Below are 144,179 nucleotides of genomic sequence, written 5' to 3'. Positions count from 1 at the left end.
TTCACCAGCTGACACCCTGGGAGGCTAAGAAGCAATCTGCACCCTCACTTCACCAGCTGACACCAGGGGAGGTGAAGAAGCAATCTGCACCCTCACTTCACCAGCTGACACCAGGAGACACGAAGAAGCAATCTGCACCCTCACTACACCAGCTCACACCAGGGGAGGCGAAGAAGCAATCTGCACCCTCACTTCACCCGCTGACACCAGGGGAGGCGAAGAAGCAATCTGCACCCTCACTTCACCAGCTGACACCAGGGGAGGCGAAGAAACAACCTGCACCCTCACTTCACCAGCTGACCCAAGGGGAGGCGAAGAAGCAATCTGTCCCCTTACTTCACCAGCTCACACCAGGGGAGACGAAGAAGCAATCTGCACCCTGGCTTCACCAGCTCACACCAGGGGAGGCGAAGAAGCAATCTGCACCCTCACCTCACCAGCTGACACCAGGGGAGGCGAAGAAGCAATCTGCACCCTCACTTCACCAGCTGACACCAGGGGAGGCAAAGAAGCAATCTGCACCCTCACTTCACCAGCTGACACCAGGGGAGGCGAAGAAGCAATCTGCACCCTCACTTCACCAGCTGACACCAGGGGAGGCGAAGAAGCAATCTGCACCCTCACTTCACCAGCTGACACCAGGGGAGGCTAAGAAGCAATCTGCACCTTCACTTCACCAGCTGACACCAGGGGAGGCAAAGAAGCAATCTGCACCCTCACTTCACCAGCTGACACCAGGGGAGGCGAAGAAGCAATCTGCACCCTCACTTCACCAGCTGACACCAGGGGAGGCGAAGAAGCAATCTGCACCCTCACTTCACCAGCTGACACCAGGGGAGGCTAAGAAGCAATCTGCACCTTCACTTCACCAGCTGCCCCCAGGGGAGGCGAAGAAGCAATCTGCACCCTCACTTCACCAGCTGACCCCAGGGGAGGCGAAGAAGCAATCTGCACCCTCACTTCACCAGCTGACACCCTGGGAGGCTAAGAAGCAAGCTGCACCCTCATTTCACCAGCTCACACCAGGGGAGGCGAAGAAGCAATCTGCACCCTCACTTCACCAGCTTACCCCAGGGGAGGCGAAGAAGCAATCTGCACCCTCACTTCACCAGCTGACACCCTGGGAGGCTAAGAAGCAATCTGCACCCTCATTTCACCCCCTGACCCAAGGGGAGGCGAAGAAGCAATCTGCACCCTCACTTCACCCGCTGACACCAGGGGAAGCGAAGAAGCAATCTGCACCCTCACTTCACCAGCTGACACCTGGGGAGGCGAAGAAGCAATCTGCACCCTCACTTCACCAGCTGACACCAGGGGAGGCGAAGAATCAATATGCACCCTCACCTCACCAGCTGACACCAGGGGAGGCGAAGAAGCAATCTGCACCCTCAATTCACCAGCTGACACCAGGGGAGGCGAAAAAGCAATCTTCACCCTCACTTCACCAGCTGACACCCTGGGAGGCGAAGAAGCAATCTGCACCCTCACTTCACCAGCTGACACCAGGGGAGGCGAAGAAGCAATCTGTACCCTCACTTCACCAGCTGACACCAGGGGAGGCGAAGAAGCAATCTGCACCCTCACTTCACCAGCTGACACCAGGGGATGTGAAGAAGCAATCTGCACCCTCACCTCACCAGCTGACACCAGGGGAGGCGAAGAAGCAATCTGCACCCTCAATTCACCAGCTGACACCAGGGGAGGCGAAGAAGCAATCTGCACACTCCCTTCACCAGCTGACACCAGGGGAGGCGAAGAAGCAATCTGCACCCTCACTTCACCAGCTGACACCAGGGGAGGTGAAGAAGCAATCTTCACCCTCACTTCACCAGCTGACACCCTGGGAGGCGAAGAAGCAATCTGCACCCTCACTTCACCAGCTGACACCAGGGGAGGCGAAGAAGCAATCTGTACCCTCACTTCACCAGCTGACACCAGGGGAGACGAAGAAGCAATCTGCACCCTCACTTCACCAGCTGACACCAGGGGGGCGAAGAAGCAATCTGCACCCTCACTTCACCAGCTGAAACCAGGGGAGGCGAAGAAACAATCTGCATCCTCACTTCACCAGCTGACACCAGGGGAGGCTAAGAATCAATCTGCACCCTCACTTCACCAGTTGACACCAGGGGAGGCGAAAAATCAATATGCACCCTCACTTCACCAGCTGACACCCTGGGAGGCTAAGAAGCAATCTGCACCCTCACTTCACCAGCTGACACCAGGGGAGGTGAAGAAGCAATCTGCACCCTCACTTCACCAGCTGACACCAGGGGAGGTGAAGAAGCAATCTGCACCCTCTCTTCACCAGCTGACACCAGGGGAGGGGTAGAAGCAATCTGCACCCTCACTTCACCAGCTGACACCAGGGGAGGCGAAGAAGCAATCTGCACCCTCACTTCACCAGCTGACACCCTGGGAGGCGAAGAAGCAATCTGCACCCTCACTTCACCTGCTGATACCAGGGGAGGCGAAGAAGCAATCTGCACCCTCACTTCACCAGCTGACACCCTGGGAGGCTAAGAAGCAATCTGCACCCTCACTTCACCAGCTGACACCAGGGGAGGTGAAGAAGCAATCTGCACCCTCACTTCACCAGCTGACACCAGGAGACACGAAGAAGCAATCTGCACCCTCACTACACCAGCTCACACCAGGGGAGGCGAAGAAGCAATCTGCACCCTCACTTCACCCGCTGACACCAGGGGAGGCGAAGAAGCAATCTGCACCCTCACTTCACCAGCTGACACCAGGGGAGGCGAAGAAACAACCTGCACCCTCACTTCACCAGCTGACCCAAGGGGAGGCGAAGAAGCAATCTGCCCCCTTACTTCACCAGCTCACACCAGGGGAGACGAAGAAGCAATCTGCACCCTGGCTTCACCAGCTCACACCAGGGGAGGCGAAGAAGCAATCTGCACCCTCACCTCACCAGCTGACACCAGGGGAGGCGAAGAAGCAATCTGCACCCTCACTTCACCAGCTGACACCAGGGGAGGCAAAGAAGCAATCTGCACCCTCACTTCACCAGCTGACACCAGGGGAGGCGAAGAAGCAATCTGCACCCTCACTTCACCAGCTGACACCAGGGGAGGCGAAGAAGCAATCTGCACCCTCACTTCACCAGCTGACACCAGGGGAGGCTAAGAAGCAATCTGCACCCTCACTTCACCAACTGACACCAGGGGAGGCAAAGAAGCAATCTGCACCCTCACTTCACCAGCTGACACCAGGGGAGGCGAAGAAGCAATCTGCACCCTCACTTCACCAGCTGACACCAGGGGAGGCGAAGAAGCAATCTGCACCCTCACTTCACCAGCTGACACCAGGGGAGGCTAAGAAGCAATCTGCACCTTCACTTCACCAGCTGCCCCCAGGGGAGGCGAAGAAGCAATCTGCACCCTCACTTCACCAGCTGACCCCAGGGGAGGCGAAGAAGCAATCTGCACCCTCACTTCACCAGCTGACACCCTGGGAGGCTAAGAAGCAAGCTGCACCCTCATTTCACCAGCTGACCCAAGGGGAGGCGAAGAAGCAATCTGCACCCTCACTTCACCAGCTGACACCAGTGGAGGCGAAGAAGCAATCTGCACCCTCCCCTCACCAGCTGACATCAGGGAAGACGAAGAAGCAATCTGCACCCTCACTTCACCAGCTGACACCATGGGAGGCGAAGAAGCAATCTGCACCCTCACTTCACCAGCTGACACCCTGGGAGGCTAAGAAGCAATCTGCACCCTCATTTCCCCCCCTGACCCAAGGGGAGGCGAAGAAGCAATCTGCACCCTCACTTCACCCGCTGACACCAGGGGAAGCGAAGAAGCAATCTGCACCCTCACTTCACCAGCTGACACCTGGGGAGGCGAAGAAGCAATCTGCACCCTCACTTCACCAGCTGACACCAGGGGAGGCGAAGAAGCAATCTGCACCCTCATTTCACCCCCGGACCCAAGGGGAGGCGAAGAAGCAATCTGCACCCTCACTTCACCAGCTGACACCAGTGAAGGCGAAGAAGCAATCTGCACCCTCACTTCACCAGCTGACACCAGTGGAGGCGAAGAAGCAATCTGCACCCTCACTTCACCAGCTGACACCAGGGGAGGCTAAGAAACAATCTGCACCCTCACTTCACCAGCTGACCCAAGGGGAGGCGAAGAAGCAATCTGCACCCTCACTTCACCAGCTGACACCAGTGGAGGCGAAGAAGCAATCTGCACCCTCCCCTCACCAGCTGACATCAGGGGAGACGAAGAAGCAATCTGCACCCTCAATTCACCAGCTGACACCAGGGGAGGCGAAGAAGCAATCTGCACCCTCATTTCACCCCCTGACCCAAGGGGAGGCGAAGAAGCGATCTGCACCCTCACTTCACCAGCTGACACCAGGGGAGGCGAAGAAGCAATCTTCACCCTCACTTCACCAGCTGACACCCTGGGAGGCGAAGAAGCAATCTGCACCCTCACTTCACCAGCTGACACCAGGGGAGGCGAAGAAGCAATCTGCACCCTCACCTCACCAGCTGACACCAGGGGAGGCGAAGAAGCAATCTGCACCCTCAATTCACCAGCTGACACCAGGGGAGGCGAAGAAGCAATCTGCACACTCCCTTCACCAGCTGACACCAGGGGAGGCGAAGAAGCAATCTGCACCCTCACTTCACCAACTGACACCAGGGGAGGCGAAGAAGCAATCTTCACCCTCACTTCACCAGCTGACACCCTGGGAGGCGAAGAAGCAATCTGCACCCTCACTTCACCAGCTGACACCAGGGGAGGCGAAGAAGCAATCTGCACCCTCACTTCACCAGCTGACACCAGGGGAGGCTAAGAAGCAATCTGCACCTTCACTTCACCAGCTGCCCCCAGGGGAGGCGAAGAAGCAATCTGCACCCTCACTTCACCAGCTGACCCCAGGGGAGGCGAAGAAGCAATCTGCACCCTCACTTCACCAGCTGACACCCTGGGAGGCTAAGAAGCAAGCTGCACCCTCATTTCACCAGCTCACACCAGGGGAGGCGAAGAAGCAATCTGCACCCTCACTTCACCAGCTTACCCCAGGGGAGGCGAAGAAGCAATCTGCACCCTCACTTCACCAGCTGACACCCTGGGAGGCTAAGAAGCAATCTGCACCCTCATTTCACCCCCTGACCCAAGGGGAGGCGAAGAAGCAATCTGCACCCTCACTTCACCCGCTGACACCAGGGGAAGCGAAGAAGCAATCTGCACCCTCACTTCACCAGCTGACACCTGGGGAGGCGAAGAAGCAATCTGCACCCTCACTTCACCAGCTAACACCAGGGGAGGCGAAGAAGCAATCTGCACCCTCATTTCACCCCCTGACCCAAGGGGAGGCGAAGAAGCAATCTGCACCCTCACTTCACCAGCTGACACCAGTGGAGGCGAAGAAGCAATCTGCACCCTCACTTCACCAGCTGACACCAGTGGAGGCGAAGAAGCAATCTGCACCCTCACTTCACCAGCTGACACTAGGGGAGGCTAAGAAACAATCTGCACCCTCATTTCACCAGCTGACCCAAGGGGAGGCGAAGAAGCAATCTGCACCCTCACTTCACCAGCTGACACCAGTGGAGGCGAAGAAGCAATCTGCACCCTCCCCTCACCAGCTGACATCAGGGAAGACGAAGAAGCAATCTGCACCCTCACTTCACCAGCTGACACCATGGGAGGCGAAGAAGCAATCTGCACCCTCACTTCACCAGCTGACACCCTGGGAGGCTAAGAAGCAATCTGCACCCTCATTTCCCCCCCTGACCCAAGGGGAGGCGAAGAAGCAATCTGCACCCTCACTTCACCCGCTGACACCAGGGGAAGCGAAGAAGCAATCTGCACCCTCACTTCACCAGCTGACACCTGGGGAGGCGAAGAAGCAATCTGCACCCTCACTTCACCAGCTGACACCAGGGGAGGCGAAGAAGCAATCTGCACCCTCATTTCACCCCCGGACCCAAGGGGAGGCGAAGAAGCAATCTGCACCCTCACTTCACCAGCTGACACCAGTGAAGGCGAAGAAGCAATCTGCACCCTCACTTCACCAGCTGACACCAGTGGAGGCGAAGAAGCAATCTGCACCCTCACTTCACCAGCTGACACCAGGGGAGGCTAAGAAACAATCTGCACCCTCACTTCACCAGCTGACCCAAGGGGAGGCGAAGAAGCAATCTGCACCCTCACTTCACCAGCTGACACCAGTGGAGGCGAAGAAGCAATCTGCACCCTCCCCTCACCAGCTGACATCAGGGGAGACGAAGAAGCAATCTGCACCCTCACTTCACCAGCTGACACCAGGGGAGGCGAAGAAGCAATCTGCACCCTCATTTCACCCCCTGACCCAAGGGGAGGCGAAGAAGCGATCTGCACCCTCACTTCACCAGCTGACACCAGGGGAGGCGAAGAAGCAATCTTCACCCTCACTTCACCAGCTGACACCCTGGGAGGCGAAGAAGCAATCTGCACCCTCACTTCACCAGCTGACACCAGGGGAGGCGAAGAAGCAATCTGTACCCTCACTTCACCAGCTGACACCAGGGGAGGCGAAGAAGCAATCTGCACCCTCACTTCACCAGCTGACACCAGGGGAGGCGAAGAAGCAATCTGCACCCTCACCTCACCAGCTGACACCAGGGGAGGCGAAGAAGCAATCTGCACCCTCAATTCACCAGCTGACACCAGGGGAGGCGAAGAAGCAATCTGCACACTCCCTTCACCAGCTGACACCAGGGGAGGCGAAGAAGCAATCTGCACCCTCACTTCACCAACTGACACCAGGGGAGGCGAAGAAGCAATCTTCACCCTCACTTCACCAGCTGACACCCTGGGAGGCGAAGAAGCAATCTGCACCCTCACTTCACCAGCTGACACCAGGGGAGGCGAAGAAGCAATCTGTACCCTCACTTCACCAGCTGACACCAGGGGAGGCGAAGAAGCAATCTGCACCCTCACTTCACCAGCTGACACCAGGGGGGGCGAAGAAGCAATCTGCACCCTCACTTCACCAGCTGAAACCAGGGGAGGCGAAGAAACAATCTGCACCCTCACTTCACCAGCTGACACCAGGGGAGGCTAAGAATCAATCTGCACCCTCACTTCACCAGCTGACACCAGGGGAGGCGAAAAATCAATATGCACCCTCACTTCACCAGCTGACACCCTGGGAGGCTAAGAAGCAATCTGCACCCTCACTTCACCAGCTGACACCAGGGGAGGTGAAGAAGCAATCTGCACCCTCACTTCACCAGCTGACACCCGGGTGAGGTGAAGAAGCAATCTGCACCCTCTCTTCACCAGCTGACACCAGGGGAGGGGTAGAAGCAATCTGCACCCTCACTTCACCAGCTGACACCAGGGGAGGCGAAGAAGCAATCTGCACCCTCACTTCACCAGCTGACACCCTGGGAGGCGAAGAAGCAATCTGCACCCTCACTTCACCAGCTGATACCAGGGGAGGCGAAGAAGCAATCTGCACCCTCACTTCACCAGCTGACACCCTGGGAGGCTAAGAAGCAATCTGCACCCTCACTTCACCAGCTGACACCAGGGGAGGTGAAGAAGCAATCTGCACCCTCACTTCACCAGCTGACACCAGGAGACACGAAGAAGCAATCTGCACCCTCACTACACCAGCTCACACCAGGGGAGGCGAAGAAGCAATCTGCACCCTCACTTCACCCGCTGACACCAGGGGAGGCGAAGAAGCAATCTGCACCCTCACTTCACCAGCTGACACCAGGGGAGGCGAAGAAACAACCTGCACCCTCACTTCACCAGCTGACCCAAGGGGAGGCGAAGAAGCAATCTGCCCCCTTACTTCACCAGCTCACACCAGGGGAGACGAAGAAGCAATCTGCACCCTGGCTTCACCAGCTCACACCAGGGGAGGCGAAGAAGCAATCTGCACCCTCACCTCACCAGCTGACACCCTGGGAGGCGAAGAAGCAATCTGCACCCTCACTTCACCAGCTGACACCAGGGGAGGCGAAGAAGCAATCTGCACCCTCACTTCACCAGCTGACACCAGGGGAGGCGAAGAAGCAATCTGCACCCTCACTTCACCAGCTGACACCAGGGGAGGCGAAGAAGCAATCTGCACCCTCACTTCACCAGCTGACACCAGGGGGGGCGAAGAAGCAATCTGCACCCTCACTTCACCAGCTGAAACCAGGGGAGGCGAAGAAACAATCTGCACCCTCACTTCACCAGCTGACACCAGGGGAGGCTAAGAATCAATCTGCACCCTCACTTCACCAGCTGACACCAGGGGAGGCGAAAAATCAATATGCACCCTCACTTCACCAGCTGACACCCTGGGAGGCTAAGAAGCAATCTGCACCCTCACTTCACCAGCTGACACCAGGGGAGGTGAAGAAGCAATCTGCACCCTCACTTCACCAGCTGACACCCGGGTGAGGTGAAGAAGCAATCTGCACCCTCTCTTCACCAGCTGACACCAGGGGAGGGGTAGAAGCAATCTGCACCCTCACTTCACCAGCTGACACCAGGGGAGGCGAAGAAGCAATCTGCACCCTCACTTCACCAGCTGACACCCTGGGAGGCGAAGAAGCAATCTGCACCCTCACTTCACCAGCTGATACCAGGGGAGGCGAAGAAGCAATCTGCACCCTCACTTCACCAGCTGACACCCTGGGAGGCTAAGAAGCAATCTGCACCCTCACTTCACCAGCTGACACCAGGGGAGGTGAAGAAGCAATCTGCACCCTCACTTCACCAGCTGACACCAGGAGACACGAAGAAGCAATCTGCACCCTCACTACACCAGCTCACACCAGGGGAGGCGAAGAAGCAATCTGCACCCTCACTTCACCCGCTGACACCAGGGGAGGCGAAGAAGCAATCTGCACCCTCACTTCACCAGCTGACACCAGGGGAGGCGAAGAAACAACCTGCACCCTCACATCAACAGCTGACCCAAGGGGAGGCGAAGAAGCAATCTGCCCCCTTACTTCACCAGCTCACACCAGGGGAGACGAAGAAGCAATCTGCACCCTGGCTTCACCAGCTCACACCAGGGGAGGCGAAGAAGCAATCTGCACCCTCACCTCACCAGCTGACACCCTGGGAGGCGAAGAAGCAATCTGCACCCTCACTTCACCAGCTGACACCAGGGGAGGCGAAGAAGCAATCTGCACCCTCACTTCACCAGCTGACACCAGGGGAGGCGAAGAAGCAATCTGCACCCTCACTTCACCAGCTGACACCAGGGGAGGCGAAGAAGCAATCTGCACCCTCACTTCACCAGCTGACACCAGGGGAGGCAAAGAAGCAATCTGCACCCTCACTTCACCAGCTGACACCAGGGGAGGCGAAGAAGCAATCTGCACCCTCACTTCACCAGCTGACACCAGGGGAGGCGAAGAAGCAATCTGCACCCTCACTTCACCAGCTGACACCAGGGGAGGCTAAGAAGCAATCTGCACCTTCACTTCACCAGCTGACACCAGGGGAGGCGAAGAAGCAATCTGCACCCTCACTTCACCAGCTGACACCAGGGGAGGCGAAGAAGCAATCTGCACCCTCACTTCACCAGCTGACACCAGGGGAGGCGAAGAAGCAATCTGCACCCTCACTTCACCAGCTGACACCAGGGGAGGCTAAGAAGCAATCTGCACCTTCACTTCACCAGCTGCCCCCAGGGGAGGCGAAGAAGCAATCTGCACCCTCACTTCACCAGCTGACCCCAGGGGAGGCGAAGAAGCAATCTGCACCCTCACTTCACCAGCTGACACCCTGGGAGGCTAAGAAGCAAGCTGCACCCTCATTTCACCAGCTCACACCAGGGGAGGCGAAGAAGCAATCTGCACCCTCACTTCACCAGCTTACCCCAGGGGAGGCGAAGAAGCAATCTGCACCCTCACTTCACCAGCTGACACCCTGGGAGGCTAAGAAGCAATCTGCACCCTCATTTCACCCCCTGACCCAAGGGGAGGCGAAGAAGCAATCTGCACCCTCACTTCACCCGCTGACACCAGGGGAAGCGAAGAAGCAATCTGCACCCTCACTTCACCAGCTGACACCTGGGGAGGCGAAGAAGCAATCTGCACCCTCACTTCACCAGCTAACACCAGGGGAGGCGAAGAAGCAATCTGCACCCTCATTTCACCCCCTGACCAAAGGGGAGGCGAAGAAGCAATCTGCACCCTCACTTCACCAGCTGACACCAGTGGAGGCGAAGAAGCAATCTGCACCCTCACTTCACCAGCTGACACCAGTGGAGGCGAAGAAGCAATCTGCACCCTCACTTCACCAGCTGACACTAGGGGAGGCTAAGAAACAATCTGCACCCTCACTTCACCAGCTGACCCAAGGTGAGGCGAAGAAGCAATCTGCACCCTCACTTCACCAGCTGACACCAGTGGAGGCGAAGAAGCAATCTGCACCCTCCCCTCACCAGCTGACATCAGGGGAGACGAAGAAGCAATCTGCACCCTCACTTCACCAGCTGACACCATGGGAGGCGAAGAAGCAATCTGCACCCTCACTTCACCAGCTGACACCCTGGGAGGCTAAGAAGCAATCTGCACCCTAATTTCCCCCCCTGACCCAAGGGGAGGCGAAGAAGCAATCTGCACCCTCACTTCACCCGCTGACACCAGGGGAAGAGAAGAAGCAATCTGCACCCTCACTTCACCAGCTGACACCTGGGGAGGCGAAGAAGCAATCTGCACCCTCACTTCACCAGCTGACACCAGGGGAGGCGAAGAAGCAATCTGCACCCTCATTTCACCCCCTGACCCAAGGGGAGGCGAAGAAGCAATCTGCACCCTCACTTCACCAGCTGACACCAGTGAAGGCGAAGAAGCAATCTGCACCCTCACTTCACCAGCTGACACCAGTGGAGGCGAAGAAGCAATCTGTACCCTCACTTCACCAGCTGACACCAGGGGAGGCTAAGAAACAATCTGCACCCTCACTTCACCAGCTGACCCAAGGGGAGGCGAAGAAGCAATCTGCACCCTCACTTCACCAGCTGACACCAGTGGAGGCGAAGAAGCAATCTGCACCCTCCCCTCACCAGCTGACATCAGGGGAGACGAAGAAGCAATCTGCACCCTCACTTCACCAGCTGACACCAGGGGAGGCGAAGAAGCAATCTGCACCCTCATTTCACCCCCTGACCCAAGGGGAGGCGAAGAAGCGATCTGCACCCTCACTTCACCAGCTGACACCAGGGGAGGCGAAGAAGCAATCTGCACCCTCACTTCACCAGCTGACCCAAGGGGAGGCGAAGAAGCAATCTGCACCCTCACTTCACCAGCTGGCACTAGGGGAGGCGAAGAAGCAGTCTGCACCCTGGCTTCACCAGCTCACACAAGGGGAGGCGAAGAAGCAATCTGCACCCTCACTTCACCAGCTGACACCAGGGGAGGTGAAGAAGCAATCTGCACCCTCACTTCACCAGCTGACACCAGGGGAGGCGAAGAAGCAATCTGCACCCTCACTTCACCAGCTGACACCCTGGGAGGCTAAGAAGCAATCAGCACCCTCATTTCACCAGCTCACACCAGGGGAGGCGAAGAAGCAATCTGCACCCTCACTTCACCAGCTGACACCAGGGGAGGCGAAGAAGCAATCTGCACCCTGGCTTCACCAGCTCACACAAGGGGAGGCGAAGAAGCAATCTGCACCCTCACTTCACCAGCTGACACCAGGGGAGGTGAAGAAGCAATCTGCACCCTCACTTCACCAGCTGACACCAGGGGAGGCGAAGAAGCAATCTGCACCCTCACTTCACCAGCTGACACCCTGGGAGGCTAAGAAGCAATCTGCACCCTCATTTCACCAGCTCACACCAGGGGAGGCGAAGAAGCAATCTGCACCCTCACTTCACCAGCTGACACCAGGGGAGGCGAAGAAGCAATCTGCACCCTCACTTCACCAGCTGACACCAGGGGAGGCGAAGATGCAATCTGCACCCTCACCTCACCAGCTGACACCAGGGGAGGCTAAGAAGCAATCTGCACCCTCACTTCACCAGCTGACCCAAGGGGAGGCTAAGAAGCAATCTGCACCCTCACTTCACCAGCTGACCCAAGGGGAGGCGAAGAAGCAATCTGCACCCTCACCTCACCAGCTGACACCAGGGGAGGCTAAGAAGCAATCTGCACCCTCACTTCACCAGCTGACCCAAGGGGAGGCGAAGAAGCAATCTACACCCTCACCTCACCAGCTGACACCAGGGGAGGCGAAGAAGCAATCTGCACCCTCACTTCACCAGCTGACACCAGGGGAGGCGAAGAAGCAATCTGCACCCTCACTTCACCAGCTGACACCAGGGGAGGCGAAGAAGCAATCTGCACCCTCACTTCACCAGCTGACACCAGGGGAGGCTAAGAAGCAATCTGCACCTTCACTTCACCAGCTGCCCCCAGGGGAGGCGAAGAAGCAATCTGCACCCTCACTACACCAGCTGACCCCAGGGGAGGCGAAGAAGCAATCTGCACCCTCACTTCACCAGCTGACACCCTGGGAGGCTAAGAAGCAAGCTGCACCCTCATTTCACCAGCTCACACCAGGGGAGGCGAAGAAGCAATCTGCACCCTCACTTCACCAGCTTACCCCAGGGGAGGCGAAGAAGCAATCTGCACCCTCACTTCACCAGCTGACACCCTGGGAGGCTAAGAAGCAATCTGCACCCTCATTTCACCCCCTGACCCAAGGGGAGGCGAAGAAGCAATCTGCACCCTCACTTCACCCGCTGACACCAGGGGAAGCGAAGAAGCAATCTGCACCCTCACTTCACCAGCTGACACCTGGGGAGGCGAAGAAGCAATCTGCACCCTCACTTCACCAGCTAACACCAGGGGAGGCGAAGAAGCAATCTGCACCCTCATTTCACCCCCTGACCCAAGGGGAGGCGAAGAAGCAATCTGCACCCTCACTTCACCAGCTGACACCAGTGGAGGCGAAGAAGCAATCTGCACCCTCACTTCACCAGCTGACACCAGTGGAGGCGAAGAAGCAATCTGCACCCTCACTTCACCAGCTGACACTAGGGGAGGCTAAGAAACAATCTGCACCCTCACTTCACCAGCTGACCCAAGGGGAGGCGAAGAAGCAATCTGCACCCTCACTTCACCAGCTGACACCAGTGGAGGCGAAGAAGCAATCTGCACCCTCCCCTCACCAGCTGACATCAGGGGAGACGAAGAAGCAATCTGCACCCTCACTTCACCAGCTGACACCATGGGAGGCGAAGAAGCAATCTGCACCCTCACTTCACCAGCTGACACCCTGGGAGGCTAAGAAGCAATCTGCACCCTCATTTCCCCCCCTGACCCAAGGGGAGGCGAAGAAGCAATCTGCACCCTCACTTCACCCGCTGACACCAGGGGAAGCGAAGAAGCAATCTGCACCCTCACTTCACCAGCTGACACCTGGGGAGGCGAAGAAGCAATCTGCACCCTCACTTCACCAGCTGACACCAGGGGAGGCGAAGAAGCAATCTGCACCCTCATTTCACCCCCTGACCCAAGGTGAGGCAAAGAAGCAATCTGCACCCTTACTTCACCAGCTGACACCAGTGAAGGCGAAGAAGCAATCTGCACCCTCACTTCACCAGCTGACACCAGTGGAGGCGAAGAAGCAATCTGCACCCTCACTTCACCAGCTGACACCAGGGGAGGCTAAGAAACAATCTGCACCCTCACTTCACCAGCTGACCCAAGGGGAGGCGAAGAAGCAATCTGCACCCTCACTTCACCAGCTGACACCAGTGGAGGCGAAGAAGCAATCTGCACCCTCCCCTCACCAGCTGACATCAGGGGAGACGAAGAAGCAATCTGCACCCTCACTTCACCAGCTGACACCAGGGGAGGCGAAGAAGCAATCTGCACCCTCATTTCACCCCCTGACCCAAGGGGAGGCGAAGAAGCGATCTGCACCCTCACTTCACCAGCTGACACCAGGGGAGGCGAAGAAGCAATCTTCACCCTCACTTCACCAGCTGACACCCTGGGAGGCGAAGAAGCAATCTGCACCCTCACTTCACCAGCTGACACCAGGGGAGGCGAAGAAGCAATCTGTACCCTCACTTCACCAGCTGACACCAGGGGAGGCGAAGAAGCAATCTGCACCCTCACTTCACCAGCTGACACCAGGGGAGGTGAAGAAGCAATCTGCACCCTCACCTCACCAGCTGACACCAGGGGAGGCGAAGAAGCAATCTGCACCCTCAATTCACCAGCTGACACCAGGGGAGGCGAAGAAGCAATCTGCACACTCCCTTCACCAGCTGACACCAGGGGAGGCGAAGAAGCAATCTGCACCCTCACTTCACCAACTGACACCAGGGGAGGCGAAGAAGCAATCTTCACCCTCACTTCACCAGCTGACACCCTGGGAGGCGAAGAAGCAATCTGCACCCTCACTTCACCAGCTGACACCAGGGGAGGCGAAGAAGCAATCTGTACCCTCACTTCACCAGCTGACACCAGGGGAGGCGAAGAAGCAATCTGCACCCTCACTTCACCAGCTGACACCAGGGGGGGCGAAGAAGCAATCTGCACCCTCACTTCACCAGCTGAAACCAGGGGAGGCGAAGAAACAATCTGCACCCTCACTTCACCAGCTGACACCAGGGGAGGCTAAGAATCAATCTGCACCCTCACTTCACCAGCTGACACCAGGGGAGGCGAAAAATCAATATGCACCCTCACTTCACCAGCTGACACCCTGGGAGGCTAAGAAGCAATCTGCACCCTCACTTCACCAGCTGACACCAGGGGAGGTGAAGAAGCAATCTGCACCCTCACTTCACCAGCTGACACCAGGGGAGGTGAAGAAGCAATCTGCACCCTCTCTTCACCAGCTGACACCAGGGGAGGGGTAGAAGCAATCTGCACCCTCACTTCACCAGCTGACACCAGGGGAGGCGAAGAAGCAATCTGCACCCTCACTTCACCAGCTGACACCCTGGGAGGCGAAGAAGCAATCTGCACCCTCACTTCACCAGCTGATACCAGGGGAGGCGAAGAAGCAATCTGCACCCTCACTTCACCAGCTGACACCCTGGGAGGCTAAGAAGCAATCTGCACCCTCACTTCCCCAGCTGACACCAGGGGAGGTGAAGAAGCAATCTGCACCCTCACTTCACCAGCTGACACCAGGAGACACGAAGAAGCAATCTGCACCCTCACTACACCAGCTCACACCAGGGGAGGCGAAGAAGCAATCTGCACCCTCACTTCACCCGCTGACACCAGGGGAGGCGAAGAAGCAATCTGCACCCTCACTTCACCAGCTGACACCAGGGGAGGCGAAGAAACAACCTGCACCCTCACTTCACCAGCTGACCCAAGGGGAGGCGAAGAAGCAATCTGCCCCCTTACTTCACCAGCTCACACCAGGGGAGACGAAGAAGCAATCTGCACCCTGGCTTCACCAGCTCACACCAGGGGAGGCGAAGAAGCAATCTGCACCCTCACCTCACCAGCTGACACCAGGGGAGGCGAAGAAGCAATCTGCACCCTCACTTCACCAGCTGACACCAGGGGAGGCGAAGAAGCAATCTGCACCCTCACTTCACCAGCTGAAACCAGGGGAGGCGAAGAAGCAATCTGCACCCTCACTTCACCAGCTGACACCAGGGGAGGCAAAGAAGCAATCTGCACCCTCACTTCACCAGCTGACACCAGGGGAGGCAAAGAAGCAATCTGCACCCTCACTTTACCAGCTGACACCAGGGGAGGCGAAGAAGCAATCTGCACCCTCACTTCACCAGCTGACACCAGGGGAGGCTAAGAAGCAATCTGTACCTTCACTTCACCAGCTGACACCAGGGGAGGCGAAGAAGCAATCTGCACCCTCACTTCACCAGCTGACACCAGGGGAGGCGAAGAAGCAATCTGCACCCTCACTTCACCAGCTGACACCAGGGGAGGCGAAGAAGCAATCTGCACCCTCACTTCACCAGCTGACACCAGGGGAGGCTAAGAAGCAATCTGCACCTTCACTTCACCAGCTGCCCCCAGGGGAGGCGAAGAAGCAATCTGCACCCTCACTTCACCAGCTGAAACCAGGGGAGGCGAAGAAACAATCTGCACCCTCACTTCACCAGCTGACACCAGGGGAGGCTAAGAATCAATCTGCACCCTCACTTCACCAGCTGACACCAGGGGAGGCGAAAAATCAATATGCACCCTCACTTCACCAGCTGACACCCTGGGAGGCTAAGAAGCAATCTGCACCCTCACTTCACCAGCTGACACCAGGGGAGGTGAAGAAGCAATCTGCACCCTCACTTCACCAGCTGACACCAGTGGAGGCGAAGAAGCAATCTGCACCCTCACTTCACCAGCTGACACCAGGGGAGGCTAAGAAGCAATTAAGCATGGGCGAATTTTGCGGATCTCGCGTTCGCGAATTTTGCGGATTTGCGAACTCGCAATCCGCAAAATCCGCGAATTCCCGCGAATTTGCGGATTTTTTTTTTTTTGTGTTCGCCCGTGTTTCTGCCAGTTCGCGAGGGTTTTTACAATTTCGCAATTTGCGAACTTACCTGTCGGGTCGCAAGTTTTGCGAACTTGTTGTTTCTACGTGTCCAGCCTGTTTGGGACACTCTTCTTCATCACTGCCACTCTCTGTCACCACTGCCACTCTCTGACTACTCATGCCACCCTCTGGCCCACCCATGCCACCCTCTGTTTCATCACCACACCCTCTGGTTGTCCAGTGTACATTATTTTCGGCAAAGCAAAGCACACCTTCCCTGCCTCAAGTGACCTGAATTAATTTGGGGCTGATTAATGTGTCACAGAATATTTTTTTAGCTGGCACCTGCTTCCTTAGTGCGCCCTGATTAGTGATCTTTTGCACTTGCTAAGTGCTTTCATTGTTGCAAAATTAGTTACAACACCTGCCCTGCCCCAACTGACAATAATGAATTAGGGGCTGATTAATGGATTTTAACTTCCAGCCTGGCTCCTGCTTGTCTCCCTTAGCTGTAATTCAGGACCTTTGTGGCATATGTGTAACTATTCTGAGGTTCAGAGCAGGGTCACATAATAGTTGCAACTGGCAACTGAACTCTGGAGGGGCCCCTCAGGAAGCACTACAGGAAATGGCTACTAATGATGAGCCTGAACTTTTGAACCTGGCAAGTAGTTTCAGTTTTGCTAAGATCGTATTTCTGCAATTTAGCATTTATTCGCGGGGCGCGAAGTTGTACTGGGAAGCCGCGGACTCACGCGAACAGTGCAAGCAGTGCGAGCAAAATCCGCTGCTCGCGGATCTGCGGATTTTGCGGGAGATTCGCGAATCTCGCAGATTGCGGATTTCCCGAAAATCCGCAAAATCCGCGAGCGAAACGGATTTTCCGCCCATACCTAGAAGCAATCTGCACCCTCACTTCACCAGCTGACACCAGGGGAGGCGAAGAAGCACTCTGCACCCTCACTTCACCAGCTGACACCAGGGGAGGCGAAGAAGCAGTCTGCACCCTCACTTCACCAGCTGACACCAGGGGAGGCGAAGAAGCAGTCTGCACCCTCACTTCACCAGCTGACCCAAGGGGAGGCGAAGAAGCAATCTGCACCCTCACTTCACCAGCTGACACCAGGGGAGGCGAAGAAGCAATCTGCACCCTCACCTCACCAGCTGACACCAGGGGAGGCTAAGAAGCAATCTGCACCCTCACTTCACCAGCTGACCCAAGGGGAGGCGAAGAAGCAATCTGCACCCTCACCTCACAAGCTGACACCAGGGGAGGCTAAGAAGCAATCTGCACCCTCACTTCACCAGCTGACCCAAGGGGAGGCGAAGAAGCAATCTGCACCCTCACCTCACCAGCTGACACCAGGGGAGGCTAAGAAACAATCTGCACCCTCACTTCACCAGCTGACACCAGGGGAGGCGAAGAAGCAGTCTGCACCCTCACTTCACCAGCTGACACCAGGGGAGGCGAAGAAGCAGTCTGCACCCTCACTTCACCAGCTGACACCAGGGGAGGCGAAGAAGCAGTCTGCACCCTCACTTCACCAGCTGACCCAAGGGGAGGCGAAGAAGCAATCTGCACCCTCACTTCACCAGCTGACACCAGGGGAGGCGAAGAAGCAGTCTGCACCCTCACTTCACCAGCTGACACCAGGGGAGGCGAAGAAGCAATCTGCACCCTCACCTCACCAGCTGACACCAGGGGAGGCTAAGAAGCAATCTGCACCCTCACTTCACCAGCTGACCCAAGGGGAGGCGAAGAAGCAATCTGCACCCTCACCTCACCAGCTGACACCAGGGGAGGCTAAGAAGCAATCTGCAACCTCACTTCACCAGCTGACCCAAGGGGAGGCGAAGAAGCAATCTGCACCCTCACCTCACCAGCTGACACCAGGGGAGGCTAAGAAGCAATCTGCACCCTCACTTCACCAGCTGACACCAGGGGAGGCGAAGAAGCAGTCTGCACCCTCACTTCACCAGCTGACACCAGGGGAGGCGAAGAAGCAGTCTGCACCCTCACTTCACCAGCTGACCCAAGGGGAGGCGAAGAAGCAATCTGCACCCTCACTTCACCAGCTGACACCAGTGGAGGCGAAGAAGCAATCTGCACCCTCCCCTCACCAGCTGACATCAGGGGAGACGAAGAAGCAATCTGCACCCTCACTTCACCAGCTGACACCAGGGGAGGCTAAGAAGCAATCTGCACCCTCACTTCACCAGCTGACACCAGGGGAGGCGAAGAAGCAGTCTGCACCCTCACTTTACCAGCTGACACCAGGGGAGGCGAAGAAGCAGTCTGCACCCTCACTTCACCAGCTGACACCAGGGGATGCGAAGAAGCAGTCTGCACCCTCACTTCACCAGCTGACCCAAGGGGAGGCGAAGAAGCAATCTGCACCATCACTTCACCAGCTAACACCAGGGGAGGCGAAGAAGCAATCTGCACCCTCACCTCACCAGCTGACACCAGGGGAGGCGAAGAAGCAATCTGCACCCTCACTTCACCAGCTGACACCAGGGGAGGCGAAGAAGCAATCTGCACCCTCACTTCACCAGCTGACACCAGGGGAGGCGAAGAAGCAATCTGCACCCTCACTTCACCAGCTGACACCAGGGGAGGCAAAGAAGCAATCTGCACCCTCACTTTACCAGCTGACACCAGGGGAGGCGAAGAAGCAATCTGCACCCTCACTTCACCAGCTGACACCAGGGGAGGCTAAGAAGCAATCTGTACCTTCACTTCACCAGCTGACACCAGGGGAGGCGAAGAAGCAATCTGCACCCTCACTTCACCAGCTGACACCAGGGGAGGCGAAGAAGCAATCTGCACCCTCACTTCACCAGCTGACACCAGGGGAGGTGAAGAAGCAATCTGCACCCTCACTTCACCAGCTGACACCAGGGGAGGCTAAGAAGCAATCTGCACCTTCACTTCACCAGCTGCCCCCAGGGGAGGCGTAGAAGCAATCTGCACCCTCACTTCACCAGCTGAAACCAGGGGAGGCGAAGAAACAATCTGCACCCTCACTTCACCAGCTGACACCAGGGGAGGCTAAGAATCAATCTGCACCCTCACTTCACCAGCTGACACCAGGGGAGGCGAAAAATCAATATGCACCCTCACTACACCAGCTGACACCCTGGGAGGCTAAGAAGCAATCTGCACCCTCACTTCACCAGCTGACACCAGGGGAGGTGAAGAAGCAATCTGCACCCTCACTTCACCAGCTGACACCAGTGGAGGCGAAGAAGCAATCTGCACCCTCACTTCACCAGCTGACACCAGGGGAGGCTAAGAAGCAATTAAGCATGGGCGAATTTTGCGGATCTCGCGTTCGCGAATTTTGCGGATTTGCGAACTCGCAATCCGCAAAATCCGCGAATTCCCGCGAATTTGCGGATTTTTTTTTTTTTTGTGTTCGCCCGTGTTTCTGCCAGTTCGCGAGGGTTTTTACAATTTCGCAATTTGCGAACTTACCTGTCGGGTCGCAAGTTTTGCGAACTTGTTGTTTCTACGTGTCCAGCCTGTTTGGGACACTCTTCTTCATCACTGCCACTCTCTGTCACCACTGCCACTCTCTGACTACTCATGCCACCCTCTGGCCCACCCATGCCACCCTCTGTTTCATCACCACACCCTCTGGTTGTCCAGTGTACATTATTTTCGGCAAAGCAAAGCACACCTTCCCTGCCTCAAGTGACCTGAATTAATTTGGGGCTGATTAATGTGTCACAGAATATTTTTTTAGCTGGCACCTGCTTCCTTAGTGCGCCCTGATTAGTGATCTTTTGCACTTGCTAAGTGCTTTCATTGTTGCAAAATTAGTTACAACACCTGCCCTGCCCCAACTGACAATAATGAATTAGAGGCTGATTAATGGATTTTAACTTCCAGCCTGGCTCCTGCTTGTCTCCCTTAGCTGTAATTCAGGACCTTTGTGGCATATGTGTAACTATTCTGAGGTTCAGAGCAGGGTCACATAATAGTTGCAACTGGCAACTGAACTCTGGAGGGGCCCCTCAGGAAGCACTACAGGAAATGGCTACTAATGATGAGCCTGAACTTTTGAACCTGGCAAGTAGTTTCAGTTTTGCTAAGATCGTATTTCTGCAATTTAGCACTTATTCGCGGGGCGCGAAGTTGTACTGGGAAGCCGCGAACTCACACGAACAGTGCGAGCAGTGCGAGCAAAATCCGCTGCTCGCGGATTTGCGGATTTTGCGGGAGATTCGCGAATCTCGCGGATTGCGGATTTCCCGAAAATCCGCAAAATCCGCGAGCGAAACGGATTTTCCGCCCATACCTAGAAGCAATCTGCACCCTCACTTCACCAGCTGACACCAGGGGAGGCGAAGAAGCACTCTGCACCCTCACTTCACCAGCTGACACCAGGGGAGGCGAAGAAGCAGTCTGCACCCTCACTTCACCAGCTGACACCAGGGGAGGCGAAGAAGCAGTCTGCACCCTCACTTCACCAGCTGACCCAAGGGGAGGCGAAGAAGCAATCTGCACCCTCACTTCACCAGCTGACACCAGGGGAGGCGAAGAAGCAATCTGCACCCTCACCTCACCAGCTGACACCAGGGGAGGCTAAGAAGCAATCTGCACCCTCACTTCACCAGCTGACCCAAGGGGAGGCGAAGAAGCAATCTGCACCCTCACCTCACAAGCTGACACCAGGGGAGGCTAAGAAGCAATCTGCACCCTCACTTCACCAGCTGACCCAAGGGGAGGCGAAGAAGCAATCTGCACCCTCACCTCACCAGCTGACACCAGGGGAGGCTAAGAAACAATCTGCACCCTCACTTCACCAGCTGACACCAGGGGAGGCGAAGAAGCAGTCTGCACCCTCACTTCACCAGCTGACACCAGGGGAGGCGAAGAAGCAGTCTGCACCCTCACTTCACCAGCTGACACCAGGGGAGGCGAAGAAGCAGTCTGCACCCTCACTTCACCAGCTGACCCAAGGGGAGGCGAAGAAGCAATCTGCACCCTCACTTCACCAGCTGACACCAGGGGAGGCGAAGAAGCAGTCTGCACCCTCACTTCACCAGCTGACACCAGGGGAGGCGAAGAAGCAATCTGCACCCTCACCTCACCAGCTGACACCAGGGGAGGCTAAGAAGCAATCTGCACCCTCACTTCACCAGCTGACCCAAGGGGAGGCGAAGAAGCAATCTGCACCCTCACCTCACCAGCTGACACCAGGGGAGGCTAAGAAGCAATCTGCAACCTCACTTCACCAGCTGACCCAAGGGGAGGCGAAGAAGCAATCTGCACCCTCACCTCACCAGCTGACACCAGGGGAGGCTAAGAAGCAATCTGCACCCTCACTTCACCAGCTGACACCAGGGGAGGCGAAGAAGCAGTCTGCACCCTCACTTCACCAGCTGACACCAGGGGAGGCGAAGAAGCAGTCTGCACCCTCACTTCACCAGCTGACCCAAGGGGAGGCGAAGAAGCAATCTGCACCCTCACTTCACCAGCTGACACCAGTGGAGGCGAAGAAGCAATCTGCACCCTCCCCTCACCAGCTGACATCAGGGGAGACGAAGAAGCAATCTGCACCCTCACTTCACCAGCTGACACCAGGGGAGGCTAAGAAGCAATCTGCACCCTCACTTCACCAGCTGACACCAGGGGAGGCGAAGAAGCAGTCTGCACCCTCACTTTACCAGCTGACACCAGGGGAGGCGAAGAAGCAGTCTGCACCCTCACTTCACCAGCTGACACCAGGGGATGCGAAGAAGCAGTCTGCACCCTCACTTCACCAGCTGACCCAAGGGGAGGCGAAGAAGCAATCTGCACCATCACTTCACCAGCTAACACCAGGGGAGGCGAAGAAGCAATCTGCACCCTCACCTCACCAGCTGACACCAGGGGAGGCTAAGAAGCAATCTGCACCCTCACTTCACCAGCTGACCCAAGGGGAGGCGAAGAAGCAATCTGCACCCTCACCTCACCAGCTGACACCAGGGGAGGCTCAGAAGCAATCTGCACCCTCACTTCACCAGCTGACCCAAGGGGAGGCGAAGAAGCAATCTGCACCCTCACCAGCTGACACCAGGGGAGGCTAAGAAGCAATCTGCACCCTCACTTCACCAGCTGACGCCAGGGGAGGCGAAGAAGCAGTCTGCACCCTCACTTCACCAGCTGACACCAGTGGAGGCGAAGAAGCAATCTGCACCCTCACTTCACCAGCTGACACCAGGGGAGGCTAAGAAACAATCTGCACCCTCACTTTACCAGCTGACCCAAGGGGAGGCGAAGAAGCAATCTGCACCCTCACTTCACCAGCTGACACCAGTGGAGGCGAAGAAGCAATCTGCACCCTCCCCTCACCAGCTGACATCAGGGGAGACGAAGAAGCAATCTGCACCCTCACTTCACCAGCTGACACCAGGGGAGGCGAAGAAGCAATCTGCACCCTCATTTCACCCCCTGACCCAAGGGGAGGCGAAGAAGCAATCTGCACCCTCACTTCACCAGCTGACACCAGGGGAGGCGAAGAAGCAATCTGCACCCTCACTTCACCAGCTGACCCAAGGGGAGGCGAAGAAGCAATCTGCACCCTCACTTCACCAGCTGGCACCAGGGGAGGCGAAGAAGCAGTCTGCACCCTGGCTTCACCAGCTCACACCAGGGGAGGCGAAGAAGCAATCTGCACCCTCACTTCACCAGCTGACACCAGGGGAGGTGAAGAAGCAATCTGCACCCTCACTTCACCAGCTGACACCAGGGGAGGCGAAGAAGCAATCTGCACCCTCACTTCACCAGCTGACACCCTGGGAGGCTAAGAAGCAATCTGCACCCTCATTTCACCAGCTCACACCAGGGGAGGCGAAGAAGCAATCTGCACCCTCACTTCACCAGCTGACACCAGGGGAGGCGAAGAAGCAATCTGCACCCTCACTTCACCAGCTGACACCAGGGGAGGCGAAGAAGCAATCTGCACCCTCACCTCACCAGCTGACACCAGGGGAGGCTAAGAAGCAATCTGCACCCTCACTTCACCAGCTGACCCAAGGGGAGGCTAAGAAGCAATCTGCACCCTCACTTCACCAGCTGACCCAAGGGGAGGCGAAGAAGCAATCTGCACCCTCACCTCACCAGCTGACACCAGGGGAGGCTAAGAAGCAATCTGCACCCTCACTTCACCAGCTGACCCAAGGGGAGGCGAAGAAGCAATCTGCACCCTCACCTCACCAGCTGACACCAGGGGAGGCTAAGAAGCAATCTGCACCCTCACTTCACCAGCTGACACCAGGGGAGGCGAAGAAGCAGTCTGCACCCTCACTTCACCAGCTGACACCAGGGGAGGCGAAGACGCAGTCTGCACCCTCACTTCACCAGCTGACACCAGGGAAGGCGAATAAGCAGTCTGCACCCTCACTTCACCAGCTGACCCAAGGGGAGGCGAAGAAGCAATCTGCACCCTCACTTCACCAGCTGACACCAGGGGAGGCTAAGAAGCAATCTGCACCCTCACTTCACCAGCTGACACCAGGGGAGGCGAAGAAGCAGTCTGCACCCTCACTTCACCAGCTGACACCAGGGGAGGCGAAGACGCAGTCTGCACCCTCACTTCACCAGCTGACACCAGGGGAGGCGAAGAAGCAGTCTGCACCCTCACTTCACCAGCTGACCCAAGGGGAGGCGAAGAAGCAATCTGCACCCTCACTTCACCAGCTGACCCAAGGGGAGGCGAAGAAGCAATCTGCACCCTCACCTCACCAGCTGACACCAGGGGAGGCTAAGAAGCAATCTGCACCCTCACCTCACCAGCTGACACCAGGGGAGGCTAAGAAGCAATCTGCACCCTCACTTCACCAGCTGACCCAAGGGGAGGCGAAGAAGCAATCTGCACCCTCACCTCACCAGCTGACACCAGGGGAGGCTAAGAAGCAATCTGCACCCTCACTTCACCAGCTGACCCAAGGGGAGGCGAAGAAGCAATCTGCACCCTCACCTCACCAGCTGACACCAGGGGAGGCTAAGAAGCAATCTGCACCCTCACTTCACCAGCTGACACCAGGGGAGGCGAAGAAGCAGTCTGCACCCTCACTTCACCAGCTGACACCAGGGGAGGCGAAGAAGCAGTCTGCACCCTCACTTCACCAGCTGACACCAGGGGAGGCGAAGAAGCAGTCTGCACCCTCACTTCACCAGCTGACCCAAGGGGAGGCGAAGAAGCAATCTGCACCCTCACTTCACCAGCTGACACCAGGGGAGGCGAAGAAGCAGTCTGCACCCTCACTTCACCAGCTGACCCAAGGGGAGGCGAAGAAGCAATCTGCACCCTCACTTCACCAGCTGACACCAGTGGAGGCGAAGAAGCAATCTGCACCCTCCCCTCACCAGCTGACATCAGGGGAGACGAAGAAGCAATCTGCACCCTCACTTCACCAGCTGACACCAGGGGAGGCGAAGAAGCAATCTGCACCCTCATTTCACCCCCTGACCCAAGGGGAGGCGAAGAATCAATCTGCACCCTCACTTTACCAGCTGACACCAGGGGAGGCGAAGAAGCAATCTGCACCCTCACTTCACCAGCTGACCCAAGGGGAGGCGAAGAAGCAATCTGCACCCTCACTTTACCAGCTGACACCAGGGGAGGCGAAGAAGCAGTCTGCACCCTGGCTTCACCAGCTCACACCAGGGGAGGCGAAGAAGCAATCTGCACCCTCACTTCACCAGCTGACACCAGGGGAGGTGAAGAAGCAATCTGCACCCTCACTTCATTAGCTGACACCAGGGGAGGCGAAGAAGCAATCTGCACCCTCACTTCACCAGCTGACACCCTGGGAGGCTAAGAAGTAATCTGCACCCTCATTTCACCAGCTCACACCAGGGGAGGCGAAGAAGCAATCTGCACCCTCACTTCACCAGCTGACACCAGGGGAGACGAAGAAGCAGTCTGCACCCTCACTTCACCAGCTGACCCAAGGGGAGGCGAAGAAGCAATCTGCACCCTCACTTCACCAGCTGACACCAGTGGAGGCGAAGAAGCAATCTGCACCCTCCCCTCACCAGCTGACATCAGGGGAGACGAAGAAGCAATCTGCACCCTCACTTCACCAGCTGACACCAGGGGAGGCTAAGAAGCAATCTGCACCCTCACTTCACCAGCTGACACCAGGGGAGGCGAAGAAGCAGTCTGCACCCTCACTTTACCAGCTGACACCAGGGGAGGCGAAGAAGCAGTCTGCACCCTCACTTCACCAGCTGACACCAGGGGAGGCGAAGAAGCAGTCTGCACCCTCACTTCACCAGCTGACCCAAGGGGAGGCGAAGAAGCAATCTGCACCATCATTTCACCAGCTAACACCAGGGGAGGCGAAGAAGCAATCTGCACCCTCACCTCACCAGCTGACACCAGGGGAGGCTAAGAAGCAATCTGCACCCTCACTTCACCAGCTGACCCAAGGGGAGGCGACGAAGCAATCTGCACCCTCACCTCACCAGCTGACACCAGGGGAGGCTAAGAAGCAATCTGCACCCTCACTTCACCAGCTGACCCAAGGGGAGGCGAAGAAGCAATCTGCACCCTCACCAGCTGACACCAGGGGAGGCTAAGAAGCAATCTGCACCCTCACTTCACCAGCTGACACCAGGGGAGGCGAAGAAGCAGTCTGCACCCTCATTTCACCAGCTGACACCAGTGGAGGCGAAGAAGCAATCTGCACCCTCACTTCACCAGCTGACACCAGGGGAGGCTAAGAAACAATCTGCACCCTCACTTTACCAGCTGACCCAAGGGGAGGCGAAGAAGCAATCTGCACCCTCACTTCACCAGCTGACACCAGTGGAGGCGAAGAAGCAATCTGCACCCTCCCCTCACCAGCTGACATCAGGGGAGACGAAGAAGCAATCTGCACCCTCACTTCACCAGCTGACACCAGGGGGGGCGAAGAAGCAATCTGCACCCTCATTTCACCCCCTGACCCAAGGGGAGGCGAAGAAGCAATCTGCACCCTCACTTCACCAGCTGACACCAGGGGAGGCGAAGAAGCAATCTGCACCCTCACTTCACCAGCTGACCCAAGGGGAGGCGAAGAAGCAATCTGCACCCTCACTTCACCAGCTGGCACCAGGGGAGGCGAAGAAGCAGTCTGCACCCTGGCTTCACCAGCTCACACCAGGGGAGGCGAAGAAGCAATCTGCACCCTCACTTCACCAGCTGACACCAGGGGAGGTGAAGAAGCAATCTGCACCCTCACTTCACCAGCTGACACCAGGGGAGGCGAAGAAGCAATCTGCACCCTCACTTCACCAGTTGACACCCTGGGAGGCTAAGAAGCAATCTGCACCCTCATTTCACCAGCTCACACCAGGGGAGGCGAAGAAGCAATCTGCACCCTCACTTCACCAGCTGACACCAGGGGAGGCGAAGAAGCAATCTGCACCCTCACTTCACCAGCTGACACCAGGGGAGGCGAAGAAGCAATCTGCACCCTCACCTCACCAGCTGAGACCAGAGGAGGCTAAGAAGCAATCTGCACCCTCACTTCACCAGCTGACCCAAGGGGAGGTGTTGGACAGGCCACATGAAAGGCCGCACTCCCCCGGCCCGACCAGGCCCGAGCCCGGTCACGCAGGTACCACACACCACCATTACACGCCCTCCGTCCCCTCCGGGACCCCTACTCTCGAACATGTCAACCTCGTGGGCTCGATCCACTGCCGGCCTGCGCGCCCATCCTGGGCGCCATCTTGGACACTCCACCACGAGGCCGCCTGGGCCCCGATCGACCCCAACCCTGGGCCTGGCCAGGCCTCAGACATCCCGGCACCACCATCCACCCAGGAGGTGAGCGGGCTACTTGGCAAGTCAATGGGAGAAAGAGGTGTCGATGGCTCTCCCCCACCAAGTGCCGCTCGCCCATCGCCTCCCCGGACGCTGGCTCCACCCCCCTGCTGGGTGTCTGGACTCCCTCATCCCGGGCCTCCCGACCTCCAAGTGCGAGGGTCCGGACATCAAAGAACACCAGCCCTATAACTGGGGCAGCTCCAGAGCAGGAAGGCAGTTGTATCTTGGAGTCGAGAGACGCAGAGAAGAACTCATCCTTGACGGACTACTGGCGCTGCCATAGCTCTGTCTCGTGCACCATCGCCTTGCCTGCTGGCGCTGCCGCAACCTTCGTAACCTTCATATCCTTCATCGTCGTCGGGACCTGCTGGCGTGGCCGCGGACCGTTTGTAATCACCATCTTCATCGGGACCTGCTGGCTCCGCCGCGGACCGTCGTTTCCTTCGTCCATCTCGGGACCTGCTGGCTCCGCCGCGGCCCGATCATCTAGAACGCCGAGCTCGAGGATTGAGAGCTATTTTCATCTTTTGGTAACAAGACTGTCCCGCTACCCTTTTCCCAATCCAGAGACCAGAACCGAGGGGACCCCTGAGTCCAGACCTCCTTGTACCATTCCATCGTAACTTAAAGAATTGCCTATAAAGTCTCGTTGAACTTTAACCTTGTGTGGTGTCCGTCTGTGGGGGGGAAGTTACTTGTCTGTACGATCGCTGGAGACGGCTCTCCCCGGAGACCTCTCCCCTTATCCTCGGCCGACCCTCCCGGTCCGTCTAACATTGGTGGCCAGCGGCGCGATCCGAATCACCGCATAAACGTACAGAGAGTAGCTCACCCCACGGCGAATCACGATGTCAACTAAAGAAAGCGGATCAACGGAGAAATTCCAGATGGAGAAATTGGACGAGTACAGCCATCGTGAACTAAAGCAGTTCTGCATCGAACTAGGTATCGCTACCACCGGTCTCAGTACCAAAGACGATTTTAAGCAGGCCCTAGAATCTTGGGCAGAAACCGGGGCTGCCGGAACCCCCGATCAAAGCATCGCAGCAAAAACCACCACGGCCCCTGAAGAGCGAAGAACGGGTCTCTCGCAAGACGAGATCCAGGAACGAGAGAAAACCCGACTACACGAGCTGGAAATGGCCCGGCTCAAAATGGACATTGAACTTAAATTGGCCGAACAAAAAATCAACTTAGAGCACCTGCGTCTCCGAGAAGAAAGAGAGGAGAAACAGAGACAAAGGGAGCTCGAGGAAAAGAAACTGGCATATGAGCATGAGCGGAAACTAGCTGAGATCGACCTACGCAAGAATAAAGAAGTAGGGGTGTCCGAGCAACCCCACACCCCAGGGGCAACAGAGAAAAAGGTACACATCCCCAAGGATGTCGTTCGAGAGTACTTCCGAGAGGACGACATCCAGCAATGGTTTAAGGCCTATGAAATCGCTATGACTGCACACCGGATCGACAGAAGCGATTGGGGAGCCGGTCTATGGGGGAGATTCCTCAATGAGGGCCGCGACGCCCTGCTGCAACTCCCGGACCACCAGATGACCTCCTATGACCATATGAAAGCTGCACTCCTCACCCGCTATGGCCTCACACCCGAGATGTACCGTCAGAGGTTCCGAGACTGCACCCGCATCCCGGGTACAACTTGGGTGGACTATGTAAACTACTTTAGCCGAGCCTTCGAAGGCTGGATCAAAGGAAGCAAGGTCACAACCTACGAACAACTGTTCAATCTTATGGTCTGGGAGCATCTGTCGAACAATTGCTTCATTGAACTCCGCCAGCACCTCCTCGACAGCAAGTTAACGGATCCCGGGCAGCTCGCAGCCGAAGCTGACCGGTGGGAAATCACCAGAGTAGGCCGAAATGGGTCCTACGAACAAAACCGGAACAACAATGGTCAACACCGTCCCCGAGGAGGAGGAGGAGGCCAAGGACGCGGAAGAGACAACGCTCCGGTCGCCCCCGCTACAAGCACCACCCCCCCGGCCAACCGGGGCAGCACCCCGGCGCGACCGGGATATCGAGCCAATGTTACGTGCCATCGATGCCAACGAATCGGACACTATGCCAACGACCCAAACTGCCCCCAGTACCAGAGCCCAAGACCCCGCCAAGTAGCCGCTGCTGCTCTGGGGGAGGAACAGATCTCAGAGGAACAGGAGGAATATGAACAGGAACACCAAGAATGGGAGCCAGCCGCCATGGCTCTAGCCTGCTTAGGGGGGAGAGACATGGTCCCGCGGGTCCCCCTACCCGCTAACACCCAGAAGTACAGTCAATGGGTGAGCATCAATGGACGCCGGGCCGAAGCCCTTCGTGACACTGGGGCCAGTGTAACAGCCGTCCGCTGTCACCTGGTGACCCCAGAACAATATCTACCGAACATTCTCTGCCCTGTACGTTCAGCCGATAACTCGGAAAGTCTGTGTCGGATGGCCTGCGTCCCCTTCGAATGGGGAGGGGTCTCCGGCATGTTGAAGGTAACGGTCAGAGACGATGCCCCCGTAGACTGCCTCCTGGGGAATGACCTTGAAAGCTCTCCGTGGGCAGCCGTAGAACGAAGAGAACACCTGGGGATGTTAGGCGTCCCGGACTGGGCGTGCGTCACCACCCGGTCCATGGCCGCCCGTGCCAACCCCCGCCCAGAGGAACCCGAATGGCCGGCGCCACCGCCTCCGGTCGCCCCAGCCGAAACCACCGACCGTGACGTCCCCCCAGAACCAGCTCAACCTCCAGACCTCGCTAACCTCGACCAGTGGCCTCAAGAGGGGGGGCCCACGCAAGAACAATTTCGCCAAGAACAGAAGACCTGTCCCTCCCTCGAGGGACTCCGCCAACAAGCGCTCGCCCAAAGCGCAGGGGATACCTCCGGAACGCACTGGGTCTACTGGGACAATGATCTGCTGTACAGTGAGCAAAGAATCGCGGAGCTGGGGGCTAGCCGAGTACTGGTGGTGCCCCTCCGTTTTAGAGACTTTCTGCTAAACCTGGCCCACAATGTCCCCCTGGCGGGACACCTGGGTCAAGATAAAACCTATAGTCGTCTGGTGACCCACTTCTTCTGGCCCAAAATGAGGAACGATGTACACCAGCATTGCCGATCTTGCCCCACGTGCCAAGCCAGTGGAAAGAGCGGCCGCAAACTAAAAGCCCCCCTGCAACCTTTTCCCGTGGTCACCACCCCGTTCGAGAGGGTCGGGATAGACATCGTGGGGCCCCTGGACCCGCGCACCAAACAAGGCCATCGATTCATCCTGGTGCTAGTGGACCACGCCACCCGCTACCCCGAGGCTGTTCCCCTGCGAACTGTGACAGCCCCGGTAGTCGGCCGGGCTCTGATGGGGATCTTCTCCCGTGTGGGCTTCCCCCGAGAAGTCGTCAGCGACAGAGGCACGAACTTTATTTCTAAATATATGAAGTCCCTCTGGCAACAGTGCGGGGTTACCTACCGATTCACGACCCCCTATCACCCTCAAGGAAACGGACTCGTTGAGCGGTTCAACCGCACGCTCAAAGGGATGATCGGGGGGTTGGAAGAGCCCCTCCGTCGCCAGTGGGACGTGCTGCTGCCGTGCCTCCTCTTCGCCTATCGAGAGGTTCCCCAGAAGTCCCTGGGCTTCAGCCCGTTTGAACTACTATATGGACACCCAGTGCGGGGGCCGCTCAGCCTAGTCAAGGAAGGCTGGGAGAGGCCCCCTCTAAAGAACCCACCAGATGTCTTCCGATACCTCCTAACCCTCCGCAACCAGACCCGGCGGTTCAGAGAGCTGGCAAAAGCCAACCTAGAGGCCAGTCAAGAGGACATGAAAAAGTGGTATGACCGGAATGCCTCCTCCATCGAATTTGAACCTGGGCAACAGGTATGGGTGATGTCCCCCACCGAACCCTGCGCCCTGCAAGACAAGTGGACGGGGCCCTTCAAAGTAGTCGAGCGCAAGGGTCCTGCCACCTATCTCATCGACATGGAATCTCCCCGGAACCCCCTCCGGGTCCTCCACGCTAACAGACTGAAACCCCACTTCGTGCGTTCAGAACTCAGCCTCCTGATGGCCACAGACAACGGGGCTGAAGAGGACTCCGAGCCCCTCCCTGACCTCCTACGGACTCGGGAGAAAGATGGCTCCATGGATGGGGTCCGACTCTCGGAGGCCCTCACCCGAGAGCAACACCAGGAGTGTCGAGTCCTCCTGTCACAGTTCGCCAGCCTGTTCTCCCTCGCCCCAGGTGTCACTTCCTGGTGTGTGCACGACGTGGACACGGGGGACAGCCCCCCTATCCGCCACCGGGCCTACCGCGTGCCAGATCGGGTACGGGCCTGCATCCAGGAAGAGGTAGCAAAAATGCTCACGCTCGGGGTCATCGAGCCCTCAGACAGCCCCTGGGCCAGTCCTGTCGTACTGGTCCCCAAAGCGGCCGCCCCTGGCACCACACCGGAACTCCGGTTCTGCGTCGACTACCGGGGCTTGAATGCGGTCACCAGAACAGACGCACATCCCATCCCCCGGGCAGATGAACTGATCGACCGCATGGGAGCTGCCCGCTACCTCAGTATCTTCGACCTGACGGCGGGCTACTGGCAAATCGGCCTCACACCCCGGGCCCAAGAACGTTCTGCCTTTTCCACCCAGGATGGCCATTACCATTTCAAGGTCATGCCCTTCGGCATGAAGAATGCCCCAGCAACATTTCAGCGGCTCGTCAATCAGGTCCTGGCGGGGCTCGAAGGGTTCAGCGCCGCCTACCTAGACGACATCGCTGTATACAGCCACCATTGGTCCGAGCACCTCCACCACCTCCGAGCAGTGCTACAAGCCCTTCAGCGAGCTGGCCTCACGATCAAGGCCAGCAAATGTCAAATTGGTCAAGGGTCTGTAACCTACCTCGGGCACGAGGTGGGAAGCGGCCTGGTGGCCCCTCTGCAGCTCAAAATTGCCGCCATCCAGTCCTGGCAGGCCCCCATCACCCAGACCGAAGTACGAGCCTTCCTGGGCCTCACGGGCTATTACCGAAGGTTCGTGAAAGACTATGGTACTATAGTGGGGCCCCTCACAGAACTCACGTCAAAAAATCAACCCAAGAAAGTCAACTGGACCCCTGAATGTCAAACAGCCTTCGAACAATTGAAAGCCGCCATGTGTTCCGCCCCTGTGCTCCAGGCCCCCGACTACAGCCGGGAGTTCGTCGTCCAAACGGATGCCTCCGACCATGGCATTGGGGCAGTCTTGTCTCAAGTGAACACCGAAGGCCTTGATCAGCCAGTGGCCTTCATCAGCAGGCGACTCCTACCACGAGAACAACGCTGGAGCACCATCGAGAGGGAGGCCTTCGCCGTGGTATGGGCCCTCAAGAAACTCCGGCCCTACCTCTTTGGCACACACTTTCGGGTGCAGACCGACCACCGACCCCTGCAGTGGCTGATGCAGATGCGGGGGGAAAACCCGAAGTTACTACGTTGGTCCATCTCCCTTCAAGGGATGGACTTCACGGTTGAACACCGGCCTGGGCCAGATCACGCCAACGCGGATGGCCTGTCCCGGTTCTTCCGCCTCGACGAGGAGAGTCCCCAAGAGGATGGGTAACTCTCCCCGCCTTCAGCTGGGGGGGACGCATGTTGGACAGGCCACATGAAAGGCCGCACTCCCCCGGCCCGACCAGGCCCGAGCCCGGTCACGCAGGTACCACACACCACCATTACACGCCCTCCGTCCCCTCCGGGACCCCTACTCTCGAACATGTCAACCTCGTGGGCTCGATCCACTGCCGGCCTGCGCGCCCATCCTGGGCGCCATCTTGGACACTCCACCACGAGGCCGCCTGGGCCCCGATCGACCCCAACCCTGGGCCTGGCCAGGCCTCAGACATCCCGGCACCACCATCCACCCAGGAGGTGAGCGGGCTACTTGGCAAGTCAATGGGAGAAAGAGGTGTCGATGGCTCTCCCCCACCAAGTGCCGCTCGCCCATCGCCTCCCCGGACGCTGGCTCCACCCCCCTGCTGGGTGTCTGGACTCCCTCATCCCGGGCCTCCCGACCTCCAAGTGCGAGGGTCCGGACATCAAAGAACACCAGCCCTATAACTGGGGCAGCTCCAGAGCAGGAAGGCAGTTGTATCTTGGAGTCGAGAGACGCAGAGAAGAACTCATCCTTGACGGACTACTGGCGCTGCCATAGCTCTGTCTCGTGCACCATCGCCTTGCCTGCTGGCGCTGCCGCAACCTTCGTAACCTTCATATCCTTCATCGTCGTCGGGACCTGCTGGCGTGGCCGCGGACCGTTTGTAATCACCATCTTCATCGGGACCTGCTGGCTCCGCCGCGGACCGTCGTTTCCTTCGTCCATCTCGGGACCTGCTGGCTCCGCCGCGGCCCGATCATCTAGAACGCCGAGCTCGAGGATTGAGAGCTATTTTCATCTTTTGGTAACAAGACTGTCCCGCTACCCTTTTCCCAATCCAGAGACCAGAACCGAGGGGACCCCTGAGTCCAGACCTCCTTGTACCATTCCATCGTAACTTAAAGAATTGCCTATAAAGTCTCGTTGAACTTTAACCTTGTGTGGTGTCCGTCTGTGGGGGGGAAGTTACTTGTCTGTACGATCGCTGGAGACGGCTCTCCCCGGAGACCTCTCCCCTTATCCTCGGCCGACCCTCCCGGTCCGTCTAACAGGAGGCTAAGAAGCAATCTGCACCCTCACTTCACCAGCTGACACCAGGGGAGGCGAAGAAGCAATCTGCACCCTCACTTCACCAGCTGACACCAGGGGAGGCGAAGAAGCAGTCTGCACCCTGGCTTCACCAGCTCACACCAGGGGAGGCGAAGAAGCAATCTGCACCCTCACTTCACCAGCTGACACCAGGGGAGGTGAAGAAGCAATCAGCACCCTCACTTCACCAGCTGACACCAGGGGAGGCGAAGAAGCAATCTGCACCCTCACTTCACCAGCTGACACCCTGGGAGGCTAAGAAGTAATCTGCACCCTCATTTCACCAGCTCACACCAGGGGAGGCGAAGAAGCAATCTGCACCCTCACTTCACCAGCTGACACCAGTGGAGGCGAAGAAGCAATCTGCACCCTCACTTCCCCAGCTGACACCAGGGGAGGCGAAGAAGCAATCTGCACCCTCACCTCACCAGCTGACACCAGGGGAGGCTAAGAAGCAATCTGCACCCTCACTTCACCAGCTGACCCAAGGGGAGGCGAAGAAGCAATCTGCACCCTCACCTCACCAGCTGACACCAGGGGAGGCTAAGAAGCAATCTGCACCCTCACTTCACCAGCTGACACCAGGGGAGGCGAAGAAGCAGTCTGCACCCTCACTTCACCAGCTGACACCAGGGGAGGCGAAGAAGCAGTCTGCACCCTCACTTCACCAGCGGACACCAGGGGAGGCGAAGAAGCAGTCTGCACCCTCACTTCACCAGCTGACCCAAGGGGAGGCGAAGAAGCAATCTGCACCCTCCACTCACCAGCTGACACCAGGGGGGATGAAGAAGCAATCTGCACCCTCACTTCACCAGCTGACACCAGGGGAGGCGAAGAAGCAGTCTGCACCCTCACTTCACCAGCTGACACCAGGGGAGGCGAAGAAGCAATCTGCACCCTCACTTCACCAGCTGACACCAGGGGGGATGAAGAAGCAATCTGCACCCTCACTTCACCAGCTGACACCAGGGGGGATGAAGAAGCAATCTGCACCCTCACTCCATCAGCTGACACCAGGGGAGGCGAAGAAACAGTCAAACAGTCTGTACAAACATGTGCATAGATCTCTAATAACACATTGAAATAGCAATGCTTTTATATTTAATATTTTTACATTATTTTATATTTTTTCAATTTTAATAAACGTATACACTTTTCCCTCTACTTTACTATATGTTGATCTCTGATCCATCTACCTACCTGGGAAAGTTACTGGCAGTAACTATAAACTATTAACTTGTTTTTTAAATGATTTCTAGAGTAATTTAACTATATTAAATTAAAGATACTTTTCAAAGATTTATTTACAAAATCTCATCTAAGTAAAAGGTTTCCATGTATTCATCATGTATTATAAATTAGATGCAGATTGTTTCTTTAACCGCGGACATTTTGTATAGGCCACCTGTAGTATGGGTATATAGGTTCAACCACGGGGGAGGGATAGGTATATAGACAGACACTATTACTTGTTTCCATTACAGGACAACGCCGCCTGCACTTCACTGTCTCTGCACATTACCAGCTGTGGTTGTTGTACTTGTTTTATTGACTCTGAAGTAACCAAAAGCTGAGCTAATAGTTCGAACCTGTGACATCCATGTGGCCCAATGATTGTTTAAGCAGGCGCATTAGCCAGCTGAGCTACCTCACCGGCTATAACCGATGAAGTGGGCCAGAGGTGAGACAGCTTAGGGGGTGAATGCACCGCTGCTGAGATCTGAGTGCGCCATGGATCCATTAGTAATGCTGCTAGAATAGCTCAGAAGGACAACTCACTTGCTGCAGAGACATTGAACTATAGCTTTGAATCACCATAACATAACTGATGGGGTTAATGCTCCTGCTGCTGAGCCTGCAGTTTACAAGTGTGAATACTAGTGGAGTAGCTCAAAGTGTTTGTGCATGTACTGTCGAGGTCCTTATTCCATCCTCCGTTTATATATTCCAAGACTATTAAATACCCATGTGAATGAGACACGAAGCAAAAAGGCTTCAAGATAAAAACATCCGGGAGGAATCTTGAAATTTGTACTCAAACTTTCATTGTTAGAAGATGCATGAAAGGAGGAGCCTTGAGTTGACCAAAAGTGAACTCATGTTATTACGCACTCAAGAACAATGTATAGTGTGATTATACAAAGGGTGCTTATTAGTATAATTACACCCACACACCCACATACATATAGGATATATGAATGACTTTTAATGGTTATTCACTAGATATGTCATTATCCTGACCTGCCTTGAGTTCACAAGCACAGACCAGAGAGACTGACTCATTGAGAGAGAGAGAGAGAGAGAGAGAGAGAGAGAGAGAGAGAGAGAGACTGTGATGGAATTGGGGTCACAGTGTGTATGAAGCTATGCAATGCCTCTTAAGATTGCTATTGTCTACTAATAAAAATGTATTATCAAAATTTGCTCTTTGTAGTTGCATCTGCTTTTGAAATCCTGCATTATCGCATTGTCTAATGTTTTAAAACGGAAACGAGAAGGAGCAGTGGATGCACTTTTGTCAAAACTGAACGATGAGCGGGCCCGGTGTTGTATATCATAACAGGAGTCTGCATCAGGAAACACACCTAAAATTGGGCAAACTTCCCTGGCATACTGATGGCAGGGACCCTGTAATGAATGGACCACCACCTATGATAGCCTGCTGGCAGACTAAGCCCAACCTTTAACTCCACCATCCAGTGTTACTTATAACGGCTGTATTGGTGACAGTGGCGTAACAATAGCCCCGCATCCCCTGCAGTATGGCGGGTCGCTGGCCTGAGAGCTCTAGACTGGCACGGAGGATGGGAGGGGGGGCCCCTCCATGTAGTTTGCAGGGGGGCCCCCTCAACTTTCGTTACGCCACTGGCAGTGCACTGATCTGTGCTGTCTCTCACTGTTCCTCTTCAATCACTCACACTTTTATCTGGGAGTAGTTTCTCCTTTTAAGAGAGTTTCAGAAAGTAGAAAACAGTTTTACTCCGGCTCATCTCTTCACCATTTGGTGAACTGAGGGTACATACGGTTTCTCTTTCTCCTCTGATGCCAGCCGGTGAAGTGAGGGTGCAAACGGTGTCTTCACCTCCACTGGTGCCAGCTAGTGAGGTGTGGGTGCAGACTATTTCTTCGCCTTCACTGGTGCCAGTTGGTGAAGTGAGGGTGCAGAATGTTTCTTAGCCTCTGCTGGTGCCAGCTGGTGTAGTGAGGGTGCAGACTGTTTCTTCGCCTCTGCTGGTGCCAGCTGGTGAAGTGAGGGTGCAGACTGTTTCTTCGCCTCTGCTGGTGCCAGCTGGTGAAGTGAGGGTGCAGACTGTTTCTTCGCCTCTGCTGGTGCCAGCTGGTGTAGTGAGGGTGCAGACTGTTTCTTCGCCTCTGCTGGTGCCAGCTGGTGAAGTGAGGGTGCAGACTGTTTCTTCGCCTCTGCTGGTGCCAGCTGGTGTAGTGAGGGTGCAGACTGTTTCTTCGCCTCTGCTGGTGCCAGCTGGTGTAGTGAGGGTGCAGACTGTTTCTTCGCCTCTGCTGGTGCCAGCTGGTGTAGTGAGGGTGCAGACTGTTTCTTCGCCTCTGCTGGTGCCAGCTGGTGAAGTGAGGGTGCAGACTGTTTCTTCGCCTCCACTGGTGCCAGCCGGTGAAGTGAGGGTGCAGACTGTTTCTTCGCCTCTGCTGGTGCCAGCTGGTGAAGTGAGGGTGCAGACTGTTTCTTCGCCTCTGCTGGTACCAGCTGGTGAAGTGATGGTGCAGACTGTTTCTTCGCCTCTGCTGGTGCCAGCTGGTCAAGTGAGGGTGGGGTGCAGACTGTTTCTTTGCCTTACCCGGTGTCAGCTGGTGAAGTGAGGGTGCCGACTGTTTCTCCGCCTCTACTGGTGCCAGCTGATGAAATGAGGGTGCAGACTGTTTCTTCACCTCCCCTGGTGTGAGCTGGTGAAGTGAGGGTGCAGATTGTTTCTTCAACTCTCCCAGTGCCAGCTGGTGAAGTGAGTGTGCAGATTGTTTCTTCGCCTCCCCTGGTGTGAGCTGGTGAAGTGAGGGTGCAGATTGCTTCTTCGCCTCCACTATTGCCAGCTGTTGAAGTGAGGGTGCAGACTGTTTCTTCGTCTCTGCTGGTACCAGCTGGAGAAGTGAGGGTGCAGACTGTTTCTTCACCGCTCCTGGTGCCAGCTGGTTTAGTGAGGGTGCAGACTGTTTCTTCACCTCCTATGCTGCTAGCTGGAGAAATGAGGGTGCAGATTGTCACTTTGCCTCTCCTTATGTCGGTTTGTAAGGTGAGGGTACAAACTATTTCTTCGTCTCACCCGGTGTCAGTTGCTGAAGTGAAGGTGCAGTCTGTTTCTTCACCTCCTCCACTGCCAGCTGGTTAAGTGAGGGTGCAGGCTGTTTCTTTGCCTCTGCCGGTGCCAGCTGGTTAAGTGAGGGTGCAGATTGTTTCTTAGCCTCCCCTGGTGTCAGCTGGTGAAGTGAGGGTGCAGATTGCTTCTTCGCCTCCCCTTGGGTCAGCTGGTGAAGTGAGGTTTCAGACTGTTTCTTTGCTTCCACTGGTGCCATCCGGTGTAGTGAGGGTGTAGACTGTTTCTTCACCTCCTCTGCTGCCAGCTGGTGAAATGAGGGTGCAGATTGTTGATTTGCCTCTCCTTATGTCGGCTTGTAAAGTGAGTGTGCAGGCTGTTTCTTCACCACCCATGGCGTCAGTTGGTGAAGTGAAGATGAAGTCTGTTTCTTCGCCTCCTCTGCTTTCAGCTGGTAAAGTGAGTGTGCAGATTGTTTCTTCACCTCCTCCACTACCAGCTGGTTAAGTGAGGATGCAGGCTGTTTCTTTGCCTCCGCCGGTGCCAGCTGGTGAAGTGAGGGTGCAGACTGTTTCTTCGCCTCCCCTTGGGTCAGCTGGTGAAGTGAGGGTGCAGACTGCTTCTTCGCTTCCACTGATGCCACCTAATTTACTGAGGGTGCAGACTGTTTCTTCACCTCGCTGGTTCCAGCTGGTGCAGTGAGGGTGCAGACTGTTTCTTTGCTTCCACTGATGCCACCTAATTTACTGAGGGTGCAGACTGTTTCTTCACCTCGCTGGTGTCAGCTGGTGAAGTGATGGTGCAGACTGTTTCTTCACCTCCCCTGGTGCCAGCTGGTGAAATGAGGGTGCAGATTGTTACTTTGCCTCTCCATATGTCGACTTGTAGAGTAAGGTTATAGACTGCTTCTTCGACTCACCTGGTGCCAGCTGATGAAGGGAGTGTCCAGGCTGTTTCATCACCTCCCACGATGTCAGTTGGTGAAGTGAGGGTGCAGACTGTTTCTTGGGCTCCTCTGCTGCGAGCTGGAGAAGTGAGGGTACAGATTGTTTCTTTTCTTCCACTGGTGCCACCTAATTTACTGAGGGTGCAGACTGTTTGTTCACCTCCCCTGGTGCCAGCTGGTGAAGTCAGGGTGCAGACTGTTTCTTTGCCTCCCCTTGGGTCAGCTGGTGAAGTGAGGGTGCAGATTGTTTCTTTCCTTCCACTGGTGCCACCTAATTTACTGAGGGTGCAGACTGTTTGTTCACCTCCCCTGGTGCCAGCTGGTGAAGTGACGGTGCAGACTATTTCTTCTCCTCCCTTGGATCAGCTGGTGAAGTGAAGGGGCAGACTGTTTCTTCGCCTCTTCTGCTGCCAGCTGATGAAGTGAGGGTGCAGAGCACCGTAAAGCCCCCGCTCTGACTGCGGTGATGAACTATGTGTTAAGATAGAGCACCGTGAAGAGCCCGCAGCGACAGTGGTGACAAGCTGTGTTTAGCTAGAGCATAGCAAAGCCCCACTCTGACTGCGGTTAAGGGCTGTGTTTAGCTAGAGCGCCATGAAGCCCCCGCTCTGACTTCAGCGATGAGCTGCACTCTTAGCTAAAGCGCCATGAAGCCCCCACTCTGAATGCAGTGATCAGCTGCACATTTAGCTAGAGTGCCATGAAGCACCCCCTGTGACTGTGGCGATGAGCTGTGTGTTTAGCTAGAGTGCCATGAAGCCCCGGCTGTGACTGCATCTGTTAGAATTGAAAATGTATTATTGCCATATTACTCATGTTTTACCTGATAATATGTTAGCAGTTATGTAGCTAATTCCTAATGTATTCTTGCTGTATGCACACGCAGCTAATAAGTGTAGATGTTACATTAGTTAGGTTCTAAGTCAACATGTAAGTGTCATCTTCAACCATCTGTCGAGTGTCACACTAGGTCGTTAATCAACCCACTCGAGATGTCAGTCCGTGAGTTTGGCGTTACAAGCAGATTAGCAACCTAGTGTGACACTCGACAGAGGGTTGAAGATGACACTTACATGTTGACTTAGAGCCTCCTGACTGATCTTGTTGCTCAAATTTAATGTGTGACAGTCAAGGAATAGAGGCCTAAGTATCACATTTTGTATTTATATAATTTTCACTGCGTAGCAGAGTGACTATGTGTTGGACAGGCCACATGAAGGGCCACTCTCCCCCGGCCCGACCAGGCCCGAGCCCGGTCACGCAGGTACCACCCACCACCATTACACGTCCTCCGTCCCCTCCGGGACCCCTACCCTCGAACATGTCGACCTCGTGGGCCTGATCCACTGCCGGCCTGCGCGCCCATCCTAGGCGCCATCTTGGACACTCCACCACGAGGCCGCCTGGCCCCCGATCGACCCCAACCCTGGGCCTGGCCAGGTCTCAGACATCCCGGCACCACCATCCACCCAGGAGGTGAGCGGGCTACTTGGCAAGTCACTGGGAGAAAGAGGTGTCGGTGGCTCCCCCCGCCAGGTGCCGCTCGCCCATCGCCTCCCCGGGCGCTGGCTCCACCCCCCTGCTGGGTGTCTGGACTCCCTCATCCCGGACCTCCCGACCTCCAAGTGCGAGGGTCCGGACATCAAAGGGCACCAGCCCTATAACTGGGGCAGCTCCAGAGCAGGAAGACAGTTGTATCTTGGAGTCGAGAGACGCAGAGAAGAACTCATCCTTGACGGACTACTGGCGCTGCCATAGCTCTGTCTCGTGCACCATCGTCTTGCCTGTTGGCACTGCCGCAACCTTCGGAACCTTCATATCCTTCATCGTCGTCGGGACCTGCTGGCGTGGCCGCGGACCGTTTGCATTCACCATCTTCACCGGGACCTGCTGGCTCCGCCGCGGACCGTCGTTTCCTTCGTCCATCTCGGGACCTGCTGGCTCCGCCGCGGCCCGATCATCTAGAACGCCGAGCTCGAGGATTGAGAGCTACTTCCATCTTTTGGTAACAAGACTGTCCCGCTACCCTTTTCCCAAGCCAGAGACCAGAACCGAGGGGACCCCTGAGTCCAGACCTCCTTGTACCATTCCATCGTAACCTTAAAGAATTGCCTATAAAGTCTCGTTGAACTTTACCCTTGTGTGGTGTCCGTCTGTGGGGGGGAAGTTACTTGTCTGTACGATCGCTGGAGACGGCTCTCCCCGGAGACCTCTCCCCTTATCCTCGGCCGACCCTCCCGGTCCGTCTAACATTGGTGGCCAGCGGCGCGATCCGAATCACCGCATAACCGTACAGAGAGTAGCTCACCCCACGGCGAATCACGATGTCAACTAAAGAAAGCGGATCAACGGAGAAATTCCGATGGAGAAATTGGACGAGTACAACCATCGTGAACTAAAACAGTTCTGCATCGAACTAGGTATCGCTACCACCGGACTAAGTACCAAAGACGATTTTAAGCAGGCCCTAGAATCTTGGGCAGAAACCGGGGCCGCCGGAACCTCGGATCAAAGCATCGCAGCAAAAACCACCACGGCCCCCGAGGAGCAAAGAAAGGGTCTCTCGCAAGACGAGATCCAGGAACGAGAGAAAACCCGACTACACGAGCTGGAAATGGCCCGGCTCAAAATGGACATTGAACTCAAATTGGCCGAACAAAAAATCAACTTAGAGCACCTGCGTCTCCGAGAAGAAAGAGAGGAGAAACAGAGACAAAGGGAGCTCGAGGAAAAGAAACTGGCATATGAGCATGAGCGAAAATTAGCAGAGATCGACCTACGCAAGCAGAATAAAGAAGTAGGGGTGTCCGAGCAACCCCACACCCCAGGGGCAACAGAGAAAAAGGTACACATCCCCAAGGATGTCGTCCGAGAGTACTTCCGAGAGGACGACATCCAGCAATGGTTTAAGGCCTATGAAATCGCTATGACTGCACACCGGATCGATAGAAGCGATTGGGGAGCCGGTCTATGGGGGAGATTCCTCAATGAGGGCCGCGACGCCCTGCTGCAACTCCCGGACCACCAGATGACCTCCTATGACCATATGAAAGCTGCACTCCTCACCCGCTATGGCCTCACACCCGAGATGTACCGTCAGAGGTTCCGAGACTGCACCCGCATCCCGGGTACAACTTGGGTGGACTATGTAAACTACTTTAGCCGAGCCTTCGAAGGCTGGATCAAAGGAAGCAAGGTCACAACCTACGAACAACTGTTCAATCTTATGGTCTGGGAACATCTGTCGAACAATTGCTTCATTGAACTCCGCCAGCACCTCCTCGACAGCAAGTTAACGGATCCCCGGCAGCTCGCAGCCGAAGCTGACCGGTGGGAAATCACCAGAGTGGGCCGGAATGGGTCCTACGAACAGAACCGGAACAACAATGGTCAGCACCGTCCCCGAGGAGGAGGAGGAGGCCAAGGACGCGGAAGAGACAACGCTCCGGTCGCCCCCGCGGTCAGCACCACCCCCCCGGCCAACCGGGGCAGCACCCCGGCGCGACCGGGATATCGAGCCAATGTTACGTGCCATCGATGCCAACGAATCGGACACTATGCAAACGACCCAAACTGCCCCCAGTACCAGAGCCCAAGACCCCGCCAAGTAGCCGCTGCTGCTCTGGGGGAGGAACAGATCTCAGAAGAACAGGAGGAATATGAACAGGAACACCAAGAATGGGAGCCAGCCGCCATGGCTCTAGCCTGCTTAGGGGGGAGAGACATGGTTCCGCGGGTCCCCCTACCCGCTAACACCCAGAAGTACAGCCAATGGGTGAGCATCAATGGACGCCGGGCCGAAGCCCTTCGTGACACTGGGGCCAGTGTAACAGCCGTCCGCTGTCACCTGGTGACCCCAGAACAATATCTACCGAACATTCTCTGCCCTGTCCGTTCAGCCGATAACTCGGAAAGTCTGTGTCGGATGGCCTGCGTCCCCTTCGAATGGGGAGGGGTCTCCGGCATGTTAAAGGTAACGGTCCGAGACGATGCCCCCGTAGACTGCCTCCTGGGGAATGACCTTGAAAGCTCTCCGTGGGCAGCCGTAGAACGAAGAGAACACCTGGGGATGTTAGGCGTCCCGGACTGGGCGTGCGTCACCACCCGGTCCATGGCCGCCCGTGCCAACCCCCGCCCAGAAGAACCCGAATGGCCGGCGCCACCGCCTCCGGTCGCCCCAGCCGAAGCCACCGACCGTGACGTCCCCCCAGAACCAGCCCAACCTCCAGACCTCGCTAACATCGACCAGTGGCCTCAAGAGGGGGGGCCCACGCAAGAACAATTTCGCCAAGAACAGAAGACCTGTCCCTCCCTCGAGGGACTCCGCCAACAAGCGCTCGCCCAAAGTGCAGGGGATACCTCCGGACCGCACTGGGTCTACTGGGACAATGAACTGCTGTACAGTGAGCAAAGAATCGCGGAGCTGGGGGCTAGCCGAGTACTGGTGGTGCCCCTCCGTTTTAGAGACTTTCTGCTAAACCTAGCCCACGATGTCCCCCTGGCGGGACACCTGGGTCAAGATAAAACCTATAGTCGTCTGGTGACCCACTTCTTCTGGCCCAAAATGAGGAACGATGTACACCAGCATTGCCGATCTTGCCCCACGTGCCAAGCCAGTGGAAAGAGCGGCCGCAAACTAAAAGCCCCCCTGCAACCTTTTCCCGTGGTCACCACCCCGTTCGAGAGGGTCGGGATAGACATCGTGGGACCCCTGGACCCGCGCACCAAACAAGGCCATCGATTCATCCTGGTGCTAGTGGACCACGCCACCCGCTACCCCGAGGCTGTTCCCCTGCGAACTGTGACAGCCCCGGTAGTCGGCCGGGCTCTGTTGGGGATCTTCTCCCGTGTGGGCTTCCCCCGAGAAGTCGTCAGCGACAGAGGCACGAACTTTATTTCTAAATATATGAAGTCCCTCTGGCAACAGTGCGGGGTTACCTACCGATTCACGACCCCCTATCACCCTCAAGGAAACGGACTCGTTGAGCGGTTCAACCGCACACTCAAGGGGATGATCGGGGGGTTGGAAGAGCCCCTCCGTCGCCAGTGGGACGTGCTGCTGCCGTGCCTCCTCTTCGCCTATCGAGAGGTTCCCCAGAAGTCCCTGGGCTTCAGCCCGTTTGAACTACTATATGGACACCCAGTGCGGGGGCCGCTCAGCCTAGTCAAGGAAGGCTGGGAGATGCCCCCCCTAAAGAACCCACCAGATGTTTTCCGATACCTCCTAACCCTCCGCAACCAGACCCGGCGGTTCAGAGAGCTGGCAAAAGCCAACCTAGAGGCCAGTCAAGAGGACATGAAAAAGTGGTATGACCGGAATGCCTCCTCCATCGAATTTGAACCCGGGCAACAAGTATGGGTGATGTCCCCCACCGAACCCTGCGCCCTGCAAGACAAGTGGACAGGGCCCTTCAAGGTAGTCGAGCGCAAGGGTCCTGCCACCTATCTCATCGACATGGAATCTCCCCGGAACCCCCTCCGGGTCCTCCACGCTAACAGACTGAAACCCCACTTTGTGCGTTCAGAACTCAGCCTCCTGATGGCCACAGACAATGGGGCTGAAGAGGACTCCGAGCCCCTCCCTGACCTCCTACGGACTCAGGAGAAAGACGGCTCCGTGGATGGGGTCCGACTCTCGGAGGCCCTCACCCGAGAGCAACACCAGGAGTGTCGAATCCTCCTGTCACCGTTCGCCAGCCTGTTCTCCCTCGCCCCAGGTGTCACTTCCTGGTGTGTGCACGATGTGGACACAGGGGACAGCCCCCCTATCCGCCACCGGGCCTACCGCGTGCCAGATCGGGTACGGGCCTGCATCCAGGAAGAGGTGGCAAGAATGCTCACGCTCGGGGTCATCGAGCCCTCAGACAGCCCCTGGGCCAGCCCTGTAGTACTGGTCCCCAAAGCAGCCGCTCCCGGCACCACACCAGAACTCCGGTTCTGCGTCGACTACCGGGGCTTGAATGCGGTCACCCGAACAGACGCACATCCTATCCCCCGGGCAGATGAACTAATCGACCGCATGGGAGCTGCTCGCTACCTCAGTATTTTCGACCTGACGGCGGGCTACTGGCAAATCAGCCTCACACCCCGGGCCCAAGAACGTTCTGCCTTTTCCACCCCCGATGGCCATTACCATTTCAAGGTCATGCCCTTTGGCATGAAGAATGCCCCAGCAACCTTTCAGCGGCTCGTCAATCAAGTCCTGGCGGGGCTCGAAGGGTTCAGCGCCGCCTACCTAGATGACATCGCTGTATACAGCCACCATTGGACCGAGCACCTCCACCACCTCCGAGCCGTGCTACAAGCCCTTCAGCGAGCTGGCCTCACGATCAAGGCCAGCAAATGTCAAATTGGTCAAGGGTCTGTAACCTACCTCGGACACCAGGTGGGAAGCGGCCTGGTGGCCCCCCTGCAGCTCAAAATTGCCGCCATCCAGTCCTGGCAGCCCCCCATCACCCAGACCGAGGTACGAGCCTTCCTGGGCCTCACGGGCTACTACCGAAGGTTCGTGAAAGACTATGGTACTATAGTGGGTCCCCTCACGGAACTCACGTCAAAAAATCAACCCAAGGCAGTCAACTGGACCCCAGAGTGTCAAACAGCATTCGAACAATTGAAAGCCGCCATGTGTTCCGCCCCCGTGCTCCAGGCCCCCGACTACAGCCGGGAGTTCGTCGTCCAGACGGATGCCTCCGACCATGGCATCGGGGCAGTCCTGTCTCAAGTGAACACCGAAGGCCTGGATCAGCCAGTGGCCTTCATCAGCAGGCGACTCCTACCACGAGAACAACGCTGGAGCACCATTGAGAGGGAGGCCTTCGCCGTGGTATGGGCCCTCAAGAAACTCCGGCCCTACCTCTTTGGCACACACTTTCGGGTGCAGACCGACCACCGACCCCTGCAGTGGCTGATGCAGATGCGGGGAGAAAACCCGAAGTTACTACGCTGGTCCATCTCCCTCCAAGGGATGGACTTCACAGTTGAACATCGGCCTGGGCCAGATCACGCCAACGCGGATGGCCTGTCCCGGTTCTTCCGCCTCGACGAGGAGAGTCCCCAAGAGGATGGGTAACTCTCCCCGCCTTCAGCTGGGGGGGACGCATGTTGGACAGGCCACATGAAGGGCCACTCTCCCCCGGCCCGACCAGGCCCGAGCCCGGTCACGCAGGTACCACCCACCACCATTACACGTCCTCCGTCCCCTCCGGGACCCCTACCCTCGAACATGTCGACCTCGTGGGCCTGATCCACTGCCGGCCTGCGCGCCCATCCTAGGCGCCATCTTGGACACTCCACCACGAGGCCGCCTGGCCCCCGATCGACCCCAACCCTGGGCCTGGCCAGGTCTCAGACATCCCGGCACCACCATCCACCCAGGAGGTGAGCGGGCTACTTGGCAAGTCACTGGGAGAAAGAGGTGTCGATGGCTCCCCCCGCCAGGTGCCGCTCGCCCATCGCCTCCCCGGGCGCTGGCTCCACCCCCCTGCTGGGTGTCTGGACTCCCTCATCCCGGACCTCCCGACCTCCAAGTGCGAGGGTCCGGACATCAAAGGGCACCAGCCCTATAACTGGGGCAGCTCCAGAGCAGGAAGACAGTTGTATCTTGGAGTCGAGAGACGCAGAGAAGAACTCATCCTTGACGGACTACTGGCGCTGCCATAGCTCTGTCTCGTGCACCATCGTCTTGCCTGTTGGCACTGCCGCAACCTTCGGAACCTTCATATCCTTCATCGTCGTCGGGACCTGCTGGCGTGGCCGCGGACCGTTTGCATTCACCATCTTCACCGGGACCTGCTGGCTCCGCCGCGGACCGTCGTTTCCTTCGTCCATCTCGGGACCTGCTGGCTCCGCCGCGGCCCGATCATCTAGAACGCCGAGCTCGAGGATTGAGAGCTACTTCCATCTTTTGGTAACAAGACTGTCCCGCTACCCTTTTCCCAAGCCAGAGACCAGAACCGAGGGGACCCCTGAGTCCAGACCTCCTTGTACCATTCCATCGTAACCTTAAAGAATTGCCTATAAAGTCTCGTTGAACTTTACCCTTGTGTGGTGTCCGTCTGTGGGGGGGAAGTTACTTGTCTGTACGATCGCTGGAGACGGCTCTCCCCGGAGACCTCTCCCCTTATCCTCGGCCGACCCTCCCGGTCCGTCTAACACTATGTTTTGATCCTGATGAATGCCCGGAACTTCTTGTCAAAACGGCAGAAACATGTTGATCGATAGAGAGGGTATACATCCATAACCCTACAATCACTCTAATTTTTATTCACTACCATTTAGTATAGAAGAATAAAGTTAGTACCACTAAATAGGTAGTTTTTAATACACACACATTTTTGATTTATTTTGATTCACTTTGCACTCTGCTCCTCCTTACCATTTACGAGTTGGTAGAACCAACCAGTGCTTCGCGCTCCTGCTCCTTCCCTCTTGGGTAAAGTCGTAGCCCACACAGGGTACCTTGCGGTCCCTATGTGTTGGAGAAACCCAATGATGAAGCATGTCACCCTCGGGTGAGTGAGGGTTTTCGTCCACAACGGTGTTGTGCCCCCTTACTGTTCTACCCACTATTTGATTTCAGCTTCATTAACTTTTTTTAGCTACCCTATAATTTGTGTGAGATTGATTAGTATTGGAAGTTTTATAGGATAGACTTTGTCTATATTGTAACATTATACTTCCTTGTGCCCTTTCGTGTGAGATATTAACATTAGTTAGGTTAACATCTGTGCCACCATTTTACCTCTCGAAGACGCCATTTTGTATTATAATTAAAACTGTTACTTGTTAATTTACGAGAAATGGTCCTTGGTAAGTTTGTTTCTCAAATGCTGAATCTTGCTCATTAACACATGCCTTTTCTGTTACATAGAGGCCTTCTCCCACCTGTCTAGTGGAGAGGATAAGTCAGAAGGCCTTGGGCCATAGATAGCTTGTGCCAGGCTGCGGAATTGAAACTTATGTTCTGTTGCCCCATTGTATTATGACAGCTACCAGTGTTTTTTCATAGTAGGCGGGTCATTGTGGGCTACACAACATACATAATGTAACTTTATGTTAGAGTCAGTCCCTCGTCAGCCATCATAGGAAGCTGGTCAGATTGGACTCCACTGCAGTGTACTTTGTGAAAAAACTAGTTTGCTTGTATTCTCTACCGCGTCATCGACTCTTCATTTCTTGGAAGGCTAGAGGAGGTCGCGAGAGACCCGGGTGACCCTGGTTGGGTCACTTCCTTCGCGCCGATGAGCTGTGCATTTAGCTAGAGCTTTAAAAAAGTTATAATGTCCCTAAAGTCAAAACTTCCAGTGAAAATGATCAACCGGGACTTAGTACCCACTGCACTTAATTTATGGGCGCAACCACCAAGTACATCTAAAAATGTTGTCTAAATCATAACAATTCAGGTATGTATAAACCCTAGATTGGAAAACAGCATGCAGTTTTAACAATCACTAAGAGACAGTTTTATCTATATTGGTGACAGGTTAAAGAAATACAAAAAATAAATTAAAATTAGAGCATAAATTTATTACACTTCACAAATAAGCGCCAAGAAACCGCGTGGTATAAGCGCGCTATACAAATGTTTTTAAATTCAAATTCAAATTCAAATTCAAATTAAACATTTTTGGTTTTCACAAATGAGGCATTTAGCTAGAGGGCCATGAAGCCGCTGCAGTGACTGCGGCGATGAGCAGTGTTTTTACTTAGAGCGCCATGAACCCCTCACTCTGACTGCGGTGATGAGCTGTGCGGCACGTTTGCAACACTTTTGCACCACTGTTGCATCACTTTTGTGACGCAGCAACGGTAAAAGCAGTGCAGCGAATTTACGTGATGCATCTAAGGAGATGCCTCTCGTTGTAAAGCCCTGCGTCACATTATACCTGTGTCAGGTATAATGTATGCAGGGTAGGCATTCCCACACAGGAAAGCCTCGTAAAAGGGACGCAGTAAAATCTACAAGATTTCACTGCGCCATTTCTATGACACCACATGGCCAAAACCTTACGCCTGCTTGAAGCAGGCATAAGGAGTGACGCAGTACATTAAGTATAGGCCTCAAAATGTATTGCTGGAGTTGCGTCATGATTGCGACACGGCGCAAGGAATGCGTGGCTTTTGGGTCAACAGATGCATCAGAATTTCTGACGCATTTGTCAATTCTTGAACCGTCCCTGGTGGCGCAAGTTTATCACAGGCTGGCTCAGGGAAACTGACGCATCTCTCCAGATGGTTCAGTTTCTTGTACATCTGCCCCAGTGTGTTTAGGTAGAGCGCCATGAAGCCCCCGCTGTGACAGCGGCGATGAGCAGTGTGTTTACTTAGAGAGCCATGAACCACCGCTCTGACTGTGGTGTTGAGCTGTGGGGCAGGTTTACAAGCCCCTTCCAACACGTTTGCACTGCCGTTGCGTCACTTTTGTGACGCAGCGGCGGTATAAGCAATGCGGTTAATTTACAACGTGATCAGAATTTCTGACGCATCTGTCAATCCTTGCGCCATGGCGCATCGTATTTTAAATACGGCGCATCCAAGGTGGTGCAAGTGTATCTGGTGCAGGGAAACTGACACATCTCTACAGATGCTTCAGTTTCTTGTAAATCTGCCCCAGTGTGTTTAGCTAGAGCGCCATGAAGCCCCCGCTCTGAATACGGTGATGAGCTGCGAATTTAGCTAGAGCGCCATGAAGCCCACACTCTGACTACGGTGATGAGCTGCACGTTTAGCTAGAGAGCCATGAAGCCCCCGTTGTGACTGCAGTGATGAGCTGTGTGTCCGCAGCCCTGGTGCTCCCACACACTCACCATCGCTCCGCACAGCCTGGAAGTGGGACTGCACGGACATGCTGAAGTTACTCAGTTTCTGCTCCTGCTTCTTCTGCGTCTCCTTCACACTGGAATCTGGAAAAAAGAGGAGCTGAGGTCAAGGCTTCTGGGAGCTAGATCTGGAGGGGCAAGCGCATACACACACTCACACACACGCACCCAGGGGAGGACACCTGGTACCTCAATCAACGACTCAACACTTTGGAACACAGAACCATGGGTGCCCTGAGACTCCTATGATCCGCAGCACTAAGGTTCATAGAGGCAACAGCCCTGCACCCTCAGAGTGAATACAAGGGCCCGTCCTGTCCTAGAGGTAACAGAGTCTGTGTCACCTGATCCCGTCCTGACCTAGAGGTAACAGACTCTGCGTCACCTGATCCCGTCCTGTCCTAGAGGTAAGAGAGTCTGTGTCACCTGATTCCAGACTCTCCTAGACGTAACAGAGTCTGTGTGACCTGGCCCCATCGTCTCCTAGAGGTAACAGAGTCTGTGTCACCTGATCTTACCCTGTCCTAGAGGTAACAGAGTCTGTGTCACCTGATCTTACCCTGTCCTAGAGGTAACAGACTCTGTGTCACCTGATCTTACCCTGTCCTAGAGGTAACAGAGTCTGTGTCACCTGATCTTACCCTGTCCTAGAGGTAACAGAGTCTGTGTCACCTGATCTTACCCTGTCCTAGAGGTAACAGACTCTGTGTCACCTGATCCCATCCCGGCCTAGAGGTAACAGAGTATGTGTCACCTGATCTCATCCTCTCCTAGAGGTAACAGAGTATGTGTCACCTGATCTCATCCTCTCCTAGAGGTAACAGAGTATGTGTCCTCTGCTCACATCCTGTCCTAGAGGTAACAGAGTCTGTGTCACCTGATCTCATCCTCTCCTAGAGGTAACAGAGTCTGTATCACCTGATCTTATCCTGTCCTAGAGGTAACAGAGTATGTGTCACCTGATCCCATCCCGGCCTAGAGGTAACAGAGTCTGTGTCACCTGATCCCGTCATGTCCTAGAGGGGAAAGACTCTGTCACCTGATAACGTCTTAATGTAGGGGAAACAGCCTTTACAACGCATCCTTTGCCAAGCAGTGCCTTTATATATTAGGGATCAGGGGAATGGTGGTAAAGGTATTGGGTGGTAAGCGTATTTTTAGGGTTTAGGGGTGGGTAAGGGAATAGGGTGGTAAGGGTGTTTTGGGGGATTAAGTGGTGGATAAGGTATTGGGAGGTAAGGTAAGGGTGGTTAAGGAGTGGGTGAAAAGTGTGTTTTTAGGGTTACGGGGTGGATAAGTATATTGGGTGGTAAGGGTGTTTTTAGGGTTTAGGGTGGGTAATGGTATCGGGAGATTTGTAGGGTTTGGGTAAGGGTTTTGGGTAGTAAGGTTGTTTTGGGGATTTAGCAACGGTAGGGGTACTGGGTGGAATAGGGTAATTAGGGTATTTTTAGAGTTATGGGTGGGCAGGGGTATTGGGTGATTTTTAGGGTTTAGGTTTGGGTACAGGGTTTGGGTAGTAAGGGTATTTCAGTGTTTAGGGGCGGGTAAAGATCTTTTTTTAGAGATTAAAGGTGGGTAAGTGAATATGTGGTTTGGATATTTTATATTTATGGGGTGGGTACGGGAATATGGTAGTAAGGGGTGTTTAAGGGTGGTAAGGGTATTGGGTGGTAAGCATGTTCTTAGGGTTATGGGGTGGGTAAGAGTATTGGGTGATAAGGGTGTTTTTAGGGTTATGGGGTGGGTAAGGGTATTGGATGGTAGGGCGTTTTTAGGGTTTAGGGGTAGGTAAGGGAATCAGGTGGTAAGTGTGTTTTGGGGGATTTAGGGGTGAGATTCTCTCTCTTCCTCTCTCTCGGTCTCTCCTTCTCCCCCTCTTTCTCTTGCACTTTCTCCCTCTCTCTATCTTCCTTTCTCGCTCCCTCTCCCTCTTCCTCTCTCTCTCTCTCTATCTCTCCCTCCCTCCCTCCTTGATTCCTCTCTCTCTCTCTCTCTCTCTGTCTCTCTCTCTTGCTCACTCTCTCTCCTTAGCTCTCTTTCTCCAGTTCGTCCTGGCTTCTAGATTCATTGTGAATGGATATCAAATACTACAAGCCCCAGAGGGCGTGCCAGGCGAGCAGCTGTGCCAGGGTGCAAGGAGTGTGCAGCCAGAACCTGTAAAATATGAATGTGTTACATTTGTGGGTGTGGGAGGGCAATGATACAGCCCATTGCAAAGCTCCCTCAGACTGGACACAGGGCTCATCCAGTCCTAGAGGTGACTGTCCCCATTCTCTAGGCCCATAGAGGTGACCGGCCTTCAATCCTTGATCCCTTCCAGCCCTAGAGGTCACCAGCCCTCTATCCCTGATCCCTTCCAGCCCTAGAGGTCACCAGCCCTCTATCCCTGATCCCTTCCAGCCCTAGAGGTCACCAGCCCTCTATCCCTGATCCCTTCCAGCCCTAGAGGTGACCGGCCTCCTATCCCTGACCCCTTCCAGCCCTAGAGGTGACCGGCCTCCTATCCCTGACCCCTTCCAGCCCTAGAGGTGACCGGTACTTCATCCCTGATGCCTTGCAGCCCTTGAGGTGACCGGTGATCAATCCCTGATCCCTTCCAGCCCTAGAGGTGACCGGCACTTCATCCCTAATCCCTTCCAGCCCTGGAGGTGACCGGTGATCAATCCCTGATCCCTTCCAGCCCTAGAGGTGACCGGCCCTCTATCCCTGATCCCTTCCAGCCCTAGAGGTGACCGGTCCTCTATCCCTGATCACTTCCAGCCCTAGAGGTGACCGGTCCTCTATCCCTGATCCCTTCCAGCCCTAGAGGTGACCAGTGATCTATCCCTGAACCCTTCCAGCCCTAGAGGTGACCAGCCTTGTCCCTGATCCCATCCAGCCCTAGAGGTGACCGGCCCTCTATGCATGATCCCTTCCAGCCCTAGAGGTGACCGGTCCTCTATCGCTGGCCCCTTCCAGCCCTAGAGGTGACCGGCCCTCTATCCCTGATCCCATCCACCCTAGAGGTGACCGGTGATTAATCCCTGATCCCTTCCAGCCCTAGAGGTGACTGACCCTCCATACCCGATCCCTTCCAGCCCTAGAGGTGACCGGTGATCAATCCCTGATCCCTTCCAGCCCTAGAGGTGACCGGCCCTCTATCCCTGATCCCATCCAGCCCTAGAGGTGACCGGTGATTAATCCCTGATCCCTTCCAGCCCTAAAAGGGACCAGTCCTCTATCCCTGATCCCTTCCAGCCCTAGAGGTGACCGGTGATTAATCCCTGATCCCTTCCAGCCCTAGAAGTGACCAGTCCTCTATCCCTGATCCATTCCAGCCCTAGAGTTGACATGCCCTCTATCCATGATCCCTTCCAGCCCTAGAGGTGACCGGCCCTCTATCCATGATCCCTTCCAGCCCTAGAGGTGACCGGTCCTCTATCCCTGACCCCTTCCAGCTCTAGAGGTGACCGGCCCTCTATCCCTGATTCCTTCCAGCCCTAGATGTGACCACTCCTCTATCCTTGATCCCTTCCAGCCCTAGAGGTGACCAACCCTCTATCCCTGATCCCATCCAGCCCTAGAGGTGATTGGTCCTCTATCCCTGATCCCTTCCAGCCCTAGAGGTGATCGGTGATCTATCCCTGAACCCTTCCAGCCCTAGAGGTGACCAGTCTGCTATCCTTTATTCCCTTCCAGCCCTAAAGGTGACCGGTGATCAATCCCTGATCCCTTCCAGCCCTAGAGGTGACCGGTCCTCTATCCCTGATCCCTTCCAGCCCTAGAGGTGACCGGTGATCTATCCCTGAACCCTTCTAGCCCTAGAGGTGACTGACCCTCCATCCCTGATCCCTTCCAGCCCTAGAGGTGACCGGTGATCAATCCCTGATCCCTTCCAGCCCTAGAGGTGACCCGCCCTCTATCCCTGACCCCTTCCAGGCCTAGAGGTGACGGGTGATCAATCCCTGATCCCTTCCAGCCCTAGAGGTGACCAGCCCTTCATCCCTGATCCCTTCCAGCCCTAGAGGTGACCGGCCCTCTATCCCTGAACCCTTCCAGCCCTAGAGGTGACTGACCCTCCATCCCTGATCCCTTCCAGCCCTAGAGGTGACCAGCCCTCTATCCTTTGATCCCTTCCAGCCCTAGAGGTGACCGGCCTACTATCCCTGACCCCTTCCAGCCCTGAAGGTAACCCGCCCTCTATCCCTGATCCCATCCAGCCCTAGAGGTGACCAGTCCTCTATCCTTTGATCCCTTCCAGCCCTAGAGGTGACCGGTGATCTATCCCTGAACCCTTCCAGCCCTAGAGGTGACTGACCCTCCATCCCTGATCCCTTCCAGCCCTAGAGGTGACCAGTCTTCTATCCTTCGATCCCTTCCAGCCCTAGAGGTGACCCGCCCTCTATCCCTGATCCCGTCCAGCCCTAGAGGTGACCGGTGATTAATCCCTGATCCCTTCCAGCCCTAGAGGTGACCGGTCCTCTATCCCTGATCCCTTCCAGCCCTAAAGGTGACCGGTCTTCTATCCCTGAACCCTTCCAGCCCTAGAGGTGACTGACCCTCCAACCCTGATCCCTTCCAGCCCTAAAGGTGACCCGCCCTCTATCCCTGATCCCATCCAGCCCTAGAGGTGACCGGTGATTAATCCCTGATCCCTTCCAGCCCTAGAGGTGACCAGCCCTCTATCCCTTATCCCATTCAGCCCTAGAGGTGACCAGCCCTCTATCCCTGATCTCTTCCAGCCCTAGAGGTGACCGGTGATCTATCCCTGAACCCTTCCAGCCCTAGAGGTGACTGGTGATCTATCCCTGATCCCTTCCAGCCCTAGAGGTGACCACTCCTCTATCCCTGATCCCTTCCAGCCCTAGAGGTGACCGGTCCTCTATCCCTGATCCCTTCCAGCCCTAGAGGTGACCGGTCCTCTAACCCTGATCCCTTCCAGCCCTAGAGGTGACCGGTGATCTATCCCTGAACACTTCCAGCCCTAGAGGTGACTGACCCTCCATCCTTGATCCTTTCCAGCCCTAGAGGTGACCAGTCTTCTATCCTTTGATTTCTTCCAGCCCTAGAGGTGACCGGTGATCAATCCCTGATCCCTTCCAGCCCTAGAGGTGACCCACCCTCTATCCCGATCCCTTCCAGCCCTAGAGGTGACTGGTGATCAATCCCTGATCCCTTCCAGCCCTAGAGGTGACTGGCCCTTCATCCCTGATCCCTTCCAGCCCTAGAGGTGACCGGTCATCTAATCCTGAACCCTTCCAGCCCTAGAGGTGACTGACCCTCCATCCCTGATCCCTTCCAGCCCTAGAGGTTACCAGTCCTCTATCCTTTGATCCCTTCCAGCCCTAGAGGTGACCGGCCTACTATCCCTGACCCCTTCCAGCCCTGGAGGTAACCCGCTCTCTATCCCTGATCCCATCCAGCCCTAGAGGTGACCAGTCCTCTATCCTTTGATCCCTTCCAGCCCTAGAGGTGACTGACCCTCAATCCCTGATCCCTTCCAGCTCTAGAGGTGACCAGCCCTCTATCCCTGATCCCTTCCAGCCCTAGAGGTGACCGGTCCTTTACCCCTGATCCCTTCCAGCCCTAGAGGTGACCGGTGATCTATCCCTGAAGCCTTCCAGCCCTAGAGGTGACCAGTCTTCTATCCTTTATTCCCTTCCAGCCCTAAAGGTGACCGGTGATCAATCCCTGATCCCTTCCAGCCCTAGAGGTGACCAACCCTCTATCCCTGATCCCATCCAGCCCTAGAGGTGATCGGTCCTCTATCCCTGATCCCTTCCAGCCCTAGAGGTGACCGGTGATCTATCCCTGAACCCTTCCAGCCCTAGAGGTGGCCAGTCTTCTATCCTTTATTCCCTTCCAGCCCTAAAGGTGACCGGTGATCAATCCATGATCCCTTCCAGCCCTAGAGGTGACCCGCCCTCTATCCCTGATCCCTTCCAGCCCTAGAGTGACCGGTGATCTATCCCTGATCCCTTCCAGCCCTAGAGGTGACCAGTCCTCTATCCCTGATCCCTTCCAGCCCTAGAGGTGACCGGTGATCTATCCCTGAACCCTTCCAGCCCTAGAGGTGACTGACCCTCCATCCCTGATCCCTTCCAGCCCTAGAGGTGACCATTCTTCTATCCTTTGATCCCTTCCAGCGCTAGAGGTGACCGGTGATCAATACCTGATCCCTTCCAGCCCTAGAGGTGACCCGCCCTCTATCCCTGATCCCATCCAGTCCTAGAGGTGACTGGTGATCTATCCCTGAACCCTTCCAGCCCTAGAGGTGACTGACCCTCTATCCCTGATCCCTTCCAGCCCTAGAGGTGACCAGTCTTCTATCCCTGATCCCTTCCAGCCCTGGAGGTGACTGGTGATCTATCCCTGAACCCTTCCAGCCCTAGAGGTGACCGGTGATCAATCCCTGATCCCTTCCAGCCCTAGAGGTGACTGACCCTCCATCCATGATCCCTTCCAGCTCTAGAGGTGACCAGTCCTCTATCCTTGATCCCCTCCAGCCCTAGAGGTGACTGGCCCTCTATCCCTGATCCCTTACAGCCCTAGAGGTGACCGGCCATCTATCCCTGATCCCTTCGAGCCCTAGAGGTGACCGGCACTCTATCCCTGATCCCTTCCAGCCCTAGAGGTAACCGGCCCTCTATCCCTGATCCCTTTCAGCCCTAGAGGTGACCGGTGATCTATCCCTGATCCCTTCCAGCCCAGGAGGTGACCAGCCTTGTCCCTGATCCCTTCCAGCCCTAGAGGTCACCAGTCCTCTATCCCTGATCCCTTCCAGCCCTAGAGTTGACCAGTCCTCTATCCCTGATCCCTTCCAACCCTAGAGGTGACCAGTCCTCTATCCCTGATCCCTACCAGCCCTAGAGGTGACTGACCCTCCCTCCCTGATCCCTTCCAGCCCTAGAGGTGAATGGTGGTATGTTCCTTATCCCTACCGGCCCTCTATCCCCTGGTCCTGTCCAGCCCTAGCGATGACCGCCCCTCTATCCTTTGAGCCCATTTTGTCTCAGACAGGACAGGCCAGGGTTGTCCGAGTCATGCCTCTCGGAGCAGTGAGGCTCAGCTGCTCCTGGGACTGCTCTGCCCTGGAATCAACAGACTCAGCACAAGCTGAGCTCATCCAATCCTAGAAATACATTCCCTGCTCCCACCCATCCCTAAAATCAGAGGCCTTGTGTCCCCTAATGCAGTCATTTAAGACTACAAGCCACAAACTATGCATACTCTGTGTCCACCAGGTCCTAGGAGTGACAGCCAGTCCTGCCCTAGAGGTAACTTCAATTCTCTGAGCCCATATGGTCCCAGAGAGGACAGCTTATGTATCCACTGAGCTCCCCAGATTAAAGATATGACAGACGTTGCTTCTCCCTCTATAGTCTAACCCTTAAAGTGACAGGATTTCTATTCCCTGAACCCGTCAGGTCGCAGAGGGGACAGATTATGTGTCCAGTGAGGTCATAGCCCGTAGTCCAGCAGTCACAGAGATGACCATCCCTGTGTACTGTGAGCTCACCAAGGCCTAGATGACAAGCATCGTCTCTCCACAGACCATCAGCCCAAGAGGTGAGGGTTTGTCATACAACTGATGCGTTGTGTGACCCCGACAGCTGATGGTTCCTTCGAGCCCTCAGGGACTGTATCTCTGCTCACGCATAGTACTCACTGTTTACAGCTACTACAATGATGATGACGGTGAGCAGCAGAGCGCACAGTGCGAAGAGACTGTAGAGGAGCCGGGATGACCTGTTTGCAGAGGGGTAGAATAACGCACTTGGAGGCAATCCTAGAGGAGAAGAACAGAGAAGAACAAGTCACTTACGTTCCATAATACAGTTTCTGACCACAGATTCCTCACCTTTAGAATATCACCAGGAACCAGACTGAATATAGAAAGCTTTCACCAGCAATGCTCCCGCATGACACTAGGTGGTGCTGGTCTGCTCCATGTTGACTCCATACAGCCCTCTAAGTGACAGACCAGAGCCCCATATATGCACCACCCACGCGTTGACGCCAGTTTCTTGCCTCAATCCAGACCCTTTGAAGCAGAGTGTGAACAATTGGTAGTAATTGTGTGCATATTCTTAATTTGAGATCTTTTCGGATGGTAGAATGGCTAGGTGGGAGGGTAGTATGGAATCTGTCGTTACATAGAGTATTTACCAGAAAGAGCTTTACCAAAGGTAAGTAACATGTTCTTCTCATGGATACTCCTAACCACAGATTTTTCACCATAGATTCGATGCCAAAGCAGTACCTCCCCAGATGGAGGGTCTGTGGATTGGACACATAACAAAACTATTGCAGGACTGAGCAGGCGAAAGCTCTGTCCCACCAGACCTGACTATTAAGGCACTAATAGCGCTTAACGAGCGTGTGTTCTGACGTCCAACTTTGCAGCCGGGCAGATGTCAAGGACAGGCACTCCATGTGCCAACGCAGTGGTGCCACCCTTAGCCCTGGTGGAATGGACCCTCAGGCCTTCCAGTGGCTTCTTCTTGACCAATGTGAAGCAGATCTTAATGCAGAGGACTGTCCGCCTCGACAGGATCCTCTTCGGCACAGCCTTCCCTTTTTACACCCCGGAGAACCCCACAAAAAAGCTGAACGTCCACACGGTGCTTCCTTGTACGATCAATATAAAAGCGTAAAGGACTTTTGGAGTCCAGCTGATGAACACTCTCCTCCTCTTTCAAGGAATGAGGTGGGGCAAAGAAAGCCGGCAGGGTGATAGACAGCCCAACACGGAAAGGGCTCAAAAGGGCTCAGCTTTAGGCAAGAAGACTGTCTGAGTACTCAAAACGGGTTGGTGGAGAGCAGATGTACCAACGCTGCCTGAAGCCCAGTCACACAATGAGCCGAAGTAATTGCAAAGAGAGAAATAGTCTTCAAAGTAAAGTTAAGAGACATAGAGAGCAGCAATGCATCAGCTCGAAGGGCAGGCACATGTGAAACATTAAAGGCCAAATTAAGGTCCCACTGAGGCATCACAAACGGTTTGGGAGGAAACACGTGTCAAGCCTTTTATAAACTTCATCGCAATAGGTCATTTAAATAAGAACGGCTGGTCCGGCAAATGCAAAAAGGCCCACAGATAACCCTCAGTAGTGTCAACTCCAATTCCTTGGTGGGTCAAAGACAAAACAAACAGAAGGACATTCGACTGCTTGGATTGTAAAGGGCACCACACCAAGACACAAACTTGAGCAATCACCTAACATAGGTGGACTTCGTGAAAGGGAGTCTGGCGGCAAGGATGACATCCACCAGTTGAGGATGCAGAGCAAATGCAGTCAACTACTGCCGTTCACTCTCCACACCTGGAGGTGTACATTTTGTAGATTCAGGTGGAGGACTGGCACTGTTGCTGAGACAGAAGGTCCTCCCGAAGTAGGATCTTAATCGGAGGATGGTTGTGATATTGTCCATGAGACTCTGCACCAGCCTCCCTTTGATGGATGGTAGGAAGGCCTACAAAGCCAGGCAAAAGGCTTATAACAAGTTCCTATGAAGATGGGCTTCCAACAGAGACCAGTGTCCTCCAATCTCCACGGCTCTGAAATGACCTCCCCAACTCAGCAGTGAGATGCCCATCACTGCCGTCAGCTCTGGGTGGGGAAGGTAGAGGGGCCTGTCACTGGTCCAGTTGCAGACAAGGAGTCACCACTGCAGATCGTGAGGAGTCTCTCCTTTGAGATCTGAATGGCCTCCAATAGGTTTACCTTGGTGATGGGCACTGGGACTTTGGATCCATTGTACAGCCGGCATGTGCCAACTGGGGTAGTCGATAAAGAGGATGCAGGAGGCAATAAGGCCAAAAAGTGCTCCTCTGACCAAAACCAGGGACTGAGTCTGCAACATTGGGATCATAGCCTGAATGTTCTGGGCTTGTTGCAACAGGGAGAAAGGACCTGAACTGCACAGTATCCAGGACACCCCAATGAAAGGAAGCCTCTGCAAAGGACTACGGTGTGACTTCATTTCATTATTCATAAACCACCATGATGACAGGAGGTTTGCTGTCATCTGAAGGTGGTCTACAACTAACTGTGACAAGCTTGCAGTGTTCGGGTTGTAAGTTCCAAGCTCTCTCTCCCTAGAAGATAATGCCCCCTTCATTTTAGAGGTAGGACGCTTCCTCGAGGTTTGGACCTCTATTATGAACAATTATGAAATGGTTGAATCGCCCTCCTATTTAATTTAAGGTTATTTCTTATTCCATCGAGCGAGTGCGGTACATTCGAATACATTTGAGTACTGTTTCTTTCATGTTGTTTCTTAATTTATTCTCCATCCGAAGTTTCTATTATATTCATAACATATTTCACAAGTTGGTAGTTGTTGGAGCAGCCGACACGTGTTTCGCCCTCTGTTGGCCTATTAGCCTGGGGCTTTCTCAAGGCTCTTGTATTGGTTTGTACATCAAAGTTGTCAATTGTTGCAACTGATATCACTCAGGAGATACGAACAGCAATACAGTTGAGCCTGGAGGATACTTCTTGGAGTTTGCTCGTCTTTCTGTGTCTTGTCCAGGGTCAAATCCCTTGTGACCGTGTGCGCCTGCAACTGTATGGCTGTATTGCATCTCGGAAGGCACAGAAAGAAAGGAACTGATGCCAGTGTGCAGGGGTGGCACCTCCTCGCTGTCATTTCTGGCTCGGTATAGAGTCAACACTGAGCCGCATAGCGCTACATAGTGGCAAGCGGGAGCATTGCTGGTGAAAGCTTTGTGGGTGCAGTCTGGTGGGCATATTAAGGTGAGGAATCTGTAGCTAGAAGTATTCATCAGAATGTACAAAGTCCTCTATCCCTGATCCCTTCCAGCCCTAACACTGAGAGGTGAGCAGAGTGAAAAGGACAGCAGTAATAGATTCATACTTAGAAGTGGAGAGAGTGAAGAGAAGAGGAGATATAGACTGATGCTGAAAGGTGACCAAAGTGAAGAGATGGGGGGTTATAGATTCACACTGAGGTGAGTAGAATGAAAAAGTTATAGATTCGCAATGCGAGGTGGACAGAGTGAAGAGAAGTGAAGTTATAGATTCACAATGTGAGGTGAGCAGGGTGAAGTGAAGAAGATTTATAGATTCACACTAAGAGGTGAACAGAGCGAAGGGAAAAGGAGTTATAGATTCACACTGAGAAGATAAGAGGAATTCTAGATGAAAATGGAGAGGTGAGCAGAGTGAAGCAGAGATGAGTTACCGAATCAGAGCGAACAGGGAGTAGAGCGAAGGGTGACAGTTTATAGACTCACCATGAGGGTGGTATAGTACAGAGAAGGTGAGTAATGACCCCTGATTGACATGTGCAGTCACGTGAGCACAGTAAACATAAGACATAGTGTAAATTCATGGTGAGTGTTGAGTGGAGAGGAGGTATAGACTCACAGTGAGAGGTAAGGAGTAGTATCAAGATTCACAGTGAGAAGTGAAGAGGTGATAGACTGACATCGAGAGGCGAAGAGGGAGTATAGACTTACAGCGAAAGGTGAAGAGGAGACAAAGACTCACAGTAAGAGGTAAAGTACATATATAGACTTGCAGAGAGGTGAAGAGGAGTTAAAGGCTCAGTAAGAGGTGAAGAGGGGGTTCAGACTCACAGTGAGAGGTGAAGAGGGGAAAGTCTTACAGTGAGAGGTGAGGAGGAGGTATAGACTCACAGTGAGAGGTTAGAAGCAGGTATAGACTCACAGTGAGAAGTGAAGAGAAGACATAGACTTACAGTGAGAGATGAAGAGGGGGTACAGACTCACAGCGAGAGGTGAAGAGGGGGTATAGACTACTGTGATGAGAAGAGGGGGTATAAACTCACAGTGAGAGGTGAAGAGAGGGTATAGACTCACAGTGAGAGATAAAGAGGGGGTATAGACTCACAGTGAGAGGTGAAAAGGGGGTATAGACTCACAGTAAGAGGTGAAGAGGGGGTATAGACTCACAGTGAGAGGTGAAGGGGGTATAAATTCAGAGTGAGAGGTTAAGAGGGGGTATAGACTCACAGTGAGAGGTGAAGAGGGGGTATAGACTCACAGTGAGAGGTGAAGGGGGTTTAAACTCACAGCGAGAGGTTAAGAGGGGGTATAGACTCACAGCGAGAGGTTAAGAGGGGGTATAGACTACTGTGATGAGAAGAGGGGGTATAAACTCACAGTGAGAGGTGAAGAGAGGGTATAGACTCACAATGAGAGATAAAGAGGGGGTATAGAATCACAGTGAGAGGTAAAGAGTGGATATAGACTCACAGTGAGAGGTGAAGGGGGTTTAAACTCACAGCGAGAGGTTAAGAGGGGGTAAAGACTCACAGTGAGAGGTGAAGAGGGGGTATAGACTCACAGTGAGAGGTGAAGGGGGTTTAAACTCACAGCGAGAGGTTAAGAGGGGGTATAGACTCACAGCGAGAGGTTAAGAGGGGGTATAGACTCACAGTGAGAGGTGAAGAGGGGGTATAGACTCAAAGTGAGAGGTGAAGAGGGAGTATAGAATCACAGTGAGAGGTAAAGAGGGGGTATAGAATCACAGTGAGATGTAAAGAGGGGGTATAGACTCACAGTGAGATGTGAAGAGGGGGTATAGACTCAAAGTGAGAGGTGAAGAGGGGGTATAGACTCACAGTGAGAGGTGAAGAGGGGGTATAGAATCACAGTGAGTGGTGAAGAGGGGGTATAGACTCACAGTGAGAGGTGAAGAGGCGGTATAGACTCACAGTGAGAGGTGAAGAAGGGGTATAGACTCATATTGAGAGCTGAAGAGGGGGTATAGACTCACAGTGAGAGGTGAAGAGGAGGTGAAGGCTCAGTGAGAGGGGAAGAATAGACAGACTCACAGTGAGAAGTGAAGAGAAGACATAGACTTACAGCAAGAGGTACAGAGGGGGTATAGACTCACAGTGAGAGGTAAAGAGGGGGTATAGACTCACTGTGAGAGGTAAGGAGGGGGTTTAGACTCACAGTGAGAGGTGAAGAGGGGGTATAGACTCACAGTGAGAGGTGAAGAAGGGGTATAGACTCACAGTGAGAGGTAAAGAGGGGGTATACACTCACAGTGAGAGGTGAAGAGGGGTATAGACTCACAGTGAGAGGTGAAGAGGGGTATAGACTCACAGTGAGAGGTGAAGAAGGGGTATAGACTCACAGTGAGAGGTAAAGAGGGAGTATAGACTCACAGTGAGAGGTGAAGATGGGTATAGACTCACAGTGAGAGGTGAAGAGGGGGTATAGACTTACAGTGAGAGGTGAAGAGGGGTGTAGACTCACAGTGAGAGGTGAAGAGGGGGTTTAAACTCACAGCGAGAGGTTAAGAGGGGGTATAGACTCACAGTGAGAGGTGAAGATGGGTATAGACTCATAGTGAGAGGTGAAGAGGGGGTATAGACTCACAGTGAGAGGTGAAGAGGGGTATAGACTCACAGTGAGAGGTGAAGAAGGGGTATAGACTCACAATGAGAGGTAAAGAGGGGGTATAGACTCACAGTGAGAGGTGAAGATGGGTATAGACTCACAGTGAGAGGTGAAGAAGGGGTATAGACTCACAATGAGAGGTAAAGAGGGGGTATAGACTCACAGTGAGAGGTGAAGATGGGTATAAACTCACAGTGAGAGGTTAAGAGGGGGTAAAGACTCACAGTGAGAGGTGAAGAGGGGGTATAGACTCACAGTGAGAGGTGAAGGGGGTTTAAACTCACAGCGAGAGGTTAAGAGGGGGTATAGACTCACAGCGAGAGGTTAAGAGGGGGTATAGACTCACAGTGAGAGGTGAAGAGGGGGTATAGACTCAAAGTGAGAGGTGAAGAGGGAGTATAGAATCACAGTGAGAGGTAAAGAGGGGGTATAGAATCACAGTGAGATGTAAAGAGGGGGTATAGACTCACAGTGAGATGTGAAGAGGGGGTATAGACTCAAAGTGAGAGGTGAAGAGGGGGTATAGACTCACAGTGAGAGGTGAAGAGGGGGTATAGCATCACAGTGAGTGGTGAAGAGGGGGTATAGACTCACAGTGAGAGGTGAAGAGGGGGTATAGACTCACAGTGAGAGGTGAAGAGGGGGTATAGACTCACAGTGAGAGGTAAAGAGGAGGTATAGACTCACAGTGAGAGGTGAAGAAGGGGTATAGACTCATATTGAGAGCTGAAGAGGGGGTATAGACTCACAGTGAGAGGTGAAGAGGAGGTGAAGGCTCAGTGAGAGGGGAAGAATAGACAGACTCACAGTGAGAAGTGAAGAGAAGACATAGACTTACAGCAAGAGGTACAGAGGGGGTATAGACTCACAGTGAGAGGTAAAGAGGGGGTATAGACTCACTGTGAGAGGTAAGGAGGGGGTTTAGACTCACAGTGAGAGGTGAAGAGGGGGTATAGACTCACAGTGAGAAGTGAAGAAGGGGTATAGACTCACAGTGAGAGGTAAAGAGGGGGTATACACTCACAGTGAGAGGTGAAGAGGGGTATAGACTCACAGTGAGAGGTGAAGAGGGGTATAGACTCACAGTGAGAGGTGAAGAAGGGGTATAGACTCACAGTGAGAGGTAAAGAGGGAGTATAGACTCACAGTGAGAGGTGAAGATGGGTATAGACTCACAGTGAGAGGTGAAGAGGGGGTATAGACTTACAGTGAGAGGTGAAGAGGGGTGTAGACTCACAGTGAGAGGTGAAGAGGGGGTTTAAACTCACAGCGAGAGGTTAAGAGGGGGTATAGACTCACAGTGAGAGGTGAAGATGGGTATAGACTCATAGTGAGAGGTGAAGAGGGGATATAGACTCACAGTGAGAGGTGAAGAGGGGTATAGACTCACAGTGAGAGGTGAAGAAGGGGTATAGACTCACAGTGAGAGGTAAAGAGGGGGTATAGACTCACAGTGAGAGGTGAAGATGGGTATAGACTCACAGTGAGAGGTGAAGAAGGGGTATAGACTCACAATGAGAGGTAAAGAGGGGGTATAGACTCACAGTGAGAGGTGAAGATGGGTATAGACTCACAGTGAGAGGTAAAGAGGGGGTATGGACTCACAGTGAGAGGTGAAGATGGGTATAGACTCACAGTGAGAGGTGAAGAGGGGGTATAGACTCACAGTGAGAGGTGAAGATGGGTATAGACTCACAGTGAGAGGTGAAGAGGGGGTATAGACTTACAGTGAGAGGTGACGAGGGGTGTAGACTCACAGTGAGAGGTGAAGAGGGGGTTTAAACTCACAGCGAGAGGTTAAGAGGGGGTATAGACTCACAGTGAGAGGTGAAGATGGGTATAGACTCATAGTGAGAGGTGAAGAGGGGGTATAGACTCACAGTGAGAGGTGAAGAGGGGTATAGACTCACAGTGAGAGGTGAAGAAGGGGTATAGACTCACAGTGAGAGGTAAAGAGGGGGTATAGACTCACAGTGAGAGGTGAAGATGGGTATAGACTCACAGTGAGAGGTGAAGAAGGGGTATAGACTCACAATGAGAGGTAAAGAGGGGGTATAGACTCACAGTGAGAGGTGAAGATGGGTATAGACTCACAGTGAGAGGTAAAGAGGGGGTATGGACTCACAGTGAGAGGTGAAGATGGGTATAGACTCACAGTGAGAGGTGAAGATGGGTATAGACTCACAGTGAGAGGTAAAGAGGGGGTATGGACTCACAGTGAGAGGTGAAGATGGGTATAGACTCACAGTGAGAGGTGAAGAAGGGGTATAGACTCACAGTGAGAGGTGAAGAGGGGGTATAGACTCACAGTGAGAGGTGAAGAGGGGGTATAGACTCACAGTGAGAGGTGAAGAGGGGGTATAGACTCACAGTGAGAGGTGAAGAGGGGATGTAGACTCACAGTGAGAGGTGAGGAGGAGGTAGACTGACAGTAAGAGGTGAAGAGGGGGTATAGACTCACAGTGAGAGGTGAAGAGGGGGTATAGACTCACAGTGAGAGGTGAAGAGGGGGTATAGACTCACAGTGAGAGGTGAAGAGGGGGTATAGACTCACAGTGAGAGGTGAAGAGGGGATGTAGACTCACAGTGAGAGGTGAGGAGGAGGTATAGACTCACAGTGAGAGGTGAGGAGGAGGTAGACTGACAGTAAGAGGTGAAGAGGGGGTATAGACTCACAGTGAGAGGTGAAGAGGGGGTATAGACTCACAGTGAGAGGTGAAGAGGGGGTATAGACTCACAGTGAGAGGTGAAGAGGGGATGTAGACTCACAGTGAGAGGTGAGGAGGAGGTAGACTGACAGTAAGAGGTGAAGAGGGGGTATAGACTCACAGTGAGAGGTGAAGAGGGGGTATAGACTCACAGTGAGAGGTGAAGAGGGGGTATAGACTCACAGTGAGAGGTGAAGAGGGGATGTAGACTCACAGTGAGAGGTGAGGAGGAGGTATAGACTCACAGTGAGAGGTGAGGAGGAGGTAGACTGACAGTAAGAGGTGAAGAGGGGGTATAGACTCACAGTGAGAGGTGAAGAGGGGGTATAGACTCACAGTGAGAGGTGAAGAGGGGGTATAGACTCACAGTGAGAGGTGAAGAGGGGGTATAGACTCACAGTGAGAGGTGAAGAGGGGGTATAGACTCACAGTGAGAGGTGAAGAGGGGATGTAGACTCACAGTGAGAGGTGAGGAGGAGGTATAGACTCACAGTGAGAGGTGAGGAGGAGGTAGACTGACAGTAAGAGGTGAAGAGGGGGTATAGACTCACAGTGAGAGGTGAAGAGGGGGTATAGACTCACAGTGAGAGGTGAAGAGGGGGTATAGACTCACAGTGAGAGGTGAAGAGGGGATGTAGACTCACAGTGAGAGGTGAGGAGGAGGTAGACTGACAGTAAGAGGTGAAGAGGGGGTATAGACTCACAGTGAGAGGTGAAGAGGGGGTATAGACTCACAGTGAGAGGTGAAGAGGGGGTATAGACTCACAGTGAGAGGTGAAGAGGGGATGTAGACTCACAGTGAGAGGTGAGAAGGAGGTATAGACTCACAGTGAGAGGTGAGGAGGAGGTAGACTGACAGTAAGAGGTGAAGAGGGGGTATAGACTCACAGTGAGAGGTGAAGAGGGGGTATAGACTCACAGTGAGAGGAGAAGAGGGGGTATAGACTCACAGTGAGAGGTGAAGAGGGGATGTAGACTCACAGTGAGAGGTGAGGAGGAGGTAGACTGACAGTAAGAGGTGAAGAGGGGGTATAGACTCACAGTGAGAGGTGAAGAGGGGGTATAGACTCACAGTGAGAGGTGAAGAGGGGGTATAGACTCACAGTGAAAGGTGAAGAGGGGATGTAGACTCACAGTGAGAGGTGAGGAGGAGGTATAGACTCACAGTGAGAGGTGAGGAGGAGGTAGACTGACAGTAAGAGGTGAAGAGGGGGTATAGACTCACAGTGAGAGGTGAAGAGGGGGTATAGACTGACAGTAAGAGGTGAAGAGGGGGTATAGACTCACAGTGAGAGGTGAAGAGGGGGTATAGACTCACAGTGAGAGGTGAAGAGGGGATGTAGACTCACAGTGAGAGGTGAGGAGGAGGTATAGACTCACAGTGAGAGGTGAGGAGGAGGTAGACTGACAGTAAGAGGTGAAGAGGGGGTATAGACTCACAGTGAGAGGTGAAGAGGGGGTATAGACTCACAGTGAGAGGTGAAGAGGGGATATAGACTCACAGTGAGAGGTGAGGAGGAGGTAGACTGACAGTAAGAGGTGAAGAGGGGGTATAGACTCACAGTGAGAGGTGAAGAGGGGGTATAGACTCACAGTGAGAGGTGAAGAGGGGGTATAGACTCACAGTGAGAGGTGAAGAGGGGATGTAGACTCACAGTGAGAGGTGAGGAGGAGGTATAGACTCACAGTGAGAGGTGAGGAGGAGGTAGACTGACAGTAAGAGGTGAAGAGGGGGTATAGACTCACAGTGAGAGGTGAAGAGGGGGTATAGACTGACAGTAAGAGGTGAAGAGGGGGTATAGACTCACAGTGAGAGGTGAAGAGGGGGTATAGACTGACAGTAAGAGGTGAAGAGGGGGTATAGACTCACAGTGAGAGGTGAAGAGGGGGTATAGACTCACAGTGAGAGGTGAAGAGGGGATGTAGACTCACAGTGAGAGGTGAGGAGGAGGTATAGACTCACAGTGAGAGGTGAGGAGGAGGTAGACTGACAGTAAGAGGTGAAGAGGGGGTATAGACTCACAGTGAGAGGTGAAGAGGGGGTATAGACTGACAGTAAGAGGTGAAGAGGGGGTATAGACTCACAGTGAGAGGTGAAGAGGGGGTATAGACTGACAGTAAGAGGTGAAGAGGGGGTATAGACTCACAGTGAGAGGTGAAGAGGGGGTATAGACTGACAGTAAGAGGTGAAGAGGGGGTATAGACTCACAGTGAGAGGTGAAGAGGGGGTATAGACTCACAGTGAGAGGTGAAGAGGGGATGTAGACTCACAGTGAGAGGTGAGGAGGAGGTATAGACTCACAGTGAGAGGTGAGGAGGAGGTAGACTGACAGTAAGAGGTAAAGAGGGGGTATAGACTCACAGTGAGGGGTAAAGAGGGGGTGTAGACTCACAGTGAGAGGTAAAGAGGGGGTATAAACTCACAGTGAGAGGTAAAGAGGGGGTATAGACTCACAGTGAGAGGTGAGGAGGAGGTAGACTGACAGTAAGAGGTGAAGAGGGGGTATAGACTCACAGTGAGAGGTGAAGAGGGGGTATAAACTCACAGTGAGAGGTGAAGAGGGGGTATAGACTCACAGTGAGAGGTGAAGAGGGGATGTAGACTCACAGTGAGAGGTGAGGAGGAGGTATAGACTCACAGTGAGAGGTGAGGAGGAGGTAGACTGACAGTAAGAGGTGAAGAGGGGGTATAGACTCACAGTGAGAGGTGAAGAGGGGGTATAAACTCACAGTGAGAGGTAAAGAGGGGGTATAGACTCACAGTGAGAGGTGAGGAGGAGGTAGACTGACAGTAAGAGGTGAAGAGGGGGTATAGACTCACAGTGAGAGGTGAAGAGGGGTTTAGACTCACAGTGAGAGGTGAAGAGGGGGTATAGACTCACAGTGAGAGGTGAAGAGGGGGTATAGACTGACAGTAAGAGGTGAAGAGGGGGTATAGACTCACAGTGAGAGGTAAAGGGGGTATAGACTCTCAGTGAGAGGTAAAGGGGGGTATAGACTCACAGTGAGAGGTAAAGGGGGTATAGACTCACAGTGAGAGGTAAAGAGGGGGTATAGACTCACAGTGAGAGGTAAAGGGGGTGTAGACTCACAGTGAGAGGTAAAGGGGGTATAGACTCACAGTGAGAGGTAAAGGGGGTGTAGACTCACAGTGAGAGGTAAAGGGGGTATAGACTCACAGTGAGAGGTAAAGGGGGTGTAGACTCACAGTGAGAGGTAAAGGGGGTATAGACTTACAGTGAGAGGTAAAGAGGGGGTATATACTCAAAGTGAGAGGTAAAGAGGGGGTATAGACTCAAAGTGAGAGGTAAAGAGGGGGTATAGACTCAAAGTGAGAGGTAAAGGGAGGTATAGACTCACAATGAGAGGTAAAGAGGGGTATAGACTCACAGTGAGAGGTATGGAGGGGGTATAGACTCACAGTGAGAGGTGAAGATGGGTATAGACTCACAGTGAGAGGTGAAGAAGGGGTATAGACTCAAAGTGAGAGGTGAAGAGGGGGTATAGACTCACAGTGAGAGGTGAAGAGGGGGTATAGACTCACTGTGAGAGGTGAAGAGGGGATGTAGACTCACAGTGAGAGGTGAGGAGGAGGTAGACTGACAGTAAGAGGTGAGGAGGAGGTAGACTGACAGTATGAGGTGAGGAGGAGGTAGACTGACAGTAAGAGGTGAAGAGGGGGTATAGACTCACAGTGAGAGGTGAAGAGGGGGTATAGACTGACAGTAAGAGGTGAAGAGGGGGTATAGACTCACAGTAAGAGGTGAAGAGGGGGTATAGACTCACAGTGAGAGGTGAAGAGGGGGTGTAGACTCACAGTGAGATGTGAAGAGGGGTTGTAGACTCACAGGGAGAGGTGAAGAGGGGGTATAGACTCACAGTGAGAGGTAAAGAGGGGGTACAGACTCACAGTGAGAGGTAAAGAGGTGGTATAGACTCACAGTGAGAGGTAAAGAGGGGGTATAGACTCACAGTGAGAGGTAAAGAGGGGTATAGACTCACAGTGAGAGGTGAAGAGGGGTATAGACTCACAGTGAGAGGTAAAGAGGGGTATAGACTCACAGTGAGAGGTGAAGAGGGGTATAGACTCACAGTGAGAGGTGAAGAGGGGGTATAGACTCACAGTGAGAGGTGAAGAGGGGGTGTAGACTCACAGTGAGAGGTGAAGAGAGTTTACAGACTCACAGTGAGAGGTGAAGAGAGTGTACAGACTCACAGTGAGAGGTACGGAGACTGAAGAGGAGGTAGAGACGCATATTTTGTCTTATGTTGATTCTGCTCGTCCTGACTCTACACCTGTCATTCCGAGGTCACTACTCATCTCCTCTGAGTGAGGCAACACATTACATTCTCTCCTCCTGTGTGTGTCTCTCTTACCTCTCCGGTCTCCCTTCCCTTCACTGCCCATTACTCCACCCTTCGTCTCTCCTCCCTCTCATCTTTGTCTTTCCTCTCCCCTCCAGCTCTCTTTCTTCCTCTGTACTGTCTTTTTCCCTCATGCGCTTTTCTCTTTCTTTGGTGCTGCTCTCTCCCTGTACTCTGCTTTCTGTATTATACTACACTGGACCTATCTCTTTCTCTCACTCTTGTCTCCTTTTCCTCCCCCTTTCCACATATCAGTTTTCCTTCTCTTTTCTAACTCTCAGTAACGTGTACACTTTCTCTCATATTTTTCTCTAATGTCTGCCCCTTGTCCTCAACTTGTCTCTGCTCATCAACGCTTCCTTCCTTCATCCCCCTGCACTCATTGGTTCCTCCAGTCACTTCCTCCCCCCCCCCCCCTTCCTTACTGTATCCGCTCCTGACGCCTCCCTCCTCGTGCGGGTCCAGGGAGTGCAGGTCCTGGTAGTCTTTCGACATTGCTGCTCTCGGCCTCACGGGGGCGCTCTTCGGACGGAAGAAACCCTCCTGCAATGAATGATGGACATTAGAATACTGACGCTTGGCTTCAGTCCCCCACAGCTGCCACGTGTTCTGCTCGTGCGACCTCTGCTCGCCAGAAGTGCTCCACTCTAAGAGGATGCGCCCCCTGGCGGCTGAGCCGGCAGTGTTTACATTGGTATTAGTTGTGACTTTCATCTCCCAGCTCTCTTTATTTATTTATTTATTTTATTTATTTATTTATGCATTTTTATATAGCGCGGACTTTACCCGAAGGCGTCAGAGCGCTTCACATTAGGAACAGAAATGAAACATAATGAGAAACATTACAGAAGAGCAGATTACTAAAACATACGTTACTTACATAAGGTAATAGTGACAATTGTGAGCAAACAAAAAACATGAGGTAGTAAAAATTGTGAGCAACCAAAAATACATGAGGTAGTAAAGGTAATAATGACAATTGTGAGCAAACAAAATACTTGAGGTAGTAAAAATTGTGAGCAACCAAAAATACATGAGGTAGTAAAGGTAATAGTGACAATTGTGAGCAAACAAAATACTTGAGGTAGTAAAAATTGTGAACAACCAAAAATACATGAGGTAGTCAAAAGTGCACAAGAGGAAAAGTGACAAGTGGGCAGTTATAAGAGAAAACAGAGTATAATTTGAGGTATAATACTGCAATAAGTGCTAGGCACAAGAACAGGCGTTACGTAGGCAAGGTGGCACTTGTGCAAGTATCAAAGGTATAAACATGTGAGAGGTAGCAACCGTGTGTTACAAGGGCAAAGTGTTGTGTGCATGTTACAAAAGGGCACCGAACACAAGTACATGGAGAATACTGCAAAAAGGCAGACACTCCCACCACAGGAAAACACTGGGAAGGCACTCCCATGGTCATGGAAAGTAGAAAATATCAGTAGTGGGAAGTCTTCCTCCGCGATGTGTGCTCTTGCTGTGGATTTTGCCATCTGATTGATTCTATAAAGTTTCCATAGCAGAGTATGAATGTGCATCTCACCTCTGGCTGGGGGGCTTGTCTCTATTGCCAGAGTAAGGGGACCCCTTCGTCACTCCTCTCAGAGACTCATAGATTTACAATACCCACTTTTCAGACTCAAACCAAATGTGGCAGGAGTTTTTTCCATCGATGAGATGGACGGCCCTGTGATGTCACTTTTCCTCCCAGTGCCCAGGCATGTTGTGCTACTCAAAAAGAAATTCCCTTTGGGCGAATTTGCAAAAGTACATAGGTACTCACAAAACATACATTAAACTACTAACAGCTCACATATCACAAGGAAGCAATGTAGACACGTGAAAATTACAATGTATGTGAAAACACTCTGGCAAAAAATAAAGTATAAAACAGTTTATTAAACATACATTACATCAATTAAGAGCTGGTTAGCCAGGATTACGAGCGGATCCACACGCGGGACGCACAAAAACGAGATACAGAAGGGCCCACAGAGAGGGAATCTCCTCGGGAAACGTATATCGAACGAGTACCCTGGGATTGGAACTTCAAACCCTTCTGTGCATGGTTACCAAATCTTGATAACGGTGCTATACAAAGCGGAAGTTGGAACTGAAACTATAACTACTGCGTGCTTATGAGGCAGCTGTGCTAACTATCTCTTCCAGATATTAAGCTGGATGCGTTTCCGATATTGCCTGAAAATTATATAAGTGGTTTCTCTGAACCTTTAAAGTATTCAGAACATAAACAGAGGATTATTCGCTGGACGAAAATCTCAACTTAAAGATAAGGAGGCGGAATACCCCTTACGATACAGTGTTATATCTATCGTCTGTTTGAGAAATTATTTGGGAAACATTATTTATGCACTGTCCTGATGAAGGCGGATTTGATTGACTGTACCGCCGAAACGCGTCGACGCCCTAAGAGCTAATCAGGGATTATAAATTAATTGTTGTGTTTGGGTTTAATCCTTTTTCCCTGTGAACTCCTTTTTATTGGAATGTTGTTTTTTATTGTTTATTGTACTGTCCTATATATGTTTCCCAATTTTTAGCTCTTAATTGATGTAATGTATGTTTAATAAACTGTTTTATACTTTATTTTTTGCCAGAGTGTTTTCACATACATTGTAATTTTCACGTGTCTACATTGCTTCCTTGTGATATGTGAGCTGTTAGTAGTTTAATGTATGTTTTGTGAGTACCTATGTACTTTTGCAAATTCGCCCAAAGGGAATTTCTTTTTGACTTGCGTCATTCGTGGAACCCTATCCCTTTGGCTTTGGGGTCCCTCTCTCTTTTGCTAGAGATGTTGTGCTACTCAAACAGCCCTCTGGTACAGGCTGGTGTAAAGCAATCTGAGTATAGAAAACCGGAATCAAAGGGTTAAGGTTGACCCCTCAAAGAGGCCTAGGTTAATGGCCCTCATACCCTCCTGCTACCACCACTCAATATCATTCTGGGTGTTGGAGAGCCCACCTCATTTGGGAAAGCCTGAGATAGTGCCCTGCACAAGAACATATTAAGGAACAAATAAAAACACCCTTCGAGCTTCGAGTTAAGACAAACGTCAAACAGCAGCACAGCACAACCCTAGCACCCAGCAAGATTGTCACATAAAGTCTCTCACTTTGCAGTCAGAGAAAGAAAGGTAAACGCCAACTCCTTCGGAAGACAGAGCCTAACATGTGGCCTCAGTCTTTGAATGCATAGCAAATGTGGCAAGATATAAGCAAAATGTGAAGGCTTGCCTTAGCTCATTTACTTCTGAATTCCAGCATGGTTATTTCTTGGGTACTTCAGCCCCCCTCCGACGCCCACCCCCCTTCTTCCAGGGTCTATGACATGGGTGTGAAATTGAGGAACAGGATTAAGTTATGCCATTAGTAAAGCGCTTCGACCAAAATAAACAAGCTTGTAGACAGAACATTGTTCTTCACAGGCATTAAAGATTAGTGGCACTGATAAGTAGACTCTTCCTGGTACAGCGTTTGGGATATTTAACCAGGCTGTCAATGGGCTGTTTATATTTCCCTTCCAGGTCGAGGTTCAAACTAATTAACCCGCCTAATTCCGGTCATGTGATACCTGTCAGGGGATATGATCATGAAAAAGTGATTGAATTCTTGTTTTTTAGTAACTAAAGGTATTGTAAATCATGAAATGTCAAAATAATGAAATACAGTGGCCAGGCAACGCACCACGAATGTATGAGACTATTGAGTTGAATTGAATAATAAGATGATTTAAGACTGAGGAATAAGTCTATAAGGAATGATTGAACCGCAGAACTGTTTCATTATAATGTGTGATACAAAGATTATTTGTTAGGATAAATTAGGGACTCTGTTATAAGTCTGAAACTATTTGTAATTGTGGCATTCTTTTTTTAGTGATTTTAAAAACCGTCCTGAAGAAGGTGTACCTATCCTTTCAAGACACCGAAACGCTGCGTCGACTTTTTGGTTTTTAATGTAATTGTATGTATGTTGGTGCAACATTGAATTCTATGTACTGTAATGAAAACATTTTTTAATAAACCATTGTTTTTATGACATATGCACATAGGATTGTTTTTTGTAATGCTTCAGGACTTATATATGACATTGAGTACCCAACAAAACTGTCGCTTAGCTATTGGTCAGCTGAGTCTTATTGCTGTTTTTTGATCATAGGGTTGCTCCTTGAGTCGGGTTGTGTCTCACTGGATTACTTAAGACAAGGGACGCCTCGATATAAGGGATATCCTTAAACTTAGGGACTGTTTTTCCTTTTTTCAAGTTTACTTTACCCTGTCCCACATTGGTACATAGGGTATCTCCCTTGTTTGTTCTTGGATACTAATACAAGTAAAGCCAGCCAATGGAAAGTAAGCAAGTGTAGATGACAAACAGCAAAGCTAATAGTAAGCAATGGGTGGAATGCATTCACAGGCCAGCTTTCTCAAGTCCCCAATATCTCAAGCAACAGATGTGCTGTCTGGTAGTCTTCAGCCTAAAAATAGAAAAATGGCCCCCACATGCGGGGAATAACTGTCCAGGGCATCAGGGATGTTGCTTTTCTTTTTCCAAACAGAGACCATCAATTTGGTGGTCTGTCTTCAGAAAAGGTTAAAAAATTGCTGACAGATCTGGCATGCCATCCATGGTATGATGGATCTGCAACCAATGTTTTTTTCTTTACACCACAGCGAACCACCATAGAAGGGGAAGCCACTTCAACGAAGAAAGCAAGACGACCAGGTGAGAAAGTTTAAAGTCTGAAACTGACCATGAGCAATCACTAACTGAAGCCTAAAGTACTTACAGTTACACACAACTAACACATCTGACCAGCTCCCCACACAGCAAGAATAGCAGCATGGAACCTAATAACAAAACAGTGAAAAAGAAAGCAAGACAAGGATAAATCATAATGTACAATAGCCTGTCCCTCTTCTTAGCACCAACAGATGGGGCAAGTGTACCAACTCACCTTAGTCGCCGCACACAATAAATCACAGCCAAGATGTCTTCACAGGGTCGAGATCCAGATAGGTCTCAGCGTTGTGGCATTGCAGGATCCAGAGCAGAATCTTGCTTTTTGGAATGGATTCTGGCAAGCACTGCAGAACAGAGAGAACTCATGAGGGATGTCAGATGGTGAACTGAAAAAGTTCACGGAGTAAAAGAAGCAAGCCATGCTGGCAGTGGTGTAGCTAGGGGGGCGGTAGAGTTTTGGGGGCGGCGGCCGTTTTTGGGATGGCAACAACCCCCCCCATATCCCCCACTCATCAATTCGGCCGCAGAGACTGCCGCAGGCGCCCATAGGGCTAGCTACGCCACTGCATGCTGGAAATGCGCAATGGCCCGGACGGACACTCGTCTGCACACGGCAGCAAGGTGTTGTGAAGTTCATATTTAATCCATAGGATCTGCATGCTTGTTGGACAACATAACATTGGGTGAGGTGTCTAGACTGCTTCCGGGCACCCCTGCAGGATATGTTGGCCTAGAGACCAGCTCGCTCACAGTGCCAACATAAGCCCCCCTAACCTTACCAAGGAGCGAAGGTTTTTAGCAATCACTGCACATGACAACCCTGTCCCCTCAGGGATCGTGGAAACAGATCAGAACCTTCTGTTCAGTCACTCGTGCTCACTTGTGCTCAGAGAAATATACAGAGAATACACAGCGGGACATTTTCAATATATTTATTGAACCAACGTTATATAGACTATAAATGCTGAGATAATCAGTAGACAGAAGCAGATGAAAGTGATTACAAGCACCAAAAGAGTGAACAGTAGATACAGTTCTACCTGGGTGCTAAAACAGTGTATATATGCAGGCATATAATACAAGGTAGTAATCAGGCGTACTCCTACTATGCAAACCCTACTCTGAATGTACCTAGAGTGCGTGAGTAGGTGTGACGCCAAAACCCCCCCAAGGGACGATCTAATCCCATTACCTTACGGGAGAGAATGTAGGAGCCCGTCTTCTTCGTGAACTGGACACCCCCTCACGGAGATGTCAGACCGCTGCATGGTGAAGTCTCAGCATGCACGGACCCTCGGTGTTAACTGAAGTGCCTCCTCTGCTAATCATTATTTATAATAAAAAGCATCCTTGTGAAATGCGTATAGATGAGCAATGTTATGGATATGTAGATAGCCATACCGCCCCATGGATGAAGATAGAACGACATTTGTACACAGTGTGACAAGAGGCCTTGTACATGAAGTTCAAGTCATCGTGATAATGTTATGCAAAGCTGTGTAAACAAAGCAGTTTCAGAGAAACTAATCCAACATTGTCGCACACGCAAATGTGTGCAAAAGGTTGCAGCACAAATGTTATTGTGCAAAATCAAGACAATGTAGGAAAAATGTGTAGCTCTGTTACTTGGGCCTAACCCAGGCACATAAAAGGCTCCAGACCCACCATGACAATATTCCTTGGACAGAGCAGTTGTGTGGCACAGCACATCCAGTGGTGGCCCAGCACCGGTGCCTTCCACCCAGCACCGCCTGGTGCAATGCACCAAGAGAAGCACCTGGGGCAGCGCAATATTTTAGATACATCTTGTCTCATTTCTTTTTGAATACAGAGTCCAAATCAGGAAAAGTGCCTTTAATGTACAGATGCAGCTCTCAGAAAGATGCTTTAGACACAAAGGAGCCTGCTTTCCTCTTCGCCCAGAGCTGTGGAAGCAGCCTGTGCATTCTGCCGGCTGATTGGCTGACAAGAGGTGCCTGCTTCCATCATGGAACCCAACCAAAGAAAATTCACCAGGTTAGCAGAGTTTTGGACTTGATGGTTTGGTTAGGAGGTGGAAAATGGGGATACAAATGTGACAGCCTTGTTACAGATATGGGCCTTGGCACAGGTTCGATCTAAGAGTACAATGGCCGAGAAGCGGGGTTGTACGCAGTGGATTTCAGCTTAGGGTCGACCTGGCTCCCCTGAAGTCTGTTCCTGTAGTGTTTCTAATTAAGGCAATGCTTGAATCAAGGCTGGTCTTCGCAGGGGATAGCAAGTCTGCATGAATGTTGCTGGCCTCGTTCTAATGCATTAAGTTTTTTGTTTCTGAGGGTACTCTGCCAGGTCAAAAGATCTGACCTGTTGGTTAATAGAGGAGAAAAGAGGATTCTAAATGGGTAGGCTCATCACCAAGTGAATAGATGGATCCAAGAACTGGTTAGGGCCTGGAGCGGAAAGCCCCAGAGGCAGCGCTATAATCAGCCTGCCACGTTAGGGAGGAGCGTGGGGTTACCGACTATGCAAGGTGTCCTGGTACTTTCCAAAGCAGGGAGGGCAGGAGCCTGGGGGGCCTGGGCAAGAGAAGGTGGAGCAAAGATACTGTGCAAGTTGTACATTTTAAAGCAAATTGAACCAGTGATAAATGTCCACTATCTAGGTGGTTAACAGTGTTCTTACTCTAATTCCCAAGAACGTTTAGGAGATATATTTGCCAATCTCCCTTTTAATGCACGTTGTTCACCGCTGATCGGTATCGCGAGAACGCTTGTGTCTAAATCTTGTGCAGCTACTTTCTCTATTAATGACATTACATGCACCAAAAGTGAGATCATATTCCATATGTGGATTCATGTACCCACCAATGGCTGTTCTATACCAATAACCAGCTGCCTTATACCCAAGGAGTGTTGCCATACCCCGCGGATGTCCCCTCATACACCAGGAAGGTTCATCCCTAGACTTAGGGTGTCCAATCATTTCTTGAAAAATATAACCTTAAGTCGCGCCAGTAATATCAGTGACGATTTTATGAATGATGCTGAAGATGATTCCGCAGTAATGTAACCCCACCAAATGTCCTTTGAGACCACCTGTAAGTCCCAGGTGCATGTCATGGCCAATGGCCATGTCGGTATATAGTACCCATATCTACACTATCTACAAGCCATGGCTTGTGGCCATGTCTATACACAGTACCCATACCTGCCCTACCTACAGGTCATGGCCTGTGGTCATGTTTGTACATAGTACCCATACCTGCCCTACATACAGGTCAAGGCTTGTGGCCATGTCCGTACATAATACCCATATATGCCCTACCTACAGGTCATGAGTTGTGGCCATGTCTGTGGCTAGGACCCATACCTGCCCTATCTACAGGCCATGACTTGTGGCCATGTCTGTGCCTAGTACCCATACCTGCCCTACCTACAGGTCATGGCTTGTTGCCATGTCTGTACATAGTACCCATACCTGACCTATCTACAGCCCATGATTTGTGGCCATGGCAATCAAAAAACTTGTATAAATCCAGTTAAGGTGAAGTTGTCATTATGAAATAAGACCATAAAGCCATGGACTTTGGCCAGGGATGGATGTCAACACAGACCATAACTGGCACTTCGGCCAAGACCATATCTAGCTAACCGAATGTTCCTCTCATGACCTCACAAGATGTGACAGATGACATCATAATTGACTTTGATGGCATCACTGATGAGATTACATATCACCTTACCTTTAAAAATACATCTAACATCACTTTGACTACAGTATTATTTCTTGCTTGGATGTGTGCTGGTATATAATGATGGTACAATCATTTATTGGCAATAATATTAATTCAGGCAATCAAGGCAGAAACATGTCGACCTATGTTCAATCACCCCTCTCCCTATTTTTGTAAATCCTTTAACTCTAAGTGCAACTACTACCCATTACCAAGTAAACAAGTTGCACTGCAACAGAGTGTACTAGACCATGAACCAGACTGAATAAATTTACCTTCCCTGAGCTTTTTGGTCTTTTTAATAATTCCATTTTTTATTTCTGGCTCACTACTGCACCAACCTTGGGTAAAATACCTCCGGGTGGAGGCTGCATACCGAAACTAGACCTTATGATTATGCAGACACGTGATACCAAAGCGGAGAATCAAGATATACCGCTCTGAACCCACCTTACCCATCACGTGCATGAGGGTCTTTTTATTGGGACACCCCTTACCAGTCCTGTACACTCAAGGTTGAGCAGGACAAGTGATCCTTCCCTTTTGATTAACCAATAATATTGTGAGGTCATAAGCAGAACATTTGGCGGGTGAGCTACGGATTTGATGAGTGCCCCATAATTCCTAGGACTTTATGGATCTACATATTTTCTTGCTGGTGTTACCTCTAGAAGACGCATTACCCCACCAATTGTTCTTAATGTTGTGGGGGGCTGCAGGGAGTGCAGCAGCCCCTCAGTAATTCTCCTTTGGTAATTAAATCCATGAACCCAGGAGAGCTCACTATCTTTTTTAAAGCACACCTAGCTCCAGCTCTGTGCTCTTCAGCTGGAGTGCAGAGCCCCCTTGTGGTTGGTTCAAGGGCTGCACTTTGTAGCTTGAAAAATGTTCACAAAAACAAGATTAAAAAACACAATGATTTTTTTTAAATAAAACTTTATTACATTTTTGATGACAATCAATTTGATTATATGTGGATATCAAAAGGAGACTAGCTCTAGAATGGGTTAATCTGACATTAATATGATAGATTACTATTAATTACATAGCGACTCAGTATTGTCTTGCCAAGTGGCAGTGGCACCTGTTGGGTGTCTTTAGAAAGCCCTCACCCACCAACCTGGTTGGTGGCATGCTTCATCATCGGGCCCACCCAGTGACACCTAGCGTGTCCCGGGTGTGCTTCGACGCCTGATTACAGCGGAGCAGGTATGTCACTGTGTGTGCGGTGTAGGGTGTTAAGGTATGTGAAATTAAAACGGCTTGGCGGATGGTCCCTGGGGTGAGGATACTTTATTAAAAGGGCCTCCGTCAGCGGTTAAAAATAAGGCTGTGGGACGTTAGAGGCGGGTTACGACCTCCTACGTCCTTAAGTTGTCAACATGTTTCAGCCAGTGCCTTATACTAATCTGGCTTTCTTCAGGACAATAAAATATGTGTAGGTTAAAATAGGGGTAGTGTAGTGTAGTCTATGTGTCTACACGCCCTAAAGTGTATCTAACTGTGAGAGGGGGGATTCCCTTCTCAAGATCACCTGTACATTTAACATTGAGGACAGGTACAAGACAAACATAGGAGAAACAGAGTCACTAGAAGGTATTGTTCATATATTATGACAGCCGACTTAAATAGCGAACAGTGCAGGCTATGAGCGGCTCAAGTGTAATGATACTGGTGGTATCATTAATGTGGAATCGCACTAGAACTTCGAGGGTGAAGTGATTAAAACAGCGGTAAAAATTACTGCAGTGAAAGGTGAAGAATTGTGGCGCAAGGAACATTTCTTACGCTTTCAATGCTTGTTTTTAGCTCCAAGGTTATTGAAGTGGCAGGGTGAGGCCCTAGTAGGGAGAGAGAGGTAGGACCATTGGGATTAGGGAACCTGTAGGAGAAAAGTAGGGAGCGCTTACCCATTGTAGTGATACTCAGCATACTCACAGGATTTCTGGCCAGCACCAGCGTGGGACCTGTTGTGCCTCCTTCGCAGAACCGGTAGTGAATGGCTGCTGTTGCCGGTTTTTATACTGTCATAGATAGGATAATTGAGGGCACCTGTTGGAAGAGCAATAGTAGAGAGACTCGCTAGGCGGGTCTAGATAGCGCTCAGGTGTGTTGCTTATTAGCGCGCTGAAATGCCCGGTCTGAAGCGCCTGTGTGGGCGTGTATGGCTGCCGGGTGCCGGGGCGGCTGTGTATAGCGCATGCGCGGCCGGGAAGTGGTCCGCGCATGCGTGGACGGCAGTTAGCAGCTCATGCGCGGCCGAGAAGTGGTCCGCGCATGCGCCGTAGGTAGTATTCCGGTGCGCGAATGGGAGAGTATCCCTGTTCGCGCTACCGATCGATTGCCTGTTGCACTGGCTCTAGTTGCGTGGCGGGGGCAGCAAGTAGTGGCCATACGTGGAGCAATTAAGCCCCAGAGTGCTACAGTATATAGAAAATAAAAATAAAAGGGGGTAAAATACCTCTCCATTACCTACTGCCCTGGCTCATGTGAGAGGGGCATTTAGGTGGGACATAATGGATAGCGCTTATGGCCCTGGGTGTTTTCAGGTGCTGGTATATACAAGTGGCAAAGGGAAATACCGCTATGGACACCAGATTGGTCTCAAGTGCCAGGTTGGCACAATGTCATGCGGTGGGACCTTCCGGGGGGGTGATAGAGACCAGAGGACGTTATATCCTGGGTGGTGGGTGTTTGGACAGGTCCATATGGATATATGGCCGGGTGATGTGATAGCCATCATAGGGTCAAGGAGTTCCAGGGGATAGCATCATTAAGCCCATCAGTGGCTGTGGATAGACGGTATATCCATCTTTGTTCTTTGTTTAGTAGTTTTTTATCATTGTTGATGGGACTGACTGGTATTTGCTCAATGACTGTCCAGGTGAAGTCATTGGGGGTGTGCCCGTGGGTAATGAAATGGTTTGTCAACTTGCTAATGTTTTTCTTGCATCGCATTGTGCTGCGGTGCTCTGTGATCCTGGTTCTCACTTTGCGAGTGGTCATGCCCACATATCTGAGTCCACATCTGCAGGTTATTAAGTAGATCACATTCTGCGAGTTGCAATTAGTGTGGCTCCTTTGGGACCACACTTTATTCGGTTCCAAGTTCAGGGTTTTCGTATGGGATGTCAAATGACAGACACTACAGTCATTGCATGGGTAGTGTCCGGTTACTTTGGGCATTCCCCACGCATTGAGGATGGTATTGTCGGGTTTAGGTGGTGGTTTGGGTCTGGTACTGACCAGTTGGTCTCTGAGGTTATGACACCTTTTATAGGCGAACCTTGGGGGTTCCCATTTCCTTTGCCCTGAATTAATGATTCTCCAGTGCTTTTTTATTATTTTAGCCACGTCATTGGAGGCAGTGTTGAAGGTAGTCACACATGTAGTTGGTTGTGTGTCGCTTTCTTTGGTGACGTCTTCAAGTAGTGCGTCACGGTTCTGGTTTCTTGCCCTCTTCTGGGTTTTCTTGATGATTGCCTTAGGGTAACCCCGGTTCTCTAGTTTTTGGGCTAGGTCCGCTGATTGTGTTTTGTAGTCGTTTACATCCGAGCAGTTCCTTCTGATACGGAGAAACTGGCCAAAGGGTAAGTTCTCTTTTAAGGGTCGGGGATGGAAACTGTTGAAATGCAGCAGTGAGTTTCTTGCCGTGGGTTTGTAATATGTTGTTGTTGTCAAGGTTCCGCCTTTAGCTGTTATTTGTAGGTCCAGGAAGGCGAGTTGCTGGTTACTGGCCGTGCAGGTGAACTTGAGGTATGGATCCCTGTTGTTGAGCCATTGCAGGAAGTTGTCTAGTTCAGGTTGTTGCCCGTTCCAGATGACCAATATATCATCGATATATCGGTGCCATTTTTGTATGTGGTTCTTGAACGGGTTGGCTTCCGTACTTATGTGTGTGCTCTCAAAGTGGTGGACGTAGAGTCCAGCTACACTCGGTGCGAAAACACTGCCCATTGAGGTTCCGTTGGTTTGTAGGTAAAAGGTGCCCTCATATTCAAAGTAGTTTTCTTTAAGGGCAAGGGCTGCACAATTCATGACAAAACTTCTGGGTGTCTGGTATGGCCAGGGGGATTCTTCCAATATGTCACGTAGGACCTGTAGGGTGGCATCTTGTGGGAGGCTGGTGTATAAGCTTTCCACATCCAGTCCTACCAGTAGCTGAGTCTCGGGGTCAAAGGGGATGTTGTCAATGACCTGCAAAAGGTGTTTGGTGTCCCTAATGTAAGTGGGGGTTTTTTGTACCAGGGGGTTTAGGTAGAAGTCACAATATCTTGAGAGTGGCTCTAGAACGGAGTTGATGCCCGATACTATTGGCCTGCCCGGTGGTGGAATTACCCCTTTATGTACCTTAGGTACTGTGTAGAAGTATGGGGTTCTGGTGTTGTCCGGGCAGAGATATTCGGCCTCCTGTTTTGAGATGTGTTCGTCATCTGCTGCCCTTTTGACAAGGTTGTGCACTGTATTGCGTAGTTGTTCTGTGGGATCCTGCTCCAGTCTGCGGTAGTTCCGGCCGTCGCTGAGTAATCTCCGACATTCCGCATCGTAGTCTGTCTTGTCCAATAGCACGATGCCACCCCCTTTATCTGCTGGTTTGATTACCAAAGTGGGGTTATTTTGCAGGCGTTGTATCGTCTGCCTATCTTCCCATGACATGTTGTTGTAGTGGTTGGTCGGGTTGAGTTTTTCGATGTCATTGTAAACCGCTTGTTCGAAGGTCGTTATTTCTGCTGGCACGGTGGATGGTGGAGGGACAAAGGTGGATTTCACTCTGAGTCCTGTGGTATTGGGGTTCTCATCTGGTTGGGGGGCATCTTGGTTTGCCTTCTCAAAGAAGGACTTTAGTTTCAATTTCCTGAAGAATTGGGCTAATTCCGCTTGTAATTTAAACTTGTCCAGTCGTGTGGTGGGTACAAACGACAGGCCTTTCTCCAGTACAGCAACTTCTTTGCAGGATAATGGGGTGCTGGACAGGTTGAATACCAGTGAAGGCTGGTTAGTAGAACTGTCTACCTGCTTGTTCCCGGAGTTGCTTCCTTCGCCTTCTGGCGTGTGTTGGAACTCACCGGGTTTTCGTCTTCCCAGTGTACCTGTGCGTTGTTGTGTTGGGTTGTTCTCCTGCGGCCCCGGGGTCTCTGGCCCCGTCCTAAAAAAGGAAAGGTGTTACCCTGGTTGCCCCCAAAGAACGGCAATGGCCCCAGGGGGTACATGTTTGGGAAACCAAACTAGACAACTTACTGCAATGGCTCAAAAACAGGGATTCATACCTCAAGTTCACCTGCACGGCCAGTAACCAGCAACTCGCCTTCCTGGACCTACAAATAACAGCTAAAGGCGGAACCTTGACAACAACAACATATTACAAACCCACGGCAAGAAACTCACTGCTGCATTTCAACAGTTTCCATCCCCGACCCTTAAAGGAGAACTTACCCTTTGGCCAGTTTCTCCGTATCAGAAGGAACTGCTCGGATGTAAACGGCTACAAAACACAATCAGCGGACCTAGCCCAAAAACTAGAGAACCGGGGTTACCCTAAGGCAATCATCAAGAAAACCCAGAAGAGGGCAAGAAACCAGAACCGTGACGCACTACTTGAAGACGTCACCAAAGAAAGCGACACACAACCAACTACATGTGTGACTACCTTCAACACTGCCTCCAATGACGTGGCTAAAATAATAAAAAAGCACTGGAGAATCATTAATTCAGGGCAAAGGAAATGGGAACCCCCAAGGTTCGCCTATAAAAGGTGTCATAACCTCAGAGACCAACTGGTCAGTACCAGACCCAAACCACCACCTAAACCCGACAATACCATCCTCAATGCATGGGGAATGCCCAAAGTAACCGGACACTACCCATGCAATGACTGTAGTGTCTGTCATTTGACATCCCATACGAAAACCCTGAACTTGGAACCGAATAAAGTGTGGTCCCAAAGGAGCCACACTAATTGCAACTCGCAGAATGTGATCTACTTAATAACCTGCAGATGTGGACTCAGATATGTGGGCATGACCACTCGCAAAGTGAGAACCAGGATCACAGAGCACCGCAGCACAATGCGATGCAAGAAAAACATTAGCAAGTTGACAAACCATTTCATTACCCACGGGCACACCCCCAATGACTTTACCTGGACCGTCATTGAGCAAATACCAGTCAGTCCCATCAACAATGATAAAAAACTACTAAACAAAGAACAAAGATGGATATACCGTCTATCCACAGCCACTGATGGGCTTAATGATGCTATCCCCTGGAACTCCTTGACCCTATGATGGCTATCACATCACCCGGCCATATATCCATATGGACCTGTCCAAACACCCACCACCCAGGATATAACGTCCTCTGGTCTCTATCACCCCCCGGAAGGTCCCACCGCATGACATTGTGCCAACCTGGCACTTGAGACCAATCTGGTGTCCATAGCGGTATTTCCCTTTGCCACTTGTATATACCAGCACCTGAAAACACCCAGGGCCATAAGCGCTATCCATTATGTCCCACCTAAATGCCCCTCTCACATGAGCCAGGGCAGTAGGTAATGGAGAGGTATTTTACCCCCTTTTATTTTTATTTTCTATATACTGTAGCACTCTGGGGCTTAATCGCTCCACGTATGGCCACTACTTGCTGCCCCCGCCACGCAACTAGAGCCAGTGCAACAGGCAATCGATCGGTAGCGCGAACAGGGATACTCTCCCATTCGCGCACCGGAATACTACCTACGGCGCATGCGCGGACCACTTCTCGGCCGCGCATGAGCTGCTAACTGCCGTCCACGCATGCGCGGACCACTTCCCGGCCGCGCATGCGCTATACACAGCCGCCCCGGCACCCGGCAGCCATATACGCCCACACAGGCGCTTCAGACCGGGCATTTCAGCGCGCTAATAAGCAACACACCTGAGCGCTATCTAGTCCCGCCTAGCGAGTCTCTCTACTATTGCTCTTCCAACAGGTGCCCTCAATTATCCTATCTATGACAGTATAAAAACCGGCAACAGCAGCCATTCACTACCGGTTCTGCGAAGGAGGCACAACAGGTCCCACGCTGGTGCTGGCCAGAAATCCTGTGAGTATGCTGAGTATCACTACAATGGGTAAGCGCTCCCTACTTTTCTCCTACAGGTTCCCTAATCCCAATGGTCCTACCTCTCTCTCCCTACTAGGGCCTCACCCTGCCACTTCAATAACCTTGGAGCTAAAAACAAGCATTGAAAGTGTAAGAAATGTTCCTTGCGCCACAATTCTTCACCTTTCACTGCAGTAATTTTTACCGCTGTTTTAATCACTTCACCCTCGAAGTTCTAGTGCGATTCCACATTAATGATACCACCAGTATCATTACACTTGAGCCGCTCATAGCCTGCACTGTTCGCTATTTAAGTCGGCTGTCATAATATATGAACAATACCTTCTAGTGACTCTGTTTCTCCTATGTTTGTCTTGTACCTGTCCTCAATGTTAAATGTACAGGTGATCTTGAGAAGGGAATCCCCCCTCTCACAGTTAGATACACTTTAGGGCGTGTAGACACATAGACTACACTACACTACCCCTATTTTAACCTACACATATTTTATTGTCCTGAAGAAAGCCAGATTAGTATAAGGCACTGGCTGAAACATGTTGACAACTTAAGGACGTAGGAGGTCGTAACCCGCCTCTAACGTCCCACAGCCTTATTTTTAACCGCTGACGGAGGCCCTTTTAATAAAGTATCCTCACCCCAGGGACCATCCGCCAAGCCGTTTTAATTTCACATACCTTAACACCCTACACCGCACACACAGTGACATACCTGCTCCGCTGTAATCAGGCGTCGAAGCACACCCGGGACACGCTAGGTGTCACTGGGTGGGCCCGATGATGAAGCATGCCACCAACCAGGTTGGTGGGTGAGGGCTTTCTAAAGACACCCAACAGGTGCCACTGCCACTTGGCAAGACAATACTGAGTCGCTATGTAATTAATAGTAATCTATCATATTAATGTCAGATTAACCCATTCTAGAGCTAGTCTCCTTTTGATATCCATACATATAAACCGGGGATCTGGACTAGCTTTCTGGTCCTCTCTCTCCCTCTTGATTCTCGCAATCAATTTGATTACACATTGTGGTTTGTAAATAATGAAATATTGATTAACTTAATATTATTGGTCATTTTATTTTTGGACAAGAACAATACATGTTCTTTATATATGTTGATATCCTGACCCCTTCGAAAAGCCAATAGGCCGCTTTTTATATTTTGGTAGTCTGACCTTTCCACAAAGTCAGTAGGTCTGCGTTACCTAAAAGGACACGAAGGGCATGCGCCCAAACCCTACTCGCATGGCTCATGCACAGTGGGGGGTGGGTACCAGCTGCCAACCCAATGTCAGCCAAAGGCTGTGCGGGGTATGTTGTTGCCTGCTTACGAGGGGTGGGATGCAGGGCAGGACCACAGGCCAGGACCACAGGCCAATCCCACACCAAGCACAGCCAAAGACCGAACGATAACTTGTACCCCAAACTAACTAGAACCTGCTCCCTTGCCATGCACTGCTTATTATCTCCTATATTACATCACTTGTGACACATGAATTTGAGGCAAACAAAAACAAGCGCAGTCTCCCACGATTGTTTTTAATATGGCTCCCTTGTTGGCCAGGTCTGAGGCATGCCTCCTCGAGGGAGGTGCATGTGCCCCCCCCCCTCCATGGGCATTTTTATTCCCCGGGGGACCACCCCATCCCCTGGACTTATGTTAAAACTATGGCAGGGAGCAGCGTAGACCACCCCCCAACCCCCGGAACCACCAGCTTCCCGGGGCTAAAAATAAAATGATTAGGGGGGACCGCATAGACCCTCTTGAGCCCCGGGGACCACAACCTCCCTGGGGCTACAATTAACATTAAAGAGAGGGGGTGCATGGCCCTTTCTCCTAAGGCCAATTATGGCCCTGGGACTGCCACCCCCCAGGGCCAGCTCCTGCTATGTCCCAGGGTGCCCACCTCTGGGACACAGCTGTTTTGCTTTGCTTGGCTGGAGCTCACAGCTCCCACAAAGCAAAAGCAAACACTCGGGTTCCAGTGGTGGGAGCAGTCAGAGTGCTCCCCCTGATGAAAGCTGAGGCTTCATCTTTTTCCTGCATGCAGACATGCGGGCAGTGAAAGATGAAACGTTTGCTCCTCCGCACAACGAGATGCATTTGCTGCAGCTCCCTGTGCGCAATAGCAATGCCAGGTCCTGCAGAAGTCGAGGAGCTGGCTGTGACTGAGCGGGCCTTGAGGCTCCCCCTGCAGTGCCGATCCTGCACACTGGTTGCCCTGGGTGAGCTCCAGGGCATCCAGGAAACATGAGGGAACGGGTTTCCTGGGGATGAAATCGGCACAGGAGGGGGCCCACATACCTTTTTGATTTCATATATTATAAGGCCAGGCCCCGGGGGATGGGGGGCCCCTCCCCTATTGAATTATGGCTTGGCCCCAGAGGATGGGGTCACTGGGGCCTAATCGGCCCAGGAAGAGGGCCGAGCAGACCCTCTCCCCTATTGAATAATGGGCAAGCCCCGAGGGATGAGGTCCCTGGGCTGAAATTGGGCCGGGAAAGGGGACCGCGCAGCCACCCTCCCCTATTGAATTATAGCCAGGCACCGGGCAATGGGCTCTGTGGGGCTAAAATCAGCCTGGGGAGGAGGGCGCGCGGCCCCCATCTCATGTGAAAAACAGAGGGTTGAAAAACAAGCAGGAAAAGGCAAAACAGAGGGCAGAGAAACACGCAGAAAAGGCAAAACAGCAAGCAATAAAACAAGCAGAACAGGCAAAACAGAGGGCAGAAAATTCAGCAGAAAAGGCTAAACAGAGGGCTGAAAAACAATCAGGCAAGGCACAAGAGTGGGCATAAAACCGTACAGGAAAGGCAAAAGAGAGAAAAGAGGGCAAAACAGAGCATAACAACAAGCAGGAAAGGCAAAACAGAGGGCAAAAAATAGCAGGCTAATGCATCCACTCACAGACCCACACAGACACTCATACACTCACTCACAGACCCACTCAGAGACTCATGCACCCTCTCACAGCCCCACTCAGAGACTCATGCACCCACTCACAGACCCACTCAGACACTTGCACACTCACTCAGACACTCACACACCCACTCATACACCACCTCACAGGGTCACTCACAGTCATGTGCCCACTCACACGCCCAGTGAGACACTTATGCAGCCACTCCCACACTCACTTAGGCACTTATATACCCACTGACAGACCCACTCACACCCACTCACAGACCTACTGAGACACCCATGTGCTCACTCACACACTCACTGTCAAAGGTTACTGGTTACAGTTAGGATTAATTTTTTTAAACCTTAGAATTTTACTTAAAAAACTAAAGGTTACAGTGACGTTATAGTTAGGAAATAGCATTCACAAACTGTAGAAATTCACTAAAAAAAATTATAGTTAGGAAATACAATTTAAAAATCCTTTGACAATGACTGAAAAAACCAAAGGTTACAGGGACATTATAGTTGTGTTCAGATTTCACTCAAAACCAACTCAATTCAGCAGGTATAGTTACCTGAGCTAACTATAACATATGCACCCACAACCCTACAACCTCTCATACACTCACTCCAACACAACCACTCATATACCTATTCACAGAACCATCACACACTCACTGATCCATGGAGCCACTCACACATCGACTCACTCATACAGTCACTTGCACAACCACTAACTCACCCATAGAGCCACTCATGCACCCACTCACTCACTATTTCAGCCACTCACATAATCCAATCATACAGACACTAACACACCCACTAATACATCAATACAGCCACTCACACACTGAGATAATCAACCACACGGCTATTCACATACCTACTCACCCACCCACTCATACAGTCACTCATACAGCCACTCATTCAACCATACAGTTAATCACACACCCACTCACTTACTCAAACTGATACTAACACATGTACTCACTCACCTATACAGTCACTGACACAAGCACACACCCATGCATCCACTCTCACATTCACTCACCTATAGTCACTCACACAACCACTCACTCACCCATACACCACTTGTGCACCCACTCACTCACCCATACAGCCACTCACACATCCCATTACTCACCTATACAGTCTCTCATATACCCACTCACTCACCCATACACCGCTGACACACTAACTCACTCACCCACACAGCCACACACACAGCCACTCGCTCACCCATACAAACACTCATACACCCATAGAGCCACTCAGACACCTACTCACACATGGATGCACACAGACACACAGCTACTCGCCCAGGAGTACACAAAGTATACTCATTTAACTGTTGTAGTTTCTTAGCATATACCTTTAACACTCAGAACCTTTTAGAAAACTCACAATCACTGGATGATGTCATCAGTAATGTTATTTGAGATGTCACCAAATATGTCATCAGTGTTGTCAATGACCATGTCATGAGTGATGTAATATGTGAGGTCATAAGCAGTGCATTGTGGGCGTATAAGTTATGGTTAGCTCAGGTAACTGTAACTGCTGAATTTCATTGCTTTTGAGTGATATCTGAGCTTAGCTATAATGTCCATGTAGCCTTTGTTTTTTTCAGTGCATTTCTGAAGTATTTTGAATTCTATTTTCTAACTATATCATCTCTGTAACCTTTGTTTTTTTAGTGAATTTCTACAGTTTTTAATGTTATTTCCAAATTATAACGTCACTGTAACCTTTGGTTTTTTAAATATATATGTTTATATATATTGAGTCCTGCAGTTTTCTTTAGAAAAATCCAAAAGCAGACTCTTTATAGTGGCCACAGTGCTTATTCAGATTATTATTCCAGAACCGCTGTAACCCGTTACAGCAGTCACATTCAGCCTTGTTCACCCACACCCGCAAAGCAATTTTGTATAGATAACATACTCATTAATGAGATTTGTGCACAAATACTTCAATTTTGTTACGCCTTAGCAATTCATGATGCATGTGATGTAATTCTGTGTAATCACAACAAAAGTCCCTATTCAATTTTATGCAGGCACAACAAAGGTTTCTATTCATTTTTTGCTTTAATGAATTTATTTTATTTTGAGACTCTAACCTCAATATGTGAGATTTATGTTAACATTATGATGTTTAGATGAAATGGAATTAACTCCGATATTGAAATTACGATGAATTACTAAGGCATAACAAATATGGAAGCATTTATGAACATAGCTCATTTACCAGTATGTTGTCTATGTCAGCTAGTAACGTGAGTACTATAAATATGTATACGAAATGGTGCCACGAGTGTGTGTGAAGAAAGGCTGAGTGTGTCGGCGAAACTTGTCACAGTGGTTCTGGAATAATTTGCTGAATAAACAGCTTGAGTAATACAAAGGAGTCTGCTCCTGGCTTTTTCTAAAGGAAATTCTATGGGATTCATAACATTAAATGGAGTGGCTGACTCAGCTCTGTAGACCCCTCCACCCCCTCCCCCCTTCGAGTGAGAGTGACAGCCTTGACCACAGAGGCTTTTTGCCAAATGAAGACGGAGAAATATATTCTTGTCTGAAGATAGACCCCTGATGGGACTTAGGTATTGAATGAGAAATTACAACAAGGCATTGTGGTTAGCCCATACAGGGCTCAATTCTGTGATATGAAACACAATTCATTTTGGGAGGTTTTGTCAAAGAAAAGAATGGATTATTTGACAATTTTTGATTTCCTCTGACATTTATTAGATAAATCATGTAAAATCACACAATATATTACTAAATATATAGAATGAGCATGTTTAAAGATGGCGCCTCCGTTTAATCCATTGTTTGCGGTGTAGTCCGCTGTCTATGTTAATGAATTTGCAGGTATGCCGGATATAATTGCATTTATTTTGTATGCACTTTGCACACAGTTGGGAGAAGGCGCGAAAGCCGAAACGCGTCCTGTGTTTGTTTTCTTTGGATGCACAAATAAATTACAGAGTAAAATGACTTTGAGAGTGCGTCCCATTCATTCCTTTGCCGGTAGATGAAGTTTCGAGGGAGATATATATATATAGATATATTACCTACTGGCGGTCGCCAGTAGGTATATATAGTTAGGACCTAGTTACCATAGGAAATTCCGAACATTCTATTGGGAATAACTTTGGCGCGATTGAAGGATCTGCCTGTAATTTTCCTTAAATTTGCCTAGCTGCGCTCCGCTCCTTCCCTGAAAGTTTCGGGGGGATTCGTCAAGCGGGGGCCGAGAAACAAGGGGGGTCCCAAAACGTTTTTTCCCCATGTTAATTTCCATAGGGACATTCTGACAAGGCTACAGCTCGAACGGCTGAACGGAATTACACCAAACTTGGCAAAATGGTAGGGACAGGTATGCAGTAGTGCCTTTTCTATATGTGGTGAAAATCCCTCCAGTAGTCGTTGAGAAAATTGAATTTGAGCAAATGATATATCTATATGCGCTCAACATTCTATTGGGAATAACTTTGGCGCCGATTGAGGAATCTGTGTGTAATGTTTCAGAATTTTGGCCAGCTCCGCTCCGCTCCTTCCCTGAAAGTTTTGGGGGGATTCGTCAAGCGGGGGCTGAAAGGGGGGTACCAAAACGTGTTTTCCCCATGTTAATTTCCATAGGGACCTTTAGACACAGCTACAGCCCGAACGGCTGAATGGAATTACACCACACTTGGCAAAATGGTAGGGCCTGGTATGCAGATGTGCCTTTGCTATGTTTGGTAAAAACCCCTCCAGTAGTTCTTGAGAAAATTGAATTTGAAATTTTTCAAATGGCATTTTCTATGGGACCTTTAGACACGGCTACAGCCCGAACGGCTGAACGGAATTACACCAAACTTGGCAAAATGGTAGGGATGGGTATGCAGTAGTGCCTTTTCTATATTTGGTGAAAATCCCTCCGGTAGTTGTTGAGAAAATTGAATTTGAGCAAATTATATATCTATATGCGCTCACCGTATGCGCACCGTACGCGTACGGTACGAGTACCGTACGTGTACGTGCGCGTACCCTTATGTGCGCCAGCGAGTTTCTGATTGGCTGGCAGTCGACTGTCAACATTCCAAACTGTCCAAACCAGGAAGTGTTGGCCACATCTTGTTTTTCAGGAGAACTGAGGCACAAGAGAGCCCAAAACAAGAGAGGAAAAAACACAAAAAGGGGGCAGGGTACAGACCCCCCAACCCTCTAGCCCATCTCAGGGGGTCCCAAAAGGACCCTCAAGGGCAAAACTTTTTTTAAAAAGTGAAAAAATTGCGGGGTACGCGCACCGTACGCGTACGGTACACGTACCGTGCGAGTACCCCGCGATTTAAAAAAATTGCACTTGGTGGTCCTTCTGAGACCCCCTGAGAAGGGCTAGGGGGTCAGGGGGTCTCAACCCTGCCCCCTTTTCACGTTTTCCACTCTTGTTTTGTGCTCTCTTGTGCCTCACTTCTCCTGAGAAACAAGATGGCTGCTCAGGTGGTCCCAGAAGGATAATAACATATATAAACGTTATCCGCTAATAGAATTAGCATTTACAAAACCTTTGAAATTTATTGAAAAAAAATATAGGTTTCACGCCTGATATAGTTAGGAATTAGCATTTGAAAAACCTTGCAAATTCACTGAAAAAAACATAGGTTTCAAGCCTTATATAGTTAGGAATTAGCATTTAAAAAACCTTGCAAATTCACTTTAAAAACCATAGGTTTCAGGCCTTATATAGTTAGGAATTAGCATTTAAAAAACCTTGCAAATTCACTTAAAATACCATAGGTTTCAGGCCTTATATAGTTAGGAATTAGCATTTAAAAAACCATTGAAATTGCTCCTATATACTTAGTTGCACTAACTATATTTCGCTCACCCGCAATCCACTGCTGATGATGTCCCATATTACATCATTCATGACATCGTCAGTGACATCACTGATGACATCCCTGATGACATCACTGATGACATCACTGATGACATCTCATTTGACATCACTGATCACATCACTGATGATATCATTCATGTGATGATACGATGCACCTCCTCACACTCTGATATAACCTTTGATACACCCAGTGTTAAATACAGACTACCATTCTTGAAACCATTGACACACCAATACCAGTTACTACATACGCACTCACTGATTCCTAGGTCTACACACACATTCACTCATTCACCCATAGAATCACTCATACATACAGTCACTCATCAATACAACCTATCATATGCACTCATACACCTATACAGACACTCACACACTGCCACTCCTCCATGGAGTTACTCACACACCTAGTCAGTCATGCAAAGAATCAATCACACTTCCATTTCCTCAACTATACAGTTATACACACAACACCTTACTTATTTAAACATATACTAACACATACTTACTCTCTTATACAATCACTGATACAAGTACACAATGATCCATACAGCCACTCGCACATTCACTGGCTCTCATGTATCGTCATTTATATTTGCCAACTCTCACATGCACTGTGTTTTACATATGTACTTACTTGGACATGTAGCACTGAGATATCCATTCACTCACCAACACACCCATGCACACAGTCAACCGCCCATATAGCTGTTTCCACATGCACTCTTGAACTCATACACCTAGTGAATCAACTGCTCACACATCTATGCACAGAGTCACACACCTCCCAGCCACCCACACACACACTCAGTCTCCCATTCAAATACTTGGGCAACCAATCAATAACCCATATAGCCACTCATATAGCTACTGATCAACACATGCAGCAGCTTACACAACAACAGACATACTGATGCACACATTCAGAGAGTTTAGTCACTAACCCATGCATTTAGTAAGACACATTTAATCACTCACTCATACAGTCAGTCACGCACCTACTAAATCCTTCATCCAGACACTTATACATCCACTCATTCTTCAATATGTAAAACATATTTAAACTTTACTTTACAGAAACACACAGTCACTGGATGATGCCATCAGTGATGTCATCAGTGATGTCAAATGAGATGTCATCAGTGATGTCATCAGTGATGTCATTTGAGATGTCATCAGTGATGTCATCAGTGATGTCACTGACCATGTCATGAATGATGTAATATGGGACATCATCAGCAGTGGATTGCGGGTGCGCGAAATATAGTTAGTACAACTGATTATATAGGAGCAATTTCAATGGTTTTTTAAATGCTAATTCCTAACTATATATGGCCCGAAACCTATGGTTTTTTAAGTGAATTTGCAAGGTTTTTAAAATGCTAATTCCTAACTATATAAGGCCTGAAACCTATGGTATTTTAAGTGAATATATATATATATATATATATATATATATATATATATATATATATACATAAAAAACTAAGAGACCTTATGGTTATCTTTGGCTACAGCATGTCAACGTATATTTAAAAAACATACTTAAGGTACAGTTACCGTTACAAATTAAAACCAAAACGCTATTGAAATGTGCAAGTAAAGACTGGCTCCGCAATCCATAACTCACACACTAAATGCAATGCTCATGACCTAACCCTGATGTGACAGCTGCAATTGCAAACCCTGTAAAGAATCTTACAAATGAGAATACAAATCATATTACCCTTAGCCCAATGAAAGAGAACACTACAAAAGTTGCATTATTTATTGGTTTCAGTATTTGTTGTTGCTTATGTTGGGTTTTAGGTGCTGTTACTTATTGCTATAAATATTATGAGGTCATGAGCATACAAGGCAATATTACGCATGTTTCCTGTTACAGATTTGTTTATACCACATGTTTAGTTTGGGGGATATAGTTTGAAAAGGCTGTTTTCTTCAAAGTGCAACCAACAACAGACACTAATTAGAATTAGAATATTTAGGTTTTGTTTAACTTTTTATTATTACATTGTTGACAAAACAAAGACCAATGGTGAGGACCAAAATATTTTTGTGATTTTCTGGCTACAGTGTTCAGCACATAATTAGCATATTGGAATATAGCAGAATGTTCTAATAGCCTTATAGACCTTCGTAGCTGGGCTAAACCGGCTATTAAGTCCGGCTCCCTTGTTAAAGACCCTCGCCGAACGCTGGAGCGGGCCTTTAATAGCCGGTATAGCCCGCTACGGCAGGATATACGGCTATATTATGGATCTACAGTACTCGCCACATAAGTTGCCTTTGAATTTGCATATTTTGCAGACTAAAAAAAATGTTTCTAGCTCAAATAGTTTAAAATAATACTGCCAGAAATTGATATACCAAGAGCAGAGCCTGAAGTACTTCCCTGAGGTGGTACAAATGGTCCTCCCAGCTGGAGATGAAGACCCTGATGTTGTCTACTTAGGAGGTACTGAAGTTCTGCAACCCAGCCAGGACCTGGTTGACCAATCTATTGAAGGTGGCAGGTGCATCCTTCAACCTGAAGGGCATCACTCGGAACTGGAAATGCCCTTCGGGGGTAGAGAAGGCAGATCTCTCTTTGGTCCCCTCAGACAGAGGCAATCTGCCAGTACCCAGACGTTAAATCAAACATGCAGAGGAACTTGGCAGCTTCCGATGTACTGCCTTGCCTAAAAAAAATGTTTCTAGCTCAAATAGTTTAAAATAATACTGCCAGATAATATGCTGCATAATTTCCATGTTACTGCATAATTTAGATAACCTTGAAACATAATTTGGAATTATGAAGGACTGCCATAGATAGCATCTTGGCCCTAAACATTCGAAAAAGTGTGCCATTTAGAAGTAGTAGTTTATATCATGTTACCTTTATTGCATTATCACCTGCATTTGAGCATGTGAATAGTATAACTGAGGTCCTGTAATATCCCATTGGCTCTTTTGAGGACCCGTGAAGAGCATATTAAATCCTGGATAAGGATTCATCTTGGTTCACAAATTGATATACCAAGAGCAGTTGAAAATGGGTTAACATGGGCTGTGTTTTGGCACACCTGCTTTTTTTTTTAACTTCACCTGGCCGAATTAGCAGAACAAGTTGGTAAAGAGTCCACAGCTGAGCGTGTAAGGATTTATGTGCAAATTATGGTGATGATATTGCACGGATAGATCTAACTCCAGGGGAGGTTCTAAAACAAATTATTTATGTTTCAGAACTTTTTTTAAAAATTACACCTGATGATAAACAGGTCAAAGGCAAAAATTATAATATGTGATTACTTGACTCATTCCAATCAATTTACATGGAAGATAAGCAACCCTCTTCCAGAGGTAGCTGATGAATTTATCTATTTTGTTTTCATTTTCAGGAACAATCGCTCCAACATGAAGTTTGTGATAATGGCAAGTCACCAAGGCTTCATCTGTAGGTAATGCTCAGCAACTTTGTTTTATAGATCTATGGTTAGGAAAAATATTGAAGCATTACTCGGTGTTTATGTGTATAAATTCTGTGTATTTGCCCAAGGGCTTGAATGTTGTAAGACCACTGACTGATATATAATGCCCCAGGTTGGGAGCACCTAAGGAAACAATATCCAGTGGTAAGGAAGAGCTGTCCTATGCAGACGCTCTGACTGGAATTGAACCTGGTAGGAATACTGTACTGTAGCCATGGGCAAATTATTAGGAAGACATACTATATGAAAATCAGCTATTCTAATTCATTGGAACATAACATGTATAAGGAACTAACATTACTGAAGAATTATTCAGTGTCTTGCATAGCAGTCAATATTGCTGTTGATCGTTTGGCACTAAATATTTAAAGATTATTCAATGTCAGCTAATGCTATAAGAAAATGGTAAAGAAATTATCCAGAGAAGGAAATTGTGACTAGGATTGTAATCACTGTATCAAAATAAAAAAGGATGGTGCTGTTATGTAAAGATCTCCCAACCGATGGAAAACAATTTTATCTCAAAGCTAATTTAGATCTGTACGTTTGTTGATTCTATATACATTTTAAGACAGAAGCGGTACAGCTTGTTGACAAGCTATTGTCAAACTTATCAACGTCCACAAATAGGAATTGCAACCTCTGCATTTGCCAATTAGAGGATGTGATTCACATCCTATTTGTTTGTCCGGTTTAATAACAGGACACTAATCTTATATACTTCCAATATAGCCTTATAGCCCGCCGTAGAGGGCTATACCGGCTATTAAAGGCCCTCTCCAGCGTTAAAGGCCCCGAGCCAAAGGCGAGGGCCTTTAACAAGGGAGAGGGACTTTAATAGCGGTATAGCCCATCTACGAAGGGCTATAAGGCTATTAGAACATTCTGTCTGAGGACAGAATGTTCTAACAAAAAAAACAAAGCCTTTTGGGAGCGTGAGGAGATTGGAATCCCCTCAGGCTCCCTAAACCCTTTGTTCACAGCAAGAGCTGTGAACAAAGAAACATTGGAATGTTGGAGCTCCAGGCTTCTATCAGCCATTATAAGCCCAGAGCACTCCATTGTTTTCAATGGAGCTCCCAACATTCCAATGTTCTAATATTAAATAAATGGGGTACGGTAACATGATTCGAAGCAAAGTCTTTGTTAAATTCACCTAAGTATGTTATTGTTTATTCAAGGTTTGTAGTACTTGTTAATAATATTGTGAGAAATTGGGTAGCTCTGGTAGCTTGGCAGAGAGAAGGCAGGCTTAACTTAGAGGCAATGTGTAAATATTTATGCAGCAATCCAAACAATAATAATGTGAAACACAACACAAGAAAAATCCTACACAAATTTAGAAAAATAGAGCAAAATGTAATAAATAAATCATGACCGTAACAAAAAACATTCAATCAATTGAACCAGAGAAATGCAATTTCAAAGGTTTAAGTGAAAATAGCGCCAAAAAGTTCCATGAGTCACTCGTGGCGAGTTGGTCGTGCAAGATAAGGAGAAAGTCACAAGTTCAGGCTGACCATGATAAAGGGTGAGCCGGATTCAGGGACCAGGTCAGTCCCACTGAAAAGTTACCTTCTCAGTTCAGCACAAAGAGTCAAGTTCACAGTGAAGGAAGACTAGAGAAGCAGGGAAGCAGTCAGCAATGTATCGCGAAGAGCAAGCCTAGCAAGGTGTATGGACATCGGTGCAGTGTGAAGATCCTGTTATTGTCACAAACGTCAGACCGGTGCTTTGCGGTGGTACTCCCAGCTAGCAGATGATTCTGTAGCGTAAAGGGTCGAGTTAATGGACCTTCGTGTTGATGGGCAGTGAGAGTGACAAGGTTTTGCCACCTACAGGCCAGTTGGCGGTCACAAAGAGCCCAAAAACTTCAACACCAGGGGCCAGGATCTGAGGGGTGCCACTTGGGCATCAAGGGCTTGCTCCAGCTGGATCTGGGTGCTGGTTCACACTAGTAGCATTTAATTTATGGGCCCTGGGCACAGGTAGTGCCACTTTACTAGGAACTTACAAGTACATTAAATATGCTGATTGGTCAGAAAAACAGGAGGTTTGAATGCAAAACGTTAAGGGGAAAAACATGCCAAGGATGACAGGTCTAACGTGTGTCCCTCCCGAGTTGAAAGTGGGGAGAACTACTCAACCCTCTGGGAGTTCTAATCACCAAGGCAGAAAAACCTGACGAGACTATCAGCATTGGTGTGATCTGTTTTAGTCCCTTGTTCGTAGGCAGATGGATCACCTTAACACTTTGGGATTCTCACCCCTCATTTGCATTAGCCATCTGAGGGGTCTATGGTCTGACTGAAGCCGGACGTGAGCATCAAACAGGTATGTTCTCAACCTCTTCAGTGCCCAGACCACTGCACAGGCTTCCCTTTCTATTGCACTCCACCACTATTCCCGTGGTACTAACGGTACTAACCTCCTACTGATGAAGTCTACAGGTTGATCCAGGCCCTATTTGTTCAGCTGTGAGATCACAGCCTCTATGCCATGCTCTGAGGCATCTGTCTGCACAATGAATTCTCAGGAAAAGTCAGGGGCCTTGAGCATGGGTGCTGTGCACATGGCCTTCTTCAGGGTATCAAACTCGTTTTAGCAAACCTCCTTCCAGATCGCCAGTTTGGGCCGCTTCTTAGAAGTCAGCTCTGTAAAGGGCGCAGCAATGGAGCTATACCCCTTGACAAATCTCCTGTAGTGTCCGTTGAGGCCTAGGAAGTCTCCCCCACTCTGTCTGGGGGTTGGGGGGTTCCCAAGCCAGAATGGTTTGGATTTTGGCCTGGAGGGGCTGCACCTTGCCTCCTCCCACCTGGTGTCTCAAGTAGACCACGGAACCTTGCCCTATGTGGCACTTACTAGCCTTGACAGTCAGGCCTGTCCTCTACAGAGCCTGAAGTACTTCCCTGAGGTAGTACTAATGGTCCTCCCAGCTGGAGATGAAGACCATGATGTCATCTAGTTAGGAGGTACTGAAGTTCTCCAAACCAGCCAGGACCTGGTTGGCCAATCTATGGAAGGTGGCAGGGGCATCCTTCAGCCTGAACGGCATCACCCGGAACTGGAAATGCTCTTCTGGGGTAGAGAAGGCAGATCTCTCTTTGGTCCCCTCAGACAGAGGCAATCTGCCAGTACCCAGACGTTAAATCAAACATGCAGAGGAACTTGGCAGCTTCTAACCGATCTTTGAGCTCATCAGCTCGGGAGAAGGGGTCTGCGTCAGTCTTGGTCACAGCATTGAGGCCCCAGTAATCCACGCAGGACCTACGTTCTATGGTTGTACCTGGAGGACCAGCCTTGGGGACCAACAACACTGGGCTGGACCAAGGACTGTTTGAGGGATCAATGACCCCTTGTTCCCGCATTTTGCAGACTTCTTCCTTTGTGCTGGCTCTCACCTTATCAAGATAGCATGTAGATGTTTCTTTTCACAGGCATACTGTTCCTAGTGTCAATATTGTTTGTGCATCACGTAGAGAGTCCTGGGGTAAGGGTGAAAAGAGAGACCTGACTGCCCTAACAGTTGGCGGCAGTCCCTCTGTTTCTCCAGGTTCAGGGTTGGGGAGAGACTGACACCCTCCACTGACCCATCCTGCTCCTTGAAAGAAAGGAGGTTGGGGAGAAGTTCACTCTCCTCTGCTACTCCCTCACCCGTGACCAGGAACATGATTGCCTCAAAGCTTTCAAAGTAGGGCTTGAGGTGCTTAACATGCAAAACCCTGAAAGGGTTCTTCAGAGTCTTGGGGTCCACCGGGCAGGTGACCTCACTCTGGTGTTCTTTCACCTCATAAGGCCCTGACTAGCTGTCCCTTAGGATCATGCGCTCCACAGGCTCCATCAACCACACGTTTTTTCCAGGCTGAAACTTAATCTGAGTGGCCTTTTGGTCATACCACCATCTCATGACCTCTGGGCTGGCTTCTAGATTTTTCCAGAAGCATTTAATCTGGGTACAGAGCCAGCATGCAGCTTTCCTAGGAGCTTACTCTAAACCCTCCTTCAACTGACTAAGGCCCTCGCACAGGGTGCCAGTACAGAACCTCAAGTGTGCTGAGCCTAATCCCCTTCTGAAGGACCTCCTAAACAGCAGGCAAAGCAAGAAGACGTCCCACTTCTGCCTCAAGGACTCCAAAAGGCCCATGCTCATGCCCTTTAGGGTCTGGTTCAAACTCTCAACAAGCCCATTTGTTTGGGGATGGAAGGGTGTGGAGAACTTATAGATTACCCCACACTCCTTCCACATGGACTTCATGTATGTAGACATGAAGTTGGTACAGTGGTTGGATACTTTCTCCCTGAGGAACCCCACTGGGATAAAGATACCCATCAGAGCCCTTGCCACTGTGGGTGCAGTCACTGTCCTCAGAGGTATAGCTTCCAGATACATGGTGGCATAGTTCACCAAAACCAGGATAAGCTTGTTGCTTAGGGCTGTCTTGAGGTCAGAGGACCAACAATGTTGATGCCCACCCTTTCAAATGCCAATGAACAGGAATGGCTGCAGGGAACCCTTGCACTTCCTTCCTCGCTTGCCACTGACCTGGCAGGTAGGGCATAACCTACAGAATGCATCTAATACCATCCTCACCTGGGGCCAATAAAAGTAGGTAACAAGCCTTTCAAAGGTCTTGTCCTGCCATAGATGGCATGCCACAGGAATATCATGAGCCAGTTCTAGTAAGAAAGCCCAGTGGCACTGGGGACCACCAACATACGGGTAGCACCAGGTTAAGGAGCCTTAGGCTCACTCTACATAAGACCATTCTCCTAATAAATCAGGTGATCACCTGAGGTGTTGCCAGCTGTCTGGGCCTCTGCATGGTGCTGGTTCCGGAGCATAAACATCAGGTTCATCCTCTTCTCATACCATTGGAGTTTCAGGAGCAGGTTTCTCATGGTTCTTGTGATTCTTAGGCAGGCATCTAGACCATTCTTCCAAGCTCCATGTGCTTCTGACTACCCTATCGGGCAGTCATCAAGGGTATGGTCAGGCACACCCACTCAGGCAACCCTAACATCTCTAAGTGTGACTTAAGCTCCATCTCTTTCAGGATGGTGTGTTCTACGTCATTGCCAAGCAGACAATACACAGGCATGGACAGACTTACATCTACCCTTGAGGAACCTGAGACCCCCCTCACTCAAAGGGAACGAGAGCCACTGGATAGTGACTTTCATGCCTGTCAGTTACAACAACATGGAGTAATGCATTAAGGACTACCTGCCTGGGGGCCACCAGATTACATCTGACATTTGTCGTGCTGGCTCCAGTGCCTTTACCCTCTGGCCATTGATGGTGACCCACTGCCTGTACTTCCTAGTATTGCTAGCCATGCTAGTTCTCTACATCATCTCTCTGCCACCCAGGGACACAAGGGTAACCTCTACACTACCCCCCATACTAGCTGGGGCAATCTCCTCCCCAAATGCTACACTACCCAGCCCAGTGACTGCCCACCAGTGGGAGACTGTGCCCGCTTGGGATAATTGGCATCCCCCTTGTACTGCCGAACCTGTTGCCACTAATAGCAATTTTGGTGGGGCCGTCCCTGAGAACTTATTATCAGGGAAACTGTTCTTCTTCTGTTGAGGCCGGGATTTGGAGTCCTGACCCTTAGAACTAGTTTGGGGATCTTTTAGAGAAGTCCTTGTTTTTATGTTTGTCTCCCCCTTCCTTCTTCTGATGGGGACCCAGCCCACCCTTGTGGTAAGCCCCCTGATACCTTCTTATGGACCCTGGTGCTGATCTAGCGATATGCCTCCTTAGCAAGCCTAATGAGGTGAGTGGGGGCACTACATGTGCCCCCAGGACCAATATCCAGGGGCCCATGACAAACGGGGGACCTGTTTGAAATCCCCATTATCACTTCCGACAACCTTTTCATCACAGTGTTCCCACCATGAAAAGGCTGTTGAAAAGGGATATCGTAATTGTCTCAGCATGGCGGTGGTGCTGAGGCAGGCAACACTGCCATGCTGGGATGATGCTCCAGCCACTGCTCTGTCGGGGACTCTACCCACAGGGCCAAATTCAACAAAAAAGGGGAAGGGGCCGAGTGGCCCCTCTCTCACAGCCCAGAGCCTTAATAGGCCCCGGGGAGCTCATCACCCGGGGCCAAATTCTAATAAGAGGGGGGCATGCAGTCACCTTCCCTGAGCCTTAATAGTCCCCGGGGAACCCCATCCCCTGGGGCCAAATGTAATAAAAAAAGGGAGGCCTCCTTTTTTGACCCCTATCAACCCCAGGGAACCCCTTTCACTGGGCCGTAAGTTACTATAAAGGGGAGGAAGGCCATGCAGCCCCTTCCTCAAGCCTTTTTTGCCTTGGAAGCCATCCTTTGGGCCAAATACACCCAAAAAGGGGAGGTGTCTTATTAGGCTCCAGGGCCAGAAGTGAGAGCCCCAGTGCTCACCCAGGGCACCCACATATCACATGTTGGGGCTGCAGAGGGAGCCCCCTGGCCGCCGCGGCCCCAGCCAGCTTCCCTCATGGTGCGGGAATCAGCTTTGCTCCCACCTGGAGGGAGCATCTATACATGCTTGCCCCCTCTGGGGGGAGCAATATGTGTTTTGTTTCCCAGCCTGCATGAGTGCAATCACTGAAATATAACACAAGTCTTCTCCCAGCCGGCAGTAGCACTTTTAAACCTCCTACTGGCTGGGAGTAGATTAAGTGCTTGCTCCTGTTTGGCAGGAGATTTTTATAAAAAGCCCCCGTCAGACTGGGGCAAACATATATTTCCCTGCCCGCTGTAGTGTGGGCAGGGAAACTGCTGTGCCTCAGATGGTCTCCCTGGGACACAGTCACTGAGCTGGACCCAAGGGATGGGGTCCTTGGGGTCTTAGAAGGCCCAGCCCCAAGAGATGTGGTCCCCAAGGCCCACAATGGGCTGGGGGAAGGGGACCTGCTCACACTCTCTTCCACATATGTATAAAAAAAATGGTGGTGCCCACCATTTGTTTTTGCCACAATCTTGCTGGAGTCCTCCAGAATCGAAGCAAAATATGCTGAATTAAAAATAAAAAGCCTCTATGGGGGTCCCTCTTGGTCAAGCCCCAGAGGGCCTGGAGGGAGGTGAAGGGTATCCCTTCCCAGCTCCCTTATTTATTATTTATTTTTAACTTCAGGACAGGACACTAAGTCCCCGAGTCTTGTCATGGCTGCCAGCAAAATTTCTCCTTATGGATCTGGCAGCCAATCAGAGCGCTGCCTCTAGCGGGAGTCGACTGGCCTAAGAGAAAAAACACTCCCTGGGCCTATCAGAATGCTCTTTTTTTTATTGGGTTCAAGAGCTCGAACCCAACCCTTCAGATATACAAATATTTTTAAACCTTAATTTTTCAAAACCTACTGAACGGATTTACACCAAATCACAAAAAGCACAATCTGCAGACAACAAACTAGCTTCCTGCCAAACTGGGTGTATTTCCGCTCAGCTATTTCGTGTTGGCGGTGCCTAAGTCTATGGAAAATGTATGGGGAAATATGCTTTAGGGGCCCCACTTTTTTTCTCAGCTCCCGCTTGACGGATCACCCAAAACTTTCCAGGAAGAAGCTGAGGAGAATTTGCCTTTTTGGGAAAGTTTTGTGAAGATTTGTCAAATGGCACCAAAGTTATTAGCAAACCAAAAAACGCCTTTCCTATAGAAAAGCTGAGCTAACTATAACTACTCGGCTAAAATGTTATGTTTTAAATTGAAAAATCACTCACGCCCTCGCCATGCTCTGCTTATGACCTTTCATATTACAACACTCATGACATGTTCTGTGACATCATTGATAACATGACTGATAACATGACTGATGCCAACTGAAATGACATCATTGAGGACAATACTGTGCATGACAGGGGTGTGAGGTATAGTTACTTCAGGTAACTATAACTGGTGAATTTTAGTGTTTTTTTGAGTTCCAAACATTAAATTTTATCTGACATGTTGATCTAACTACAACTCAATTTAACTTGTTTTTTTATGTGAATATATTGGGTTCAAATCCAAATGATTTTCCATAGACTTTTGCATTTCACGTCAGCTTAATTTTTATACAATTTGGCAGGATTACATATTAGGAGTTGCAGATCATTCTGTGGGGTAGTGCAGGTAAGTATTTTTAAGTTATAAGGTTTTTCAACTTAGTGATATCTTGCAGCAAAATACTACTAAAAGTAGCAAGGAAGGCCAAAAATAAATGAGACTGCAAATTTAAAGTATCAGATTTACTACATGAACAACTGAAAGACCCTTTTATGGTCACATGCTAATGGAAACCTATAAACAAATAAATAACGCTTAGAATACATCTTTTTTCTTTGCATGCTCTTTGTCTCACAAAATAAAACTGGCCTAACAAGCCAAACAAAACCACAAACTACTATATGGAGGACTTGATAATTGGCCAGTAGGGGAAAAAATAATCTTAATTTTTATAACAACAATGATTGGTTTTCATTCCACTTTTGGCTTTGCATGAAGCACAATCCTACTGTAAGTAGCAAGGAGGCCCAAAATATAAACTAGACACATATGTAGAGTTTCAGAATTGCTAAATGAACAACTAAAAGACTCATTTCTGGCCATATGATTATGTAAACCAATAAACAAATACATAACAAATACAATAGCTAAAAAGAAAGAAATCAAATTAAATCTGATTGTCACTCTGTAGTTACAGTTAGTATTCCCAAAGATAGGAACTCCTCAGATATTAGCCCACAAATCATTTTCTGCCCTGAATCACCACAAACCTTTAGCATTTTCTACATTTTAAGATGATGCACATTTTTGTGGTCCATTGTTAAGGGCGTGCAAATATAAAAGGCGATCCCAAAAAGTGTTTTTCCACCAATGCATTCTCCATAGACTATTGTATTTGACGTAGCGTGAAAACGGCTGAATGGATTTTCATGAAATTTGGCAGGATTATAATTTATGGTGCCAAGATGAGGCTTTTTGGGTACTGCAGTTAAGTAGGGTAAGCATGTTTTTATGTTACAAGGCATTTAAACTTAGTAATATCTGTCACCGCTGCACTTTCGTGGAATTTCACCAAATTGTGGGAAACTACTGCGGTACAAGGCTGTAAACTGATTTTAAAAAAGTTAAAATAAATTCCCTTACCGATTACCACTTTATAAAGTGGCAATATGTAGGGGCCTACTACTTACCTATATATATGGCTCTAACAGTGAGCACAGCCAAAGTATAGTGAAAACAATATGGCTGCCTTTTAATTCTCTAAAAACGGCCATTACCCAATGATATACTGGCTTGTGATCCTCATGTACCACGGTATACTGCAAAGTTGTCACGGTATGCGATGGCCCAAAATATAACTAAGGCCTAGCTGTGCGATTGGATTGCAGTACCCTTGCATCACTCATGGTGTTGGGTCGGCAATGCAATACTTAAGTTAGATTTACAAAGGAACGCAAGTCCACCATGCACAGCCCTGCATTGATTGGTAAATCTGTAGAAAGGCAGGGCAGCCAATTCATGTTTTGAGTTACTCTGCACACCCTAATATACATTGCTGTTACATCTCGCATACACACGTATGCCACACCACTGTAGTCACTCCACTATGCGCAATTCCACTCTATGCCATGCCACTCCACTCTATACCTCTCCACTGTACAAGACTCCACTCTATGCCATGCCACTCCACTCTATACCTCTCCACTGTGCAAGACTCCACTCTACACCACTCCACTCTACGCTATTACAATGTATGCCACTCCAGTCTATGTCACTCAACTGTACGCTACTCAACTATACATTATTCCACTCTATGCCATTCTACTGTATGCCACTCCACTCTACTATATTCTATTTCACTGTATGCCACTCCTCTCTACAATACTCCACTGTACTCTATTGCACTGTATTCAAGTCTACTGTATACTACTCCACTCAATGCCACTGCAGTGTATGGCACCCCACTGTACACCACTTAATTCTACACTATTCGATTGGACCCCATTCCCATGTGCGCGACTCCACTGTACGCTATTACACTGTACGCGACTTCACTCTACGCCTCTTCAGAGTATGCTACTCCACTGTATGCCACTCTGCTATATGCGACTCCAGTAAATGCTATTGCACTCTACACCGTTCCACTGTATGCCACTGCACTCTATGCTATTCCACTCTATGCCATTCCACTTTATGCCACTCCACTCCATGCTATTCCACTGTATGCCACTCCACTGTACCCTACTCCACTCTACACCACACCACTGGGTGGCACTCCACTCTACGCCATTTCGTACTACGCTTTTCGATTGGACCCCACTCCAATGTCCGCCACTCCACTGTACGCTTTACAATCTGCCCACACCACTGCACATCACTCCAGTTCACACCACTCCATTATACGTCATTCCACTGTACCCTACTCCACTATACACTAGTACACTCTATGCCACTCCACTGTACAGCACATCGCTCTATGCCACTCCACATTATTACACTGTACACAACTCCACTCTACACCAATCCACTCTACGCTATTATACTGTCTGTACCTGCACTCCACGCCTCTTTAGTGTACGCCACTCAAATGTATGCCACTCTGCTATATGCCACTCTACGGCAATCCACTTTATGCCACTCCACTCCATGCCACTCCATGGTATGCCACTCCACTGTATGCTACTCCACTTTACGCCACTCCAGTGCATGCAACTGAACTCTACCCCGCTCCATTCTTTGTTATGCCATTGGATGCCTCTCCACTGCATGGTATTTTATTCTATCCCATTCCTGTGTATGCCAGGATTGACTGATTGTGATATTCCTCATGATACGTCATAATAATTGCGACATTATCCTCAGACAAACATTGAACAACATCAGAATTGAACATTTCTGTCATTGAAGTCCCCTTGCAAAGTTTTCATTAGAAATGACCGCATGGGCTCGGCTCTTCATCCTCAAATTGTACATTAATTTATTTACCTTCACAATATTGTGGTAGTCGATGTCCAGGGCACAGCACAGCAGCACAATATTTAAAACACAACATTCTAGTGCAATATCTTTGCAGAGGAGCAAGGGGAAGAGAAGGGTGAAGGTGGGAGAGGGGGAACTCTTGTGGAGAAAGAGAGGGACAAGCAGGGAGAGTAGGAGCTGCTGAGGGGAGAGCGGTAGGAGAGATGGCGAGTATGTAGTACTGCGAGAAGGAAAGGCACAGAGAGAGAGGAAGCAACCTCTGAGGAGATGTATGGGAAGAGGAGGAAAACATGGAAAGCTGAAACTGCAATGGGGAGAGAGAGGCAGGCAGGGGGAAAGCTGGGAGAGCAAGAATTGCTGAAGAAAGAGGTAGGGAGAGAACCGAGAGAGAAAGAAGCTGAAGAGAGAGAAACAGTTGAAGGGATAAAAGGGAAGCAAGAGGAGTGCAGAGGGGCAGAGAAGAGTAAATAAGGAAGACAACAACTGCGAGAGGCACAAAGTGAATTTCGAGCAGGACAAGGTCTCCTGAGTGGCGGGAGGGCTGACGGATCACCTCTATATCACACTCAGCCCTGGTGACGTTCTTCTGCCACTCAGCCCGCTAAAGCTCCCGGATCCCAAATTCACCTGTCACCTGTCTTGCCCCGACACTCATCCTCTACACTCATAAGCCCCACCTTGAGATTTTTCCTCTGGCTCCCCAAATCCTAAACCTGCCTTCTCCTTGCCTTAGGGCCTTCCTCTGCCCTCATCTGCCCCTCCCCGTGTTTTAAGACCCACCTCCTCTTCCCTCATGCCACTTGTCTATTGCACCTTGGTTTGAGATCATACTCATCCGTTTCACCCCTCACTTGTCACCCCTCTTGCTTTAAGTTCTTGATCTGCCCTCATGTCACTCACTTGTAAATCCATCTTGCCTGAGACCTCCTCCTCTGTCCTCACCTGTCACTCCATCTTTCCCTCACCTGTGAGTCCATCCTGCCTTAAAACTCCCTCCTCTGCCCTCACCTGATTCCATCTTGTCTTGAGACCCCTCCTCCGCCCTCACCTGTCACTCCATATTGCCCTCACCTGTGAGTTCATCTTCCCTTGAGACCCCTCCTCCACCCTCACCTGCGAAATCATCTTGTCTTGAGACACTCCCCTGCCCTCACCTGTGAAGAGCTGCGGCCCGTGCAGGTAATAGAGGCGGGCCGGGTCGGGGGGATTCCGGTGGATGAAGACGAGGGAAAATTAATTATTTACTTAATTTTCCCTCTGCATTGTCCCTCGAAATCCGCCCCACCTCTGTTACCTGGATGGACTGCGGCTGCCTGTGAGCCCATTTTGCCTTGAGACCCTTCTCTTCCCTCACCTGTGACTCCATCTTCCCTTGAGACCCCCCTCCGCCCTCACCTGTGAGTCCATCTTGCCTTGTGACCCCTTCTCAGCCCTCGCCTGTCACTCCATTTTGCCTTGAGACCCCCCTCTGCCCACACCTGTGAGTTCATCTTCCCACGAGACCCCTCCTCTGCCCTTACCTGTCACTCCATCATCCCATGAGACCCTTCTCCACCCTCACCTGTCACTCCATCTTGCCCTAAGGTCCCTCCTCTGCCCTCACATGTCACTCCATCATCTCATGAGACCTCTTCTCCACCCTCATCTGTCATCCCATCTTGCCTTGAGACCCCTCCTCCGCCCAAACCTAAGAGTCCATCTTGCCTTGAGACCCCCCTCTGCCCCACCTGTAAGTCCATCTTGTCTTGTGACCCCCTTCTGCCCTCTCCTGTTACTCCATCTTGCGATGCTCGTCTGCCCTCACCTGTGAGTCTATCTTGCTATGAGACCTTCCCTCTGCCCTCACCTGTCACTTCATCTTCCCTTGAGACCCTACCCTACCCTCACCTGTAACTTCATCTTCCCTTAAGACCCTCCCCTACCCTCACCTGTCACTACATCTTTCCTGGAGACCCTCCCCTACCCTAACCTGTCAGTCCATCTTCTCTTGAGACCCACCTCTGCCCACACCTGCAGCTCCTTCTTGCCTTGAAAACCTCATCTGCCCTCACCTGTGAGCCCTTCTTGCCTTGAGACCCCTTGTGTGTCCTCACCTGAGTTACTCTTGCCCTCACCTGTGAGTCCTTCTTCCTTTGAGACCCCCCTCTGCGGTCACCTGTCACTCCATGTTGCCTTGAGACTCCCCTCTGCCCTCACCTGTCACTCCATCTTCCCTTGAGACCCTCTTCTGCAAGCACCTGTAAGTCCATCTTCCCTTGAGACCCTACCATACCCTCACCTGTCACTCCATCTTCTCTTGAGACCCTCCCCTATCCTCACCTGTGAGTCCATCCCTCAGCTGTCACTTCATCTTCCATTGAGACCCCTCCTCTGCCCTCACCTGTGAAACTATCTTGCCTTGAGACCCCCTTTACCCTCATCTGTAAGTCCATCTTGCCCTGAGACCACCCTCTGCACTCACCTGTGAGTCCATCTTCCCTCGGGAACCTTATCTTCCTCACCTGTGAGTCCACCTTGCCTTAAGACCCTTCTCTTCCCTCACCTGTGAGTCCATCTTCCCTTGAGACCCCCCTCTGCCCTCACCTGTGAGTCCATCTTTCCTTGAGACCCCCTCTGCCCTCACCTGTGAGTCTATCTTGCCTTGAGACCCTTCTCTTCTCTCACCTATTAGTCAGTCTTGCACTGAGACCCTTCTCTGCCTTCACCTGTGAGTTCATCTTCATTTGAGACCCTTCTCTTCCCTCACCTGTGAGTCCAACATCCCTTGAGACCCTCCTCTGCCATCACCTGTGAGTCTATCTTGCCTTGAGACCCTTCTCTTCTCTCACCTATTAGTCAGTCTTGCACTGAGACCCTTCTCTGCCTTCACCTGTGAGTTCATCTTCATTTGAGACCCTTCTCTTCCCTCACCTGTGAGTCCAACATCCCTTGAGACCCTCCTCTGCCATCACCTGTGAGTCTATCTTGCCTTGAGACCCTTCTCTTCTCTCACCTGTGAGTCAGTCTTGCACTGAGACCCTTCTCTGTCTCCACCTGTGAGTCTATCTTGCCTTGAGACACTCCTCTGCCCTCACCTGTGAGTCCATCTTGCTTTGAGACTCTTCTTTTTTCTCGCCTGTGAGTCCACCTTCCCTTGAGACCCTTCTCTTCCCTCACCTCTGAGTCCAGCTTCCCTTGAGACCCTTCTCTGCCCTCACCTGTGAGTCCATCTTCCCTTGAGACCCCCCAATGCCCACGCCTGTGAGTCCCTCTTCCATTGAGACCCCTACCCTACCCTCACCTGTGAGTCCATCTTCCTTTGAGACCCACTCTGCTCTCACCTGTGAGTCATTCTTCCCTTGAGTCCCTCCCCGCCTCACCTGTGAGTCTATCTTTCCTTGAGACCTCCCTCTTCACTCACCTGTGAGTCCATCTTCCCTCGAGACCATTCTCTTCCCTCACTTGTGAGTCCATCTACCCTTGACACTCTTCTCTTCCCTCACCTGTGAGTCCATCTTGCCTTGAGACTCTTCTCTTTCCTCACCTGTGAGTCTATATTCACTTGAGACCCCCCTCTGCCCTCACCTGTAAGTCCATCTTTCCTTGAGACCCCTCTCTTCCCTCACCTGTGAGTCCATCTTGTCTTGAGACCCTTCTCTTTCCTCACCTGTGAGTCCATCTTCCCTTGAGACCCCCCTCTGCCCTCACCTGTGAGTCCATCTTCACTTGAGACCATTCTCTTCCCTCAGCTTTGATTACATTTTCCCTTGACATCCTTCTCTTCTCTCACCTGTGAGTCCATCTTCCCTGGAGACCGTCTTCTGTCCTCACCTGTTGCTCCATCTTCCCTTGACACCCTTCTCTTCCCTCACCTGTGAGTCAATCTTGCCTTGAGACCCTTTGCTTCCCTCACCTGTGAGTCCATCTTGCCTTGATACCCTTCTCTTCCCTCACCTGTGAGTCCATCTTCCCCTAAGACCCTCCCCTTCCCTCACCTGTGAGTCCAACTTGCCTTGAGGCTGGTCTCTTCCCTCACCTGTCAGTCTATCTTTCCTTGAGACCCCCATCTGCCCTCACCTGTGAGTATATCTTGCCTTGAGACCCTTCTCTTCCCTCACCAGTGAGTCAATCTTCCCTTGAGACCCTTCTCTTCCCTCACCTGTGAGTCCATCTTCTCTTGAGACCCCCCCTTGCCATCACCTGTGAGTTGATCTTCCCTTGAGACCCTCTCCAATGCCCTCACCTGTGAGTCCTTCTTGCCTTGGGACCCTTCTCTTCCCTCACCTGTGAGTCCGTCTTGCCTTGAGACTCTTCTCTTCCCTCAACAGTGAGTCCACCTTCCCTTGACACCCTTCTCTTTCCTCACCTGTGAGCCCATCTTCCCTTGAGACCCCCCTCGGCCCTCACCTGTAAGTCCATCTTCCCTTGAGACCGTTCTCTTCCCTCACCTGTGACTACATCTTCCCTTGACACCCTCCTCCGCCCTCACCTGTCACTCCATCTTCCCTTGAGACCCTTCTCTTCCCTCACCTGTGAGTCCATCTTCCCCTGAGACCCTTCTCTGCACTCACCTGTGAGTCCAACTTGCCTTGAGACTCTTCTCTTTCCTCACCTGTGAGTCAATTTTCCCTTGAGACCCCCTCTGCCCACGCCTGTGAGTCCCTCTTCTCTTGAGACCCCTACCCTACCTTCACCTGTGAGTCCATCTTCCTTTGAGAGCAGAGACCCCCTCTGCCCTCACCTGTGAGTCCATCTTCCCTTGATACCATTCCCTTCCCTCACCTGTGAGTCAATTTTCCCTTAAGACCCTCCTCTGCCCTCACAGTGTGTCCATCTTGCCTTGAGACCCTTCTCTTCCCTCACCTGTGAGTCTATCTTTCCTTGAGACCCCATCTGCCCTCACCTGTGAGTCCATCTTGCCTTGAGACCCTTTTCTTTCCTCACCAGTGAGTCCATCTTCCCTTGAGACCCTTCTCTTCTCTCACCCATGTGTCCATCTTCCCTTGAGACCCTCTCCAATGCCCTCACCTGTGAGTCCATCTTGCCTTGGGACCATTTTCTTCCCTCACCAGTGAGTCCATCTTCCCTTGAGGCCCTTCTCTTCCCTCTCCTGTGAGTTCATCTTCCCTTGAGACCGCCCTTTGCCCTCACCTGTGAGTCCAGTTTCCCTTGAGACCCTTCTCTTCCCTCACCTGTGAGCCCATCTTGCCTTGAGACCCTACTCTTCCCTCACCTGTGAGTACATCTTCCATTGAGACCCTTCTCTTCCTTCACCTGTGAGTCCATCTTGCCTTCAGACCCTTCTCTTCCCTCACCTGTTAGTCCATCTTCCCTTGAGACTCTTCTATTCCCTCACCTATGAGTCCATCTTCCCTTGAGACCCTTCTCTTCCCTCACCTGTGAGTCCAACATCCCTTGAGACCCTCCTCTGCAATTACCTGTGAGTTTATCTTGCCTTGAGGCCCTTCTCTTCCCTCACCTGTGAGTCCATCTTCCCCTGAGACCCTTCTCTTCACTCACCTGTGAGTCGATCTTGCCTTGAGACTCTTCTCTTTCCTCACCTGTGAGTCCATTTTCCCTTGAGACCCCTACCCTACCTTCACCTGTGAGTCCATCTTCCCTTGATACCATTCCCTTCCCTCACCTGTGAGTCCATTTTCCCTTAAGACCCTCCTCTGCCCTCACTGTGAGTCCATCTTGCCTTGACACCCTTCTCTTCCCTCTCCTGTGAGTCCATCTTGCACCGAGACCCTTCTCTGCCCTCACCTGTGCGTCCATCTTGCCTTGAGACACTCCTCTGCCCTCACCTGTGAGTCCATCTTGCTTTGAGACTCTTCTCTTTCCTCACCTGTGAGTCCATTTTCCCTTGAGACCCCCCTCTGCCCACGCTTGTGAGTCCCTCTTCCCTTGAGGCTCCTACCCTACGCACAACTGTGAGTCCATCTTCCTTTGAGACCAGAGACCCCCTCTTCCTGTACCTGTGAGTCCATTTTCCCTTCAGACCCTCCTCTGCCTCACCTGTGAGTCCATCTTTCCTTGAGACCCCCCTCTTCCCTCACCTGTGAGTCCATCTTGCCTTGAGACTCTTCTCTTCCCTCAACTGTGAGTCCATCTTTCCTTGAGACCCTTCTTTTCCCTCACCTGTGAGTCCATCTTGCCTTGAGACTCTTCTCTTCCCTCAACTGTGAGTCCATCTTTCCTTGAGACCCTTCTTTTCCCTCACCTGTGAGTCCATCTTGCCTTGAGACTCTTCTCTTCCCTCAACTGTTAGTCCATCTTTCCTTGAGACCCTTCTCTGCCCTCACCTGTGAGTCCATCGTCCCTTGAGACCCTTCTCTTCCCTCACCTGTGAGTCCACCTTGTCTTGAGACCCCTCTCTTCCCTCACCTGTGAGTCCATCTTCCCTTGAGACCCTCCTGTGCCCTCACCTGTGAGTCCATCTTCCCTTGAAACCCTCCTCTGCCCTCACCTGTGAGTCCATCTTCCCTTGAGACCCTCTTGTGCCCTCACCTGTGAGTCCATCTTTCCTTGAGACCCTTCTTTTCCCTCACCTGTGAGTCCATCTTGCCTTGAGACTCTTCTCTTCCCTCAACTGTGAGTCCATCTTTCCTTGAGACCCTTCTTTTCCCTCACCTGTGAGTCCACCTTGTCTTGAGACCCCTCTCTTCCCTCACCTGTGAGTCCATCTTGCCTTGGGACCCTCCTCTGCCCTCAGCTGTGAGTCAACCTTCCCTTGAGACTCTCCTCTGTCCTCACCTGTGAGCCCACCTTCCCTTGAGTCCCCTCCTCCTCCCTTATGCCCCTTACCTGCCCTGGCGCGCCCTCCTTGTGCTCCTCTGCACACAGACCCCGCTCCGGCTCGCGGTGCCAGTCTGCCCTCCAGGGCTCGCTCTGCAGCCGGGGCAGCAGCGCCTGGACTCCTCTCCGCACCAGCACTTTGATCTGTCAATATTAAAAAAAATCCACGTTTAAAAAAGAACTGTCGGGAAGCCGTTGCACAAGCGGATATTTGTTTGCACCAAGTCAGCAGAAGTTCACATGATGACCGGCCCTGTCCGGCGCGCGTGAGCCTCGGTTCCTGCCCCAACTGATAGGCCCGCGCCACCGGGGCAGGATGCACTGACCTCCGCCAGGCGCCAGCGACAGCGAGGGCGGACTCACCGCTCAGACCGAGCACGTGGGTACTTTTTGGTTGCACGCCCCACACACACTCCCCATCCGTTTGTGGCTCACTAGGTTGATTCTGCCCAAGGGCAGCCCTGAAATCAGGGGCATGTTTGAGGACCCCCCACAGGGTCCAGTGGGTTGTGCACCTGCAGTCTAGAAAGCCATCACCCTTCAGGGGGCGGGGCAAAGGAGACTCTTAGACCCTCAGTGATGGGAGGCCTCAGGGTAGCCATGCGCTATATAAATACAAATTCATTCATTCATTCACCCTGTGGGAGAAGTGGACTCTACCAGGACGATTGCATTGAGCTGATTGGTTGAAGTACTGGGTTGATTCGACGTTTCATTGGTTGTGGTTTCACAGAGAAGGGATGAAGGTTTTGAACTGAGGCAGCTTCTGATTGGTCAGGTGTAGTGTGAGGGTGCGGTAGTTGTGACTGGGTAGGTCTTACCACTGGTGGCGCCCAGTACTGCACCCCCACAAATGACCCCCTTACAAATTCGCTCATTACCACCCCCCCCCCCCTCAATGGTGCCACTCATCCTTCCTTAGCCCCTCCCTCACCTTTTTTTATAGCACTACTCATCCCAATCTAGACTCTCATAGCGCTTTGGAACAAAAACGCATTATACAGAGACAATGAATCATACAAGTGTGTAAATCAATGTATAGGAAATGTTACTGAAGACAAAGAGGACTACAAGGTGTTGGAGTCACATGTCATCCATTCTGCTAAGCATCATATGTTAAGAGGGCGTCATCCGAAGAAGCGTGGGGGCAGATGAACTACATTTTTACCACGTGCAGCAGTTAAAGTCGATGCGCTGCGTTGAGTGGAAAGAAGAGAGGCCAACAGCGCCCCATCTACTACGCTGTGGTTGCTGTTTCTTTCCTTTCCTGCTGGCGTACCCTAGGCTACATGTTGCCAATGCACACACCTTTGCACCACTGTGCAAGATTGTGTGCTTAATGTCAAACATAGGGTTCACACTAGAAGGCTACCTTTGCAGCACAAAAATCTATGCTTTGAGAAAGTTTGAAGGTTTGACACTTCACCGCTTTGTATGTGTGCCATACTGTGCAACACACTTGCCAAGTGGGAAAGGTTTGGAGAAAATAAACCTATTCACCAACTTTACCCCTTGAGGAGGCATCATTATTTGACGCAAATCCCTTTCCACCAAAGTTAGCAGACAGGGATTAGCGCTCAAAAAACACATTTTGCATCAAGTTTGCATTAAGTTTTGTGATGCAAAACAGGTACAATGTGTTAGTAAATCTGTCCATAAATTCAGGACTTGACACTAAACACATGGATTGCGTTGTCATACTAACACAATTGCATAACTCAAAGGAACCCATTTAGGTAACCATGAAATAATGAAACATTGATGGCAAAAACAATAAGGTTCTAAAGCTGTGCTTTCCAGTTTGCATGCTAAGCTTTGACGCCAGTTCATAGCTCAATGTGCTGGATTAGAAATCTTACAATTTATGAACTTCAATTAAGAAAAGAATCTCTGTGACAAAAGCAAGAAGTCACTCAGCCATCTACATAAAAAACTAATACATGATCTGCATGGCACACGTTCTTTGCAGCTGGAACATCAACCCTCTAGACTACTTTTTCATGCGTGAAAACTGTGACTAAACAAATCGAAGTTCTCCCCACCAAGTGCATTAACCACCAGAGTTATCATGCCTTTGTAACTATCCCCTGAAAAAGGTCTCTGCAGGCTGCTGCCTTTATCTCGGCTCAGCCTGTCACACAAAGGGCGCCCCTTCGACCTTGGCACCCGGTGCGATGGCACCGGTCGCACCGCCCTAAATCCGACACTATGCTTACCTCGGCAAAATATATGCAGGTTGCTATTGTGACACAACCAACGGAAGCAGATAGAGTCGTTACCCTATTGTGGAGTGTTCCTCTGAATGTCAAAAGAGGAGGAACCAGACAGGAGAGGAGCTTCTAAGGGTCTCGCAACAATCTGAACGTCTTCACATCCTACACCCATACCTATTGTTTTTGCCAATGCTTGTTCTCAAAGGAAGTGAAATAATGCAGTGTGAAAATCTAATCTTGTGGTTCCCATGATTTTGCTGCGCTCAGGACGTGCTCTCTGGCGTCAGGTCCAGTCCTGACCCAGCCCTGGATTTCACGCTGAACTAATGGTCTAAACACATAGATAAATGCTATTGTTCCATCGAGGAGCCGATGCAGCCAGGGACAGGTTGCAAAAAGGGCACAGAAACTGCACACCAACATTTTGCGACTTGTCTCTGATTTGGTGATACAACCTGTGTAGTGATAGGTGGCATTGGAAATCGCAGCAGGTTGCAGAACGCCCCACCTATTGGATATTATTAAAGCAAGTCATCATTTGCACCCCCCTCTGATTGGCTACAAACACAAGGATGGTGGCCTGGAAGGGATGGCAGACCAACATCCCTGTGTTTACATTCCCAAAAGCTACCAGAGTTCCTTAAAGGAACAGGTGCTGTTTTCAGTGGGGGGGGGGGGGGGGGGGGGGGGGGGAACACTTTCATGTTAGGGAAAACTTTGGGTGTAGAAGGCACTGGAGCCTTGGACCACTGCCTGCTACCACCCACCCACGCCCCTCAAGAACACTTGACAACATTCACCTCCTTCGAGCTGTCAGTAACTGATCAATGGTTTGCTGTTAAAGGTGCACCCTGCTGGCCTTCATGCATTTGCGCCTGGTTCTGTGTGACTGTCACTCTTTCTCTTAAATAGACAACTCCAAGAAACTGTACACGGCTAAAAACAGAGAGGCATATTTCTCAAAGTAGCATCAGTTATCAAGAGCCGAAGCTCCAGGTGGAATCCAGGTCACGTGTAGGTTGGCCAACCCTAGAATAGGAATGACACCTTGTTTCACGCCTTCCTGGTGCACGTCAAGCAGGGCCGAGCAGGACTCGGGCTAGGGTATGCCCTACCTCTGGAGGCATTGTGGACCCAGGAGGTGTCCACGTCCATCAGTGGGATTGTTCGCGACAGGGGGTGCATGCAGACTATGTGAATTGGTTGGATGATAGGCAATATATAGACACAGACAATTAAGTACACAAGAATACGTCAGTAAAAAGCATTTGCCGATGAATGTTTTCTGGCCTTTTTATTCTCAGTTGTGCTTCGTATGATAGAACCAGCCAACGTGTTTCGCCCAAACATGAGCTTCTTCAGGGAAATAGGGTGCAGAAATGAAATGTATCCTCAGACGAGTACGTCAAAGAAGATAGAAGCGAATCCTAGGGTGCATAGGCGAGGCGCATGGTAGAGCGAAGTCCTATGGGTATATGTAGAATGGTGTACTTCAAGACGGTATTAGCCGCATAAGTACATTGGAGCCGTGTCCGTAAATAGTGCATGCAGATTGCAGCTGTAGCTCTCCTGGCATTGCAAGGGAGCAGAACCCTGCCTGCTGTTTGACCAGGAAGAGCCTTCAGCTGGTGGGTGAGTCACATCTTCTGAGAAATGCTGAGATCCTGTCTTCTGTCCACAGGGCTTGACTGGAAAACCAAAAATGCTCAAACCTGCCCTGTTCCCTTGGTTTCCTTATGCAATCAATCTCGTTTCATCCATTCATTCTCTCTCCCTCTCCAATCTCTTTTTCTCTACCTGGGCCATGGGCTTTCAAAACCGACGTCCAAGGGCTCCAGCCCACAGGGAAATGTCCCATTACATAAAAGGCTTGTCCAGCCCTGGTCTTAGGAGGCCTAGCAGAATGACTGTGCATCGCTCTCATGCCAAGGGTGTTGGCATGTGACCCAATCTCGCCACGAAGCCTCTCGTGGACTGCCTGACAAGTAGCATCATACATTCATGATCCTCTGCCCCTTTCCCGAGAAGTGACACACATAAATCTCCAGACCAGGAGGCCTGGTAGACACTCACTCTTGAACCAGTGCCCAGCAGCATTTAGTCACCTCTTGTACCAATGAAACCCCTTCACCAAGTAGAAGAATCCAGCCAGAACACCGGGTGTGTACAATGTTTAATTGCATGTTTTCCTTTCGAATACATCTGGGAAGCACAAGCTGAAGATATAATATGGCCTTTGGTCTCAGCAAACATCTGTAAAACTTGCAGGTTTCACTTGTTGCTGTCCCTCAGACACTTGGCAGTTGAAGGGAGACCCTAACAGCCCCATAACACAGGACCATAAGAAGTCTGTCTTCCACCAGCCAGAGTATTTACTGGGTCTCGCACTCTTGCAAGCACGGCTGCTGATCCAGCACTGTTATTTACGCAATGTTATGCTATGCTATACTATGCTATGTTATGCCACTGATCTTCCCCCATTCCATTACCTCCTCTTCTGATGCCACCCTTTGTCGAGTAGTCTCCACTAATCAGTAGAAACTGCACATTTGTTGTCAACGTAAACGTAGGATGGTGCCAGACTGATTCCATGCACCCCCACATAGTATGTCGTCTTTGGACCAGCTAGCTCACAGTGCCACCATTAGTACCCCTAAACCCAGAGAGGGAGCGAACAGTTCTGGCAATTACTAAACATGGCAACCCTGTTCCCTCAGGAACTGTGATAAGAGATTAGAACCTTTCGTTCAGTCACACGCACTCTTTTTCGCTCCAAGAATTATACGAAGAATACACGAAGGGACGTTTTCAATATTTATTGAACCAAAGTGATTCTTGTATAGAAAATGTGCGGCAATGATCAATAGAGAGAGGCAGACAATGGTTATAGTGAGTGTCAAGACTGTGAATAAAACGCAGAGTTCCACCATCTTGCTGAGACAACTGATATCTGGAAGCACATGCAATATTATAACAATCTAGCATATTCCTAGGATGCAAACCTAAACTGCGTGTCTAGGGTGTGAATGCATGTTCTGCCAAAAAAACCTTTTCCGGATGATCTAACACCTGTATCTGGTGGGTAAGAGTGTAGGACCCGCCTTGGTCATGAACTGGACACCCCTCACGGGGATGTCAATCAGCTGCTAGGTGAAAGGTTCAGAATGCAGGAACCCTGGGAGTCAGCAGAAGCGTCTCCTCTGATTGTATTTGGAAACAAAAGGTTTTGTACAGAAAAAGGCATCCTTGCCTTGGGCCGAGATTGTGATCAGGCTGCCGTTGTTTGCAATCAACAGATAGCTGTGTCGCCAAATGAGCGTAATGATGAACACATTTGAATAGAGCAAATGAGGGCCTTGCACATAATGCCAAGGCAATGTATGTAAATGTAGTGCATTTATATAGCGCCCGAATCACCCCCGAAGGGGTCTCTCAGGCGCTGTGCACATACCGCTGTGGAACCCTTCCTGGCCTTTCCCTGTGAAGTGCCCACTCCTGGGCACCCCCAAGGTGGAGGCCAGGCATCCTAGCGCTTTCGGGGCCATTGTGGAGATTAAGCAAGCTATTGCCCAGAGTTGCAGAGTGGGACCCATGATCAGACTATGCACGAGGTGGGAACGATCAGGTCCAGGGAAATTGAGCCCAAGACCCGCAGAGGCGGGAATTGGACCCTGGTCCGAGCCAGACCTCTGCATCAGGGTCTTCCGCTCTAACCATTGAGCCACACTTCTCCACTGTCATAGTGTTCTCATGAATTCTCTGTGTTAGCAAGGTCGGTGTTTCCAAAAAACTAACCTAAGTGTCACAAAAGTAAATTGTGTGTCAGAAGTCGCTGTGACAAAGTGGAGGCAACTTTAGGAAAGAACTGTGTACATGTAAAATAGCACTATTTCCTACCAGGGCTAACCCGGGCACATGACACCTTGCTACTCCTGTGGCTTTGGGCTGGACTCAGCAAGGTCCATTACCTCCACCACGACCTCTGACAGTGTAAGGACCGGGTGGGGTTAGAGGAGGAGGCTTTCATTTCACTAGTCCTCCTGCTGCTGGAGACTGTGGCGAAAGTCGCGCAAGGGTTTTGCATACATGGTATCACCCCCAGATCAGCCCCTGACATAAATATGGAGTACTGACATGTTTATAGCATCACTGGAGTCAACAGAAAATCTACACTGAATGGGTTGATATTTTTGTAAACAATATTTACAACCCGCAATTTATGTCAGACCATATACCTGTAAATGATCTCCTAACATAAGGATGGGGGGGAGATCCTTCTCCCTACTGGGCCCCAAGCTCTGGAATTCCCTCCCTCAGCACCTACGCTTGGAAACCTGCTACATCCACTTCCGTAAAGTCATTAAGACCTGGCTTTTTAACCAGTAACTTGCTCCTGCCCCTCCCCTGAGTTATTCGATCTGCTCATGAGGTTTAGTATCTCTTAGCGCCGGGAAACCCTTTTTGGGTAGCTGTCGCGCTTTAAAAGCCCAATAAATTGCTTTTACAAAAAAAAAAAAAGCCCAATAAATAAATAAAATAAATAAATACCATACACTAGCGCGCAAAGATGAAAACATAGCTGTGTGAATTGTATTTCACACTAAGCTGCAGCCTCATGCACTCTGCCTCCTGCTTCATGCAGCTTGGGTGCTGCTGCCTGCACCCAGTGCCTGCTACATACAGGTAGACACAGTCGCCTGCCAAGTAAGGCCAGTGGGAGCTTCAGAGCCAGCAGTGGTGTCTTGTGAATACAGCCTTGACCAGACAGGCCTTGTTCTCCACTGGGCATTTCCCCGGTAGCCTGGAGACCTTGGAGGCCGGTTTTGAAAGACCAGGGACACTTTGGGGGACTCTGTCACTTCCTCCACTTCATGAGGTTATTTGCAGCAGGCACAGTGAGGCTTCAAGAGACAGAGAGAGAGAGGGAGAAGGGGGAGGAAGCCAGAGAGAAAGAGATCAGAGAGGGAGAAGAAAGAGAGGAGAGAAGGAGAGAGCGAATAGATAGAAAGAGAGCAATGGCGCGAGGACATAAAGAGATCGAGGCTGTGTTGAGCTTTTATTGCCAGGGCAACTTTTAGTTTTAAAGTCCGTTCCTGATCACAGTGTGAGGATCTGTAAAACAAATGGAAGACATCTCCCTCCTGCCACAGTGATTACTCAATTTCTTTTTAGGGCTGGCTAAAAGACACCTTTAGCTGTCTTGCCAGCCATTTGTTTTTCAAAAAAAGATCATACAGAAAATACATCCCTCTATAGGTTCTCTCAATTAACATTCCTTTACCATTAGTCGGTTGACATGTCACTCAAATGTACTCCCTCTCATACCAGCAAACGCCATAGATCAACAGACTAGCCCACTCCACCTATTGGATGCTTTCACTTTGAATGGCTGCATTTTTCCCCTGCACATGCACAAATACACCCAAACAAAGAGTTCCCTAAAACCATACATTTTAAGACACATGCACTTTCCAACTACTGATAGTCCCTATGTACGGTAGGATTACATCAACTATTTTCATACCTCTCAAGACATTTATTATAAATTAGCGAAAGTGGGTAGGAGTGCACTGCTTGCATTTAACAGCGCCTTTACCCCATAGCATTTTGGTAGTTGTCGTTCAGTATAATATTATTTTTCAGCTAACCCGTAAATATTCTCTACTGATGAGGGAGAAATCCCAAAACACTGGTGTCAAGAGATACAAATTCGAAAGATGGCATTAGCTGAAAAATAATATTAACTTTGTGTAAAAAACTGAACTACACCTACCAAGACGCTATGTGGTAATGCGCTGTTACATGCAAGAAGTGCCTTCCTACCCACATTCACTATTAAAAGGCTCTTTTGAGCTGTCCCCAAGCTGACGAGCTTTGGAACGCCTCCACACTATGAGTGGGATTGTACCAAGCAGTGCATTCCTACCAACTTTCACTCATTTATTATAAATTACAATGTTCATTCCTCACTATAAACCAGATTTGGTATAATTTTTATCCTACTGAAAACTAGCACAAGTCATTAGCGTTGCTAGAGTGTATATGCAGATGTTTTAGGTTAAAGCCCCCCCTCCCCCCGAATTATGATTAGGGCTCCCGGTTTTCCGTTAAAACTGATTTTTACATACAAATACAGACGGAAAACATGTTTTCCTTTATCTGTATTTATATATAAAAACGGGAAAATACTAGTACATTTTTACATTGACACCCCCAACCATCTGGTGTCTCCCCCTCCTTAGAGGGTTAAGAGGTGTCAGCCCAGGTTGAGATAGCTTCCAGGGCACACACACAGCTGCACCCGAGTACTTCACAGGTCTTTGAAAGACCATTTACTTGTAATGAGGCTTTGTTGTTCTTTCACCCCTTAGCCCCTGCCTCTTCACTCTGCGGATTGCCCCAGCACCCGTCTTTTCCTCGCAGACTGGGTTTTACAAGGGCAGCTTGCGATGCGCGCGCATACAGGTGGTAGGCTAAAAAGGGCTGGTGCGGTATATTAAAAACAGCCATTTTACAGTCCATGCCCACGCTGTGAACTCCTTCAGTTACAGGCAGAGCAACAGCAGCAAGCAAATCTTCATTTAGCCTCCGGTTGCAAACCTGTGATGCGGTACAGGCAGGTGAAAATAGGAACCTACCTCAAGCCAAGAAAGTGGAGAAAAAATTATCTCCCTATTACCTAGCTGTCGCTAACACCAGTTAGCGACAGGTAGTAGGAGATAGCGACCATCTTGGGCCCCGCTTTGCATGGCGTGATATAATGACATGCAAAGTGGGCGTGCCAAGATGTTACCGACTGGAAACAGTCGCTAACATCGCTATCTCCTATTACCAACTTTTGGAGATATTCGCGCTAAGCGCGAATATCTCCAAAAGCTAACACCTGCCCTGAGCAGTTCTTAGCCATGTTATCCAATGGGAGGTGGATAACATGGCTAAGAGCATTAGCTCGGTAATGCATGAATATCGCGGACTTTTCAGCGATATTCATGCATTGCGGCCAATTTTTATCGCATTTGCGATAAACCTTGGTAATACCAAGGTTTATCTGCGATAAAAATCGCCGCAGCTCGGCGGTACATTTTTGTCTCTAACCAAGCAATAGCGATAATTATCGCTATTGCTTGGTAATATGCCCCTCAGTTCGGTCGTTTTTGTGATGTATAGAATCGATAAGGTCCCCAGTCGAGGTGCCGAAGGAATCGAAGCAGAGAGGCGTAGAAAAAAAGGCCCTCGTTTTTAATACACGTCCTTTTTTGTTTTAACTCATAAATCTGCTTGATGACTTAAGAACTGCCTATGTTGACTTACGTGAAAGACTGTTTCGCCTTATAGATCTGAGAAGAAAAAAAAAAACACCGGGGACCCAGTTTAAACTTCTGGAAACTTAAAACAAACTTCAAACTTAAAGTAAAACCCCCTTCCGAAATCGTGTCAATGAGAGTATAAAAAGTGTGTAAAAATGTATATTGTGCGTGGGCTGAGAAAGGAGACTAGTGGCGAGTTGGTTTAAGCACCACAATGAAATGTGTGGTGTGTTGAGGGGCAAGGACAACCTAGGCCTCGGAGTGGGGCCTAACTAACACTCTGAGAATAAGACACACACAGAGACTAGCTACAGCGTAAGGGCCAAAGACCACATGCGGTCTTGCGCCCGTTTATTTATAGCCGAGGGCTACCCCGCCCCCGGGCTGCAGGCTTGCATGCGTGCGTGAATGAACGGGCCGTGTGGCTCCGCCAGTACATCCCTCCAAACCCACAGATGGTTAGTCCAGCCTTATTTAGAGTTGGGTTTGGTCTCAGGTTGTACCTCTGGCTTTGCGGTACTTCAGCCCCTGGTTCCTCTGGTGATCCTGTTGCTGCCCTGTCAGGGCCTGGTGGTGGGACGTTAGACCCGGGGCTCCCTCGGATTGGTGAGGGCTCTCTGGCTCGAGGGTCCGGTGCCATCTCTGAGGCAGCTGGCAGGTCCTCGTCGATTTCCATGTCATCAGCCACCTGTTCTTGGGTTGTTTCTCTCATGAACAGTCGCTTGAACCAGGACACATTTCTTGTCACTATTCTTGTGCCTCTGGATGCGGTCACCATTGTGCCATGGATGTTTACAATTTCCCATATTTCCAGTTCAAACGTGGTTTGGTACTTCCATTGATGGTGACGGGTCTTGAGGACCACCCGGTCCCCTACTGCTAGTGGCCTGACTTCGGCTTTCCTCGCTCGGCTTGCCCTCTCATTTGTTTTTCGTCTCCGGTCTTGGGTTGCTTCATGGTCTAGCGCTGGGGCCTGCCATGCTGGACCCACTGGCACACAGTCTCGAGGAGGTCTCTTGAACATGACGTGCGCCGGGGCGCACTTGGTGGTACAGTGCGGCGTTTGTCTGTAGGCACTCAAGAACTGAGACAGACATTCTTCAGCTGATTCCCCCTTCTCCACGCCGATTCTTAGTGCCCGGTTCACTGTCCTCATAAACCGCTCCACCTCTCCATTGGCCTGAGGCCATTGCGGCGTGATCTTCCGGTGTTGTATGCCTCGCCTGGTTAGGTATGTCTGGAACTCTGCGCCTTGAAACGGTGGTCCGTTGTCCGACCGTACTTCATCGGGGAATCCTAGCATGGCAAATGCCCTATCCAGAGCTGGCTTGACGTGACTAAACATGGTGGTTGGAATTACCTCTACTACTGGGAATCGTGAGCACGAGTCAATCAGTACCATGGCTTGTCGACCTTCCGGAAATGACCCAAAGTCAATACTAATCTTGGACCAAGGCGTGTCGCACAGCTCTTCCGTGATAACAGGATGTGAGACAGGCTCCTGACTTGTTATAATACATGAATGGCAATTGCGGATCTCCTCTTCCACTGCGCCGTCCATGCCGGGGAACCACACTCTGCCCCTTAGTCGCGCCTTTGTCTTTGCGATGCCCTGGTGCCCTTGATGGGCAAGGCGCACTACCTCCTTCTGCAGGCTCGAGGGAATGACTATGGTGGTTCCTCGCAATACCACTCCATTAGGTCCTGTGCTCAACTCACTCTGTGCGCGCCACATTTGTTGGTGAAAAGTCTGTTCCTCGACCGTGAGGGCACTCGCCCCGTGCAAGAAGTGTTTACAACTTCGGTCCTCAAGGGTGCGCTTCACCCTCCTCAGGCGTTCATCCTCGTCAGTGGCCGCCCCAATTTCTTCCAACGTGAGGGCTTTGGGACACGCTTCCTGTGACAGGACCCTCACGAATTCCTCCACCTCTTCAAGTTCTTCGTGCACTTGTGTAACGGAGTCGTGGCGCGGGTGGCGCGAGAGGAAGTCCGCGGGTTGTCCGCCCCGGCCGAAAAACAACCTCAAACCTGTACGTTTGAAGCTGGACGGCCCACCGTTCAATCCTGGGCGGCGCAAGCCTGGCCGACCCTGCAAATAGCGGGACTAACGGTTTGTGGTCAGTTACAACCGTGAACTCATGCCTGAACAGGTACAGATGAAAGTACTGGCACGCCCACTTAATGGCGATCGCCTCCCGTTCAATCTGTGCGTACCGCATCTCGGTGGCCGTCAATGCCCGGCTCGCGTAAGCCGTGGGCACCCACGTGTGATCCTTCGCCTTCTGCAACAAAACAGCTCCCAGCCCCACCGGGCTGGCGTCCACGACAACCTCAGTTTGGCGATGTGGCCTGAAGTACGCCATGACCTTATCATCAATTAGGGCCTCCTTCACCGCTCGAAATGCATCGTCCTCCTTCACGGACCATGTCCACGGTTGCCCTGCCTTGGTGAGCACCCGCAGCGGCCCCGACAGGGATGCCAAGTTGGGGATGAACCGGCCACAGTAAGTGGCCATCCCTAGGAAACTGCGGACCTCCGTTGCGGACATCGGCTTGGGCGCCGACCGGATGGCTTCTGCTTTCTTAGGGTCCACTCTGAGCCCATCCCGAGAGAAGATGTATCCAAAGAATTCGACCGATTCATTGTAGAAAGAACACTTTTCCCTGTGTAGCATTAGCCAGTGGTCCGCCAGACGTTGGAGCGCGGCCCTCAGGTGCCCATGGTGCTCTTCTAAAGTCTTGGAGAAGACCAGAATATCATCACTGAGATTGATGACTTCAGGTAGTCCGGATAGTGTCTCCCTGATTGCATTTTGGAAGACTTCGGCGGGCGAAGACACGCCAAAGCTCAGACGCTTGAACCTGCGGAGACCGACATGGGTCGAGAAAGTCGTGATATTGCGACTGTCCGGATGGAGCTCCAGCTGGTGGTAACCTGCGTTTAAATCCAACTTGGAAAACCATTTGGCGCCATTTAAATCAGCTACTATGTCGTCCATAGTTGGTGTAAGATGGCGTTCCCTTTTAATAGCCTTATTCGGGAGACGCATGTCCACACATAGCCTTATTGCACCCGGTTGCTTTGGTTTGGGCGCAACCACGAGGGGTGATACCCATGGAGTGGGCCCTGACACTTTTTCGATCACCCCCAGCTTCTCGAGTTTGACGAGTTCCTCCTCCACCTGCAGCCGCAGGTGCAATGGCACCCTCCGGTGCCACAGTGCAGTTGGTCTCATGGTGCTGTCAATGTGCAACTTGAACACTTTCCCTTTTAGGCAGTCCAAGCCTTAGAATAATGATGGAAAGTCTCTCAGCAGGGCATCGGCATGACGCTCGTGCACTTGGTTAGCGAAGAACACGAGTTGGAGGTCCTCCGCTGTGTGGCAGCTGAGCAGCGTGCCTCGTCTGCCCCCGTGACATGGAACTTGGTTTTTACCTTCTGGTCGTTGCATGATACGGTTACGTCGATCACCCCGCGTAGGGGCAACGGTTCATCACTATCATAAGTGTAGATTCTGGCTTTCGAAGGCAAGAGTGGAGGACGAGGATGAAGCTGTTCATATTGTATGCTGTCCATCACGTTAACCGACGCCCCTGTGTCGATCAGCGCATTCATCGGGGAGCCTTCAATGTGACTTCGCACATTGGGGGCGGCCTTTTCCTGGATCCATCGTGACCGACGAAGGAGACTAAAAAAACATCGTCATCATCATCCCCCTCATCCAACCGGAATGCTTGATGTGCGTCACCGCATGGTCCGGGGTCTTCAAGCGAGATCTGGCGTACCCCTTGGGTGACATTCTTTCCACTAGGCCCAGCACGGCGGCTGCCGCGGCACACCTTCGCGAAATGGTTAAGTTTCCCACAGTTCGAGCACGTTTTTCCTCGTGCAAAACACCGTCCGTTCGGGGGATGGTCCATCCCGCAGTTCCCACACGAGGACCTGGAAGGGAACGTCGGCTGGTTCTTCTGCGCAGATGGTGGGGGCCGCCTCCGCACCACATCCACATGTTCCTCTTTAATCGACACGTGCTTCGCCGGTGTCGCAGGACCATCTAGCGCAGCCTGCATCGCTTCTGCTCTTGCGTTTGAGAGTTCATGCAACCTGGCCAGCACAAGGATCTCATCCAGGCTGATGCGTGGTTGTCGCAAGATGAGACGGCGTAGTTGAACTGATCTGCACCCCTGTATCAATTGCGCTCTGATCTCCAGTGTCCTATCTGGCAATTCGCAAGAAGTTGCTAGCTTGCGCAACCTTGCATAGAAGACGTCGATTGCCTCCCCTTCCGCTTGACGCAGCTTGAACCATTCAAAGTCAGGGTTTGCGCGGGGGTCAAAATGGCGGTTGAGAGCCGTGATCGCCGCTGTGTAGTCGTCGCTGTCCCCTCTATCTGGTAAAGTCTCGAATAGTTCATACAGTTCATCGCCTCCGTAGCATAACAGGAGCGAGCGTTTGACTCTATTGTCGGTTTCCCTTACGCCCACGAAGTAGTGCTCTAGGCGTCCAAGCCATAGGCGCCATCGCGCAGCAGCTGTGGTTGGTTCAATGGCGGAATCGGGGCGGCCATGGCATGGCCTGGCGCGGCGGGAGCAGCATTCTGCGCAGGGACTTGGGGTGGTAGACCTCCCTGCGCCGGTCCTGCATTCAGTGGCAGTACTGGAGGTGGAGTAGGGACTCTCGGTGCTGGTCCTGTGGCCGCAGCCCCTCCGTCTGCCTGCACGTTCCTCTTTGGCGTGTGAGACGTCCACTGATGGCGTGGTAGCACCAGTGACCCTCCGGGACCGACTGTGCGAGCTTGACGTGGGCTCTGAGCTTTCCTGCCGGGTAACCGCTGCCCAATGGAGTGCCCCACTCACTCCTGACAACTCTGTGCCATGGTGGCCAGTGCACCAGGTAGCTGAGCGTGTTCTGCCCAGAAAACGGCCAAAATAGAGCTCCGCGGGATGCGTGAGCTTCGGAAGGGCGGCCTTCTCGCGTCCGCGAGATGCGTGAGCTTTCGTAGGGGGACGCGGTGAGGGCCGAGTCAGTCCCTCTGATACACACTGCGCGCGTTCCCCTCCCACGCGCTCCGATGCCTGACGTCAGCGATGGCAGAGAGGAGGCGCTGGGCACAACACGGGGCCGCCGTAGCGCAGGCCTCACAGCAGGCGCAATCTCCCACCAGCGGGACGGCTCACCTTGCGCGCCGCGACAGGAGCAAGATTCCCACCGCCCCTGGCAGGGCCGGACGAAGCAGCACAGCGGGGTGGCACCCGGGCGGGAAGACAGCGCCGGCCGCAGGCTCGAGCGCAGGTAGCGCGAGCGCAGCTCCGGCAGCACCGCGGGACACAGCAGGGGTGTCCGCGAGGCGTGGGCAAGGGACCCGCCTCGTCGCCAATGTGGTGTGTTGAGGGGCAAGGACAACCTAGGCCTCGGAGTGGGGCCTAACTAACACTCTGAGAATAAGACATACACAGAGACTAGCTACAGCGTAAGGGCCAAAGACCACGTGCGGTCTTGCGCCCGTTTATTTATACCCGAGGGCTACCCCGCCCCCGGGCTGCAGGCGTGCGTGCGTGCGTGAATGAACGGGCCATGTGGCTCCGCCAGTACAAAATGAATCCAAAAAACAGAAGAAACACTTTTGCTGCAAATGTCTTTGTCTGACATTTTTCTACTCCAAAATGCAGCCCCGGGAGGAGAGAAAAAAAGTTTTAAAATACAAATAAATATATAACTTAAATAAAGCAAGTTAGAGTAGTCGCAAAGTGGCCAGATTAGTTTTATTTACACTGAAACACATTAGCGCCACCTTTCAGATTTTGCCAGTAATGCGCTACTTTTCTTTTCATGTTGTTAGCTTTTCAAGCAAAAACACTCATTGATTTCTGAATAATGAGTGTAAAACCTTTAAGTTGTATTCCCTATGAGTGTTTGCTTTTTTTAGTATATTGTTACTTTGTTTCAGGCAGCATATTACTGTAGTCTAGTGCATAATTTGAATTGAATTGCTTCCAGGTGTTTTATAGCAGGGCTGAATTGGGTTGCAGCTAATGGCAGTGTGAGTTTCTCTCAGTGGGCAGTATGGTGTTCAGTGGCGGAGAGGATGTGGCACTCTGCCGATGACAGAAACTGCAAGGCTCTGAGACAAATGGCTTGTGATAGCACGATGAAGCATATTTGGGACATTCTGCAAATGGCAAATTTTTAGATGAATGTATAGTGTTGACCAATAACAACTGAGCGCATATGTGCATTGTCAATTTAAATAAATGTGGAAAAATACTAGCTGTAGCGTCGTCTTTTGCTTGTGGCAAAAATAAATGTGGATAAATACAGAAAAAATGCCCCAAAAATAAATATGGATAAATACAGACGGAAATGGCAAAAAAATAAATACCATAAAACCGGGAGCCCTAATTATGATTGACCTTTCAACCACTTGTATCTGGCATGAGAGCGCAGTCTAGTAACTACTTCTGAAACAGCTTAAATCAAAAAGCACAGGTGCACCACAACACACCACACAGTTCAATAGGAGCGATTATGATGTCCAAATTCAGTAGACAACCAGGGAAAGGTTCCTCAGTTTAATATATTTAATCCATTTTTTTTGTTACGTAGAAAAAAACACAGTACAGCCGACGCGTTTCGTCTTAGTACAGGACTTCCTCAGGGCACTGGAAGAAAGATTCAAGTGCCTCCATATGTAGAGGAGGGTATAGGAAAAACGCTGTTCAAAAGGATTTGTTCCAGTCCGGCAATATAAAATGTAATTTTGACTCACTATTATTAACCAGCTATCCTATCAAAAACAACACAAATGGTTAAAAAAGCAAAAGTCTGTAAGCAAATTTAAATATTAAAGCCAAACACCCTCACCTTATTTGACGCAGTTGCTCGGACTTGAGCTGGACCTCTACTGACAAGTGAAACTGCAGCTTCATGTAAATATGTCAAAGCTTTGGTATTTGACAAGGAGGGGACACCTGGTGATGACTTGTGGAACTGCAGCTTCATGAAAGGATTTCAATGCATTTGTATTTGACTTTTATGGGACACCTAGTGACAACTAGTGGAACTGCAGGTTGATGTGAGCATTTAATTGGTTTTGTCTTTGACTTGTGAGAGGCACCTAGTAATGACTAGTGGACCTCCATCTTTCAAGTAAGCATTTCAAAGGTTTTGAATTTGAATTTTAGAGGGACACATACGAATTGTGGAACTGGCTCTTAGTTAACCCCTTCGAGGCTGATGACGAGCTGGGCTCGTCATGGTGTAGCCTCCTCAAACACTGATGACGAGCCCAGCTCGTCATGAACAATGGGTTTTTTAAAAAGTCAGCATTCCAGCAGAATCAAAGCAGCGCGCATGTGGTTAAAGAATTTCAATGTTTCTGCATTTGACTTGTGAGGGGCACAGAGGGGTGGATGCATCATCATTTCAACCAGCACAAAAAGCCACCTTGCTGTGCTGTACTGTGTGAAAGGGAAAGAGCAAGCATGCGCCATAATTAACATGATTTGGCGCAATCTGTACTTTGCTAGGGCTGGTGCACAATGTGCTGCCTAGCACCAATACAGGCCCCCTCGTGCCATGGCATAAGGGTGCCTGCGTTATAGATTGGATGTGGAGGAAGGGGCCCCTTGCTGGACAAAAACAAACCAATGAGGCGTTTTCCTCTTCTATTTGTGCTTCAGAATACAGAACACATAGAAAGAGGAAAAAACTAAAAGGAATAAACGGATTTCTCCTGTCACGCCTCACCTGGGGAGGCGCAGCATTGTGCAGCATTTCCTGGTCTACCAGTAATGGTCAATTCGGGAATGTGTCAAATTCCATGGGTGGATGCATGGGACCACCCATGCTAACGCCTCCCAGGCGGACTTTGTGCATGGTTGAAAGAGTTGGCAGGTCGTGTACCCCCTCTTTTTGTGCCCTAAATCACTGGGGCATGTGTCAATGTGTGCATGATTATATTCTTGTTTCAGGCACAACCCTAACCTTGCTTACACCCAGTTTTGCCAGTCACTGTCTTTGTTAGAACAGATTCACAATTGCTTTATTAACCTTCCTGCTTTCTCAAATTTGCTTGAAAATGCACCATTTGCCCACTATTTTTTCAAACATTTCTCAGGTGGAGAATCCCCCGAACCCCTCTTAGGTGGTTCGGGCGCACTCGCTGCACTCGCACGCATTACTTTGTTGTAAGATGAACATGGTCTAAAAGGTGCATCACCAACATGAAAAGTTTGGAAAGCTCTGTTCTAGAGTAAACTCCAGTAATACCTTGAGGAACTGCAGCTCTGAGAAAGAATTTTGAAGATTCAACATTGACTCGAGATGAACTTCTAGTAACAAATTGAGGATTTGCAGGTTTGATATATTAGCTAGTGGTGGTTGTCACTAGGTAGTTGTAGTTAGGTCTGCTTTTCCATAAATGGAGTGTTTTTTCGTTTGCCAATAACTTTGGCCCCATTTGACAATAGCTAAATGTTGAGGATAATTTTCGGTGCTTACGAGTATAAATCAATGAACTATCTATTTGCTTTTATACTTAGTAAGTGTTGATGGTTGATGTACAACAGAAAAGCAACTTTAGTGATTTACGGTCTATGATTTAATGTGCAGGAACCAGACATTGTCACAGTTCAATGATGTAATCAGTGTATTTAGTTTACTCGAAAAGAACAACTGTGCTTAACAACTCAGTGCCTTCACTGAGGATCATATGTACATGATAGTTTTTTAATTTTTTTAGTCTGTAATGAAGATTTATTGTTAGAATAATTCAGTGTTTCTATGGGTACCATATGTACATGAAAGGTCATACTCTTTTTTAGCCAGTAATGGAAATGACTGTAATTCGTATCTTGCTTAATATAGAAGGTTATTATGTACTTCGTATATCATTGACCCTCCCATGTCTATCTACTATGTATATAAAAACAAAGGTTATGTGTTATTTAAGTTTGTGCATATATATATATCTTTTAGGTATTTTCCCCTGAAGAAGGGAACGTCAGTTCCCGAAATGCATTGGGCGGCGCTTCTCCAGAATTGATATGATGAACACAACAGACATAATCCGTTATATGAAAAGTATTATGCTGTAGACAAAGTATGGGATTTATTTTTAAGTCAACAGTATCCTGTCATGCTTTTGAATGTATAGGGATACCTGCATTGTTATACTGTAAAGTGAATAACTATTGTGGTACTTACAACTGAACATATGTGAATTGAGAGATGTCTACCACTAAAAAAAAGAAGGTGAATTCACAAAAGATTTGTCTGTTTTATTTAAATTGTATGATTATATAAAAAAAAATTGAGAAACATTCTTCTCTTGGAACAGTGCACACTGCATGTAGGTCTTTGCCTACATTCTTTTTCAGTTTTCACAAATTGTGTAGCCAACACATTTGGTAGTGTTGCACCCCTTAGTTAATAGGATTAACACTTTAGAATGTTCAATAGTTGAGTGCTCCTCCACTACTTTATATTTTGTTCATCCTATCAGCCTCATATATCTCATTAAAATAGTAAGACAAGTGCTGTTTTTATTCAAATTTTGTAATTCTTGTGCTATGAGAGACAAAAGGGCAATTTGGAAAAGCAAAATGAAAGGAGGAAATTTTGAAATGTTTCCCAAAACTGCTGAGTGCCCACTGAAATGTGATATCAGTCCCCTGATTGTTGACAATTAAACATTGCTCGGAGAGAACCTTCATCATTACTTCTCAAATGTTGAAATCCAAGACTATGATTGCATCAGAAATCCATTTCTTTCAACTGCAACTGGGAACTTTTCACTTTCTGAAGAAGAATTAGCTGAAATAAAACATGACACTGAAACGTGGAAGCTTGAAAATGCTTAATGACGAAATACAAGTGTCTTTATCTAATATTCCACCAAATATTGACCAGCTGTGTTCATCCTATCCCCCTCATTCATCTCAATAAAATAGTAAGCGCTGTTGTTTTTATTCAAAGTTTTTTATTCTTGCACATATTTACATATTGTTACTCATAAAGGACAACATGTTTTGGAAATGTATGTGTGTTATATTACAAATCATATTTTTTTTTTAAATTCCAGGAAAGGTTTTCGTGAGATATGTTGTGTCCCCATACATTTTGATATTTACAATTTATATGACATATATGTATTTGTCCTTATCTTTTATATCCAGTTAATTGTACCTCAAAGTGCTGAATGGAAAAACATATGACTCGTCTTATTTTCTGTTGCCTTTTGGCGCGCTGCGATGAGGAAAGCGGTCCCACCTGAGTTCAATACGGAGAGAAGGGCTGATAAGTTGCATGATTGTTTTACCACTCACAATTTCCCCGTCCTGAACGGATTTTTGTATAACTTATATTCAGCAAGGCAGCAGGCGGACTTTGTGCATGGTTGACAGAGTTGGCAGTGCGTGTACCCCCTCTTTTTGTGCCATAAATCACGGGGACATGTGTCAATGTGTGCATGATTATATTCTTGTTTCAGGCACAAACCTAACCTTGCTTACACCCAGTTTTGCCAGTCACTGTCTTTGTTAGAACAGATTCACAATTGCTTTATTAACCTTCCTGCTTTCTAAAATTTGCTTGAAAATGCACCATTTGCCCACTATTTTTTCAAAATTGTCTCGGGAGGAGAATCCCCCGAACCCCTCTTAGGTGGGTCGGGCGCACTCGCTGCACTCGCACGCATTACCGTGTTGCAAGATGAACATGGTCTAAAAAGTGTGTCACCAACATGAAAAGTTTGGAAAGCTCTGATCTAGAGTAAACTCCAGTAATGCCTTGACGAACTGCAGCTCTGAGAAAGAATTTTGAAGATTCAACATTGACTCGAGAGGAACTTCTAGTAACAAATTGAGGATTTGCAAGTTTGATGTATTAGCTAGTGGTGGTTGTCACTAGGTAGTTGTAGTTAGGTCTGCTTTTCCATAGATGGAGTGTTTTTTCGTTTGCTTATAACTTTGCCCCATTTGACAACTCTTCACAAAACATTACGGAAAAAATGTTCATCCACCTCAGCTACTTCCTGACAAGTTTGGGATGATCCGTCAAGTGAGAGGGGAACGGGTAAGAAAAAAGAGGGGTCCAAACATGCAAAATCCTCAGCATTTTCCATGGACTTCACCGGGCTACAGCAAAAACTGCTAAACCGAATTGCACTAAATCAGGCAGGAAGCTAGATCTTGGTCTGCAGATTGTGCTTTCTGTGATTTTATGTAAATCAGTTCAGTAGTTTTTGAGATATAAAGGGTCATAAAATATAGATATTTGAACGGTTGGGATTGCAAGAATCTCAGGGAGTCCAATGTAAAAATAGAGTGTTCTAATTGGCCCAGAGAGTTTTATTTGCCTTGGGCCATCTCACTCCTGTGGGAGTCAGACTCCCGCGAGAGCGAGTGCTCTGATAGGCGCCCAGAACCATGCGAAACATGCTGGCAGCCATTACAGGACTCGGGGACTTAGTTCCCCATCCTGAAGTGCTTATATTTCATATTTTTAAATGGAGTTTTATATAGCGCAAACTTGACTCGAAGGTATCAGAGCACTTTACACAAGCACCAGTCGCGTTACATGAGGACACATTCATTTTTGTTAGGTGTGGGGAGATTAAGTGATTTGCCCAGAATCACAGGATGTTGCGCTTCTTTGCCGAGACTCTAACCTGGTTCCCCAGATTAGAGGTCGACCGCCCTAGCCATTATGCCAACTCCTTGCCCCTTAAATAAAAGATATATGACGGGCAGGGTAGGGATACTTAGACTCCATAGGCCCATGGGGGGACCCAGAGGGACACCCTGGGGCCAAAACAGAGAAAACAACAGCACAAAATAGTGCGATCCTGCAATACTCTTGCAGGATAAAAATAAATGGTGGCAGGGCCACATTTATTTATTATAATCCCCAGGGAGCCTATGCCCGGTGCTGGGTTCATAAAGGGGAGGGGGGCTGTGTGTCTCCCTCACCCGAGTCTTCAGAGGCCAGAGGGAGTCCACCCCTGGGACCAAAAACAATGTTTATAGAGAAGGGGGTTGTGTGCTTCCCTCCTTGAGCTATGTGAGGCCCTGGGGAGCCCAGTCCCGACGCTGAACTTTATTAATGGGGGAGGCTGCCTCTAAGAGGCATTAGAGGCCCCTGGGAGCCCACCGCTGGGGTTCAACATGCTTTGTATGGGGAGGTGGGCAGTGCAGCCCCTCCCCTTGCCCTAAGAGGCCATGGAGAGCCCCCCTCCCCCCTTGTGTGGACCTTACTTTGAATAGGGAGTGGATCCACCCCCAGAGCTGAAATTTACCCCCCTTCCTGAGCCTCTAAAGGCCCTGGGAGAGGCTTGTAAGCTATGTCCCAGGGAGCCCACCCCCAGGACATAATGGCTTCCCTGCCTGCAGCGGGCAGGGAAACCTGTGTTTGCTCTTGCTTGGCGGGAGCATTTTCAAACCTCCGGCCAAGCTGGAGCTAACACCATGTCCAAAGCTCCTGCTGCTGGGAGAGGACCTCTTCTGTTTTCCTGTCTGTACTGAAGCAGCATTATTGAATGTTCCCTGCGGGAAGAGCTATGCCGGCTCCCACTGGACGCGGGGAGCCGGCTGGGACTGTGAGGGCTGCAAGGCTTCCTGGCAGCCCACAACGACAGGATGGTGGGTGCACCGGTGGAATACGGTCCTCAGGGCTGATATTGGACCAGGCATGGGGACTGTGTGCTGGGTTGTGTTTCCCGGGGACAAAATTGGCCTGGGGATGGGGGCCATGTGCCCGGGGATGGAGGCCATGTGCCCGGGGATGGAGGCCATGTGCCCCTCTCCAGCTGTAAAATGTCTCCGGGCCCCAGAGCATTGGGATTCCAGGGCTCAAATTTGCCCTGGGAGGGGGGAGCGTGTGCCCCCTCCAACTACTAAAGGACACTGGACCCCAGGGGATGGGATACCAGGAGCCAAAATCAGCACAGGAATCAGCCCTGAAACAGGTGCCAAGACCCCCCACCCCGCCCACCTTGCCAAACGAGCAACAGTGCAACCTAGAAACATAGTTAAGGGACATGTTCTCTGCCTGCACAAGCCGACAAGAGACTGGGCCGAGGCATGAGGAATGTTCTGAAAGCAGCGGACAAAGAAAGCAGGAGCCTGAGACACAGAGTATTTCAGGCATGAGCCGACGATAGCCTGGACAAAGCGACAAGATGCAGGAAGCAGGCGTTGCAGTTTTATGAACATTTTAAATAGAAAAATATGCCACAAGACATGTCACTCACTTAAGTAATTAGAAAGTGACTGATTGACAGTAACTACCAAGTGATGGACTGTTGCTGAATGGGAGGGAGCAATGCCCTCCTCGTGGGTGTAACAAAGGACCTTGTAGTCCTGTAGTGCGATGCTGGGGACCCCAGCCTTTCAAGTGATGCACCATTCAGCCCCAGGCCAATAAATATCTGTGAGATATGGGCAACTAGGTGGTCCCTCATCACATTCCAGGAAGAGGTGATGATGATGATGATGATGATGATGATATGGGGCTTATAAAGCGCTCAAATGATGAGGCATCTTGGCGCTGATTGGTGTAGGCAGAGGCAGGGGCTGAGCTAGGTCTAGTCGGGGGGAAACATCCGGATTTCAAGGCCTTCCTGAAAGCTAAAAGGTTAGGTTGTACTCTTAGTACCACTGGCAGCTTGTTCCACAGTTTAGCCGCACAGCAAGACAGGTATCGGCCACCCCATCTAGCCCTTCGGAACTTGGGAGTGCAGATCAGGGCAAGACTGGCCGATCGTAAGTTTCGAGAGGGAATGTAGGGCCTAAACATTTCCTGACAGTCATCTGAACCCCCCTGTATTGTGCTTTGTGCACCAGGCAGAAAGCCTTAAATTCCATTCTCTGCCGCACGGGGAGCCAGTGCAACTCTCTTATTCCATGAGGCGTGGGGTGACCCTTAGGTAGGTTTAAAATTAATTGTGCTGCCGCGTTCTGCAGCGATTGCAACTTGCTTATCTGGTGTTTGTCAATACCCAGAAACATCACATTGCAATAGTCCAATTTGGACAGAAAAAGAACTACCATTACCGTCTTCTGTAGTTTGGGGGGAATAAAAGGGAAGATTTTACGAAGGGTCTTTAGCAGGAAAAAGCTGGCAGAGGTTAGACTGTTGGCCTGTGCTGACATATTGAGTTTATCACAAAAATAATTCCGAGATTCCTGACCTTCCTGCCTGGAAGTGGGCATTCCCCAGCTTCGAACGGCCACCAGGACTTGTTCCATGATGATGTTGTCCCATTTCCAAACTCAATCACTTCAGTCTTTCCTGTATTTATCTTCAGAAAACTCAGACTTATCCACTCCATGATATCCTTTAGGCAGGACTGGAAACTGGCAGCTGGTATCTCAGGCCTATCTGACAGGGATATCACCAATTGAGAGTCGTCGGCATACGACACAAATGTGAAACCATGTTCCATAACCAGTGTTGCTAATGGTTTCACATAGACGTTAAACAACGTCGGGGACAGAGCAGATCCCTGCGGCACACCACAGGGCAAATTGAAACTGTCCGATTCTAAACCTTCCCACCTCAGACTCTGTTTTCTATCCTGTATAAAAGAAGAGAAAAGGGCCAGTGCCGAGTCCTCAATTCCCACCTCCAGTAGTCGCCGCACCAACACCGTGTGGTTCACGGTGTCTAATGCGACAGACAAATCAAGGAGGACGAAAATTGCCCTACCTCCGTCGTCCACCACTCTCCGAATCCCCTCAGATACCACAGTCAGGGAGGAATCTGCCCAAAACTGTGTTGAGTGGGATCTAATAGCCTTTTGCTCTCTAAGTATTCTGTCAGAGTCCAATAACAGATTTTTCGAGGACTTTAGCTACAAATGGTAGGCCCAAAATCGGGCCGTAGTCGTTAAGTTCAGTAGGCTCTAATGTGGTTTTCTTCAAAATTGTCCTAATGCATGCGGTCTTCCAGGCCATGGGGTGGATCCCTGATGCCAGAACTTGGTAAATCAGGGGGGTGAGAGTCTCACTAATCCTCTCAGCGGCCAGGTGCATAATAGCAGGAGGGCAGGGGTCGTTCGGAGATCCAGATTTGATCGATTTTAGAAGGTTAGTAACATCCTCAATAAGAAGGGGCCTAAAACAATTTAGCTTAGATTGCGCTACCTCTACTGTGGAGAAAGATTGGTAGTTGGCTGCCTGAACGTTTAAGGAATTAGCAAGGCTGTCATATATCACTTGCACCTTGTTCTGGAAGAAGGCGGCCAACTGACTACAGAAAGCCTGATCAGGTTTGAACGGGTTAGCCTGCTGTGGTTTAGCTAAAAAATTCATAGATTTAAAGAGTTCTTTGGCTGAGTTACCTGCCTTTAACGGTGAAGTATGTTCATTTGGCTTCCAAAATAGCCTCCTTGTAGAGTTTGAGAGCTTCATTATAGGCCTCTTTGCTTTGTCTACTGTACTCTACTCTCCAGAGACGCTCAATCTTCTACCTTCCACGTTTAGCCCTTTAAGTTCAGGGCCATACCAAGGTGTCACCACCGGACGCCTCTTTGCAGTTCCGGTATGTTCAGGGGCAACGCAGTTCGCCACATTCAGGACCCACTCGTTAAACTGTAAGGACACAACCTCTTTGTAGCTGTCTAATATCGGGGGGAAATATTGAAAGGTTGAAGAGGATTGGAGAAAGGGCCCTTGGGAGTCCCCCATGAGTATTGGAGAGGGCTCGGAGAGAGAGAGTGGTTTGCCTGGACTCTTTGAAATCGGCGATGAAGGAAGGATGAGAACCATTGTAGCACCAGACCCGAAAACCCCATTCTGTTATGCAGGATGGATAGGAGGTTGTCATGGTTAACTGTGTCGAATGCTGAGGAAAGGTCAAGGAGGCAGGATTCATTTTGGTCAAGCATTTTTAAAATGTCATCCCTAATGGGAGTGAGGGCCGATTCATGCTGTGCCTCTTCCAAAAACTGGATTGATGCTGGTCTAGGAGTTGGTAATTCTCTATGTGAGCACCAAGTTGGGATTGAACACATTTTTCTAGGAGTTTCGCTAGGGTGGGGATCTTGGAGATGGGGCGGAAGTTATTGTAAATTTAAATTGTAAATTGTTGTGTCTTGTAAAGCGCACTGCTACCCGGAGGCCTCGTAGCGCTATAGACCGCTGGGGAACCCGTCCTGGCTTTCCCTGTGAGATAGTCCCTCCTGGGGGTCTCCAAGGTGAAACCAGGCATCCCCGGCGTTTGTGTGGGGCCGTTGTGGAGATGAGGCAAGCTAATGCCCAGAGTTGCCGAGTGTGCTCCCTGGTCGGAGTAGGCACCGATGCGAGAATTATCAGTCCGCTGATCCTGGTCCAAGACCCTGCCGCGTCGGGAATCGAACCCTGGTCCCGGGCCGTTCTCTGCACTCGGGTCTGCCGCCTCTAACCAGTGAGCCACACCTCTCCAGAGATTGAGATCAGATTTGTCAACGTTGTTTTTTTTTTGTCTAGGTGATACCTGAGCTGCTTTTAGGCAGTTGGGGATCATGCCTTGAGATGGGGAAGCGTTTACAATCCTTGTCCAGGTGGGGATGAAAGCATTCTTGATTTCTTTGAAGATGGCCGGAGGCAACGGGTCAGCGAAGTGGTTGGAAGGGTTGATATTCTGAAGAATCTTGTGGATGTCTTTTTCACTAAATGCGGTAAAGTAGCTCCATGACGCATTGTTCTTGGTGTTCGCGATGGTCGAGTTGTGCTTTGCAAAGATGTCAAGGGGTGAGGCGGCACTAGAAGAGGGCAATAGCGCCTTCTAAGAGGCGATGAAAGTGGAGAGGAGTCTTGATTTCTCAGTGAAGAAAGCATCAAATTCTACGCAGGAGGGCGAGTTGCCACCCGAGTCAGGGAGGTTTGGACTTATAAACGATTGCTGTTTGACCAATTCGAAAAGCTTCTTGGGGCGGTTTGCCGCTTGCTCTAGTTGGAGTCTGAAATAGTCAGCCTTAGCGCTTTTGATCTGTTTGTTGTGGATGCTCCTGACATCTCTAAGGAGTTTTAGTTGGTCCGAGGAGGGATTGGATCACCAGGAGCGTTCAACTGCCCTAAGGTTGCGGCGTTCCATGTTTAGGTTGGCATTATACCAAGGTTTGGATATTTTTGCTGAGGCATTTTTAAGTTGGAGTGGAGCAATGTCATCCATGATGTTAGTGATGGTCAAGTTGTAGGCGTCAGTGAGTGGTTGTACCTCAATCAGGTCCACTCGGGAGGAGAGGGCAGATTTACAGTGGGCAGCAAGGTTGCCAGGGTTTATTGATCGGAGGTCCCTTTCCCATCTCTTTGATTTCATTGGTTGAGCCTTCCTCATCACCACCTCCCTGTTAATATAAAAGAGGATGTTGTGGTGATCGGACCAGTCACACAGGATTATGGAATCTAAGGTGATGTTCTGCCCTTTCGAGATGATGAGGTCTAGAGTTTCTCCTTTAATATGAGTTGGTTGGTCACGATGCCGAGTCAACTCTAGATCATTTAGAAATGATTTAAGGCAATATACCGTGGGGTTGTTGGGGTTAGACCAATGCAGAACGAGGCAGACGGACGGAACCACAACAAACCAGAACATATCAAGTTCAAGAAAAGTGGGACCACGAAATATAGCGCCTGATGAAATTATACCTTTGTTGTGAAAGAACTTTTAAATATAAAGATTCCAGTAGCTGATATAAAGAAGAGCACAATTTTGATCCAAAGAAAAAAGGAAACAAGGACTAGCGAAACAAGACGCCTTGTCTGACATATGCACCTTATTTAGCGGTCCATTAGACACAAAAAAACGACTGTTTTGAAAAAAGGGTAATTCTATTAACAGAAAGTGAATACCCTATATAAAGCCCAACAGGAGAAGAGTTGGTTTCCGGGGTTGGGATAACATTTTCTTCCTTCTCCCGACTAAGACGAAAAGGAAACCCAATTTGGAAAACGGTGACCCCTTTGATTTGTCCTGTCCTGAAGAAGGTGTTACTGTACCAGTAGTATAACACCGAAACACGTCGACACTTTGATTAATAGAATCCAACCAAAGCCCTAGGAAATAACAGATATACAAAAATTTGGATACTGTAATTCCTGTTAGAAAATATTGAGAGGCCTGTTGGATCAATTTAGTGTGTAGTATGAACGGTTGAAGCTACTTATAGAAGGGGCAATATTCTTTTCTACATGTACTATGTTTTTATAATGTAATCTGATTGAGTGACAAATAGGTTGTGTTTCACATAAAAAAAGTCTTATAAATTGGTTTTAATGAAATATTGTGAATATTTACGTGAAATGTGATATATTGCATATGTTTTGAACATTAAATGTTTTCAGAAGGTTTTCTGAAATTTTAATTGGTGAAGCAAGAAAAACTCCTTTTTTTATATACAAAATAAAAAGAGTGTAAACGTCATATCTTAGTGTTGGTGTTGTGTATATACAAAATGTTTTTTCCTATTTAGACTTTCTGTATGTATGGGATGCATTAGCATTGAGAAAGGAATTGTCAGTCCAGGGATTTTCTTTGACTTTGAGTGTCGACAGTACCCTGTTCCCTGGAACTTAGTGGGGTCTTCTCTCTTTTGGAAACAAACGTCTTAGTAACGCCGCCATTTTAAAGTCAGGCGCTGCAAGGCAAACACAATGTCTTCATACCGCCACCATTTTAGGGACAGGCAGTGATCAGCAAGCGAGTCATATGGCAACTGTAATTGTCCCGTGTAGGAAGGTGGATACCTAACTATGGTTACCCCAGATTATTTTGCCTAGTGTTTAGCTGGTTTTCGACTTAGTTGGCCTGGGACCCTGCTAATCAGGGCCCCAGGCTATCTGCTCTCTCTGTAAAATGGACTCCACGTACCCTAGGTACATCTCCAATTGGATATTGGGTCACCTTATCAGCTCCTGTACAGTGTACTATAGGTACCCAGGGCATAGGTGCATCCAAGGCCTACCAAGGGCTGCAGCATATCTTTTGCCACCCCTGGCTGGCCATCCAAAATGACACAACTGGCTGATCACTCAGCTGGGGCAAGGTGGGGTAATCACCCCTTGCTTAGATATAGTATACCTATATCTGGACACATATGCACCTATAAGTCACTTTGATGACAGTCCTTATCAATCCTGGAGGCAGAGTGCTTCGTTTTTTGTGAGATGGTGCTCTAGCATGAGCTGAGCCTGTCTGCAGCTTTCGGGACCAACTCCCTTAGCTGTTCTGGGATATTGCCATACCATATACTCTTAAGTGCATTATAATCCTTGCGGTTACTTGTTAACTTTGGTTTGGCTTTATCAAAACATGTCGTGTAAGGTGTCATACGCTTTGGAATACTACCCCCTTGCCAGTTCTGGCGACTGGGGTAGCATTCCACCCTTCTAGAGGGAGAAGACATGTTACTTTACTTAAACGCTGTTAAATCTAACCAGAGCCCCAGGATCACAAAATGGATGCTGCTGCCACAGTCACAAGTCTGGCCTCCTGCTGCTGACCGAAACTCCGGCAGGGGAGGCCTGGACAAATGGTATCCTGTCACAGGGAGGTGTTACACCACCCCAGACAGGAGATAGTGGATTGTAGCAGGGAGGGTTGAAT

General features: G+C 50.5%; 1 long non-coding RNA gene across 1 annotated transcript; it reads right to left on the bottom strand.

Annotated features, from left to right (window-relative positions):
- Window positions 1-50,027: 50,027 nt before the first annotated feature.
- Window positions 50,028-115,236, bottom strand: LOC147668178 (uncharacterized; the record flags this gene model as incomplete). The annotated part of the gene is made up of 6 exons (XR_015304149.1): window positions 115,084-115,236; window positions 75,474-75,603; window positions 75,306-75,366; window positions 70,922-71,039; window positions 57,691-57,810; window positions 50,028-50,123 (listed from the first exon to the last, which is right to left on the bottom strand). It is a non-coding gene; the product is annotated as an uncharacterized LOC147668178 (long non-coding RNA).
- Between the last annotated feature and the right edge of the window lie 28,943 nt (window positions 115,237-144,179).

This window comes from Lissotriton vulgaris, unplaced genomic scaffold (assembly GCF_964263255.1).
Source record: "Lissotriton vulgaris unplaced genomic scaffold, aLisVul1.2 SCAFFOLD_2553, whole genome shotgun sequence".
NCBI classification, from domain to species: domain Eukaryota; kingdom Metazoa; phylum Chordata; class Amphibia; order Caudata; family Salamandridae; genus Lissotriton; species Lissotriton vulgaris.
Note: the sequence above shows the minus strand (reverse complement) of the source record. Positions and strands in the feature narration are given on the sequence as shown.